This window comes from Heloderma suspectum, chromosome 4 (assembly GCF_057233095.1).
Source record: "Heloderma suspectum isolate Gila_16-S chromosome 4, 16-S_ref, whole genome shotgun sequence".
NCBI lineage: Eukaryota > Metazoa > Chordata > Lepidosauria > Squamata > Helodermatidae > Heloderma > Heloderma suspectum.
The window spans coordinates 165,599,547-165,743,725 of NC_139461.1; the positions used below are offsets into that span (position 1 = coordinate 165,599,547).

Consider the following 144,179-nt stretch of genomic DNA (forward strand, 5'->3'; position numbering starts at 1 on the left):
CAACTCTGCAGGAACAGTAAATTTGTGAACCAATTTAGAGTAGCAGGAGACTTCACGACAACAGAATGAGAAATGTGTTGGAGTATTACCCAGATTTTCATAGAACTGGCTTTTCTCCATCAGGGACACACAAAGCAAGAAAAGGTACAGGTATACTGTACCTTTAAAATCTAATTTTCACAGGTCACACAGCACTTGAAAGGAACATACTTCCAGGTTTGGGCTCCAAAGACTTCACCAGATAGGAGAAGTGACTTTACATAACATCAAAGAAGCGACGTTACACAATACCAGAGATGTGATTTAACACAACAATGGAGTAGTGATGCAAACATCAGAGAAGTGCATCAGCACAGAGGCAAATTATTGGTGAAATGGGCGTGCAGGGTGACTGTGAAGGCTGGAAAGCCTCAGTGAGGTAGGTCACAGCCAGGTGAAAGACACACCCCTGGGCAGGGCTATCATGCTGAAGTAAATGTGGAAGATAGGGGCGCACAGCACCAGAAGCACGGAGAACCCGAATTAAAGAAATCAAACGGAGTAAAAATAGTCTCAGAAAATCTGGCTTTTCCACCAGAAATCTCTGAGATGGCTGCAGATTGGTCATGACATCATCTGCCACCAACAACCTTGAAATGTTCCCAATTCACAAGAAATCCCTGTGAGGACAGACCCCAAGTGAATTTATCAGCTAAGGGAAATGTAGAATTTTATAGGGCTGCCCCATGTGTTCACATGCAAATATTGTTAGCATGAAAAGGGATTTCTGATTTCTCAAGGACCTGAATTGTTCCTCGTTGAACCTCTTTAATGCACCCCCCCCTTTTTTTTGTACTGCTGCTGTTCATAACTGTTGTCTTCCCTCTCTGCTGCTGCCCTTCAGTGGCCCTGGCTTTCTCTTTTTCTGAGTGATCCCAGGCAATGAGAAATCATGCAATAACCACGATGATCTGGCTGTGTGATGATGTCAGGAAGGCAATTTGGAGTGAGGGCATTGATTCCTAGCTGCACTCTGGATGGGTCAATACTTTTGCCCCTTCTTACAGCAAAAGATTGCTGAATGGGGGAGCACTTTTTGCAGCTGTCAAAAGCTTTGGCAAAAATCACCTGCCATTTCAACTCAGCCCTAGAATTAATTTATTCCTGCCTGCCTGCTTTCCTGCCTGCCTACCTTCAATTTATATACCACCGAAAAGACAAATGCCCTTGGGGCAGTTTATGATCATAAAACCCCAAAGCAACAATAAGGTAATCAAAACAATAATACGGCTGATGAAATTATCAAAGTATTAAGATATTAAACAAAATAAAATATTAAAGAGCCAGAAGTAAAACTAATTATAAAAAACAACAAAGCAAGACAGCACAAGCAGCTGAGCTTCAGAATACCCCAGGAGATCGCCCGGGGATCAGGAGGAGACAAGCAGGTGTCCCCAAGTACTGCATGATTATTCTAAATTGGGACACAGACGCATACATCTCAGGCTGGGTGTTTTGCTGTAGCTGCCTCTGGCTGTGTGACCTTCAATGTCTCTAACTGTCCTGTGCTTCAGAGTTCCCTTCCCAACTTCAGACATTATGCTCTGTGGGAAAAGCAGAGGATGGATCCACTTGGCCTTCTAGGGTACTTGAGAAGGCACCCACGTTTGATGCCCTCTCAGAGCACTCCAAACAGCAGCCCTGACCCACATGAGACAAGTGTCCCATATTCATTACCAGGTTTGTGCTTTCCCCAACAAGGACAAGGATCAGCAACAGATCAGGGATGCTACTTGGTGAGTGTCTGCCTTGAATAACTTGGTGAGGGATCTGTTGCACACCGGAAGTTGGCCAAGACCAAAGCCTGGATACTACAGGCCTTCTTTCAGCAAAGGTTATGTCCTGGCATGCAAAAGTCCCCCCGCCCCTCACACGTGCGAGCGCACACAGACACAAACACACTCACTCACTCCAAGTTTGGCAAGTCTCCAGGTCAGAGAAGAAAGTCAGGTATAGAGCTGGAGTTGAGAGAATCAGATCTAACCCTTAGCTCTGCAAGTGAGGCTATTGCAGAATTTTTCTGAAATCAGGCAATACGCAGAATAAACAAGTATTTTATTAACAAATATGCAGATGGAACCCCATGGGAGGAAAATCCACAAGCGGCTCAATTTGAAGTAGGAAAACATCAGGCAGGCTAAGGGTTAAGGACTGCTCTTCCAATCCTAATCCCCCCCCCCCCAGCTTTTCTGTCTGAAAAAGGGCTACTGGGGAAACATTACATCACATCACCTCTAGTTTGGTTCTTCTGACAAAGGCGTTAAGATGAAGAGGGAGCTGAGTTTGTGTAGACTTCTCTTTGGAGTGATCTATACTGCAGCCGCATTTGAAATATTATTACCCATCTCAAAAATAATATTGTAAAACTGGAGAAGATGTAGGAAAGGGTAACTTTTAGAAAAGAAGGCAACTAGGTGGAGGATATATGGCAAAGGTTTATCAGGATGCAATCCTATGCATGTTTTGACAGAAAAAAAGTCCTATAACTCCCAGCATTCCCCAGCCAGCATGGCTGGCTGGGGAATGCTGGGAACTGTATGATTGTTTTCTGTCTAAATATGCATAGGATTGTGCTCTAAAGTGTGGAGAAAGATGTTAGAGGCAACTTTTTTTCTTCTCTCCTAGCACTAGAACTCAGGGTCATCCACTGAAATTGATTACAATAGATTCAGCACAGACAAAAGAGAATATTTTCCCACTTTCGTATTGTGCATAATCACCTTACAAAACATACTGCCCCCAACTGTGGTGATGAGCACAAGCTTAGATGGCTTTAAAAGGGTTATAGACAAATGCAGGCCTATCAACAGCCCACCTCCAGGTTCAGAGGCGGTTTGCTTGGGCTGCGGGGTGGGGGTGGGGAGGTCAAAGGGTGAGGGAGAACTGCAGTCCTGTCCTGGTTGGCCTGTGTGGGAAACAGGATGCTAGATCAGATGGACCTTTGTTCGGATCCGGCAGGGCTGCTCCTATGTTCTTAAGGCTGCAATCCTATACCCACTTACCTGGGAGTAAGTCCCACTTGATTTGATGGGACTTATTTCTGAGTAGGCATGTATAGGATGGCACTGTAAGTTACATGCTAATGTTACCAGTGTGTGGCCCACTTGCTGCCTTCCCTGGCGCTCTGCCTGCTCCACTGAATTATTAGTTCCTAATAGCTGACCAGTGCTGGCTGCACTGGCATCTCAGCACCAATAATCTGTTAGGAAGAGTGGGTGGGTGCAGAGACTGAGGGGGAAGGGATCTGAAACCTTGGTGCTTTTATTGTTCTGCTGTGCTATTGGGAGAAGGAGCTGACTCCCTCTCTTTTTCTTTCGGTCAACCCTTCTCTCTCCCTCTCCCTCCCTCTCCCTCTCCCTCTCCCTCTCTCTCCCTCCCTCCCTCTCCCTCTCCCACCTTGCCTGGTTCCATTGGTGAGTGCATTTTGTGCCTTACCCATCATTCACACATCATAGCTGCCCGTTGCTGGATCATGTCACTGCAATACCGTATTTTCAATTGCTTGCAGATATTTGTAAATGTTTCCATAGTTCAAAGGTTTTTGACATTCTACCACAGAGTGGATGCTGAAGTGAAAGAGGGGGACCCTATCATGACTTTCTTTGGGTGAGAGCTTTGGCCTGGGAATTGTCCTTATATCAAATTTTAACTCAGGTTCTGATCTGATACCTTTAGTAGTGAACTGTTTTCAAGCTACTGTTTCTTACCCCTAATTGGTTATAACTGTAGAAAAACCGGAGTGAGCTGCAAAGGCTCTGAATGACCAACAGGACCATGAACCAGAAGAGGCTTGGGAGCCCTTCCCCTGTGACTCCTTTCCATGCTGTTCTTGTTACATTTGTATCCAAGGGCCAAGTGGATAGGATGCTTATATAGAGTCAAACCATTAGTCTGTCCAGCTTAGCACTGTCAAGCCTGTCTGGCAGCGGCTCTCCAAGATATCGGGCAGACGTCTTCTCAACACAGGGGCTTCTTTGTACTGGAGCCTGAACTTGGGATCATCTACAGGCAAAGCACATGTTCTTATGCTCTGCTGGGTCAGTAGTGACATGGTTCCTTGCCACCTGATCATTGCCTAGCTGGGAGGGAGGACAGAGTTGGGGTGATGAGAAACCCTCACCCATGAGACTCTTGAATGGGGGGGGGCAGTTTATAAATTAGTCAAACTATCTTTTCTTTGAGAATGCCACTTCGGACTGCAGCTGGAAGGATCACACAGTCAAATGCTTCTGCACATGAAAAACGCCCTGCTTTGAAACCTAGGATGTCAGGGAGAAGAGTTATATCTTAGCTTCCTACTGGTGTTCATGTGCAGGGAGTTCAGAGGTGTGTGGGTGACCTGCAGATTTTTATATATATCCAAGTATTACTGGAGTGGAGGGGGAAGAAGTCACAGTGAAATAGCTCTCACGCCGCCACCAATAATGTATGAGTCACCCCCAAGTGTGGCAGAAACTACAAGGTTTCTTTCCATCTAGCCATGGTTACACTTGTGAGCAAAGAAGTGCCTCTCCTTTTCTGTGTTTATGAGTCAGGGTGCCTCTCTGTATATTTACCTGCGTCTGTTTTCTTTGCCTGTTTCCTCTGTAAGGGCTCAGGATGCTGCCAAGCTCTCCTAGTGCTCTGCTAATATCGCCATATCCCTGCAGCTGCCATCTCATGAGGACACACACTTTTTTGTTTCTCTCACAATGTGGTTTTACTTTTTCATGGCTAAGACAAGCAATGTGGCCTGTATGGTTGACTGATGGGGTAGACATGGAATGCCAGGAGCCTGCAGAGTCTGTGGCACCTGGATTTTTTGCTCCGGTTGACTCACTTCAACATACATTCCAGCGCTGGTCCTTCCAGGCCTTCTGGATTTCCTGGCTTTCAGGGCAAACTTGGATCTATTTCAAACAATCGCTGGCCTGATACTTATTGGAGGGCAGCTGTAGCTTGTGTGTTTTGCATTGGCCCAGAAATATATAATCAGCTATTGGGGATGTCAAGACAACACTGCTGTTGTTGTTGAATCATTGCCTTCCGAAGGCACAGATCCTTGCACATCTGGGCCCCTGCCAGGATGCTGCCTTAGGTCTGCTCAGTGCTCCTGCTTAGACACTCTGGCTTAAGGACTTCAGAAGAGCCTTACTGGAGCGCATCAAGTCCCACCTTGTCCAGCGTTCTTCGCAAGAATCCCAGCAACCAGTAAGCACAAGGTGCTCTAGAGTGGCGGCTACGGATCAGGATGGAATTGCTGGAATCAGGAAGCTGGACTAGATAGACCCTCCATCTGATCCAGTGAGGATGGCCTTGTGTCCTGCCTTCTACAGAAGCTGGCAGTATGGGAAGCCTGGGCATTACTGGCATTCACCCTGGGCGCAAGGGCTTGGCTTTTACTTTTCAGTGGATGGGAGCAGGCTACAGATGCTCAGGGAAGGAAAGACACTCTAAATGTGCCCAGAAGTTGTTGCCGTTGTTTTTTACTACATCTTCTAAAAGAAAAGGCACAGCCAGAGAGAGGAGGGTGCAGTGCTACATGGGTGTGGGTAAAGGAGGAAGAGTGGGGCTGCAAGGCCAAAAGCGCCTCCAAGAAATTTCTCCTGTTTAACACTGTGGTGTTCAAATGAGTTCAGGCCTTATGCCTGCAGTGTGTGTGTGTGTGTGTGTGAAGGTAGCCTTGGGGGAGCTTTGTCTCCAACTTGACAAATACTCTGGCACCATCCTGCACAAGCTCGTGAGTGAGAGAGGGAGAAGGAGAAGCAGGCTAAAACAACCTCCTCCCAAGACCCAGCTCCTTAATTAAATGCATGGCAAGAACCGGGAGAAGCACATCTGGTTTCAATCTGCACAGCCCTTTGATGGCATCAGATGTTCTTTTCCCAAATCAGGGGTGGGGGTGGAAATCCCAGCCTGTCTGTGGCAGCTCAGGGCCCAGGCTGGCTCCCACCATTGAACCACAAGAACCCTTCTCCTTCCCTGCTGACCCCTGCACCACACTTATTCCCCCTCCTGCATGGTTATTTTACCCATTCAGCAAAAAGAGGCACATGAACCTTGTGAATGAGGATCCATGTTTTACCTGCTTTTTTTTTTTTTTACTCTTTTCTTTCTAAGGAGGCTATGAAATTTGGGGCAATTCACACAGCTACTTTGCACTCTACACTTAAGAAACCAATTCCACTGAAACATATTGAGTCTGACGTGATGGGAGAGAACTCTGTCTGTGGTAGTACCATTGTGATGGCCCACTCATGCAGCATGGGATGAAGGTGCATCTGTGAACCAGCCCTGTGAATGAGATAAATGTGTGTTTGGAAACACAGGCATCATACTGAGGCATCCATAAGAGACCCAGGATCAGCTGCACTCAGTTGCTGGCTCTATATCCAGTAGCAATGCTGGGTTTGTTGCCAGGTGATGTTGGAATGACCCAAGCTGTTGGCAAATTCCAAATCACCATACAACATAGCAGCTCTGAGCATAATCAGACAATTTCCACCTTCTCGTACCAGCTTTTCGTTCATTCTTTGGCCAAATGTGGCAGAGGGGCTGCTTTAATTATTGCATTCTGGAGAGTCTTAAGCCACATTTCAAAATAAAAATATGCTTTGTGAGACATCCCACACCCTCACTTTTCTAAAAAGGGGTCTTCCTGGTGGAAATGGTGCTGACCTTGAAGATGGGAGTCCCTGGTTCATCCAAACCAAAAAGGCAGCTCACAGATCCAACCCAAGGCAAAGGCAGAGCAGCAACTGGTAATCCCCCCCCCCGTCAAGTAAAGGTAAAAGGTAAAGGTGTCCCCAGCCAGTCGTGTCCGACTCTAGGGTGTGGTGCTCACCTCCATTTCTAAGCTGAAGAGCCAGCACTGTCTGAAGACGCTTCCGTGGTCATGTGGCCGGCATGACTGAACACCGAGGTGCACGGAACGCTGTTACCTTTCCCGCCGAAGTAGTACCTATCTACTTGCAATTTCTTGCTTCAAACTGCTAGGTTGGCAGGTCAAGTACCCATGGCCAGCCAAGTTATTTTGGCATCAGAGGCAGAAAATCCCACAAGCACCTCTTTCCTTCTGTGGCAGTAAAAATACAACAATAATGAATTAAATAACCAATCATTTGCTGCCTTTCATTACACCCCAAATCATCACCTGCCTCATTCTGCCTACTGGAAGAGCTTAAAGTCTGTGTATCAGATGTCTGTGTATCATATCAGACCAATTAACTGAGAGTTTATCATAAGGATGGATGAATATGTCAGTTTTGCTTTCTCCTGCATTCAGATTTTTAAGATCTCAAGTTCTTTCCACCCTGACCATGAAGAAATTTGGAAGTTTTGAAAAACTATTAAATTAAATTAATAATTAAGATCCATTAAACAGCTATTCCCTGCATGGCAAGAACCATGTTGTACTTGCCTGACATACAGCTGTTAAAGATGGGGAGCCTGTCAGAAAAAAGTAGCAACCCCAGTTAAGAATTAATATGGTTGAATACACAAGGATTCAAATCCAGAAATGTAAGAGCTAAGCACTCAAAGCCCTTGGCTTGGATGGACAAATCTGTCAGTTCTGATTTCTCCTGCATCTGAATGTTTTAAATCTCAAGTTCTTTCCATCCCAAATAATGAGCATGTGAATTTTGGTAAGTCTTTATCAAAAACAAACCGAGACCAAAACTCTCACCCCAGCCTAGTTTATTATGAGCAAACCTTTCCAAGGTTTCCCTCTGAAGGTCTCAAAACTGTGTGAAATGGAAGTGCAGAAAAGAGCAACCGAAATGATCAGGGGACTGGAGCAACTTCCCTTCAAGGAACAGACACAGTGTTTGGGGCTTTTAACTTAGAAAAAAAGGCAAGTAAAGGGGGATGTAATAGAAGTGTGTGAAATTATCGATACTGTGAAGAAAGTGGGTAGGGAGACGTGTTTCTCTTTGTTTCATAATACTAGAGCCCAGGGTCATCCAATGGAGCTGAATGACAGGAGATTCAAGGCAGAGAAAAAGACATACTGCTTCCCACAGTACATAGCTGAACTATGGCATTTGCTTCCACAAGATACAGTGATGGCCATGGGTTACTTTGAAAGGGAATTAAACAAATTCATGGAGAATAAGCCTATAGAATGGTGCCAGTCATGATAGCCATGTGCTACGGCCAGTTATGCTGCCTTTCAATATCAGTTGCTGAGGAAAAGCAGCAGGCGGGTGCTGTTGCATTCATGTCCTGCTTGTGGGCTTCCCACAGAGGATTGGTTGGTCACTGTGGGAACAGAATGCTGGACTAGGAAGGCCTTTGGTCTGATCCAGCAAAGTTATATTATGTAATATATGAATGTATTTTTACGTTTACACATGGTATAGGAGAGACACATGGTATAAAAAGGAGAGAAGGGAGACAGCATGAATAGCACACTCAGAAAGCTGTTATATAGTCATTATAGCCTATAAAGCAGACAAACATGATACAACCAAAGTTAAGCACTTTTTAGTCTAATTGATTTCAATGGGAGAATTAAGCATTTCCTTCACTTTCCCCTACTGAAATCACTGCAACTTAAAAGTGTTTATCTTTGACTGCATCATCCCCTGAGCTTTTTAGCTGGGCAGAACATTCATATTTCTGGCATGATCCAGCTAAAGCACTTTGAAGTCTGATTGGAAGTCTTAAAGCCCACACTGAACATTGGCTGGGTCATACCCACGTTAATTATTGTAAATTATGAACCTGGCTTAAATAAATGTACTCATTTAATTGTGTACAAATATTTACTTACACAAATATACATTCTGCAACCCCTGTAAGCAATATATTTACCCATGGCAAATAAACAAACAAATAATAATTTTTCAACCCTTGAGTATAACAGATATGGAATGGATTATATTAATGATCTGGCTCATCCATGTAGATTCATCACTTTAGGACTGCAACATCCAGCAGCGACTTGCATGTGTACATGGGGATGACCCGTGAATCGCGACAAAGCTGGCTGTCAAAAAGAGAAGGCCTTTCCACTGGGTCCATTCGTTCATAAAGCACCAAGGCTGCACCAAGGGACGGACAGAGAGGTGTTTCGTTGAACTTCCCGCCCAGCATAGGGATGATGCACGCAGGCACGCTGCGCTCTGGCTCCGTCTTCGTCTTCGCCTGCAAAGCAAATCTGTTACAACAAGCAGGGAACCCCTTTCCCGAAAAATAGGGAGCCCAGCAGGAGCTGAGCTGACCAGGGTGGACGCGGGCGGTTTCCTGCAGCGCCTTCCCCCGCGCAAATGAGAGTCTCCGGCAGGACCGTGGGCGAATCCGCAGCCCTTAATTGGAAAAGCCAACACGCAGGCGGTACTGGGAGTCGCGCCCGGCGTCCGCCTGGGCGCCCGGCGTCCGCCTGGGCTCCCGGCTGTCGGCCCGGGCTCTGGCGGGGGCGGCGCTCTCCGGGCGAGCGGGGCTCGGCGCGGCCGCCTGGGGCGGGGCGGGGCGCGGCGGGGCGCGGCGGGGGTCCGCGGAACGTCAGCGGCGGCACACAGCCCTCGCCACGTAATCAGAGGCCCTCTGGAGCCGGGCTGCCCTCCCGGGGCCCGGCCCGCTCCCGCCCGCCCGCGCGCAGGCCGGCCCGGCCGTTTGAAGTGCCAGAGCGCCGCTCGGGCGGGGGCGGTTCCGCGGGGCGCCGGGGAGCGAGAGGCCCGCTCGCGCTCGCCAAGCCGCCGCCGCCGCCGCCTCCGCCTCCGCTCCGCTCCGCCCCGCCTCCGCCTCCTCCTCCAGGCAGGCGAGCGGCTGGGGTGGCGGCGCCCAGTCCCTCCGTCGGCGAGCGCCTCTGCCAGGCGCGCCCTCGCTCCGAGCCCGGCCGCCGACGGAGCGCGCCCAGCCCGCCAGCGCCGGAGCGCGGCGCGGCGCCTTCCAGCCACGCGGGACCCGGCAGCAGCCCTCGCCGGCCCGCGGCGGTCCCGGGCAGCGGGTCCCCCGAGCGGGGCTGCTCCGCTTGCGCGCCGTGCCGCGGCGTCCCCGCGGGCGCTCCGGCGACGACGGCCGGCCGGCCGGCCGGGGAGCGCTGCCGCCGCCGCCGCTGTCCTGGTCGCTGCGGGCGCGGGTGCGCCGTCTTGGGCCGGGGCCGCGCTCGCCTGCCTCGGCCGCGCCCCCCTGCCCCTGCCCCGCTCCTCGGCCCGGGGGCCGAAGCCATGACTTCCAGCTACGGGCACGTCCTGGAGAGGCCGCCGGCCGCCGCCCTGCCCACGCGCCTGGAGAGCCCCGGCGGCCACCTCGACAGCCTCCAGGCCAAAAAGAACTTCTCGGTCAGCCACCTGTTGGATCTGGAGGAAGCCGGCGACCTGGCGGCCGCCCAGACCGACGAGGGCGTCGGGGAAAGCGGCAGGAGCCTGCTGGAATCGCCGGGGCTGACCAGCGGCAGCGACACCCAGCAGCAGGACGGTAAGTGGCGTCTCCGGAGCCCAGCGCCCCCCCCCCCCGCCGCCGCCGCCGCCGCCGGAGGGACCCGACGGCTCTCGCCGCTGGACAGCTCCTCCCCCCGGGGTCTCGCCCTCCCCGGCCCGACGGCTCGGGACGGGGAGCGGCGGCACGGAAACCAGCCCCTTCAGGGCCCGGCCCGGGGAAGCGGCTCCCGAAGGTGCCCGCCTCTTGAGAGAGGCGCCGGCCGTCAATCTCGTGGCGAGATTAAAAGGGATAAATAAAAGGGTAAAATAAATGCGCCGAGGACAAAGTAGACTAATTTTATTCCAGTAATGTTTGAAAGGGGAGAATCCGTGCCCGCGACACAGGTCGGACACGCTACCGCACGCAACAACCTACCACAAACACGCGAGTCCCAGTTTTAGGACTCGCGGCCCTGAACACACCTTCGTTCAGGAACCATGAATCTAGACCAATTTAATTCAGGTCGTCACGCTGTTGCTGTCCACCCGCGATCATCGGCGCGAATTAGAGCGGCCTCCTCTACATCATGCCTTTACGGCGCTTTGGTGTAAAGACCAGGTCAGCCCGTAGGGGGGGTGGGGCATCTTCTGCCTTGGGTAGGACAGGCGCCTCTCCTCCGCGGGGTAGGCGGAACTCCGCGCGAGCCGGCGGGATCGCCCTCGGGGAACCGGGCGACAGAGTTCCGCTTGGCGCAGGGGTCTGGCGGGAAGCGCCTCTGCTGCCATCCTAAAGTGGAAGAAGTGAGGTTCGCGGAGCGCGCGGCCCACCGAGGACTTCTCCTGCTCAAGCCCCATTGAAATGAACGCCGGGGCGGGGGGCAGATCTCGTTCGATGCCCCGGGGCTTATGCGGCAGAGCTCGCCGGTCACACCCCGACGCTCGAATCTTATGGCTGTCTGCTTCAGAATAAGTCCTGCTGGGTATCGGCGAGATTTACCTCCGAGTAAACACGCCTAACCTTGGGCTGCCCGTCGACCAACGCACGCAGCCGAGCTCTCGCTCTCCCGCAAAACACAGCCCAAACCTGAGCAATCCCCGAACGGGAAGCCCCGCGACCCCCGTCCGAGTTTTGCTTCCTGGGGACGTTCCCGCCTCCGCTGGATTCGAAGTCCCCAAAGCCTCGATCATTTGGATTTTACGAGTGTAGCCACTGGGGCGGGTGGGTGAGAGCAAGGCGCATACGGTGCTCAAGGCGGACGCGAGGCCTCCCTGCGCGCCCGTTCTCGCTACTCCCCGGCTCGAAGTGCCGCTGGAGAAAAGCCCGAGGGCCTCCTCCGTCCTCCCCACGGAGAGCCGGACCTGGCCAGGCGGCTCCCCCGGAACGCCGGGAGCGAGAACCGCCCCGGGCCTCGAGCGGGCCCTGGAGCAGCGGCGCCTTCGGGGCTGCGTTCTGGGGCGGGCGGGGTCCGGGCCCCCGCAGCGCGGGCGCGGCCGGGCGGGGGCAAACGCCGCAGGGCCGGCCGGCCACCTTGTGAAGCAGGCCCAGCGCTGCGCGTCGCCATCTGAAGAGAAGGCCGCGAACCCGCGAAGTCCGGACTGCTGCTGCGGCTGGGACCTAGCCAAGGGGATGCTCGGAAGTCGGGTGTGTGTTCGGCGGGGGAGCGCAGGCCGAGACAGAAAGGCGTGGTTCTCGAGAGCGCTGAAGTGCAGGGGTCCTCCCGGGCTCACCGGGCCTCCTGGTCTTTCTGTGGTCCTCACTGGGCAAACGGGTTTTTGAAACTCCCCCCCCCCCCCGCCCCGAATCCTTGAACAAAAGAACCGAGCTTCGTTCTCCCAGATAACGGATGAGGGGACGAGCCTGTATCCGGGCTGTACCACTCGGCACTGCAGGAGGGGCCGTCCAGGACTGAGCGCTCCTCTCCGCAAAAGCAGGTCCTATACGTAGAGAGCTAGAAGGGTTCCTTCGACTTTGGCACAATGATGCGATTCCCCACCACACACCCCTGCGCTTTGAGGGGCCACAGACCAGACACGGGTGTACCTAATACCTCCCCGTCGGTGGTGCGTGAGAATTAGGCCCTAGGGAGACCGAGGGGTGTGTGTGTGTAGAAACCTCTTCTCCAAAAAGAGGCCCGTGCCTGTTTTGCTTACGTTGTCCTAATAATAATAATAATAATAATAATTAATAATAATAGAGACAGACTCAGACAATTACTACTACTACTGCTACTAATATGTAACAACAACAGTCTGAGTCTGTCTCTACAAATCAGTAAATGGAGAAAGGGGCGTTCTACGTGATCTTGGGAAAACGGCGCCGCTCTCCTCGCAACAGCTCCGGGCGATATCTGAGGTTTCAGCGGAGCGCTTTGGGAATCAGCCCGCCGGGCTTAATGACATGCATAAGGTGGTTGCATACACGCAGAAATCCGCACAGGGGGGGCTGATTCAGCATAGGCTGGCGAAGCGCTCTGGGCGCGCGGTGCCTCGAGTGGATAATAATTCCACTCGAGGTCTTTCAGTCCCATTTATTTCAGTGTAAGCAAGAGGACTTTAAAGCGTTTAGCTTCGGCGAGAATGTGTCCGCTGTCTGGTTGGGTGGCTGCTGTTCACTCTTACAAATCTCATCGGATCGTCCCAGGGCTTTTATTGGGCTTTAGGACTTTGCTTTGAGTTGTGATCCAAAACGTAATGATTTGAACGTCCATTTAATTGGAACAAAAATGCATTTCGGCCTTTCGGGTCGAGGTTGACGAGAGGACTGTAGAGGCTGCGATGCGGGTTCGGTAGTTGCTGTAGAAAGGCCCGAAGGGTCTCTGTCCACCTGCCGGTCTCCCTAGAATTGGCTTCGAATTGTGCATAGGATGGCAGCCGTAAACACATTTAATCAGCAGTTAAGGCTGCAGTGCTGGGCACGGTGTACTTGAGAGCAAGTCCAGTTTAACTCTGTGGGACTTACGTCTGAGTAGACATCCACAGGATTGTACTGTCAGTCTCATTAATTTCAAGGGAGCTGGTTTCCAAAGGAGTCCAGTTAAGTGGCTTTTGAATTGGGATTGGACCGGAAGAGCTGATATACCTGTTCAGACAATTTACCTCGGACTCTGGGTAGGCCAGAGCCCCAACTCTGAAGGCAGGACAGGGGAGCACCACGTATGAGGAGATTTCTAGAGCATGTTACCCCAGTCCTAAACACGTTGCAAGGAAGCGGCGTGATTTTTGGGAACTTATGCGGCCTTACTTGTAAATCAACCCCACTGACGACAGTGGAACTAGTACTTCCGAGTCAACATGCATCGGATCGGTTTGCGCGTGTGAAAGCGGACGAAGTTCTGTAGCCGATCTCAAAGGATGCGATCCAGACCGGGTTTTAAGCAAAGGGGAGTCTCGAGGGAAGTTAAGGGGACTGACTGAAGCTGCCTTCTCGGCTCCTTCATCTCGGAGAGAAGACGAATTGCCTCTGCCAGGGCTGAGCAAGCAAGCCGAGCCCCCGGCCACTTCGTGCGAATCGCGCCAGACGGTGCTGGAAGAGCAAAAGAAGCACGACAGGGACGTGTAAAAACACACATCAAATAAAGCGAGTTGAGGACAGGAGCTCACACTGGGCTATACCATTAAGCACACCACAATGGAATTAGCTGAGTTAACTCAGGGAGACTGGGACCAAAGTTCCCGAATTCTGTTGAGGCTATTGAGTTCGTGCATGCCATTTTTTTATGGATACAGAGAAGACATTTTCCCTGTACGCTTAAAAGTGGATAGGATTTATTTTGGCTTTCCTCCTGCCCGCGTGTACAATGCATGCATTGCCACCAGAAAACGTGTGAAGGGGCTCTGATGTAGTACTAAGCCTGTTGGGGTTTGGATGTAGCGAAGCTCCGGTTCAGATCCCTGAGTAACCTTTTGCTGTTTCATATTAATCCCACGTACATTTACTAGGAAGTAAATATCATTGTTCTCTATGGGATTTTCTTCAAAGTGAGCGTGCTTCACTCGTCGTAGTCTAAAACGACAACAGAATGGCTTAAAGGTGCTAAGTAGCAACTCATCCAGGCTAAGTGACCTAATTAAGACTAATTATACCCCCATCCTGAACACACTCGGATGCCAATATTTCTTGGCACGAGTCTGCGTCGTTTAACAGGGTTTGCAATGAACTGGTTGACTCCATGCAGACTTAAACCACTGCTTGTTCGCTCAGTCCCACAAAGGTAGAATTCTTTATTCTTCTGTTGTACCGTGGAGTAGAAACCAGGCCTGAAACGGGCGGTGAATAGAATGCCAAAACAAGGAGCTGTTATTATTAATCCGGAGTTTAAAAAACAAGCCCGTGCTGAGGAGAGACCTGAGATCCGGGTCCTAGAAAGATTCCGACTCCCTCAAGGTAATCAGTTTGCCTTCTTTGCATCTGGCTGGGAAAACCTGGGCGGCGGGGAAGCTGGGCGTTTTTTCCAAGCCTATGACTTGGAGTTTGCGAAAGGATCTCTAATCTCTCTCCTCGAAGGCAGAGAAGCATTTAGTTCTGTGACGATTGTACCGTCCTGTTCCCGGAGGGAGGTGGTGGCGTGTCAGGGTAGCAACAGGGCGTTTTGTCCTTGCTTTTAATCGGCGTTTGAATCCTTCGCTGGATAAACAGAACCGTTACATTCCCCCCAGAACCTAGAAAGCGGAGGGGAGGGCACAGGTCTCTGTTAGGTGTTTGTGTCTTAAACGACTGCACAGAGCGTAAGTGGGTCAGGAGAGGCCGACCGGGGGACGTGAGGGCGAATCAATAAATTGCAGTGGATTGTATGTCTTATGTATCTGTGTTAGCAAACCACACAAATGCACTGGGTATGTTTTTTTCTTGTCATCTGAGATGTGATTTTAACAGCAACCTCCTTGCCTGCAGTTGTCTCAATAAAAATATGTCTCCCAGCCTCCCCAAGGTTACAGTGTGACAGGACAGTTTTCGTCGACGAAAGGCTTAAAGCAGGAGGTTGCTGAGGAGATGGGAGTTTTCTGGCAGAGTGAAATTGACGAACAGCGTGTCAGTTTCTGGCATCCCTTTTCATTGCAGTCTACCTACCTTGCAGGCAGAGTTAGGCGGTAGGAGTAGGCAAGTTTTCGATTTGGACAGAATTCTGCAAGAGAATGAATTGGGAAAACAGCTCATTCCCAGTTGCGAAGAAAGTGAAATTATTAACATACAAAGGTTTTTCTTCTTCTTTAGGTACATACAAAATGCAGGTATCTGTGTCAAGGATCTCCTCAGTGGTCAGTATTAATTCATAACCCTCGCTGAAAACAGACACGCTCTTCCAGTTTTCCTTGATGAAGAATTCATATAGGTCCAAAGCTTGCCTGCTGTGGCACTGTAGGTCCCACAAAACAAAACAATGTGCATATATATATTTATGCACTGCCAGATAATAATCTTACCCAGGCTTATTTGATCGTCACTGCGGTGGAGAGGAAGCATCCGGATGTAACCAAACTGGGGTGCAGTGTTGGGGGGAGTGACTAAGCCCCTCTCAGTCGTGAAGTTCATTGGGTGGCTATTGCCAAGCCATGCTCTTTCTCAGCCCAGCTTTCTCACAGAGTTGAGAAAATGGGTCTTCTTTTTCCAGTTTTGCCTGATGAAGAATTCTGTCATGCTTCAAAGTTTTCCATTACTGTCATCACTGCAAGACTACAATGAAATAAGGATTCCTTGTAACCCACCTCAAACCTTTAATACAAATTCAAAGGGATACAATCAATCTACCATCAACCCTCAGATAATAAAAGTCACCTCAAGATATATTGTTAAGGGAAAATAGCACAACAGTGGGACGTTTGGGGAGGGAAGTTTGTTGCAGTTTGCAAGAACTGCTGCCATCTTGGGACTGTCTGCAGATAAAGATAAGCAAGACTTATCATCACCTTGCTTTTGTCCAGAAACACTTCCTATTCTCTCATTTCTTGCATCCTGCTTGAGGAAGAGTTTGGTGTAACTCAAAAGCTTGCACAACACCTTGTGAACATGTGTTGGTCCTGATAAAGATACGATTTTACTCCTAAAGGACCAACATGGCTACCCTGCCTGCTGCATAGCATGTCATGTGTCAGTCCTGGGATATTTGCTGTACTGCATGATGGGGCATAAATAGGCATTATTTGGTTCTAAATGTCTCCACATAGGTTTGGTTAGCAACTGGCATGTCATCAGGAATCCTTAGAATGCACCTTTTATTCTCTGATTCTGAGAGTTTGTTTCCTTTTCTTCTTATATTTGAATGTATCTGCAATTGCAGCTTCTGTAAACCACCCAGAGAACTTTGGTTATGAGGCAGTGTAGAAATGTAATTAATAATAAAAAATCAGATGTTGTTGTTGTTGTTATTATTATTATTAAGCAATCACTAAAGCTGCTAAAATACCTGTAGGGTTTAAACTGACCTTGAACATAATCCAGTCTAAATGAAGCACCTCTAAATTCCTTTGATTTCAGTTGAACACAGCTGTAGCCTATGTATGCTTACTCGCAGGAAAGGGAGTTCAATAGGACTTCCTTCCAAGTACACACGGACAGGATTGCAGCCGTAAACATGTGTCTATAACCCTTCTGCTAAAAACAATGCGACTTAAAAGTGCTTAACTTTGGCTGGAGCCTAGTCTTCGGCTGCACAGGAAACTTAACCCGATCTGAAATAAATTAGCTTAACAATTCCATCGATTTCATTGGGACTCAGTTGACAATTTAAACTGCCTCGTTCCTTGGAAATAAATTCCAGGCATCAGTGGGGTTTCCTTCGACCCAAGCGAATCGATTTAAATCCAAATACTCCGATCTGAGTGGCTTTTTAAAATTATTTCGTTTCTCACGGGGTGGCGGGTTAAAACAGTTTATTCTTCAACAGGTTTGCAATGTTCCAAAATGCTCCTCCGTATTACAAATGCATTTCATTGTGCATGGACAGAGGTTCAGAGGGAGGAGCAGAGCGATTATCGAATAACGCGATAATGTGTGCATACGTATACTTGCATGGGAATGGAGCGCAGTGCACTCTAGTTCTACATTAAAAAAAAGACTGATTGCAATCAGCATGGCTTTGAAATATGGGATACTCCTCTCTCTCCCCCGCCCCCTTTGAATGAATCCTGATAGCAAACGAAATCTGTTTTAAGGCGTGAAAGGCTGGTGTCGCCATCACCTTCCATGACCGGGGTCGTCCCACTGCCCCCCGGTGCGTCCCTATTGCCCGAAACGGAGTTCCTGGGCTGCCTTTCTTTGTGTTCTGCGGTGCTCAGGAGCTCAATTCACGAGGCACTTAAACCGCAGCTAGATTTACACGCGGTAAGATTAAGTGAGATGCTGCACGCAAGGGCCGGGGCTGCTTGGGAGGCGCGTCCGCCGGCAAGCGTGGATTCTGCGCCGGGATCCCCGAAGGCCCGCGGCCCTTGCTTGCTTCGAGGGCAAAGCGCGGGGCGAGGGCGGCCCACTGCCCGGGCTTTTCTACCGGCCCGGTGGACGCCCCTGCCGCGTCGGGAAGGGCCGAGGGCCCCCACCGGCCTCGCAAGGCTCGGGCGCTTTCAAGGGCCTTCCCCGGAATGCAGTCCCCCCGCAGACTACATTCCCTTGGGGGAGGCTGCGCCCATCGGCCAGCCCGCAGGAGGCCCCAGTTCGCTGGAGCGGAAGCGCCGTTCAGCCCGCTCCTCTGAGCGCGCGCTGCGAAGAGCCCGTCCCAGGGGCCTCCTCTCGCGTAAGTGGGCGCCGAGGATGGCCGCGGACCGAGGCACGCGCCTCGCGCTCTTCCCGGCAACGCGGCGTGCTCCTCCCGCCGGCCGGCCGAAGCGGCTCTCCGGGCTGCCGCGGCCTGCTTGGGGCTGGGGGGGCTCCTCAGCGGCGGGGGCGGGTGACGCCGAGTTCGGCGGGGTGCGCAGCCATCCTGGGTCCCGGCCAGAACGCCAAAGGAGCTACCCTGCCGGGGGCAGCGGTCGGCGCCGTGGACAGCTCCCGTCCAGCTCTGGCCGGGACCCCGGACGGGCGCTGCCCCGCCGAACTCGGAGCCGCCAGCCCGCACTGCTCCTCGGGGACTGTAGTGGGGCTGGCTTCCGACGAGGGCGAGGGCGCCGGCCCCGGCTGGGTGGAAAGGGGGGCGCCGAAGGAGCCGGCCGCCGCGAGGGGCCCGGCCCGCGGGTGTCGGGGCTGGACCAGACGCCTGGGCGGCTCACCCTCCGCCGGGGCGGACGGAGGCCCCCCGGCCACGCACTCGAGCTGGGCCGCCGCCGCCAGCGCGCTCTTTGGGAACGGAACGCCGTGGGGGGCCCGGGAAGGGGCGCCCCGCAGTGTCGCCGGTCCGTCGATTTTGTGCACCGCCGCGAGCACTCGAGGGGACGAGGCGGGACGACGCAGGCCGGCGGCGCCAATGGCCGCGCGCGGCGCGGTCCGGCGGTGCCTTCGCTCGGCCGCGGGGCGGCGCCCTGGGAGCGGCGCTCCTGCCCCCAGCCAAGAGCGCCGCCTCAGGGCGCCGTCCTGCAGACAGAGAGGTCTGCGCCTCCCGGCATTCCCTGGTGCTGCAGGGAGTTGTAGGGCCCCGCCCGCGCCTCGGCAGGGGTAGGATCGCGCCCCAAAGCGACTGGCGCACCGCGCGTGTGGACGCTTGAGCGGCTCTTGGAGATATAAGGGGCCGTCTCGGAGTGCCTGCATAAATACTGCAGCCCCGGTCGTTCCTCACCCTAGATTTAAGAGAGCCTCTCTCGCTGGACCCCCCCCCCCAACACACAGGCGCGCGCGCGCGCACTTAAGGGGCACAAGCCCAGGTCAAATTCAGCGGGAGGATTCCGGCGTAACTGGTCTGTGAATCTTTTCCTGAGGGTCTTGGCCCCAGCTCCGCTCTCGTGGTCACGTTTGTATCGCGCAGGGCTTCGCGCCGGGCGCGCGAACTCCCCCCTGGATCGGGCGGCTGGCGAAATGGTCGGACACCCGGGCGCTGAAGGCGGAAGGCCCGCGGATTCCAGCGAGCCTGGCGCTCTTGCTCGTTTCGGGGGGGCTCGCGCGGGAGAACTTCCCGGTGGATTGTGGCCCTTCCGCTCTCCTACCTTGAGACTGAGCCTCTCCGCCGGCAGAATATGATTAATGTCGCTGGAGCACGCATCAAGTTCGATCTTGGGCCCACCTCCCCCGGACAGAAGTGGTGAACTTGGCGAGAGAAATCTGACCCAGAGTCACCTCTAAGCGGACTCGCGGCCCACTCCAGCCCCGTTTTGTTCTTGTTCAGTCGTTAAGTCGTGTCCGACTCTTCGTGACCCCATGGACCACAGCACGCCTACTTGGACTAATAGAGCGAATCGCCTACAACCTGAATTGTGCCACAAAGCTGGATGCAGGCCTGGCTGTAGCCAAGCTAAAAGTTCCCGCAGGGGGGGTGCCCCCAAAATGGGGGGCCCCAGTTCATCTGGTTTGCAAAGTTCTTAAAGGCAAAATTGGAAACAGTTTTTTAAAAATATTTCTTTGTTTTAAAAAAATAGGGGGGGATTTAGGCCCATCCCTAATACAGGCCCGGCTGGATGGCAAAATTAGGGGATCAAGGAAAGAGCGACGCCCTGCCAACCGTAGGCCTGCTGGGGCTGGATCCAGGCTCTGACTTCCGCGAGAGGAAGAGCTCCGCTTGTGGAAGGTCCCTCCGCCGGATCTTGGGGGACCGCCTCCGCTCCATACAACACCTCACCCCCTCCAGCCGGGCCTCCGGAGTGTTTGTGCCTCGTTTCCAGGGCCCGGAGGGGATGCCGTGGAAAGAGCGGGCGGGGACGGCCCCTTCCACCGGCACCGGGGATGCAGTGTCGATCTGCAGAAAAAGCCCCTAGGAAAAAAGTATGCTCCCTGGAAAACCAAGGGGGGAAACTTGGGGCAAGTAGCTCAGATCGGGGGCATCGGGGCCGGGGTCAGTTCCAGCCCCACGATTTCGGCGGGCCTAGATGGCCCACCTTACCCAGCGGGACGATACGCGGAGGCGGCTGCGCACTGGCGCCCCTTGGCCGCCTGGGGCGTCGGCCCTTGGAGGGGCTGCGGACATCCGCCCGGGGGGCGGGCGGGACGCCCTTGGGAGCGCCGCTGCTGCGGCTTCCGGAGCGGCTCCCTCTCAGGCGTGAGGTGACGGAGGCTCCACCTGCCAGGGGCGCCATCTGGCCAGAGGGACGCACTTGCCCTTGGGGCTGCAATCCGCTGCACGCACCATGGGGTGTAAGGGCCCATTGAACTCAGTGGGACTTCTTCCGAGTAAATCTGCATAGGGCCAGTCTGCTGGATTGCCGCTGAATTCAGTGGGGAACAGTAAAGCACGTGCTCGGTGCTCCCCTGGGAGCGATAACGGGGCCAACCAATTCTCACGAAGTCCGGGCAAGTGGTCGGACCAGAGTTTGTGTGGGGTCAGGAGGCGTTTGAGTGTGGGTCTGGGAACCTTTCAGCTGAAGTCCGTGAGGCTGACTTCCGAGTAAGCATGCCTCGGATCAGGCCATAGATCCGGTGTGCATTTGGGCGTATCGATCATCTAGACAGGAATATACACAACCGTGCTCTTTTCTTCATGCGAGGACTGGAGGAGCAGGATGGGCGTCTGATGTAGAAAACAAAGATCGCAGCTCTGGTCTGCGAGTAAAAAAATCCAAAATCGGGGCGGGGAGGCGGGCGGATCCAAAATCCACACTTAGGCAATAGCTTTCTTGGGACCGACCAAAATGCCACAAAAGATTGTGCAATCTTTTCTTTTGGTTGGTCATAATAAAGTTTTTTTTTTTTGCCAACTGTGGTTTTGGATCCCCCCCCAACCTGGATTTTGTCTGATTGAGACTTCTTCGTGGCTGCCCGCTTAAGTACTCTTGGTGGGAAAGAAACTGACATACTCCGAAATAGAGCTGGGCTAGTTGGGGAACACCCAGGGGAAGCGGGTGGCTCCGATTTCGGCGGGGCAACGAATGCGTGCTGGGTTTCAGTCACAACCAGCCAGAACTCTAAAGGAGCTATCCAAGGTGCTGAACCAATTTTTGGGTCTGGGCTTCAGCACCTCGGATAGCTCTTTTTGAGGTCTGGCCCGTTCTGACTGAAACCCAGAAGGCACTCACAGCCCCGCCGAAATCGGAGGGGCCCCCGCCTCCCCTGGGAACGACCATCTAACACGCCCCCCCGCGCCCCCCAAAGAAGCGGTGCGCGGCTGCTCCCCCGGCCCTTCCGCGAGCTCCGGTCCGAGGGCACCTTCAAGCAAGCGGTGGTGGCCACGCAGGCGGCCTGGCGGGGAAGGAGTCCGCCATCGGAGGACCGTTCTCGGCCGACGGCCGTGGGTCCCCCCGGGGCAGGCTGTGCTCGCCTCTGCCGACCCGCTCCTGGGGAGAGAATCCCCGCCGGCGGAGCCCCGGTTTTGCCTTGCTGCTGCTGGTGAGCTTTCCGGGGGGACGACGAGGGCCAAGGAACCGACTCCGACAGGGCTGCACGCGTTTGCGAGGAGCCGTCCCTGAAGCGCGCTTCTGGAGGCGGTGCTCGGAGAGCGTGGGGCAGGCGCTGCCCTGCCCTTTTCCCGGGGTCGCCAATTGTCTTCGGGTCTATTTGTTTTTAAAGCCAATTAATCCATCATGTAAACAGGTGCAAAAAAGTTAATCTGAAGCTGACAGAGATTTTTAATGCGTTTCTCGCTACTTAAAAAAGGACAAAAGGAGTGAGCAGTAAATTGGCCAAGTTTGCGGATGACACCAAATTATTTAGGGTGGTTAAAACAAAAAGGGATTGTGAAGAGCTCCAAAAGGATCTCTCGAGTCCAAACTGGGAAAATGGGCATCTAAATGGCAAATGCAATTTGTCAGCAAGTGTAAAGTGATGCACATTGCTGTAAACTAACTATCCCAACTTCAAGTATAGCCTGATGGGATCTGAGCTAGCCGTGAGGACCAGGAAAGAGATCTTGGGGTTATGGTGGACAGCTCAATGAAGATGTCAACCCAGTGAGGGACTGCGGTAAAAAAGGAAGTCTCCATGTCAGGCATAATTAGAAAAGGGATTGAGAATAAAACTGATAACATCATACTGCCCCGATACAAATCTATGGTGCGACTATACTGTGTCCAGTTCTGGTCACCACACCTAAAAAAAGATATTGTAGAGCTGGGAAAGGTGCAGAAAAAGGCAAATAAAATGATCAAGGGGCTGAGGCATTTCCCCCATGAGAAAAGGTTACAACAGCTGGAATTGTTTAGCTTGGAAGAAAGGAGGGTGAGGGGAGACATGATAGAGGAGCACAAAATTGTGCATGGTGTGGAGAATGTGGAGAGGGAGACATTTTCACCCTCTTGCAAAATCCTAGAACTCGGGATCATCATATGAAGCTGGTTGGTGGGAGATTCAGGACAGACTAAAGGAAGTACTTCCTCACACAGCACATAGTTAAACTATGGAATTCGCTACCACAGGATGTGGTGATGGCCACCAATTTGGATGGCTTTAAAAGGGGGATGGACAAATTCCTGGAGGAAAAGGCTATCAGTGGCTACTAGCCTTAATGGCTATGTGCTGCTACCTCCAGTACCAGAGGCAGTGAGCCTATGTACACCAGTTGCTGGGGAACATGGGTGGGAGGGTGCTGTTGCGCTCATGCCCTCCTTGTGGGTCCCTGGTCGACAGCTGGTTGGCCACAGTGTGAACAGGATGCTGGACTAGATGGACCCTTGGTCTGATCCAGCAGGGCTCTTCTTATGTTCTTATGACAGATACTGGTTCGTTTGGGGAGTGATCTGGACCTCCCCTTTTAGCCTGTTCAAGGGGAAGGAGGTGCGCCTCCCCCCCCCCCCCGCGCCAATCCAGCTGGAGGACTGGCCTTCAAACCGGTTTGGGTCCCGTCTGCTAAAACGCACCTTGACCCTTTCGGAATGGATTCAGTCGGCTCGCAGGCTCAGGAAGACCCGCTGCCTTCAAAGTATTTTCTTCCCGTTCATCCTGTGGCCACCCTAACGATACTTCCTAGGAAGGAAGTTCAATGGGACTTACTCCGTATCCCTGATGACGATCGGGTATTTAGCATGTTTGGGGTCCGGAGTTCAAGCGACTTACCTGGAGCCCCTGAATTTAACGGGGAAAGCCCCCACGTCTAAAGCGCTGTGGAGAAAGGCGTAACCCCCTTGAACCCCTGAAAAAACACTGGCTTGGAAATCCCATTCACGTCTTTGGGAGGACCCTCACATTCACATCCATTTAATCTCAGACCAGAGCCAGACGCATCCGCGTTCCATCTGAGATCCTTTCACGCGGATCACTGAGTAGTAGATCGGGCCAAGCACAGACCCAAGATCGGAAGCCACCTGGCTGGGTGAAGTTTCCCTCTTTGGAAAGGAGAAAGCGCAGCCCCCCCCCTCTCCACCTGAGATTTCATTGCAGCGGGGCGGGAGGCAGTTTCCTGGGTGCCTGTGGGTTTCCTCTCCGTGTTTCTTGTGAATTTGCGGGTGCTTCGCGCCTCCTTGTCCCTGTACAGTCAGGGAGGCCGTAATTGGCTGTCAGCGAAACCCTATTTTAGATCTGAGACTGTAAATTCCAGGTAAATCTCCTTCGAATTGGAGCCTAGTCAGATCTTAAATCTTGGCCTTTTTGGAATTGGTTCAATCGGCTCCCAGGCTCAGAAAGATCAAATCACTTAGAGGACGGGAATAGAGAAGATGATTTACCAAACTAACGTGAACCGTCTGAACGCACAGAGCCCGGTATATTCACAAAGTACACTAGGGTGCAATCCTATACCCAGTGAGTAAACCTAACTGAAATCAATGGAATTTACCGTAGAGTAGAAATCTACAGAATTGTGCTGTCTCACTTCAGTGGAAGAGTTAAGCACACACCTAAATCTACCTCATTAAAAGAATCAGAATTTAAAAGTGTTTCCGTTTGTCTGAATCATTGACTATTTTTATAGAAGGAAGAGAAAGATGGGGAAAAAACATTGGCATGGTTTGGAATGTTCACATTAAAAAAATTTTAAAAAGAAAACCCAGCAGCATTGAGCAGGGGCTGGACTCGATGGTCTTGTAGGTCCCTTCCAATCCCATGATTCTGCGATTCTAAGAACCTACCAAGAAATGCCCCATCATACTTGAAAGTAAATTTCGTTGAAATCAAACAGTGAGACGACTTCATACCGCTCATAACACGTTTACTTTCAAGTAGCCCGACTGATTTCACTGGAACCTTACTTCCATCTAAACGTGCTTTGGATCACAGCCTTAGGGCGCAATCCCTAGATGCGGCAGAGATAATCTAATTGATTTCAGTAGTACTTACACTGCAGGTCTGCCATTTTGCGCGCACTTACCTGAAAGTAAACCTCACTGAATTCAGTGGGGCGTACTTCCGAGTAAACACATGCAGGATCGGGCTGCCTTAAACTCACTTGAATCGTAGCACCCTACTTGGGAAACCCCCAAAAGGATGGATATGAGCCACCCCGGAGCGTGAGACCTACGGATTCGGGGTAGGGGAAGGGTTAGAGGGCGGGAGACAGTCCGGCCCCTTTCCGCCCGGCGCTCTGCGATCGCGGGGGACCGGAGCGGCAGCCCTGCGGACTTCCGCGGGATGAGCGGCGTCTGCTTGAACGCAGAGAGCACAGAAGGCCCCGGGACAGGAAGCAGAGCTGGACGCCCTGTGCAGTTCGCGGGCCCGGGGCAGAAGTCCCCGGCAGCCCCTCGACCGTCTACGGATCACCGGGCTGTAGATCTGGGGAGCGACCCCCCAGGCTTCGAGACGGGTCCCGAGCAGAACCGGGGGAGGCAGGCGGCTGCCGGTGGGTTTTGAGCCGACCCACCGCCCGCTGACATCGGAGCCACCAGCCTCCACCGGGCAAAATCGAATCTTCACCGGGTAGCACCAACGTTGCCTTACAGTACGCGGCAGACATCCAAGCAGATGCTATCCACAAGGATACTATACAATACATCGATGTCCCATACAAAGTAACAAATCCTCTCGGATCATCAGCGGCACTTCTGCAGCGCAGCCACCTACCTGGCCGATCTCGGCTTATTATCGCTCGGCTTTTGCCCGCGGAACCCGGCCGCCCTCGCTGCAAACAAGGCTACACACCACGAAGAGTCGCGTACAGTTAACAGACGTGATGCGATTTGATTGGACTATCTTTCCTGCTTCCCCGCAGGCTGAATTCAGGCAGCAGCTCATATCCATCCAGAGCTCTGGCACGCATCATTCCCAAATGTTCGGAGCGGAGATCATTTCCTGCCCTTCCGCGGGGACAATAGGGGGGCCTTCGCTTGAATAATGGCTCTGACTGTGTTTCGTCGAAGAGGCCGTAGGTGTGAAAGCAGCAGCACTCTCAAATCTGCGAATTTTCATGTTTGAAACGAACTCAGAGGAAAGATTAGTGGCCACCCGTGCCTCTCTGCCGCACGCCCTAAGCATAAAAAGATTTAATTCTCTGGAAAAGTTACTTGCAGTGAGCCAGAATATTTAGTACAATGTATTTCCGTGAGGAATTAAGGCAGCAGGTTTGAACTGTATCAAAATTCCTGTTTATATTGAAAGAGGCCTTTATGTTTCTGCCGCAGAATATCCACACTGATACCCTTTCTTCCTTTCCTGATGACTACTACTTAAAGATTGAAGGCAGGGGACGGCAGAGGATGAGATGGCTAGATAGCATCACCGATGCAATGAATATGAACTTGAGCGCGCTCCGGGAGAGAGCGCAGGACACGAAGGCCTGGCGTGCTATGGTCCATGGGGTCACGAAGAGTCGGACACGACTGAACGACTGAACAACAACTACTTAACAGTGAACGCTGATGCCATACATTTTAGAGGAAGTCTCTATATATCCCACCCCTCCCTCCCAAATATGCAATATTTTAAACTCTGAAGAAGTTAAGGTGAACCTTACATGCACATTTGTGGTGCTGTAAAAATAATAATCTATCTTGCTATTCCTCAAATGTCTTTTAGAGTTAGAATGAATTTCTATTTTAAAAAGTCTCCACTTTCTTGTGTGAACTTGGTTGATGAATATTCACTGGATATTCTCGGAATATTTTAATACTTTCCTTTAATTTGATGTTCTCTGCCACAGAATCCAGCCAAAATTAAACACTTTAAAGTTCCATTAATTTCCATGGGATATGTAGATGTTTAAGCATGTACTAGACACTTCTGCTGAATTCAGTGAGACTTACAAGTGTTTGGCTTTGGTTGGATGGTTTCTTTAATATTTGACCGTATTTGATAGGTGGCACACACTGTTAAATAGCTGATCGTTTTTGATACTGTATTTGATATTTTACTGTATAGCAGCTGCCACAGTTGAGCTGCAGTTGCATTTTGTATTTGGCAGTTGACAGTGGGGTTTACTTCCAAGTAAATGTGATTAGAACTGAGACGTGGGTCTAGTATTTCTTTATTCACCACGCTAAATGTTTTGACAGGAAACAAGTACCCATTCCCATGCCCGAACTGTCCCCCAGTACAAGTCACTGGAGGAGGACCCAGCTCACTTCTCTGCGCCTGAGAAAAGTGTAGCTTACCACTTCCATTCAGCTCCTGGCTCCAGGACCAGAGATACAAATGTACGCTGGACTGCATGGGAGTACTTGCACAGCATCCTTTAATTCAGGGAGGGGGCACTTTTCTCTGTTGATGGCCACATTCCCTCATGGGTAATCAATCTGTCAGGGGACAAAGCCAGCAGCAGGCAGGGCCAGAGCCCAAAGCAGCTTGTTCACCCCTTTTCTGTTTCTGCCACCTCCTATTCTCTCTTGCCCTCTTCCTTTCTGCCTAGCAGGCTGCCAGGGAAAGGACAGAGTGCGCTTGCCAGAGGTCTGAACTGATGGCACGCAGAGGGCCGCATGCGGCTCTAGGTTGACCACCCCTGCATTTCATTTCATTATGGCTTGAGCAGGGGAACTTCCAGGGGAATGTGTGTCAGGATACCCCTGACCTGTGATAACTGATCTGCAATCGTTCTTTCATTCAGTTTTGTTACCAAGCTGTAAATATAGCTGTATAAATCTGCTATGAGCTGGAACTCCATGGCTGAGGAGCAAACTGTATATTTTTACCGATTGTCATTGTGGGTCCCTCTCAGCAATGAAAGTGGATTACGGATTTTTCTGGTATTCCCACAGGGCAAGATCCAGCCTGTTGGAGTCCCATTGATTTTTGTGGGAGAGATTTAAGGATGTACTTAACTTTGCCATTGAAATCAACAGGACTCCAAAGGGCTTACATTTGTCTGAACAATTTCCATAATGTTTGGCCAGTACTCTGAATGCTGTGATCAGCGTGAAAGAACTCCATCTCTGCTTACTTTCTCCCCGTCTTCTCTGGGTTTTTAATCCTCTTTGAGTGCAATCCTATGCATATTTAGACAGAAAAAAGTCCTGCAACTCCCATCATTTCCCAGTTGTAGGACATTTTTCTGTCTAAACATCCATAAGATTGCACCCTGATTGAGCCAGGAATTCTGCAACTGATGGTTGATGATAATATATCACATTTTACCTCTGCAAGACTAGAAGCAGCCACTACAATCCCAATGATTTTGGCTCTTACCACAACAATCCCGTAGTCCTATATTTATTTTTCTGTTATACACACACATATACACCATTTATATAGAGTTTTCCAAGTACTCAAATGTCTTCATAAATTCTATCAGGGTAGTTCTTCCAATGCCCCAATAAGTCAGATCAAACTCTTACCCACCTACAGCAGTTAGGAGTGGGAGCTGAGGTGGAGAGAATGTGGCTTGTCTTTAGTTCTCTTCTCCTAGTGAGTGGTCAGCAGAAATTTGAACCAAGGACCTCCCAAGGACCAGCCTACTTTGCTCCAAAATAGGTCATACCAGGCTCAGTAGAACTTACTCCCAGGTTCGGATGCATACGATTGTAATCTATGGCACTATGCTCCACTAGCTCATAATCATAAGAAATATTATTCCTAAAATTTGAATTCCTCTTTTAGCTCATGAAAGCACTGAGGGATTAAGATCACCAGTAATAAACTCCTACATAGGGTTTTTCTTTCCAAAACCAAAAGGGTTGAGCATCATATATTTTTTTAAAAAATCAATGTTAGACAAGAAAGCAGAAGGGAGGAGGATAAAATGTTGACACTAAACCAGAAACTAAATCACTTTGACGAAGTACAGCTAGTAGAGCTAGATACAAGACTTAGCAACAGGAGAAATCCTTTATGAAAATATTGGTTTGGGTTGATGAACTTGATAAGAAGCCTAATATAAATAAATTGATCCTGGCTGAGGCAGGGGAGTGGTGGTAGGGTGTCCCAAGGCAGGCAAAAGAAAGCCGCTATTTAGGGAACTGAATCATAAAATGCTTTTTTGGATATTATAAACAACCTCATAATATTCTGATTCACTTATATGATAACAGCTTGGAAGAAACTCATACAGCAGCAAATATTTCATCAAAATCCAGGCTTGAGCATTTAACTTAAGACCAGCAAATATTTTGGCCAAATTCAGATGCCCATGCAGGTACTGCCTGATCTTTCCTAGAGATTCTTTGTAAGAGGTGATAATTAAAATCTGTAACTTCATTTTCCATTTTAAAAGTTGTCTGTTGATCGTGGAGTCCCTTTAAAACAGAGCTGGGCAATGTGTGACCTGTAGCCTGCACATGGAGCCGGCCATCCCCCATTGACCCCCATGTAAAAAAAAAGTATACTCTGAAAAAAAGAGAGGTGTCCATAGCTGCTGCAGTGCTCCAAAAGGGTTCCATTTGGCTTGCAAAGAAGCTAAATTTAACCACTATATTATGTTGCAGTGCTATGAAGCAGTTTTGCCACCGAATATGAGTGGCAAACTAGTGATTTTGTGGTTCCCCACTCCAGAAGTTGCCCACCCCTGCTTTAAATGAATTATATTTGAAAGGTAAAACTATACATCTAAATTAGAATGGTGGAGAAAGGACAAATGTTTATTGACCAGGTGTTAGCAGATTTCCTTTCTTTTAAAAATACAAGTTCAATTTACATTCTGCTCTTAGACGGGGCTTAGAGTTGTCCCCCTTCCAGGGGAGGATAAGGCCTTCTTGCCTTCTACAGTGCTTCAGCACTGGACACATTGAGCCTATTCACTGGAGCTCCTAGTTTTTCTTTTATTTTAGTAAGATCGTATAATTCTGGACAGTATGTCACCCCTACCCTGTCCTTTTGACTGTATTGTTATAATTGCTAAGGAGCACAATGTAAAGAATTGTCAAGGATTTGTACAGACATGCCTTTAAAAGAAGGCTCACTGCCATGGCTTTTCTTCCCCTGAGTGAACTCAGCTTTCCAATGCTCTTAGAAACACTGATTGTCTCGTAAATCTTGCCTGTCCCTCCATGCTCCATCCTCAAAAAAAGGAGCTTCATTTGTTATCCTACTTAAAATTTTATCCTATTTAATAGGTATTTACTTTAGTATGTTGTTAGTTTATTATGATTATTAACAGGTTACTACAACCCTAGGAGTGAGGGGGCTGAATATGGAGTCACTGCAGTGGTTTAGCATCCATGAGGACCCAGGTTCAAACCTGGAGATGGTCTCTCCACTAGAACAGGCTAGGAAGAGCCATCCTCTCCATACACCTAGACATACCTGAGACAATGTAGTGCAAGGCTGCAGAGCCTGTGGCCCTCTGGATATGGATGAACTACGACTCCCATCATCCCTCATCATTGGCCAGGCTGGCTGGGGTAGATAGGAACAGGAGTCTAACAACATCTGGGGCCACAGGTTACCCAGCCCTTGTGTAGTGGCACAGCCAAGCAGAAGGAGTGGTGCATGGGACAATAGCCCTGCGGATCTAACGGCATGTCTCTGCCATTCCTCAAGAGCCCTGGTGTTGGTTCTCCTCATTGTTCTTTATGTTACACAGCCAAAGCTTAAACAAACATGGCAAGCGATAGAAGAGCCAATGGACATCCTTGGCAAACTGAATTATCACAATGTGACCCCATTAATGTAAGTTCTAGTGAGTGGATAATTATAGTATAGCAAAATTCAATTAATGAATGGGCACAATCCAGCCAAAATTAAGCATCTTCAATTTCTGTTGGTTTCAAAGGAAGATTTAAGCACGTGTGCCTCTGCAGTTCCCATTCACTTCAATGGGGTGTGCAATGGAGAACTTCCCAGTAGGCTGTATTCTTAAGGTTTTTAAAAATATATCTTTATAAATTTTATCAATATTATGTAATTGTCCAAACACGACAGTGTAAAACAATAAAAACATTGTTCTCAAATACAACCACGGTAAGCAGATAAAAACTACAATAAGAAGAGTATACATAGTAAGTGATTGCACTGTAAGACTCTCTGTTCTTTATTAACAATGCCCCTAGTGTCATTTAACAATACACGTTTAGGCATCAGAACTAGTCTTTATCCCAAAATGTCTTGGATGCCATTTTCTGAGGCATTCAGAATTTCCTCTTTTATCCACACTGCCACAAAATATGCTGTTGAAGATTTATATCTCCAGCAGTGCAAATATTCTTGAACATTTTTTAAAAAGTCAGACAAGGACATAATACCATTGGGGGCATGTGCATATAATGTAAAATATTTTTTCCTTTATCACTATATTTAGTGAGATAGAAGATCCTGTTTTATAAATATATTGCCAATCTTCATCGTATTCTCAGTGTTGGAAAACTCTCATATTTCAAAAAGTCAATAAATCCCGTTTCCATAAAGGACTTTTTCCATTTACAAAGTTTTGCTTTCCCATTTGGAAAAAAAGAAATTGACAGTCTTTTTAAAGATTTCCAGTCTGCAGGATTCTTAAGTCTACCCTGTTTGTTTGCTTTTTTATTGCACGAAGTACAATATACCATTACCATTTAAAATAAAAGCTCATAATGAATAGAAATGTCTGTGAACGCATCAGGTTTTGGAAGATAAAACTTCTGGTTGACATGACTTGACAGATTGTCTTTCATGAACATCAACAGTTTTTCATTTGCGTTGAATTTTCATTCTAGATGGTGTAATTTAATGAAGTATGAAACCCTGCTTGAAGCCCATGGGAAAGTCCTTTTTAAAAGCTAAATTGTGTAATGATTACTCAGTCAACAAACCAGGCATTTTCCCTTCTCTGTATTGTTTAGCAGGCTTTGGAGACAGATGTTTAAGTTTAAACACCAAAGCAGCATTTATTTTTCTTTAGCTATAAGAGTCACAATGTGCAATGGGCTTAAGATAGGTAACAGTCTTTCAAGAACCTACTGTCCCAATGTCTCACTATCTAAAGGCTTATTCCTCATCAAAGCCAACTTTTCTATGGAGTCTTACGCTGGGGAGTCAGCTCCCCACTCCTCCCCACAGGCTGAAACTAAGCCTAACATTGGCTTTGTTCACATTCGTCTATGTTCAAATCCCTTTCTCCAACGGTCAACATTTGGATTTTGTAAGTTTCTCAGGGTATATTTGTCCTTCTTCCTTGCTTATAAAGCTTGTAAAGCACTGTGTTTTCTCTGTCTGTCTGTCTGTCTGTCTGTCTTTCTCAACAACACCACAAATGGTAAAGGGGTGTGTGGGGACAAAAGATAAATTAACAGATGAAGAAGCAGGGCTCACATTTTGCTGTCTGAGGTGAAGAATAAGATGGTGGTGCATGCCCCTCCCACTCCATGTACAAAAGCTAGCTGGCTGGCACAGTTGAATTTCTTTTCAACACTGATGATAGGACAGCATCCTCCACTACTCCTGAAGGCAGCAGGCTAGTTTGGGGGCACAGGACAGGCTGCTTGGCACACAGCTCTCTCCTCCAACACCTTGCTGCCACCTCCCAGCATTTGCTGCCTGAGGCATTCGCCTCACTCTGTCTGATGGTAGGACTGGCCCTGAGTAGAAGAGAAGAAATTACAACCCTGAGCTCAGGCTATGACTTCTGAGCCATTTAAACTGAAATATTTGCAATTAGGAGTGCAGTTCTGAGCACACTTGCTTTGAAGTAAGGTTCTTTGAAATCACTGGCATTTGTTTTCAGTTGCCACCTGGGAATCCAGTAATAAAGCCAGGTCAGTTCTGACTTATGTTCCATGATCTAAGCGCAAATCTCAAAGACAGAATTGTGGCTACTGACCACTGGGCTGGGGGGACTTTTGTCTGTGCTTGGGACTAACTGGTGTGAAGCCCACAGTCAACGACCAGATCCTCCTGCCCCATTCACAGCTTAATCCATTGCTGATGTTCTTGGGTCAGTCAGACTTGGCTCTCTCTGGTCTGGGAATGGCGGGTCATGCCCTATTGGCCTCCAGCCCTGGCACAAAGACTGTTTATTTAGTGCTGTGTAGAGAAGGTGGGCTTATTATGGGGATTTGCTAGAGTGAGAGACTGTATCTCAGGGAGTGGTGACAGAGCAGCTCCCTGATCTCTGTGGTTTTCCATGTTTGCACTGAGGCCTGTGATCCCATTCCCCTTTAGCAAGCAAATTGTACAAGCGTTTGCCTCCAAGTGCTCTCTCCAGCAAAACCTCAGAGCTGTTTTCCCAGCACGGAATATTTTTCTTTCCCTTTTGGACTCAGCAGAGGCTGCAATGTGGCATGAAGTAAGGCGCCTGGGAGGCTCCAGGGTTGCATGATGTCATGACGGAACACAGCAAAGCAGAATAGTGTGTGTGTGTGTGTGTGTGTGTGTGCACATGCACGCACACACACACGGGGGGGGGGGAGATAGCAGAAGACAAAATTTGGGAGGGGGCTTGACATAGGAAGAGAACAGCAGCAGCCAGGTCCAAAACTTTTGGTGTACAAAACATGTAGGTTGGATCCCAAGAAATAAGAGATACAAAACAGATTAAGGGGCTTCTTTGATTGGACTCACTACTGCTGTTGTATGAGTAATGCCCAGCATTTAAACAGAGTCTTCAATGGAATTCACATACATTAGTAATCTTTACAACATCCCTTAACATAGATCACTTATCTCCATATTGCAAATAGGGGACCAAGGCTGAGAAATAACGGCTTGCTTAAGTCCATTCAATGAGTCCAAGGCAGACATGAGATTAGAACAAGTGATTTTCCTGGGTTACAGCTCAGTTTCATTGCAAGTACACAAAACACTTTGTCAAGCAGATAATAATGACAATTTCTTCTGTCAATCCAGAGGAAGCATTCTGTATAACTCCAAAGCTTGCATACAGTTACCCCACAAAGAAGTGGGCCAATAGAAGATACCACTTTTTAGAGGCTAAGAGAGGCTTGTCACATTGCATCTGTTCTTACCTCTGCTACAGAGCAACTCTATGGTGCAATTTGTCAAATACAGAATACCAGAATCCTGTTACAGGGCCATTTTTCCAGTTGAGAAGACACAGCAAAAAACAAAAACAATTCCTTTGCTCCTGGCTAAAATCAGGATTGCACATACTGGATTGTAACAGTTGTCATTAATAGCTACAATGGGGGCCTTGTAAATGGGGGTGATCCACTGTGGATTCCAGCTATTGCTGATGCAACAGAGCAGGGAGGAGGAGGAATGTACAGTCTAGTACCATAACTATCTTCAGGGCCAGAGAGAGAGAGAGAGAGAGAGAAAGAGGACTGATTTAAGTTGATTTAAATCAAGTTTCCAACCTTTTAATTCATATATTTCCTGGAAAAACATTTATATGAATTGGTTTTGATAATAATTAAAACATATCTATTTACAACTACTATATAGAACTTTTCTATGACAGTGGAGCATAGACCAAAAATTCTGGTCACACCACCTAAATGAGTTCTGTACTGCAGAACTGATATATGATTATGGGAGCAATTGTGAAATTAAGCATTTGATTTTGAAATTAAGCATTTGACACATGTAAGGCATTAGATAATCTAACCTATTTGAAAAGTAAATGCCCTGAACTTTCCAGATGCACGGGCCTGTAGTTGCTGATCAGAACAATGTTTCTCTTTGACAAGAAAAGTCAACATCCACGCTGGTTTGTTCACAGAGGGCTGTAAGAGACTTTAAGTAGGAGTTCTGTGATGGGATCTCTAGACTTTTTTTTTTCTCTTTAAAGCAGATGCAGAGGTTCTAATTTTGATCAGAGAAATGATACTGTAGGATTGGCTCTTTAACCCTTTCCCCTATGCAGTTTCCCTGATTTAAATTCCACTCCCCAGTCCCCACCTCATATTAGTCTGCTGCAATGGAAAAAAAGACAAGGACTTGAGTCTTTGTGTGTATGGTAACAGCTTTGGGGAAAAGGGGTTAGACTGGGGAAATGGTGTGTGGGGGGGGGGTGGAGGAAGGGTGAAATACCTCCCGGTTCATTCTTTTACATAAAAAAGCAGGCTCTAACTCAATGGCCTGGTTCGCACGATCACAGGGTGTTTAACAAGCCATGGTCATGAGCTGACTGATTTCCATAATTACCCTTGCCAGGTGTGGCTTGTTGGGGTGGTTAACAAACCACTCAGAGCCCTAGGGTTGTGGGGTCACTTGTTAACCACCCCAACGAGCCACCTTCACTGTGTTTGCACTACATGAGAAGCCATAGTGGCAGGGCTTGGATTGACAATTTGGGCCCTGCAGACACAACAACCTATGGTGGCTTACTAAGCCACAGTGTGCTGTGGTGCTTGTGCAAACCAGGTCAATGTGTTTGATAGAAGGATGTGGACTCAATTTTAGTATGAGTAGAATCTGTAACATCCTTGTTTGTATTTCATCGCTGTAATATTAAACCAGTTACTTTTTAAAAGCGACTTAATTTAGGGTTTTTTAAACCCCCATTTAGTTATTTTAAATCTGAATTGGATTTTAAATATTCTAGTTTTATCCATTCCAGAGATAAGTGGAGAGACTGACTTGCTGGAATTCTGTTGACTCTTCCTTCTTCCTGCTGTAGGGGATGATTCTCACAACCACCTCTAGGGTGGCAATAAGTGGTAATGCTGAGTTCTAGTCACTGATGCTGTGCAGAGAAAAGCTGGTGGGCCAGCTGGCCAATAGCTTGTGCAAAATGCTGTGTGTGTGCACTGATGTTTAGTTTGCCACAGTGAGTTTTCAAGGCCCCTGCTTAGAGCAGTCTGCAAAATCTCAGATGCTACTAGCACAAGGCTGAGTGAAGAAAGGCTCTTCTCCTAGGTTTCCTGTAAGTCTCTTTCTGGGGACTCTCTAGATAGGACAGTGCCTGGCTGTGTCTGGGCCTTTAGCTGTGAGCAGCAGGGAGAGTCTGATGCCTTCCCTCCTCTACTGGGAATGCAGCACTCAGACTGCGATATGGTGCTGCAGTTTCAATACGATGCTCTCTTGCCCTCCCTTGCTGCATTTGCTAATACCAGTTGAGGCTGTATCTGTAACTGGATGCCTCTATTTCTCAGCCCACTCCGGGAGAGAGCAGAGAGGACAGGAAGGCCTGGAGTGCTATGGTCCATGGGGTCACGAAGAGTCGGACACGACTTAATGACTGAACAACAACAACAATTTCTCAGCCAGAAAAGACACTTCTGGAGAGGTGATCAGGATTATAGAAGCTGTGGGGGACGAGTGATTAACCCTTCCCCCCATTTCCATTTCTACACTCTCCCGCCAACCCCCAGTGACTTTTCTCCCACAGAGTTCCAGATTCATGTTTGCCTTTTGGAACTCCAGGAGGAGAAATCCACTGTGGAACAATCTGGAGTGAGGAAGTGGCCAGAAGGAAAAGGATCAAGCACGGAATTTCCCCGCTACTTATCTAATCCAGATCACCCCTCTGCAAGCAGTATTGTAGTGCAGCCAGGCTTTGCAGGGTCAAAGTGAGGTGGGGGCACCAAGAGAGGTCTAGGCAATGGAGGGGCTATAGTCATGTATGTACAGGACAGGAGCATTACTTACTGGAGTCCATGATTGCTCATTTTATGATGAATTTAAAACCCAGGAAATGTTAATGGTGGATGCTTCCAGACAAGGCATTTACTGTGCAAACAGCCTCCACAGGCTGTTTGCCTATGGGGATCCAAGCATTGTTGTCTTCATCTTGCAATCCTCCCATATTTTCCCACCACTTCTATCTTTTTTCTTTCCACAAAAATCCATTAAGGAGGAAGAGGCAGAATAGCTGCAGAGTGCCTTTTGAGTGGGAAGGCTAGTAGCCCTTTGTCTGGAAACACCCCAAATTGTAGGACAGGGAGAATGCATTGTATTCAGTGAAATACAGAAAAAGAACAAAGAAAATGATTTTTATGTAGCAGGGCATTATGATAGTAGAGGTGATGGAGAGAGAAGATAGTCTCACAGTGTTAAGGAGCCATATTCATATACAATGTGTTTTTATATGTGAGCTGCCACACACATCCTGGGTCTAAAATACAAAAATTCTTCACCATTCCAAAACAACAACAACAACAAACCAACAAACACCTTTTTAAAAATCTGCAAAACTGCTCTGGGGATGGCAGGGAAGAGGAGTTTTTCTTGCATCCAGTGATGTCATGGATACTAACCAATAGGCACCCATAAGAGCAATACATAGAACTGTTGAATCAGCCTTTGTCTTTCTTCTGGCAGGATGCATCCATTTTCCTCTGCTTTACCTTGATGTGTGGCAAAAACGTGTGAAAAGTTTTACCAGTGGCCGCAAGTGGGGTGTGTGTTTATATTGAGGGCAATGATGCCATTTTCTAACTGTCCTCACTGTACTGAAAATGTTCTTTCTGTCTGCAGCTTTAGTTCCAATCAAAGTGTAAGATGCTCAAAGACAGTAAAAGACACGAAGAGGAGAGAAATAGCCATTTACATTTTTAATTGTTCTGTATTACAGGACATTCCTGAGATACTTTTTTTTTTTTTTAAGTAGAGACACCCCCCACCCACCCCCCCGTCCAGTAGGAAGGTGGCGTAGTACAGTAAGAACCAGCATCGTAAGTAGAGTGACACACAACCTCCTATGAAGGTTTCCGTTTAACACCTTGTTTTCAGTTCCTTGCCTTTCTGAAACGTTTACTTACCAATTATGCTGAAATTTCCCAGATCTTGTTGACTGGTTAAAGATGGACATTGGGGAAAAGACTGAGTAAAAACAGTGTCAGAGGGTTTGAGTGAAAGGAGTGTAGGATGGGAAAAGTCTACAACGTGTCTATGGACTGACACATTCTGCAAAGAGAACTGGAGTGGGGCTCAGATATCATAAGCTGTCACTAGATGGGCATTACGGAACAGAGCTGGATTTTTGCAGGAAAATGGAAGTGGCAAAGCTTAGCAAAACAACCAGAGTGTTTGCATAAGCCAGAGTTTTTGACAGATCTTTCATACCAGAGAAAGGACATATTGTCTGTGTTCTTACGAACCTTTCAGTGCTGGTTTAACAAATACAGAAATGACTCTTTCCAACAACTCCCTAACCAATTATGTGGCTGTTCCCTATTACATTTCCTTACAGAAAAGGTGAGCTTTTGTTTCCTCCTGCCTGTATTCCTATTAACAGTGAAGGAGAGAAATACCCTTAGGGCCATATTAAAGGACACCATGGGGAGGGGTTGAAGCAGGCAGTCAAGGCTCGAGCCATAGCCATTCTGGAGGGGAGGGGAGCCAGCAAGGAGCCCATCATAAGCAACAACATTTCAGGTTCCTTCCCTAAGTTTCAGCTTGCTTGCTTGCTTGCTTGCTTGCTTGCTTGCTTGCTTGCTTGCTTCCTTCCTTCCTTTCTTTCTTCCTTTCTTTCTTTCTTTCTTTCTTCAAAGCAAGTCTCTCACATCCTTTACCAGCTTTGCACCTTGGTTAGCTCCTTTAGAGTTCTGACTGGGTCTGACTGAAACTCAAAGCGAAGTCATTGCCCCACTGACATTGCAGCCACCAGCCTCCACAGCCTCTTACACTGCTCTTTCCAGATTGTTAGCCTATGACAGAGGCTAGTGATCCCTAGATCAACCCCCCACTGATCAATAGATCTCAACAGGCAGGGAGGGGAGTTTTAAACCTCCCCATCCCTTTGCATGGAGGTGTGTGGGTGTGGTTGCACATGTTTGCACATATGTACAGTCCCCAGCTGACACCAGATGTGGCCCTATAACATTCCCAAATGCACTGATTTGTTTCTTCCTTTCTGAGAGAGAGAGAGAGAGAGAGAGAGAGAGAGAGATTCACACCCTTCAAGTAGGAGGCTTCCATGACACCAAACACCTAAACCTTATCTCAATGTTTGGTGTTTGGTGTCATGCCTTTTCCCATCTGGTGATTAAAGCACTATTTAAATATTTATCCAAACATGGACAGGAAGTTCAGAATGTGAGAAGCTCCTTTTTGAATATCAATAAGTGAAAATGTGTTTGCATTATCTGGGCTTCTTTCCCTGCCATAAAGAATATAGCATGCCAGTCTTCAGTGGTGGGAAGGGGAATGCTGGCAGCCTTTTTATGGGCTTCAATTTAAGTCTGACTGTTCAAAAGAGTTGCTTTTTCCACAGTCAAAAGCAGTGTTAGAGAACTGCTGTTGTTCAGGGACTGCACATGCATCAATTATTCATTTATATAGTGCCACCTATGTACATGGCATGACCGGTCCTTACCTCACTGGCCTTACGATCTATCATAGATAGGGAAACAACAGAGGAGGGGGGTATCGAGATATGGGTAAGCAAGGGAGGAATATGTGATTACTTGGATTATATATACTTTGGCTTAGTTACAACAAGGGTTAGGGACTAGGGCACATATGAGAAACCTGCAAGCCAGTGGCCACTCTCTGGGTGGCCTACCAGAGCTCTGGAGTTCCCTGCCCACTTTTCCTAACCAGCCAGTTGATCAGGCATCAGGTGGGGGCTGGAAAACAGAGTGCTGTATCCCTGAAGCTAACAGAGCAACCTGCAACAGCATCACTGGGAGGGGGTGAGGTGAAAGCCTCCCCCTGCCCTGCAATCCTGAGCCAGATAGCAGTTCGAATAGCAGCAAGCAAACAACCATCTGGCTGGGCATCCCTGGTGTGGTGGGGAGAGCTTTTAACCTTGCTCAGGATCACTGATGGAGAAGAAACTTTAAATGCCCCCACCCTAGGGATCCCATCCCCTTATCTCGGCAGGCTTAAACCTCCCCATCCCTGCCTGCAGAAACTGGGGTGGTGGTGGAAGAGAGAGTGTGCGTGCACGTGTATTTTATGTTTTTGGTGTGGTTTTTTAAAACTATTTTCAGGCTGCCTTTAAGGGTGGAATCACACGAAGTGGACACAATTAAAATAAGACATATTCAATAAAAATCCATAAAAACAGAGATTACTGATAAAGCCAGCAGCCCAGACATTGGGGGCGGGGGGAGAAACAGGTGGGCCAGTGCCAGCATCCTCAAGCAGCTTCCGGGGCGCCAGCCTCCTGCAGGACCCACAGTGACACCTGCCTTGCCCCCCTTAGTTCTTCTGCCAGTCTGGCACTCTGAACAGTTCTGGGTTGCTGGGGCTGGCCGCCATTTTAATTTCTCATGATGTCCCTGATGTATTATTACTTGAGGGCATTGTGGGAGACTACAATGGCAGCCCAACCCAGCCACCCGAAGCTCCTTGGCATGTTCACTGGAGCACCGCTGCCGCTCATTGCCGTCATGTAAACCTGCCAGCACCCACTGAGGAAGAAGGGGCCCCACCGCAGAGACCACTTTGCCTGGGGTCACCTCAAATTTGGAGGCATCCCTGTCTGGCTCTGACTTTTTGGCTACTCTCCCTTCTGGCTGAGCCCTTTCTTACACTAAGTAATCTACTGCAGCGGTTGTGTTTCACTGTTGGCTATACTGCCAAGTGTGGGTTGCCAATTTTTGATTGCAAAAATTCTGTAAGGCCCAATGTAAGGCGCTTTCCAGACCTAAATGGGTCAGGGAGTGGATGGAAGAACAATGGCCTGCATTTTGCAGCTGTGACCAGTGCGGGTGGAACGGGTGATGGGACTATGTTGATTTGTCCTAGGGGTGAAGTAGTTGAAGAGGGAAGTGGGCACGAGAGAAATGTCCTCAGCTAACATTGCTGATGTGACACCATGTTGTTTTGCTCTGCTGGCCCCTTCTCCCTTTTTCTTCTGGTCTTGTGTTACCTTGCCTCCCCTCCCTTTGCTCAACAGAACTGGTTGAGGGCACTGCTGCAGCTCCCACAACATGTCAAATGGCCTCAGGCACAGCTCCGTGCCCTGGTTGCCATCTTAGTGAAGGTGAACATTTTTGCTACTCTTGGTATGTCCCCCAGCCCACCAAAATAAGATCCCTTTTCATGGGTGTGTAATGTTTCATGAAAAAGCCCCCCCCCCCATTTCACCTTGCCCTTCCGTTTTCATGAAACATTACACACACACGAAAAGGGTTCTGATTCTGGTGATCATTGAGGGGAGGGAACAAAAGAATGGCAAAAATGTTCACCTCCTGTAAAATGGCAATTGCCAATTTAAAGGAGGCTACCACCAGCAGCACTATTTGCAATGTGATTTGCCAGCAATCCTGGGTGGACTGCTGCAGCCACTTCAAATGAAGCAACCCACAGTGAGTGTGATGCCCAGTGAACACTCTGGCAAGTGCTTTGCCAAGACAGGGTGATGGATTGCATTTTGCCACAAAAGCCCATTCTATCTGAGGGGAGTGCTCTCCTCCAGAGAACACTTCCTACCCGCCCCTATTTTATTTAAGTACATTTATATCCTCCCTTTCTTTTGTCATGGAACTCAAGGCAGCAAATTCAAAGCACCTGGGGTTTCTTTCCAGGTAGTCTCCCATCCAGGCACTAACCAGACTTAGACCTGCTTAGCTTCAGCAAGGTGGCTGCACAGCCTTCCCAAATGTCTAGCTGTTACATACAAAAATGGTAGCAACCAACTCGGAATATAAAAAACAAAACAAAAACAAAACACCAAACAAGTAAGCTTTGGCCAGGTTATTTTTTTTTTTTAAAAAAACACATTTCTATGCTGCCTCTCCAGAGAGTACTCAAGGTAGCCTTATATCATGAATACAGGTTTCCCTGGAGGTGTACAAATTGGCTCCAAAGAATGGAATCCCAAGGCTGGCTATGTTTCCCTCCAGAGGGAGATGGGGAAGCTGGCGTCTCACACCCTTCCCATAGAGGTTGTTTCACAGATCCCGAATGTCTCATCCGATGCTCCTATGATGAGAGCTTGTAGGCTCTCCTACCACTTGTTGACATGCAGAATGAACAGCAATAAGAAAACACAAAAACGCCAAGAGAGAAAATAAAGACAACAGCCATTTAACCAACAGCAATCAAATACCCGCATCTGCTCCCCTGTCCTTATCTCCAAGGCACTTCCTGAATCTGAACAAATGAGCATGCACCCTTCCCCAACTTGTTGCAGTCCCACACATCTGGAAGACCACTGCCATCATCCCCAGCCAGGCCATGCTGGCTGGGGATGATGGCAGTGGCTGTCCCACGCATCTGGAAGACAACAGGTTGGGGAAGGCTGTTATCTTGTTTGAAAACTAGGAGGGAGGAAGTCGGCCTTAGATCTGGCACGAGATAAGAGGTCATGGCAGTCCCCTTTCTCACTTGCCTAGCTAGGATTGAAGCAGACACCAGCATGCCTAGAACAGGATGCGGAATCCGCACTTGCGGCAGCAGTTGCATTTGCCCCCTGGGTCAAACAGTCCCACCAAGGTAGCAGAATCAATGCACTCATGACAGAGAGGCCTGCTTCAAAGAAATGTTCCCAATCTGATACAGTGCATGATTGAGTTGCATTATAGCCCTCTCCCGTGCATGTTTACTTGGAAGTAAATTCCACTGAATTCAGTAGGACTGTTCTGTCTTACTGCTTTTTTCAACAGTAACAGTGCAATCCAAAGAATGTTTTCTCTGAACTAAGACTCAGTGTGTTCAGTGGAACTTATTTCTGAGTAGGCGTGCATAGAATTGCAGCTTAAACAGCAACCAGTCAGCCAGAGATATGATTGTTGCTTGATGATATAAATAAATTTTAAAAAGTGCGTACGCAAATGGCGGCGCCCATGGGCGCCGCCATTTGCGTACGCACTTTTTTTTTTCAAAGTCAGCCGTGATAGGCTACGTAAAGATTTACGTAGCCTATCACAGCTGACTTTGAAAATCTAGCCGTGATAGGCTACGTAAATCATTACGTAGCCTATCACATGTTTTGTTTTGTTTTTTACTTTACTTTACGGGGAAATGGCGGCGGAGGCAGCCGGTCGGAAGACCGGCCGCCGCCCCTGCCGAAATGCCGCCGAAACGCCGCCGGGACCTGCTGCCGAGAGGGACATTCGACAGAGGTAAGTCCCATCCCGGGGGGGGGGGAGAATTTCACCACCAATTTTGGGGGGCCGAATGCGTTGGCATTCAGCCTCCCGGAGATTCTTGGAGAAATTCTCCGCCATCCCTAGCATGGGTAGTGTGAAATGGCAGGTCTCAAAATAATAAAAAGTTAACGTACATTTTCATGGGTACTCACTAAAAATACTAGGGATGTACGAAAGTGACTTACCTTTTCACGGATTCTGTTCATGGTGTGGGGGGGAGGCGTTCCATCCCTCCCCCCAGAATCCTTGACGGGGGGGAAGTGATCCGGTCCTCCCCCCTGGAATCCTCAACAGCCAGCTCTGCTCCGCGGAGCAACCAGCCAGACCCAGGCCAGGGCCGTCTGCAGCTGGATTTCTGGCCGCAGAGGGCTCTGGGTAACAAAAAAAAAAATGTGTAAGCAAATGGTGGTGGCTATGGCTGCTGCCATTTGTGTTCCTTATTTTTCGCCGTTTTAGTCTATGTCAATATTTACGTAGACTAAGACGAAGAAAAGAAAGGGGAACGCAAATAGAGTAGTGGGCGCTATTGGTGTTCCCCTTTCTTTTCTTCGTCTTAGTCTACGCAAATATTGATGTAGACTAAGATGGCGAAAAATAAGGAATGCAAATGGCGGCGGCTGTAGCCGCTGCCATTTGCGTACACGTTTTTTTTTTTAAACCCAGACGTGATAGTCTACGTAAGTCTTTATATAGCCTATCACGTCTATGGGAAAGAAAGAAAAAAAGACACAGACTGCAAATGGCGGCGGCGGCGGCTGTTCAGAGGTTCAGCCGCCGCCGCTGGAGCCGCTGCCGTCCGGAACATCCGCCCCAGGTAAGTCTTGTCCTGGGGGGGATCCGCGGGGGGTGGGGGGGTGGCAGGCCATTCCGCGATGGATTTTGTGGGGCCGAGTGCACTGGCATTCGGCCTCACTGAGATCCGTTGCGGAATTCTCTGACATGCCTAGAAAATACAGAATCCAGAAATACAGTATCTCCACTCTTTCTGGACTCTTCAACAACACATTTTCCAATGAGAAAACAGAAGGAATGGGGCTACCCCTTTCCTGCCAGTCACCACATGTTTTTGTGATTTGTGGCAGAACCCTGGGTCCTTCCTCCTCTTCTTCTCTCCTGCCCTTTCATATGTAATAATCCAAAATGCTCAATTTAGTGGGGCCATTCCAGGCTTGAAAATCTATTTGAAACTGGGTGACAGGGTGAAAACAGAAGTAACACAGCAGCTGAGGCAATGAAATAAGGAAGGGGGGAATTCTGCAAGTTTACAGCAGGAGCCTGCTGAATATTGTGCTGATCCACGAGCATCTCTCCCCACACTGCAATCAGTTTTGTACTTTCTTTCAAAACAAATTTAGCAAGGTGAAAAATGAGTGGATAAATGTATATGTGGCACTTAAAAACTAATAAGTAAACCCACCACTGTTGGGCTGTTTAATTAAGCAGGGGGAAATGTGCAAATAAAAACATGGCGAGTAATTGAAATCTTGCCTTTGAATATATAGTTTTGAGTTGATGTGGTTCAGGTGGCTTAGTGAATGAAGTTGAGTTTTATTTTATTTTTTAAAACTAGTCCATTGCATGTAAAGTGTAAGATGTTGGCCTTTAAGAGATCATGTTCTTACCTAATTTGAAGGATCTGAACTTCAAGGAACTGAAGGATCGCCTCCTCCCATATGTGCCTGCCCGGACCTTAAGATCATCGTCAGCGGCCCTTCTCCGTGAGCCCCTGCCAAAGGAAGTGAGGCGGGTGGCTACTAGGAGGAGGGCTTTTTCTGTTGTGGCACCCCGGCTCTGGAATGAGCTCCCTAGTGAGGTTCGCCTGGCGCCTACATTGTACTCCTTTCGGCGCCAGGTGAAGACCTTTTTATTTTCCCAGGCATTTTAGCTTTCTAAATTTTTATCTTTGCTGTTTTAAATCTGTATTTTAAACTCCTGTACTGCTGCTAGGTTTTATTGTGGTTGTATTGTTATATTGTGGTTTTAATGTTCTATATATTTTAAATTGTTTTATTGTGTGTTGTTTGGTTTTAGTTTTTGTGAACCGCCCAGAGAGCTTCGGCTATTGGGCGGTATAGAAATGAAATGAAATAAATAAATAAATAAATAAAATTTGGGTTGCACCAGTGAGACCATGATAATCTCCTGGAGACTGAAGGAGCAAATAGAAAGGAAGGGAGAAGGTCTGACAGAGAAAGAAAGAAAGAAAGAAAGAAAGAGAATGAGTAAGAAAAGAAAAGAAAAAAGGATTAATCTGCATAGATCAGGGCTGGGGGCTGTGTCTCTCTCCTGCTGTTGTTGGACTGTAACTCCCATTATCTCTCACCACTGGCTATGCTGATGGGATTTGTAGTCATCTGGAGGGCCACATGTTCCCCACCCCTGACAAAGATACAGTAAAAGTAAACATGATTCCAAAACATAAAATCAGATCCCATGTTTCAAGTTGGGGTAAACTTTAACTGGGAAAGGAAGGTTTTGGAAATTGAAAGGCTGGTGGAAGGGAAGACAAGCTTTTGAGTTACACAAGGATTACTATTGCCAAAAGACTGCATGGAATCCTGCTCAGTATGAGTTCTGTGTAAATCAAAAGTTTGCACATACACCTGCTGATCCAGTAAAAGATATCATAGTACTTATTTGTATCATCGCTGGGATTTATTCAGCAATGATTTGTTCCTTTCCAATTCCTGGTCCATTAATTATCAGCATCCAAGGGCAACTTCAGAGGAGTTGTACAACCAAAATAAAAAAAGGAACAGCTGCACCAATTGAATTCCCAACATGTTTCGACACTAGTCTTTATCAAGGAAAAAACTCTTATTGTTCTGGAGGATTACCCTCCCTTGGTTCCCCAAAGAAGACTCATCGTACAACCTATTTTTACAATTGCAAGAGGGTTAAGCTCAAAGACACTTGATTGCTATCAGACAGGCATGCTTGTGTGGATCCAGCAGCATGAACTTACAGAGATAAATAACTCTGCTGACAGCATCTGGCCTGCACACTGCAGCTTCATTGATGCCAGAATCTAGTGATGGACTTCACAAACTGAATTCTTGGTCCTTTGGTCTCTGTGGGAATATTGCCAATGAATCCTTTGGAACTTTGATGGCAGTTTCCCAAATTTTCTGCTGAATGGCTCTCAGCAATTATTCTACTGAGTTACAACTACTTTTGAGATTGCTAACCTCACTCAACCTCCCTGAAATCAATACCTGTGTTGCTACCTAGGCTAGTAAAGTGGCAAAGAAGAGACTGAGCTATGAATCAAGTTCGAAACTCATCTGAGTCAGGTGAGCCATCTGGTGGCCTTAGGCAAGCCATTATTTCTCAGCCACTGCAATGTGGGGATAATAACACTGGTATACCTTTCCCCTTCATGGATCGCTGCCTTGTTGTGGCGAAGGGGCTTGCGTAACTCAGTGAAGCCATAAGCTATGCCGTGCAGGGCCACCCAAGACGGACAGGTCATGGCAGAGAGTTCTGACAAAATGTGGTCCACTGGAGAAGGAAATGGCAACCCACTCCAGTATTCTTGCCAAGAAAACCCCATGGAACGTATCACAAGGCTAAAAGATATGACGCCGGAAGATGAGCCCCTCAGGTCGGAAGGTGGCCAATATGCTACTGGGGAAGAGCAGAGGGTATTTCCAAGTTGCGCCAGAAAGAGTGAAGCGGCTGGGCCAAAGCCAAAAGGACACTCAGCTGTGGATGTGTCTGGTGGTGAAAAGAAAATCCGATGCTGTAAAGAACAATATTGTTTAGGAACCTGGCATGTCAGATCAATGAATCAAGGTAAGCTGGAGGTGGTCAAACATGAGATGGCAAGATTGAACATCGACATCTTGGGAATCAGCAAACTAAAATGGACAGGCATGGGCGAATTTAATTCAGGTGACCATCATATCTACTATTGTGGGCAAGAATCCCTTGGAAGAAATGGAGTAGCACTCATAGTCAACAAAAGGGTGGGAAAAGCAGTACTGGGGTACAATCTTAAAAACGATAGAATGATCTGAGTACGAATCCAAGGCAAACCATTCAACATCACAGTAATTCAAGTCTATGCCCCAACCACTGATGCCGAAGAAGCTGAGGTTGATCGGTTCTATGAAGACCTACAACACCTTCTAGAACTAACACCAAAAAAAGATGTCCTCTTCATCATAGGGGATTGGAATGCTAAAGTAGGAAGTCAAGAAATCACCGGGATAACAGGCAGGCATGGCCTTGGTGTACAAAACGAAGCAGGACAAAAGCTAATAGAGTTTTGCCAAGAGAACATGCTGATCATAGCAAACACTCTTTTCCAACAGCACAAGAGGCGACTCTACACATGGACATCACCAGATGGTAGGGGTGGACGAAAGTCACTTACCTGTCGTTGAAGCTTGTTCGCGGTGGGGGGGAGGCGCTTCGCTGCTCCCCCCGTGAAGTTCAGGCCGGGGGGGAGGCTTCCCGCCTCGCCCAGCCGAAATTCAGGCTGGGGGGGAGGCTTCCCACCTCGCCCGGCCGCGAACTCCGAAGTTTTTTTTTTTTTTTTTAAACGCCCCCGTGATAGGCTACGTGACGATTAACGTAGCCTATCACGGCTAGATCTGCAAAGTCAGCCGTGATAGGCTACGTTAATCGTCACGTAGCCTATCACGGGTGACTTAAAAAAAAAAAAAAGCGCGTACGCTAATGGCGGCCCCCATAGGGAGCCGCCATTCATGTTCCTTATTTGGTCGCAGTAGTCTACGTAAAGATTTACGTAGACTACAGCGACCAAATAAGGAACGGGAATGGCGGCTCCCTATGGGGGCCGCCATTACCCGTACGTGCTTTTTTTTTTTTTAAGTCACCCGTGATAGGCTACGTGTCGATTTACGTAGCCTATCACGGCTGACTTTGCAAATCTAGCTGTGATAGGCTACGTTAATCGTCATGTAGCCTATCACGGGGGCGTTTTTTTCTTTCTTTTATTGGAATGGCGGCGGCGGCAGCCGGTCGAAAGACCGGCTGCCGCTCCCGCCCCGCACGAACACCCGCCGAACCGCCGGCCGGACCCACCGCCGGGAGGGAGATTCGGCGAAGGTAAGTCCCGTCCCGGGGGGGTGCGGGGGGCGGGGGGGCGCAGAGAATTTCTCCCTGAAACTTGTTCGGGGGGCCAAACACGTCGGCGCTCGGCCCCCCGAAGTTTCGGGGAGAAATTCTCCGCCATCCCTACCAGATGGTCAATATCGAAATCAGATTGATTATGTCCTTTGCAGCCAAAGATGGAGAAGCTCCATACAGTCAGTAAAAACAAGACCTGGAGCTGACTGTGGCTCAGATCATGAGCTGCTTCTTGCAAAATTTCGGCTTAAATTGAAGAACGTCGGGAAAACCACTAAACCGTTCAGGTATGACCTAAATCATATCCCTGATGAATATACAGTGGAGGTGAGGAATAGATTTCAGGGATTAGACCTGATAGACAGAGTGCCTGAGGAACTATGGACGGAGGTCCGCAACATTGTTCAGGAGGCAGCAACGAAATCCATCCCAAAGAAAAAGAAATGCAAGAAAGCAAAGTGGCTGTCTGATGAGGCTTTACAAGTAGCTGAGGAAAGAAGGGAAGCGAAAAGCAAGGGAGAAAGCGGAAGATATACCCAACTGAATGCAGAGTTCCAGAGAATAGCAAGGAGAGACAAGAAGGCCTTCTTAAATGAACAATGCAAAGAAATCGAGGAAAACAACAGAATGGGAAAGACTAGAGATCTCTTCAAGAAAATTGGAGATCTCAAGGGAACGTTTTGTGCAAAGACGGGCATGATAAAGGACAAAGAAGGCAGGGACCTAACAGAAGCAGATGAGATTAAGAAGAGGTGGAAAGAATACACAGAAGAACTATACAGGAAAGATCTGAATGTCCCTGATAGCCATGATAGTGCGGTCACTGAACTTGAGCCGGACATCCTAGAGAGTGAAGTCAAGTGGGCCTTAGGAAGCATTAGTAACAACAAAGCTAGCGGAGATGACAGTATTCCAGCTGAGCTATTTAAAATTCTAAAAGATGATGCTGTTAAAGTGCTGCATTCAATATGCCAACAAATCTGGAACACTCAACAGTGGCCACACGACTGGAAAAGGTCAGTTTACATTCCAATTCCAAAGAAGGGCAACACCAAAGAGTGTTCAAACTACCGCACAATTCACTAATTTCACATGCCAGCAAGGTGATGCTCAAAATCCTACAAGCTAGGCTTCAGCAGTATGCGAACCGAGAACTACCGGAAGTACAAGCTGGGTTTAGAAGAGGCAGAGGAACTAGAGATCAAATCGCCAACATTCGCTGCATCATGGAGAAAGCAAGAGAATTCCAGAAAAATGTCTATTTCTGCTTCATTGACTACGCTAAAGCCTTTGATTATGTGGATCACAACAAACTGTGGCAAATTCTGAAAGTGATGGGAGTACCAGACCACCTTACCTGTCTCCTGAGAAACCTGTACGAGGGTCAAGAAGCAACAGTAAGAACCAGAGATGGAACAACCAATTGGTTCAAAATTGGGAAAGAAGTACGACAAGGCTGCATATTGTCACCCTGCTTATTTAACTTATATGCAGAGTACATCATGAGAAATGCCGGGTTGGATGAATCAGAGGTCGGAATTAAGATTGCTGGGAGAATTATCAACAACCTCCGATATGCAGACGATACCACCCTAATGGCAGAAAGCGAAGAGGATCACAAGAGCCTCTTGTTGAGGGTGAAAGAGGAGAGTGCAAAAGCTGGTTTGAAACTCAACATTAAAAAAACTAAGATCATGGCATCTGGCCCCATCACTTCCTGGCATATAGAAGGGGAAGAAATGGAAGCAGTGACAGATTTTACTTTCTTGGGCTCCAAGATCACCGCAGACGGTGACTGTAGCCATGAAATTCAAAGACGCTTGCTCCTTGGGAGGAAAGCTATGGCAAACCTAGACAGCATAGTCAGAAGCAGAGACATCACCTTGCCGACAAAGGTCCGTCTAATCAAAGCTATGGTTTTCCCAGTAGTAATGTATGGCTGTGAGAGCTGGACTATAAGGAAGGCTGAGCGCCGAAGAATTGATGCTTTCGAACTGTGGTGCTGGAGAAGACTCTTACGAGTCCCCTGGACTGCAAGGAGGTCAAATCAGTCCATCCTAAAGGAAATCAACCCTGAGTGCTCATTGGAAGGACAGATACTGAAGCTGAAGCTCAAATATTTTGGCCACCTAATGCGAAGAGAAAACTCCCTGGAAAAGACCCTGATGCTGGGAAAGACTGAAGGCAAAAGGAGAAGGGGACGGCAGAGGATGAGATGGCTAGATAGCATCACTGATGCAATGAATATGAACTTGAGCACACTCCGGGATAGAGCGCAGGACAGGAAGGCCTGGCGTGCTATGGTCCATGGGGTCACGAAGAGTCGGACACGACTGAATGACTGAACAACAAATACCTTAACAGGTTGTTGTGGATCCCTGAGATAATGTGTTATTTCCACAGGGCAGCTGTGTTAGTCTATTGCAGCAAAAACAACAAAGAGTTCTGTGGCACTTTAAAGACTAACGAGTTTATTTTGGCATAAAGTTTTGTGGGGACTGTCCCCTTCACCAGATGCAACAGATAATGCATGTGGATCACTTTGCACATTTTGAAGTGCTATATAAATGCTAAGTTTTATTTGTATAATAAGATCATTCATTTCACATGCTGTATATTTGTCATACCCACATTGGTTTATGTGGGAATGACAAATGCACAGTATGTGAAACTAACGAACTTATTCCAATAATTCATAGCATTTAGAGTGCTTTAGGGCTTCTTTGGTTTGAGAGATGAAAGGGGAACTGGTTGTATAACACGTAGCAAATTAAAATCTCTCCAGAGGAGAGATGAACCATGAGACATTCAATTTTCCATCCTAAATCTACTGGCTGCTGCCAAACACATTATAGCAATGAGTGTGTTGAGGTACATAATATAATTTCTGAAGTCCAAGGCAAATTTGTTGCCAATAATACGCAGAGCTTTTGAAAGGCAGTAATTTCTCATTTAACCAATGCCAATTGCAAGTACTTGGTGCTAAGGAATAATCCCTTCATGCCAAATAAAATACAGAGTGAGTCTGTGGTGTGGTTGTCAGCATATTGTTAGTTACAGGCTGAGTGACAGAATACATTCGGCATGGAAGATAAATGTCTCCAAACTGCTTGCCAAGTTCAGTGAAAAGGGGCTTTTCTTGGACATTCTCTTCTGTGTGGAAAAATCTTTCCTGTTTTCATTCCCCCAGCAAACATTTAATGAGCTGTGTTTTACAAACCTATTAAAGGGCCTGTCTTAAACTGGACTTAAGGCATTTGAAACATTTATCTTTCTGTCCTGATATATGCCAGAGACTATTGGAAGTGATACTTATTTTGCTGGGAGGAGGCAAGACATGGCCTTCACAGACCTGAAGAACATAGGAAGTTGCCTGCTAGCTTAAACCTGGGGTCTCCAATGTGGTGTCCATGGGCACCAGTGTGTCCACAGATGCCTCTCTTGATGCCCACCAGGCTCCCAGCCATTCATGATTTTAATTTTATTTCTTAAGATTTTTTTAATTGAAAAGATAATTGGGAGGTTCGCATGCTGCATAGCACCATCTTTATTTGGGTTCAAAAGACTGGTTTTGTGTTTTGGAGTTCAGACTGCATTGTACTTTGGCAAATTAGTTTTCTTTTCCCCAGTTTATCTTCTGGGAAATAAAGAGTTTTTTGTGATCAGCCATGCCCAGCATGGCAGCCATTTTATGAATGGGCAAGCTCCTCCCAGACAGTCATTTTGTGAGAGCACATACAACATTCTCTTAATGCCAAATGTGCCTGCCAGCCAAAAAGGCCATCTAGGCCAGCATCCGGTCTCAACAGTTGCCAGCCAGAGGCTTCCAAGAAGCCCACTACCCATACACAAACATAACAGTCTTATTCTGTTTGCTCCCAGCATCTGGGACTCAGAAGTATGCTACTTCATGACTAGTAGCCACCGATAGCCCTCTCCTCCATGTCTACCCTCCTTTTAAAGCCATTAATGCCAGTGACCATCACCACACTTTGTGGCAAGGATAGTTACGTGTGGTGTGTAGAAGTAGTTTCTTTGCCTATCCTGAATCCATGGCCAGAACTTCACTGGGTGACTCGATTCTCATTTTATGACAGAGGGAGGGGATTTTTTTTTTCCCTCTCTCTCTCTCTCTCTCTGGTTTTGCATACCAGGCATAATTTGATAAATATCTATCCTAATTTGATAAATATCTGTCCTCTTTTTTCTAAACTAAAAACTCCAATGTCTTAGATGGTTTGCATAGAACAGGGGCTCCAACCCCACTTGTTTTCCCCTTCATTTTTCACAATGTTTTTCTTGTTTGAATTTTTCTTTCTGCCTTATGATGCGTGTGCTGTAACTAAAAATCTAGTGCATTCCAGTTTAGTACGTTTCTAGCCCTCTTGTTCAAAAGTACAATGGCAATAAATATTAATATTTAACATTTGCACAATGCTTTACAGTGTTCAAAGTACTTCACTTGCACTATCCAGCTGTAATCCTTATAACAATCCTGAAGCTGAAAGACAGTGAGTTGCAGAGGGAGCCTCGCCATTCGAACCAGGGACTTCCTGATTCACAGTCTCTTAGCTACTTTGGCCACATCTGCTCTCTGTTATAGGCACAGCAAAGAGAATGCATCATTTCTTAATATGGATCTTGGTTTTTCAGGGTCTGTTTTGGTATTTTTATTTAGATTAATTTAGATTAAGTACCCCCAAAAGGACAATGCCAGAGAAAAAAATCAGCATGTTCATGAGTTACCATTTGGTATCTTACTTATCATAGTACAATAAGTAAAGAATATGCAAATGAAATATGCAAATGAGAAGTACACATTGAACTGATTTGATCTTTTAAATATTTGGCCTAGGGCATGAAACATTAATATATTGTTGGAGGCCAACGACAAATTGGTCATAATGCAAGCAATTGCTTGTGTCAATTACACTAACATTTGTAGGGCCTTTTATTTCTAGAACAGGGAAATGCTATTGGTTGTAGTAGCTACTGTATATAATATGAAGAAACTTTAAAAATGTTTTCACTATTGTGGCCTTCTTTTAAATGTTTTTGTTTGCTGTAATATTTAAATTCTCACATGAATTGGAATTGAACTGGTTGGTTAGTATGCGCCAAGCCAATTGGCTTGAACCTGAACCAAAGGGGAACAACTTCATTTGCAGCAGCTGAATTTGAACTGGGAGCCAACCAGCAAATTTCATGGTTTGACTCTCTGGTTATAACTCTGGATTGAAACAATCACATCTTTTACTCACAATATGGCTCCTCACATGGCATAATAAGAGGAGCGAGAAGGTGGCAGGCAGCGAGATGGGCCAGCCGCTGCTGCTGCTGCCCCAAATTTGCTGCATGGGGTGCTGCATCATCCTGCCACCCAGTATCATGGTCAAGCAAAGTGGCTCTGCCCAATAAGCGGAGGATATTCAACCTGAAAAACTGTATAAAATGGAGCTCAACATTTGCAAGGTTGAGGAGGGTGAAATTAACAAAGGAAGCAACAGCAACTGTCTCCCTGAGTGGGCACAAGACACGAAGCTGATCTTTAGATATGCCAATGATTGAACAAATTAATCAAGTCTGAGATAGCAGAGAAGCATAGTTCCCTTTTTCCAGAATCCACCTCTCTGAAATGTATTGACATTGCATTGACTATTGATTGAATACAATTTGCTACAATATTACCCTCTTCTCCCTCCAACTGAGAAATGTGCTCAAGCATTTTCATGGCAGACACCTGGGAACTGAGAAAAGTCCTTCCTCAGCAAGACTTGAGCAGAGGCAGGAGTTGCAATTGGAGTACAATTCTTGCCCTCGCACCTGTCAAATCTGCTCCTGCATGCCCCACTCCCATCCTCAATGCCTTCATCATCCTGACGTTCGTCATCCTGACCCCAGCAAAAATGTCCACAGCAGGCAGACACAACGGTTTCTTCCGCCATTGGAGAATTTCATGGGGAGGTCATGGCGCTCCTGTTCCGTGGGCAGGAAAAAACACCACATTTATTGTGTTTGGGGAAAACATGGGATGGGCTGGGGGAAATGGCGGGCGACACCCGGGGAAGGGCGTCATCTAAAGAGCCCACAAACTTCCATGACAGAGCCATCTCAATAGCAGGATAAAAGCCAATAAAGGCTATAAAGATGTCATATAAAACCAAAACAGTTGGTACTTGATATTCACCATTAGGCATGACTGGTCAGGAGACAGGCAAATTGTTTAGTTTATTATTTTTAATACCATTTGGATTTTCTGCCTCAGGTGCCAGAATGTCTTCTATCACAATCACTGTTTGATGATAAATACTTCCTAGCTGATGTTCTGTGATTTTAGTATTTTAACCACTGACAATGTGCATCTCTTGTTCCGAACTTGTTAATTCCCCAATTGGTAATTCTGAACTTGTTAATTCTGTGAAAGTGGCTAGAGTAGTAGCCCCCAGTTATAGAATACCATCCTCAGAGATTTTTGCCGGGCACCTATTTTGCTATCTTTGTGGCATCCAGCAAAACCCTTTTTATTCTGCCAGAGCTTTCAATCCTCTATATTTCTGGTGCTATGCTGTTTTTAAGTAATTTTATCTTCTATGTTTTCTTCCTTTCTTCTTCTGATACTGCTTTTAATGGATGGTTTCTTTTATTTGATTGTTTTGTTAGGCTGTGGCTGTTTTTATGTTTTAGATTTTATTTGTATCTTTATTGTATGTATAGCTATTAGCTATAGGGCAACTAATAAATATTATAAATAAATAAAACAAAACAAAATAAAACAGAGGCTGGATTGTTTTCATGCTGCATGGAAATGCCACTCACAGGCACACACATACGACAGCTGCAACTGTAAATGACACACGAGTATGTTTCCCCATGTTTTTAAAAAAATGAAAAGCAGCGGGTGGGAGTCTGGAATCTCGAGTGGTGGGCTCTGGTGGGCAGGACTGCTAACCCTTTACTCTCCACTTGTTTTCTGCTCAAAATCAGCCTTAGCAGCTTTTCTCTCCATAGGGAAAAGGTACAGATATGCAGAAAACAGCTGGGTGTGTATAGTTTTTAGTGGAAAAAGAACTGGAGGAAACAGGGCCCCCCCCTTCCACTGGTCAAGGTTGCAGCCTCCCACAGATGATTTTGATTTGTTTGTTTCTAAATTGCAGTTATGTGTCACCTTTCATTTCAGCCAGAGTCAGGACCTAAATGCTCTCTAGCTAGGTGAATATTAAAGTGCAAGGAGCCACTTTATGGGCCCTCCCAGCTAGTTGAAAAAACAAGGACACCCCAGCCTCTTCTGCTTACTCAGAATGTCCATGAATCGGAATGGAAATTAGAGGTTTGTTTCCCTCCCCTCTCCCTGCCCCCCATTACAGACTGATGGTTCTTTTGTTTGGACAGCAGGAAGAGCCCCACTAGATTCTGCACTTACCATACCAGGTCCCGCCCCCTCCCCCCTATCTGCAGGCACCATCCTTTAGCTCCTAAGTTCCACCCCTTTTAGGTTCAGGATGTGAGATGCTGGAGACCTGGAAACTTTGGGAAGGGGTGTGTCTTACAAAACTCAGCAAGCTCCAAAGACTTGCACCTGAATGCATTCAAGTTTTGAACTATGAAAAATGTTGTTTTTAAAGCATTCATTGTGGGGGCTGTCTACTTGATGTGACGTGATCAGGACAAACTAACATATTCTTAATTTTTAAGCAAAGCAATTGGTGTCTTTTACACAACCCGATTTAATGGTTTATTACCATTCAGTGTAATAGTAATAACAGTAATTCAGTGTATAGTGTAAGTGGGCTGGCCAGAGATAATGGTCCTGAGGACAGCACTAATAGAATGGGGGTGGGGTGGAGAGTGAGAGAGCTCTGAGCCAAGGGAACATAGAACTGACTTGCTGAATAATGATTTTTAAAAGATCCAGTAATCTACCTGTTTTCAGCTGTGACTTGTCAGATGCCTTCAGAAGTTCATAGCCATGGAGGTAACCACCTACTGTTCTTGGTCCCCTACTAGTTGGTACTCAACAGTACGCAACATCTGAACATGGAGATTCCATTTTGCTGTTAAGAGCGACTGAAAGGTCTACCCTGTATGGATGATGTCTCTCCCAAGTGGAGAGCTCCAAGCAGTATGGCCAGCACTTGTACAATAGATGTATCTATGGCTGCCATGAACAGCTACTCAATAGGTGCTCTTGCAGGCAAATCTCTCTCTCTCTCTCTCTCTCTCTCTCTCTCTCTCTCTCTCTCTCTCACACACACACACACACACTTTTTAAAGTGCTTTGTTGGTTTTATTAGTACATTGAAGGATCCACATGAGCATTCCTACAGACCTTTAATGCTCCCCCACTGCAACACCTCCCCCCCAATGCAAGAACATTTTCTTCTTTAAAAACACTTCCTTCTTTGAAGAGTGGGCGCTCCCCCTCTCCAGCCTATTTCATAGAATCATAAAATAGTAGGGTTGGAAGGGGCCTACAAGACCACTGAGTCCAACCCCCTGCTCAGTGCAGGAATCCAAGTCAAAGCACCCCTGACAGATGGCTGTCCAGCCTCATCTTGAATGCCTCCAGTGTGGGATTGCCCAGTACCTCCCTAGCTAATTGGTTCCATTGTCATACTGCTCTAACAGTCAGGAAGTTTTTCCTTATCTTCAGCTGGAATCTGGCTTCCTTTAACTTGAGCCCATTATTCTCTGGGATGATCAAGAAGAAATACTGGCCTTCCTCTCTGTGACAAACTAGTGATGTCAGAGAATTCCGCCACAGACCCCAATGAGGCCGGATTCAATAAAATCTGGCCTCCGGAGTCTGTGGCGGAAAGGATCTCTTACCTCTGCCTCCCTGCGGAATCCTCCCCAGCTGGATCCTCCCCGCCAACAGCTCCAGAGCACCAGTGATACGGCCGCCATTGGCATACCGTATCGCTGGGTGAGGCTGACTCCAGATGCAAATAGGCTAGGCTATCTTGTGAAAAACTGCAGACGCCATTTGCAGCCATAAAGCCCTTAGTTTAAGCTAAATGCAGCCATTTATGGCTGCATTTAGCTTAATCTAAGAGCTTTACGGACACCATTTGTAGTGTAGTGTATTTGTAGTGTAGTGGACACCATTTGCATTCGGAGTCGGCCTCAGCCAGCGATATGGCACGCCAATGGTGGCTGTATCGCTGGCACTCCGGAGCCGGCTGGCAGCTCTGCAGAATAGCTGAGGAGCGCAGCCGGCTGGCGAGGATTCCAGGGGGAGGGACGGATCGCCTCCTCCCAAGGGCAGATTTCCCAGCAGAGAAGCAGGTAGGGAATCTGCCCATCCCTAGTCACAACCTTTCAAGTACTTGAAGAGCACTATCATATCTCCCCTCAGTCTTCTCTTCTCAAGGCTAAACATGCCCACTTCTTTCAGTCTCTCATCATAGGGCTTTGTTTCCAGTCCCCTGATCATCTCTGTTGCTCTCCTCTGAACTCTCTCCAGTTTGTCTGCATTCTTCTTAGTGTTGCACCCAGAACTGGACACAGTACTCAAGATGAGGTCTAACCAGTGCTGAGTAGAGGGGAACTAGTACTTCATGTCATTTGGAAGCTATACTTCTATTAATGCCCCCCCCCAAATAGCATTTGCCTTTTTTGCAGCCACTTCACATGGTTGGCTCATATTCAGCTTGTGATCGACAACAATTCCAAAATCCTTCTTGCTTGTAGTGTTGTTGAGCCACGTATCCCCCATCTGGTAACTGTGCATTTGGTTTCTTTTTCCTAGGTGCGGAACTTGGCATTTATCCCTATTAAATGTCATTCTGTTGTTTTCTGCCCAGCGCTCCAGCCTATCAAGATCACTTTGAAATTTGTTTCTGTCTTCCAGGGTATTAGCTATCCCACCCAATTTTGTGTCATCTGCAGATGTGATCAGCATTCCCTGCACCTCCTCCTCCAAGTCCTTAATAAAAATGTTGAAGAGCACTGGGCCCAGGACTGAGCCCTGCGGTACCCCATTCGTTACCTCTCCCCAGTTTGAGAAGATCCCACTGAGAAGCACTCTTTGAGTCCGATTCCTAGCCAACCATGGATCCACCTGATCATTGTTTCATCTAGCCCACTTTGAGCAAGTTTGCTCATCAGGATATCATGGGGCACTTTGTCGAAAGCTTTGCTGCAGTCGAGGTATATTATGTTCACAGCATTCCCACAGTCCACAAGGGAGGTGACCTGATGAAAAAATGAGATCATTCATCTGGCAGGACTTGTTTTTGACAAATCCATGTTGGCTTTGAGTAACCACTGCATTGTTTTCAAGGTGCTTCCAGATGGATTGCTTTATCATCTGCTCCAGAATTTTCCCAGGGGTTGATGTCAGACTGATTGGTCTGTAGTTCCCAGGTTCCTCCTTTTTGCCCTTTTTGAAGATGGGGACAACATTAGCCCTCCTCCAGTCATCAGGCACTTCACCCATCCTGCATGATTGCTCAAAGATAATAGTGGTTCTGAGAGTTCTTCTGCCAGTTCCTTTATTACTCTAGGGTGCAGTTCACCTGGCCCTGGAGATTTGAACTCAAAGTAATTAGGTGTTCCTTGACCATATCCCTATCGATCTCAAGTTGCAAACCTGCCCCTTCAGCGTCTTCACCTTTGCCAGGGGGGTCATAGACCCTCTTTCAGGAGAAGACTGAGCCGAAGCAGGAATTGAGCACTTCTGCCTTTTCTTTGTCATCTGTTATCATTTTGCCATCCTTATTTAATAGCTGAACCACCATTTCTTTCCTCTGTCTTTTACTATGCACACATCTGAAGAAAGCCTTTTTATTGCTTTTGGCATCCCTCGCTAACCTCAGCTCATTCTCAGCTTTAGCCTTCCTGACACCATCCCTGCAATTCTGTGCTACCTCCTGTGCTTTACTCTTCCTTTGTAGCTTGGCCTTCCTTCCACTTCCTATATGTGTGCTTTTTTGTTTTCAGGTCATCTCTAAGCATTTTGTGAAGCCACATTCGCTTCTTCCGTTGTCTTCCACCTTTTTTTCTTGTTGGAATGGTTTGTAATTGTACCTCTAAAATTTCCTTTTGTAAAAACTCCCACCCATCTTGGACTCCTTTTCTCATTAGAGTCACTTGCCATGCGACCTTACTGATCATTGTTCTGAGTTTATTAAAATTGGCTTTCCTAAAAACCAGGGTATGTGCTTGGCTACACTCGGCTTTTGCCTCCTTTAGAACCAAGAATAACATGGTAACTTTCCCCCAGATTAACTGTAATTGCTGCTTTACCCACTAAGTCATCTCTGTTGGTTAGGATCAAGTCAAGGATAGCCAATTCTCTAGTTCCTTCCTCTACTTGCTGTAGGAGGAATTTATCCGCAACATGTCAGGAATTTCTTGGAGGGGCCATGTTTTGCAGAAACATTTACAGCAACTTATCTTGCTTGCTTTTATCTTCCCCATTGACTTGTAAGAAACTAAGGGAAATAGCTGCAATAAAGAGTTATCACTCCCTTCTCCTCCCCCATTTGTTTCTACAGTTCTCAAGCTACCAATAATAGTACCAGGGCTAATGCCACACTAGCTACAAGGGGGACATTGTTCCTTTTGTTCTGCAGAAAAGGTAATCTGCACATGGCCATAATTAATATTAAAATGGATGATATTAAAATGGCATTCTATGGGACTTATGTGGTGCAGTGGAAAGTTATCTAGAGAAGAGATTTAGAAGATCGGTACTTTTATTAATTATTTTGTCACCAACTATTTGTTACCATAGATATCATTAACTAATATGTGTGCCAGAGTTTGAAGCCCTAATGGAAATGGTTGTTGTTGTTCAGTCGTTGAGTCGTGTCCGACTCTTCGTGACCTGAAGGCCAATTTCATACATAACTAAAGGCCAGTTTCTTAAATCCCCTGGTCTTTTATGGTGATGTATTCAATGTCTGGCTGTCTGCAGGATACAATTATAGTGATGGGTGAACTTACCCCAAATGAATTCATTATCTCCTCGGAAAGTAACAAATTAATCCATGTAACTTTGGATAAGAGTTCTCCTTTAATTCAAGATCTCATTCTGTGTATACAGGTTTTTGTGCATGTGCAATATCAAGCTGCATCTTGGGAGCTGTAGTTTGGAATCACATAAGGCAATATGATGTCATGTGTCACTACTTTATGTTGTTGTTGTTCAGTCGTTAAGTTGTGTCCGACTCTTCGTGACCCCATGGACCATAGCACGCCAGGCCTTCCTGTCCTCCACTCTCTCCTGGAGTGTGCTCAAGTTCATATTCATTGCATCGGTGATGCTATCTAGCCATCTCATCCTCTGCCGTCCCCTTCTCCTTTTGCCTTCAATCTTTCCCAGCATCAGGGTCTTTTCCAGGGAGTTTTCTCTTCGCATTAGGTGGCCAAAATATTTGAGCTTTAGCTTCAGTATCTGTCCTTCCAATGAGCACTCAGGGTTGATTTCCTTTAGGATTGACTGATTTGACCTCCTTGCAGTCCAGGGGACTCGTAAGAGTCTTCTCCAGCACCACAGTTCAAAAGCATCAATTCTTCGGCGCTCAGCCTTCCTTATAGTCCAGCTCTCACAGCCATACATTGCTACTGGGAAAACCATAGCTTTGATTATACGAACCTTTGTTGGCAAGGTGATGTCTCTGCTTCTTACTATGCTGTCTAAGTGTGCCATAGCTTTCCTCCCAAGGAGCAAGCGTCTTTAATTTCATGGCTACAGTCACCATCTGTGGTGATCTTGGAGCCCAAGAAAGTAAAATCTGTCACTGCTTCCATTTCTTCCCCTTCTATATGCCAGGAAGTGATCGGGCCAGATGCTATGATCTTAGTTTTTTTAATGTTGAGTTTCAAACCAGCTTTTGCACTCTCCTCTTTCACCCTCAACAAGAGGCTCTTGAGATCCTCTTCGCTTTCTGCCATTAGGGTGGTATCGTCTGCGTATCTGAGGTTGTTGATAATTCTCCTGGCAATCTTAATTCCGACCTGTGATTCATCCAACCCGGCGTTTCTCATGATGTACTCTGCATATAAATTAAATAAGCAGGGCGACAATATGCAGCCTTGTCGTACTCCTTTCCCAATTTTGAACCACTCGGTTGTTCCATGTCCGGTTCTCACTGTTGCTTCTTGACCCTCATACAGGTTTCTCAGGAGACAGGTAAGGTGGTCTGGTACTCCCATCTCTTTCAGAATTTGCCACATTTTGTTGTGATCCACACAATCAAAGGCTTTAGTGTAGTCAATGAAGCAGAAATAGACGTTTTTCTGGAATTCTCTTGCTTTCTCCATGATCCAGTGAATGTTGGCGATTTGATCTCTAGTTCCTCTGCCTCTTTGAAACCCCGCTTGTACTTCCAGTAGTTCTCAGTTCACATGCTGCTGAAGCCTAGCTTGTAGGATTTTGAGCATAACCTTGCTGGGATGTGAAATGAGTGCAACTGTGCGGTAGTTTGAACACTCTTTGGTGTTGCCCTTCTTTGGAACTGGAATGTGAACTGACCTTTTCCAGTCTTGTGGCCATTGTTGAGTGTTCCAAATTTGTTGGCATATTGAGTGCAGCACTTTAACAGCATCATCTTTTAGGATTTTAAATAGCTCAGCTGGAATACTGTCATCTCCGCTAGCTTTGTTGTTAGTAATGCTTCCTAAGGCCCACATGACTTCACTCTCGAGGATGTCCGGCTCAAGTTCAGTGACCGCACTATCATGGCTATCAGGGACATTCAGATCTTTCCTGTATAGTTCTTCTGTGTATTCTTTCCACCTCTTCTTAATCTCATCTGCTTGTTAGGTCCCTGCCTTCTTTGTCCTTTATCATGCCCATCTTTGCACAAAACATTCCCTTGATATCTCCAGTTTTCTTGAAAAGATCTCTAGTCTTTCCCATTCTATTGTTTTCCTCGATTTCTTTGCATTCCCTTTCTCCCTTGCTTTTTGCTTCCCTTCTTTCCTCAGCTACTTGTAAAGCCTCATCAGACAGCCACTTTGCTTTCTTGCATTTCTTTTTCTTTGGGATGGATTTCGTTGCTGCCTCCTGAACAATGTTACGGACCTTTGTCCATAGTTCCTCAGGCACTCTGTCTATCAGGTCTAATCCCTTAAATCTATTCCTCACCTCCACTGTATATTCATAAGGGATATGATTTAGGTCATACCTGAATGGTTTAGCGGTTTTCCCTACGTTCTTCAACTGAAGCCAAAATTTTGCAATAAGAAGCTCATGATCTGAGCCACAGTCAGCTCCAGGTCTTGTTTTTACTGACCGTATAGAGCTTCTCCATCTTTGGCTGCAAAGGACATAACCAATCTGATTTCGATATTGACCATCTGGTAATGTCCATGTGTAGAGTCGCCTCTTGTGCTCTTGGAAAAGAGTGTTTGCTATGATCAGCGTGTTCTCTTGGCAAAACTCTATTAGCCTTTGTCCTGCTTCATTTTGTACACCAAGGCCATGCCTGCCTGTTATCCCAGTGATTTCTTGACTTCCTACTTTAGCATTCCTATCCCCTATGATGAAGAGGACATCTTTTTTTGGTGTTAGTTCTAGAAGGTGTTGTAGGTCTTCATAGAACCAATCAACCTCAGCTTCTTCGGCCTCAGTGGTTGGGGCATAGACTTGAATTACTATAATGTTGAATGGTTTGCCTTGGATTCGTGCTGAAATCAGTCCATCGTTTTTGAGATTGTACCCCATTATTGCTTTTCCCACCTTTTTATTGGCTATGAGTGCTACTCCATTTCTTCTAAGGGATTCTTGCCCACAGTAGTAGATATAATGGTCACCTGAATTAAATTCGCCCATGCCTGTCCATTTTAGTTTGCTGATTCCCAAGATGTCGATGTTCAATCTTGCCATCTCATGTTTGACCACCTCCAGCTTACCTTGATTCATTGATCTGACATTCCAGGTTCCTAAACAATATTGTTCTTTACAGCATCGGACTATCTTTTCACCACCAGACACATCCACAGCTGAGTGTCCTTTCGGCTTTGGCCCAGCCGCTTCACTCTTTCTGGCGCTACTGGGAAATGCCCTCTGCTCTTCCCCAGTAGTATATTGGACACCTTCGGACCCGAGGGTCTCATCTTCTGGCGTCATATCTTTTAGCCTTGTGATACGTTCCATGGGGTTTTCTTGGCAAGAATACTGGTGTGGGTTGCCATTTCCTTCTCCAGTGGACCACATTTTGTCAGAACTCTCCACCATGACCTGTCCATCTTGGGTGGCCCTGCACGGCATAGCTTATGGCTTCACTGAGTTACGCAAGCCCCTTCGCCACAACAAGGCAGTGGTGGTTTCCATGTGGCCTATTTACATAACGGTTATTCACCATCACTGATCGGTATATGGAGGCAAGAGAAATAGATCAGTAAATGGAGGTATCTATATGGCTGTTTCTTCTACCATGATGGGTTTATGGAATGCGTTCAGATGCTAGCCTTTCCCTAAAGGGTAAAAGTGACATCATCACATTTCCTCCTGAAAGAAAAAGATTAAACCAACTAATTCAGCACATGCACAGAAATGCCACAGTTAGGGATGTCAGAGAATTCCGCCACGGATCTCGGTGAGGCTGAATGCCAGTGCATTCGGCCCCCCAAACTCCGTGGCGGAACAGCCTGCCACCCCTCCCACCCCCCGCGGATCCCCCCTGGGACGAGACTTAACTGGGGCAGATGTTCCGGATGGCGGCGGCTCCAGCGGCAGCTTCGGTGGAGGCGGCGGCTGGTCTGACCGGCCGCCGCCACCATTTGCAGTCTCCCCCCCCCATTCGTGATAGGCTACGTAAAGACTTATGTAGCCTATCACGTCTGGGTTAAAACAAAAACAAAAATGTGTACGCATAGCCGCCGCCATTTGCGTTCCCTAATTTGGTTTTCTTAGTCTACGTAAATATTTACGTAGACTAAGACGGCGAAACTAAGGGGGAACGCAAATAGCGTCCGCTACGCCATTTGCGTTCCCCCTTAGTTTCGCTGTCTTAGTCTACGTAAATATTTTTCATAGACTAAGATGGCCCAAAATAAGGAACGCAAATGGCAGCGGCCGTAGCCGCCGCCAGTTTGGATGCAGACTACACATCCATATGCTCTGAAGCTTGCAATCTATTCTGAAATTAATAACAAATTCATAAGAAAAGCAATCCAAGCACAAAGGTAAGCATTATGAATGCATGCGTTTCGACCAATGAGCTAACTATTTATACAATTCGGCAGCATCACTACACAATTATATCCAATAATATAGGGAATTGTCTAACGATAGGTAAGCACATTCAAGTGCCACTAATTTCAAATGACTTAGTGGGACTTAAAAGTGCTTGTCATTGGCTAAATCATGCCCATACCTTTTACATGGAATTCTTCAATCACATGTAGGATTGCATAAACGAATAACGAACTATTCCTAGTACTGCTAGTATTTTGACCTGCTCTGGGAATAGTCATATTTAAAGGTAGCGTATTAATCTACAAATTAAATTAAATTAAATTAAATTAAACAGTTACCCCATATATCTATTGGGACTTTTGTTTTAAACAGCAGTCAACCTTTTGGAAATACATACAAGCTTATATTACTCATCCTTGAGACTTAGAATCTCAAGACATTCATTAGATTTTGGCAGGCAACCAGGAACAATACGTTCCAAATATTCATCATACCAAAAGGTTAAGAGATGTGAGATGCAATAGTATATTAGCTAAATGTGAAATCCATTTGCTGCTCATGATGGGTTAAAGTTTCCATCCTAGAGGAATATTCCAGAGTAAGTGCTTTCCAAAGCTTTTGCTTGTTTATTCCCAAGGAATTCCACTGACTGAAAAAGGATCTCAGGTTTCACCCCAGTCCTATTCATTTGTACTGGCCCTGGCCCCAAATCTGTTTCTCAGGGGCCAGGATGTATTCCACAGAACCCTGAGTGTCCATCGGTGCAAACAGAAGGGTTTTTTTTCCAGTTTAATTGCCGTGCAGGGGGCAATTTTCAAGGGGGATTGCAGCTGGCGAGGAGTGGTTAACTTTCACCCCCTCACATGCTGCAACAACCCCCCAAAACCTTCCCTTCCATAAGCAATTAAGGTTTTGGACAATCTAGGGCAGGTTGCAAATTAACTGAATAATTTATTTTGAGGTTATTTGGATGAGAAATTAATTGGCTGGCTTTCCCCCTGTAAAATTTAAATAAATCCTCATAATTATTTCTAAATTTGCATATATATAAATCAGTATATGCTGATTTTATGCAGATTTGTGTCTTATGGGCCTGGGCCCCGAATCTTTTAAGTGCCTAGCAACACCCTGTAGATTGCAACACCAAAGCAATGAATTTTTATGATACCACTTTTATATGATTTCATGTTACTTTGGCACAAACTTTGCTCACTCCTAAGAACTTACTGGTTGGACCATAAGCCTATAGGGAGATATTGACTGTGATACATCCTGGTACCATCACTTGTCAATTGCTCTGTTACCCCCATAGAAAAAACAGACTGTACAGTATTTGAGGTGTATCCAGGGTCAGGTCTGGGACTAAATCTCAACATCTGAACTCAGGTAATCCAAGATTAGCTGCTGGGCTTGGGCATGGTGCGTCCTTTACTGGTGACTACCATAATGCCTGCATTTCAGAGAAATTTTTTTTCACACTGAGCAGGCCTTCATGTTCAGCTTCAGCTAGACTTTAGCCTTTAGTTGTTGTTTATTCGGTCAGTCGCTTCCGACTCTTTGTGACTTCATGGACCAGCCCACACCAGAGCTTCCTGTTGGCCGTCGCCACCCCCAGCTCCCCCAAGGTCGAGTCCGTCACCTCCAGAATATCATCCATCCATCTTGCCCTTGGTCAGCCCCTCTTCCTTTTGCCTTCCACTTTCCCTAGCATCAGCATCTTCTCCAGGGTATCCTGTCTTCTCATTATTTGGCCAAAGGACTTCAGTTTTGCCTTTAATATAATTCCCTCAAGTGAGCAGTCTGGCTTGATTTCCTGGAGTATGGACTGGTTTGATCTTCTTGCAGTCCAAGGCACTCTCAGAATTTTCCTCCAGCCTTTAGACCAAGTGGTTAATATCCATCTCTCTATTCTTTCTATCTCCTCTATGTGTTTTCTCTTCCTGGAATTTATATGTCCCAAACTCACTCACTGTTCTGTCAAGATGCCATGTGGCTTTCACTTCTCTCCCTCTTCGAAATAATGTTCATTAAAGCAAAATGAGTGATATCATATGTCATCATCATGTGGCAAGTCACCCTGCTTCTGCAAAGAGAACTTAAGCAGCTCAGTATGTTCAGACGTAAGCCCATTGTCATCCCATTTTTCTGAGTAACAGTGCAATCCTACATTATGTCTACACAGGAGCAAGCTGCACTTGAAGTCAGTGTCATTTACTCTCAAGTAAATATTATAAGATTGCAGCCTATGTGAAATATATTTTAAGATTGCTTAACACTGCAGCCTTAACACAGTTATACCCATTGACACGTGACTGATAATCTCCTGCTATCCATTCACCTTGCAAAGCTCAGGAAGTTAGTTTGGGATGAGCCAAACAATTAGCAAACCTGCTTGACCCCAGGTTTGCTATCTGCAAGCAAACAAAAAAACCCTGGGCAGCTCATGTGAGTTGCAGAGGGACTACCACAAGCAGAACAGTCTCCACTTAGTTTCAAATTCTTGTGCCTGATAATGGCAAGACCATTAAACTGAAGGAAAAAGACCAATCAGAATTTGTCCTAAACACTCTAGTTTCAAAGAATCCAAAGAGATCCACCATACCAGCTGAAGATGAAAAGGTCTTTATTCTTTGTCCATGGAATGTGTTGAGTTGCTTGTCTGCATTGAAAGACTAATGGAACTTGGAATGGAGCAGTCTCAGGTTGTGTTGTTATTGGATCTCATGCCTTCATTTTTTGAGTTGTAGTCAAGACAGATTTTGCCAGAGGGACCCATAAAGCGTATTAGTGGTTCAGAGCTTGCTTTCTAAATGAAAATCCGCTTATGGTTCCAACAAGAACTTGGTATTATCCTGGGAACCCGTCTCATTTAAGCAAATCCGATTCATTTCTGTTCTTTGATATAATAAGAGTTTTGCATTTGGTGGCCTGACCCCTATGCTCTGGCTTGTATTAACATCTTTCATTACCCTGCAACACCCAATCAGGGCTGGTGAATTACAGCATTGCTGCTCTTTTCCTGGCTGTTCAACTAGTGAGAACTGGCAAGGAAGGTAATCTGTAGCCAGACATTCTTGTGTTTGTGAACTGAACACTTGAATGATATACAGATGGAATCTTTATTAAAAGAGAACGTTTGTTTACTTGTGAATCCAGCTGGCAATGGTATCACACAAGCTGTTTTCTGTATGATACACGCACATCCCTGGTGCTTCCTCTGTAACACATCAAAATGAATTTCCAGATACAGTCAGCTCAGGTCTAGTTATAAGGGCACATCTCAACAGCAGATCGAGGACCAGATCAGCAAAGGCTTCCATGAATCAATTGGCATGGTCTAATTTAGTCATGGGTAAAGAAGGGCAGGACTTAACCTAGTGGGAGGGCTTGCCAGAGCTAAGCCCCAGAATCTGTTATTGCTTGCTGTAAGGAGCGGACTACCTTGGGGGAGCTGGGGGTGGCGACAGCCGACAGGAAGCTCTGGCGTGGGCTGGTCCATGAAGTCACAAAGAGTCGGAAGCGACTGACCGAATAAACAACAACAAGAAGGAGTGGACTAGATACAAAATCTATATGCATATATAAACTAGGGCTGTCAACTAAATATTTTTTTAGTTGATTAGTCATCGACCTTTTAACCAATTAACTGATTAAATGAAAATGTGCATATTATAAAAAAACAAACATGCCTTTTCAAGGTACTGAAGGGAATGTTAGGCAACTTACATTTTTTTCAACCAAATATCACTCACTGGAAGCAAAGGCCATCCTGATTATTTGTGTTCCCTTTCCTATTACAGTAACACACCAGTACCGAAATAGCCTAAAAAATTAATGGGCATGCCATTAATTCTCAGCCCTGCTAATTTCTTCTGTTGTTAAAGTTGCACCCCCCACCAATTAACTATGGCATGATCCAGCTGAAAGTAAGCACTCTCACAACACAATCCTATGTATGTCTATTCAGAAGTAAGCTCCACTGAGTTTGATAGGAATTATCCCCAGGTAAGTGTATATAGGCTTGCAGTCTTACTTTCCATTGATTTCAATGGAGCAAAGTTAAGCATGTCTCTCTCATATCAAAATCAGTGGGAATGCAAAATGCTTAAACTATGCTGGATCATGTCCTAAACATGCAGTTGATTAATCTACCATTTAAAATGATTAAACCTTATCTCTTTTTATGTATTAATTTAATTTATTTAACATTTATATCCTGCCTTTCCTCCAAGGCAGCAGACACGGTCCTCCCCCTCTCCATTTCATCCTCACAACAGCTCTGTGAGGTAGGTGAGGAAAGGACTGGGACCACTTTAAAATTCTGCCTCCCAAGCCCAATCCAGATAAACGATCTAGAAAGATACCAGTTCTATGTAAGCAAGTGTAAAGTGATGCACACTGGAGCAAAACATCCCAACTTCACATATATGCGTATATGTGGGTATATATAATCACAACTACCAGTGACTAACCAAGAAAGAATTCTTGGGGTTGTGGTTGACAGCTCAATGAAAGTGTCAACTCAGTGTACAGCTGCTGTGAAAAAGGCAAATTCCATGTATTCCAAGGCATAATTAGGAGTCAAAACTAAAACTCTGTGAGGCAAACTTGTTGTTGTTCAGTCATGTCCCACGCTTCGAGACCCCATGGACCATAGCATGTCAGGCCCTCCTGTCCTGAGGCAAACTTACCTCTAAGTAAACATGGACAGGAAGGGGCTAAAAGCCAGTCCTGGCAACTGCGCCCCCCACCCCAGTGGAACTGAAGAGCGTGAGAGAGCAAATATATGGTATAAAACTAGAAGGTGAGAAAAATGCTTTGAATTGGAGAGTGATAAACTGGGGTTATGCAGAGGAAGGGGAGTAGGTGTAACTAGTAGAATTTCTCTCAATTCTCCAGCTAAGTAGAGGAGCTTTTATCCTGCCGTTAAGATGGCTCTCTCTCGGAAGTTTGCAGGCTCTTTACATGACACCGTTACCGTCCAAGGTGCCTCCTGCAATTTCCCCCAGCCTAGCTCGTGTTTTTCCCAAACGCAAAAAAATGTGGTATTTTTCCCAGCCCACAGAACAGGAGCACCCTAACCTCCCCATGAAGTTCTCCAATAGCTGGAGAAACCGCTGTGCATGCCTGCTGTGGGCATTTGTTTCAGTTGTTGGGGGTGCGGCCAGGATGATGAAGGCATTGAGGATGGGACATGGGAGTGGGGTTGCGCGGAAGGAGACCCGAGCAGATTTGACAGGCGCAAGGGCAAGAATCGCCTGCTGATTGTGATTCCTGCCTCCATATTTCTCTGTTGGAGGAGAAGAGAGTAGAATGCCTCCCTACAACGAAGGGAGGAGACACATCTGATCCCCCACCAAGCTCAGAAGCAAAGTTCTCTGTTGTTTCAGAGCACCCTATTAAATTCAGTGGGTCTTGCTCCCACATAAGTGTGCCAAGGGCTGCAGATTTATGGCACAATCTTACATTTTATGTCTACTCATAAGTAAGTTAGGTTTCCTGGGGGCTGCGAGCTTCGAAAATGAGTCTTCCCCCCCCCCGCACTCACTCCAGGGAGGGAGGAAGGCACTCCCACAGTTCAAACCACGTGGAAAAGAAAGGTTCCTCCTCCTGTGCAAGCACCGGGTCATTACTGACCCCTAGAGGGACGCCGCTTGAGCTGGCGTTTTCCTGGCAGACTGTAGGGGGGTGTTTGCCATTGCCTTCCCCAGTCATGACTACCACTTGGCTGCTGTGTAAAGAAGCTCTTCCTAATCCCGCAAAGAAGCAGGACGCTTCGGAAAGGATGTGGATTGGGGGGGGTGCTTAATGTAGGGCTCCTTCACACCGGGCTTTTATCCTGTGATTGAGATTGCTACTGCATGGACGTTTGTGGGCTCCTTACATGACACCATGACCTTGCCATGACCCTGCAAGGCATCTCCTGCACTAAATGCCCTTCCTTCCGTTTTTAAATAGATCTCAGATAATGAGCTATCCAGTTTCCTCCCTCCTTGAAAATGGAAAAGCTGCAAGAAGAGGAGCGAGATCAATGAAAGATACAGTAGTTACGTAGACTATGGCGAAAATAAGGGCAAAGCTATTTGCGTACACGCTTTTTTTTTTTTTCCAAAGTCACCCGTGATAGGCTACGTAACGATTTACGTAGCGTATCACGGCTGACCCCTTCATGGATCACTGCCTTGTTGTGGCGAAGGGGCTTGCGTAACTCAGTGAAGCCATAAGCTATGCCGTGCAGGGCCACCCAAGACGGACAGGTCATGGCGGAGAGTTCTGACAAAATGTGGTCCACTGGAGAAGGAAATGGCAACCCACTCCAGTATTCTTGCCAAGAAAACCCCATGGAACGTATCACAAGGCTAAAAGATATGATGCCGGAAGATGAGACCCTCAGGTCCGAAGGTGTCCAATATACTACTGGGGAAGAGCAGAGGGTATTTCCAAGTAGCGCCAGAAAGAGTGAAGCGGCTGGGCCAAAGCCGAAAGGACACTCAGCTGTGGATGTGTCTGGTGGTGAAAAGAAAATCCGATGCTGTAAAGAACAATATTGTTTAGGAACCTGGAATGTCAGATCAATGAATCAAGGTAAGCTGGAGGTGGTCAAACATGAGATGGCGAGACTGAACATCGACATCTTGGAAATCAGCGAACTAAAATGGACAGGCATGGGCGAATTTAATTCAGGTGACCATCGTATCTACTACTGTGGGCAAGAATCCCTTAGAAGAAATGGAGTAGCACTCATAGTCAACAAAAGGGTGGGAAAAGCAGTACTGGGGTACAATCTTAAAAACGATAGAATGATCTCAGTACGAATCCAAGGCAAACCATTCAACATCACAGTAATTCAAGTCTATGCCCCAACCACTGAGGCCGAAGAAGCTGAGGTTGATCAGTTCTATGAAGAACTACAACACCTTCTAGAAGTAACACCAAGAAAAGATGTCCTCTTCATCATAGGGGATTGGAATGCTAAAGTAGGAAGTCAAGAAATCACTGGGATAACAGGCAGGCATGGCCTTGGTGAACAAAACGAAGCAGGACAAAAGCTAATAGAGTTTTGCCAAGAGAACACGCTGATCATAGCAAACACTCTTTTCCAACAGCACAAGAGGCGACTCTACACATGGACATCACCAGATGGTCAATATCGAAATCAGATTGGTTATGTCCTTTGCAGTCAAAGATGGAGAAGCTCTATACAGTAAGTAAAAACAAGACCTGGAGCTGTCTGTGGCTCAGATCATGAGCTGCTTCTTGCAAAATTTCGGCTTAAATTGAAGAACGTCGGGAAAACCACTAAACCGTTCAGGTATGACCTAAATCATATCCCTGATGAATATACAGTGGAGGTGAGGAATAGATTTCAGGGATTAGACCTGATAGAGTGCCTGAGGAACTATGGATGGAGGTCCGTAACATTGTTCAGGAGGCAGCAACGAAATCCATCCCAAAGAAAAAGAAATGCAAGAAAGCCAAGTGGCTGTCTGATGAGGCTTTACAAGTAGCTGAGGAAAGAAGGGAAGTGAAAAGCAAGGGAGAAAGGGGAAGATATATCCAACTGAATGCAGAGTTCCAGAGAATAGTAAGGAGAGTCAAGAGGGCCTTCTTAAATGAACAATGCAAAGAAATTGAGGAAAACAACAGAATGGGAACGACTAGAGATCTCTTCAAGAAAATTGGAGATCTCAAGGGAACGTTTTGTGCAAAGACGGGCATGATAAAGGACAAAGAAGGCAGGGACCTAACAGAAGCAGATGAGATTAAGAAGAGGTGGAAAGAATACATAGAACTCTACAGGAAAGATCTTAATGTCCCTGATAGCCATGACAGTGCGGTCACTGAACTTGAGCCAGACATCCTCAAGAGTGAAGTCAAGTGGGCCCTAGGAAGCATTAGTAACAACAAAGCTAGCGGAGAGGACAGTATTCCAGCTGAGCTATTTAAAATCCTAAAAGATGATGCTGTTAAAGTGCTGCATTCAATATGCCAACAAATTTGGAACACTCAACAATGGCCGCAAGACTGGAAAAGGTCAGTTTACATTCCAATTCCAAAGAAGGGCAACGCCAAAGAGTGTTCAAACTACCACACAATTGCGCTCATTTCACATGCCAGCAAGGTGATGCTCAAAATCCTACAAGCTAGGCTTCAGCAGTATGCGAACTGAGAACTACCGGAAGTACAAGCTGGGTTTCGAAGAGGCAGAGGAACTAGAGATCAAATCGCCAACATTCGCTGCATCATGGAGAAAGCAAGAGAATTCCAGAAAAACGTCTATTTCTGCTTCATTGACTACGCTAAAGCCGTTGATTGTGTGGATCACAACAAACTGTGGCAAATTCTTAAAGTGATGGGAGTACCAGACCACCTTACCTGTCTCCTGAGAAACCTGTACGAGGGTCAAGAAGCAACAGTAAGAACCAGACATGGAACAACCGAGTGGTTCCAAATTGGGAAAGGAGTACGACAAGGCTGCATATTGTCACCCTGCTTATTTAACTTATATGCAGAGTACATCATGAGAAACGCTGGGTTGGATGAATCACAGGTCGGAATTAAGATTGCCGGGAGAATTATCAACAACCTCAGATATGCAGATGATACCACCCTAATGGCAGAAAGCAAAGAGGATCTCAAGAGCCTCTTGTTGAGGGTGAAAGAGGAGAGTGCAAAAGCTGGTTTGAAACTCAACATTAAAAAAACTAAGATCATGGCATCTGGCCCCATCACTTCCTGGCATATAGAAGGGGAAGAAATGGAAGCAGTGACAGATTTTACTTTCTTGGGCTCCAAGATCACCGCAGACGGTGACTGTAGCCATGAAATTCAAAGACGCTTGCTCCTTGGGAGGAAAGCTATGGCAAACCTAGACAGCATAATAAGAAGCAGAGACATCACCTTGCCGACAAAGGTCCGTGTAATCAAAGCTATGGTTTTCCCAGTAGTAACGTATGGCTGTGAGAGCTGGACTATAAGGAAGACTGAGCGCCGAAGAATTGATGCTTTCGAACTGTGGTGCTGGAGAAGACTCTCCCTGGACTGCAAGGAGGTCAAATCAGTCAATCCTAAAGGAAATCAACCCTGAGTGCTCATTGGAAGGACAGATACTGAAGCTGAAGCTCCAATATTTTGGCCACCTAATGCGAAGAGAAAACTCTCTGGAAAAGACCCTGATGCTGGGAAAGACTGAAGGCAAAAGGAGAAGGGGACGACAGAGGATGAGATGGCTAGATAGCATCACCGATGCAATGAATATGAACTTGAGCACACTCCGGGAGAGAGCGCAGGACAGGAAGGCCTGGCGTGCTATGGTCCATGGGGAGTCAGAAGTAACATCAAGAGTACAATAAGACCACAATCCTCTCTCCCTGGGAGCAAGACCCACTGAACTTAATGGAACTTATTTCTAAGTAGACATATGTAGGAAATCCTTTGCCATGTCTCTGTGTCTCTCTCTCTCACACACACACGCTCGAGAAGGAGGACTGGATTTGCCGACCCACCAGCCAATTTTCAGCAGGGGGGCTTTTCTGTTGGAATACACGCCTATGGAGTGATTGTCTGTAGGCATGAATTGAAATGGAAAAGCACCCCCTCTGCTGAAAATCAGCAGGCAAATCCCACGCCCCCAAGAAGGATGCTTTTTGTTCCCAAGGTTCAAAACCTCCTCCCTCCCAGGAATTCCTGCTAAACCAGAGCCACCTGACAAGGAATCCAGCTGGGGGAAGCAGCTGGCAGCCACATTGTTTCTCTTCAAGCAGATGGTGGCCATTTTGTTTTTCTCTTCCCTCCTTGTTCCTCTTCTAGTCAGCTGTGCTTATAAAAGCCTCATACACCCTCATGGTACCAAAACATATTTTTTTACAAAGTAAATGGAATTTTTAAAAAGAAATCACATTCCACCAACTACAAAAAAGGAGGGACAAGATACCAGTGTTGGATTAAAAAAGCAAAGGTAAAATGAATTCAGAAATCATGGGCAAAGAAATCACCAACCCTCATTTTCAGTGCCATTTTAACTAAGCGAGATGTCATTTTATTTTCTACTTTAAACTGCCCTTACTCCCTCAGTCTTTTACCAATCTTCCTGAAATTCTCAGGTTATGTAAAACAGACATTTCTTTTTAGCACATATACTTTCAGGAAGATTGGTGAAACCTTTTCAGTTTTATTAAGGTTAGAATAACCAACCCCCTATCTCCAATTACTCCTTTCAATGGCAGAATGCATTTTAAGCAGCTCAGCCTTATCATACCAGCCACTACTGTGGCTGGTGTAATTATTAATAATAATGACCTACCTTACATGATTGTTGTGGGAGTTACTAAAAAAATGAGTATGTGAAGTGCTCTGAATACTCTAAAATAGGGATGTACGGACTGTGTAAAATCTGCTCCATCTGTGTTTCAGATTGTCAGGCGCCTTTTGTTCCGTTGTCCGCTCACAGACGGCTACGAATATTTTTTTTTGTCATGCGGAAAAATATGCAAATAATTACATAAGTATTTACGTATTTACAGAATTTGCCTTAGTACATAACATTTAGTGTATTGCCCCCCATTCCATTTAACGTTTCCTCAGCAGAAACTTACGTATTTTTCTACGAATGTATATGCATAAATTTATTTTTTTTTAAAGTAAAGTAAAAAAAATCACCTGAAAATCCAGAGACTCAGCGCGGCCTGAGGGGGTCGTTCTGCAGTGGATTCAGCAGGTCGGATTCTTAGAAATCCGAGCTCATTTTAGTCTATCTTGAATTTTTCTAGCATCCCTACTGTAAAGCACTATATAACTGTTAAGTAGTATGGTTGTTGCATGAGAATTGTTATCTGCCTTCAGGGGTGGTGCAAGATATTCCACTGCTTAAGGTGGGAGGGCATGTGCCACCCCACCGCCCACTCTTGCCAGTGCCTCATCTTCCTCCTCCTCAATGCCTCACTCTGAGGGACGAGCATTGTGGGTGAGTCCCTGTGGGTCAGGGGGCAGAATGCATGGTTCCCCTGCCCTGCCACCGTGCAGGCCCAAGGCATTGTTCCTCCTCAGGATGAAGCCTCAGACTGGCTGCTCCAGAGAGCCACAGCAGCTGCCTACTATGGCATTTGCTGCAGGGGGAGAGTGGCCAGTGGGGCTCTCCAGAGCTCTGGGGAGGAGTGAGGCATGCTGGTGGGGGCGGGCCCTCCCAGCGGAGGGGGGACCATGCAATCCACCATTTGAGGTGGTGGTTTCGCCCTGCTTCATGGGAGGTCTGGCCCTGGCTGCTTTGAGGATCCTGTTGTTGGTCCAATAGGTAGGGTGACTGTTAGGGTGGGGAACTATAATTGGGTGGGGGCCTAGGTAACTGCCCATCAGGCCCTCCCTTGCTAAAGCACCCTCTGGAGCTTCTCTAGTCACTCTTTCAGTTGGGGACCTGGCTTTGCTGCATAAAAGCTTTCTCCAGCCGGGGAAAGCCCATGTGTCTCAAAACCGTCCTGATTGAGGCACTGGCTGGAGTGGTGCCTGACTGAGGCACTGGCTTGCTCCCAATGGAGCAAGGCACAGGGCTGCCAAAGTCACCCCACCCACAGTGCTGGCTGGAGAGCATTACTCCAGCCAGCACTGTGGGTGGGGTGGCTTTGGCAGCCCTGTGCCTTGCTCCATTGAGGAGGATGTGGGGCGGGGATAGCACTTAGCACACCACTCCCAATCCCAATTAGGAGGGGAGAAATACACCGGGATTCCCTATTATCTCTGATCACTATTGGAGATAACAGTGGGGATTCTTCTCCCCACTAGCTTAAAGGGGCCGATCTCAGGGGAGGGCATCCACCCAAGGCCCTATAGGTCAGATGGGCTGGCATGGCAGGTGAAATTTGGTCTGTGGGCTAAACGTTCCCCTGCCGTAAACAAAATTAACCAGCCATTTTCAGCCAATGATGGAAAGGTCTTTTGGGCTGTGGTCTTGAAACCACTTAATACTGATGCCGCCTACTTGAGTAGGACCATCTAGAGTTTCAGCATTGCTGCATTGTGGGAAAATGATGATGGACACTTTTGGGGCCTAGTACAAATATATAACACAGGCCCCTCCCATACACATACCACAATCCCATTCCATACATACAGTCTCATAAGTCATGAGAGAAAAGTTTCTCTTTTAATTCTGAAATTACGCTTTGCAGTTTTCTGAGAATACAGCATGGCTCACACTGGGGCTTTTCTACTGTGCCCCCCCCTTGCTATTTTTGTTTACCATAACATTCAGCCTGAAGAAGAGTCCTACAAAGCTTGCTGACTATTTTATAACTTCTTGGTTGGCCCTAATCAAGTTGTTATTATCCCACTGGTGTTTTGATTCATTTATTCTAATGGGCCAGTCCAACTGCAAACATTCTATAAGTAGACCAATTCACCTTCAAGGTTTATTTTTCTGGCCCTTTTCACTAGAAACTTGCAGATTATCTCCCCAGCATCAATTTCTCTTGCAAGGCCCAGAAAGAATTCAGTGGATAACGACACTTGGGCTGAAATGCTAAATGCACCTACAGTACTTACTGGGGAGCTGGTATGTTGCTGTTCTCCTGCTTCCATGGGTGGGAAGGGGAGAGGGTAGGTGACTAGCACAATGGGCAGGGGATCACCGCTGCCATCATCAGTAGCTGAGCCTGCAATAAGCTCACAACGAGTGAGTCACCACCATTTCAAATTCTCTGTCTACACACACACACACACACACACAGACTCCTGGCCAGGGATGGAAAGGTGAGTGGCCAACTTGAGACTCAGGCTTCTTGTCAGTCATGGGAGGAGGCAGTGGGCTAGCCAGAGAAGATGGAGCAGGTGGGCTGAGCTCAGAGAGAGAAAAAGATAGTAAAAAGAGCCCAATCTCTACTCAGGGAAGTAAGTCACTGGCCCTTGATGGGGTCACACTGCCTGTGAAGAAGCAGGCGCACAGCCTGGATCCATCACTGTCATTGGAGGTTCAGGTGGCCTCTGTGATGTGGAGTGCCTTCTACTAGCTTTAGGCTGTAGCATCAGTGGTAGATGCTTAGCTAACCTCTAGGTCACATTGCTGCAATGTGTTGCACATTCAGCTACCTTTGAAGACAGTTTTGAAGCTGCAGCTAGTACAGAATTCGGCAGCCAGATTGTTGACCAGGACCAGGCAATGTGAACATGTAAGTCAAGTCCTGCTTGCCTGCACTGGTTGCCAGTTTGTTTCCAGGCCAAATTCAATGTGCTGGTTGTAACCTATAAAGCCCTACATGGCTCATGGCTCCAGTACCTCAAGGACTGCCTCTCCCCATATGAACCTACCCAGCCTCTGAGGTCGGCTTCAGGGGCCTTTTTTCTCTGTGCTCTGTATGAGAGAAGCTCAGGTAGCAGTTCGAGAACTGCCCCTTTCTGTGATAGTCTCATGTTTGTGGACCACTCTCCCCAAGAAAGCCTGCCTGGTGCTGATAATGTCATCTTTTTGGCACAAGGCAGACATATTTACTTCCCCAGGCGTTTGGACATTAGTTACAGGCCAAATGTTGTGCGTTGCTTTTGTGGCATTCATTCTAGGCTGTGAAGGGGGGGGGGGTTGTGTATTGTGGAAGAACAATTTTTATATTACACTGTTTTTAGATTATGCTTTTATGGTGTTTATTTGCATTTGTAGTATTGTGTTGATTGTGTTTTATATTGATTTTGGTTTCTCCCCCTCTTTTATATTAATTATGCATTTCTATATTTGTGTAAGTCACTTCAAGACTGCTTTTTGCAGTAGGAAGCAATGCATACACTTAATTTATTATTATTATTATTATTATTATTATTATTATTAATGAGATTTGCTCCCAGGTAAGAGGATATATCCTCTACCCTCTTACCTAAGGCTAAGGCCCATTTAGCTCAATGGGACTTACTTCTCAGAGTTGTTATGTAGAGGATTGCACTGTTACTAAATTTTATGCAAACATTCTCTTAGTCCACAGCGCCCCACTGCATTTTCATAAAACAACACCCAACCAGATTAAATAACAACACTGGACTACACTGCAGTGGTGTGATATACTAATCTCCCTCCCAGCAATGTGGGTATAACAACAATGGACTACTTTGGAGGGCTGACATAACCCAGTCACACGCTCCCCCATCCCCATTCTACACACACAATGTGGGTATAATGGCAGACTTTATTTGCATTGGCAGGGTGATTTTTAAAATGTTTACAAACACAGTGAAAAAAGCACACATGATGATGATGATATAAGAAATGAGCTAGAAAGAACACACATTTTCTGCCACCTATTGTTTTGAGCTGAATATGCAACTACCCAGTTACAGCTACACTAGAATTCTGGATTTCTCAGTTGTTTTCTATGGGTAGAAATCACTATTCCACAGGGGTAGACAAGCAAATTGGGTGCAAAATGAGCCAAGACATCCCTTCTGCAGTCAAGTTGTCATTCTCAGCTTACCGCTATGGCCAAATGTCAATCAGCTATGATTTCAGTCATTGGTGAAACACGTTGAAAGGTGGTAGCAATCTCGCTTCTCACAAAACGATTGGATAGAATAGTGCATGAACATTTTGTCTCATGTTTTGGCCTCTACGAGGACTAGAGACATGCTCTTTTTTTATTTGAAAGCTGGGAATCTGGGCTAGCTAGTGGGCCCCCTGAAATAGTGGATTAGGGGCTGCAGTCTCCTTAGCCCTGTGGCTAATCTGGCCATGAGCAGAGGAGACAGAATGTTTGGGCATTTCTGAAGCCCAAATCATGGCATTAAAGCCTCGTGCAGGTTCCGTTTGCTTCGAAGGGAAGCCCTCTTCAATTCAGGAAGCTCTAGAAATGGTCTGAAGGGGCCCTATTTGACTTGGGCTTCAGCCAAATCCAAAGCGTGTGTGTGTGTGTGTGTAATCATAAACACCAATTGCAGATGAACTGAACAGGTCCTGGGAAGGCCCTGCAGTAGGCCAGATTTGGGAACTACTATAAACCGCAGAATTTCTTTAAAGCCTGCCTATGGCTCCTCCTTTAAAAGATCACATCTCTGTAGTGACTGAAAATGGCGACTTTTTGAAGTAGAAATGCTGGCCTATATACAAGGCTGCTGTTCTTTTCCCAAAGGGCTCCTGCCTTTAACAAGTGGAGAGAGCTGGGTTGGAAATTCTGCAGGTGCCCGCTTTCTGCTGCCTCTGCACCTGGCCGAATCAAAGGAATAGGTGAGACAGGGAAGACCCCTCCGCTAGGCAGGTGGGAGCCTAGTGTTGGGCAGAGTGAGGTGGCTGCCTCCAGCATCTGAATTGTTCGCTATTTAATTGATGATTATTGTGGATTTTTCTGATTGAGCAGGGGATTTTCTGCCTCAAGGGCCAAAATAGTGAGTCTGGCCTTGGGGAATTATTATGCACCGTGACAGGGAAGGGTGGGTGGGGTGCTTGCCATTTGCTACTCTGTCTCAGGCAGCGGAATGTCTCGGACCAGCTCTTCTCCCAGTCCTGCCTCCTGCAGTGTCCATGGAAGGTTCACCCAAGGACTCGAAAGAACAGTTTCTGGAAAAAACTGAAGCCATATCCGTGGTTCAGTGAGGCCTGGACCTTGGGGCCAAAGCCTGGGGTGGGAGAGGATGAGCACCCGGAGAGAGGCAAGTGACGAGGGCAGTAGAAACAAGCTCCATTTTATTCCTGCAGTCATCATGGTGCTATGATTCAACTGCGTTTAACATGCAAAACTGCACGCGCTTAGAGCCATTTTTTAAATCCGGATTGGCAAACAGTGTTGTTGTTCTAACCTATCAGGAATGTTAATTGTAAAGCATAGAATTTCACAACTGAAGTAATACACATGACCGTCTAAAACCCGCCCATAATATCATTAAGCCCAGTGTCTAACACGACCAAGCTGAACCACTGAAGAACACAAGAGAACTATAAGTGAGTTGTGGTTCAGAGTCCTGTCCTCTGGTCAGATGTGGGGTCAGAGACTAAGGAGGATGGAGAAGACTGGATTGGTGAATCACCACAGGAGACAGTGAGAGAAGCTGCCTGTTAGAGCAGCCTTCCCCAACCTGGTGCCCTCCAGATGATTTGGACTGCAGCCCCCAGCATTCCTGACCGTTGGCCATGCTGGCTGGGGCTGAGGAGAGTTGAAGTCCAAAATATCTGAAGGGTGCCAGGTTGGGGAAGTCTGCTCTAGAGCAGGATGGGGAACCTCAGGCCCTGAGGACAAATTTGGTCCTCCTGGGGGTCCCCTGATGGCCACACTCCTTTCCCCCAACCACTGAAAGTTGGGTGGTTTCCCCCTTCTAAAAGGTAGAAATGCCTCTGCTAAGGCTTCCTTACTGGCAGTAAGAGCTTTAAGCTACAATATGCTGGCAATGTTTGTATTTCTGGTCCTCCCCCTTTGCCTTTGCCTCTCCCCTTTGCCTCTGGCCCTGCCCATCACTGGAATTCAGCCCCCAAGAGTTTTTCCAAAATTGAATTCAGCCCTCTGGCTGAAAGAGGTTCCCCATGCCTGCTTTAGAGTATGACACAGCTATTCTCCTTGGCTTTTTTTTTTTAAAAATGATCCTCTTTCTGCATTATTTTCCTTGCCTTCCCTGATGTGTAGTCATCACATTCTTTAGACTGTAAGCTTGCAGGCAGGGCCTGTGTTATTTCTATTTTTTGTAGTGTCTAGCAGTTTTGGGGTGATGATGATTTCCACTGCTGAATTTCTGTCAGACATGCATCTATTAAAAGCACAGGAGCCCTGCCAGAAAAACAGTTGGCAGCTGAGCTGGAATATGTCATTCTCCCATTATCATTTCACATTGTGGCACACAGAGCTGAGTTCTGACCTGAAATGGGTTATTTTGCCTCTGAAAGAGTTTTTTCAGCTGAAGGTTGATTAGCATTGTGTGTGCCTGTGCTTTGCTTCCATCCTAGAATGATGCTTATGGGACCATCTTAAGTCTTGCTTTTCTGTGGAGATTTCCCTCAGGGTTATGAGGTCACTATGTTCCCAGAATATACTAATTTCTTTAAGTGGATCTTGCAAATTGTAAAATAATATATACAGCACTTAATTGCTGGAATTCTTTATACATTTTATAATAGCTTTAATAGGAATTGTGATGTTGATCCTTGGAAAAGAATGACAATAATAGGAAACCTGGGGGAGGGGAGATTTACATTTTATTATGTAGTTTGTGAGTGAATCTTGTCAAGTCCACAATCACACATCTGGACTTTTACTGTGACCAAACAGTTTTTCTTTTTACTCCAGCTGCCAGATTACCCCAATTTCTCTGCTACTCTCATATTGCTGCTTTTATCATATCTGTCATTGCTGTTTCCCCTGCTGTAAAACAGTCAGTAAATCAAGATCATCCCTCTGGTTGCAGGGCATGTAGCTTGGGCCTGTGATATGCAATGAGCCATGTGGATTGTCTGCTTCAGTAACATGCAGGGTTTGTGTGGCACAGCATCTAATTGTGTCCATGCAGCGGATGAAAGGAACAAGCTAGAGACACCAACTTAAATGGGTTATTAAATTGGCGACAACTTTATTAATTTTGAATAGGATTAGCAGAGGCATAGGGCGTGGATCCCGCCATCAGGCAGCCCAGCTGCTGTCCGATATTCCTTCCTGGCCTACCTGCCAGGAGCATTGGTGGTGGGTGGAAGGGTCAGGGTCCACCACGGTGCAGACCACTAACGTGAACCCTTTCCCTCCATCCTGGATGTAGCACGCTTGCAGCCACCATGCTGGCCTGGTCTTGGTGCTACACCCACCCAGATCCCTTAAGGGGATCCCACTGCAAGAAAGCGGGGAGCCCAATCCCACTCTTCCTCCCAAATTGATCCAGCCCAATGCCTATCATGCCCCACAAAGTTGTGACATAAACAATACAATTCTACACAAATAAATACTTCAACTTATTTACACATGGACTACTCTTGCAGCGAGGAAGTTGGAAACCCTGCTCCCCCCTTTCTTGCCAATTAGAAGGCAGGTAAAATTCCTTCCCAGCACTGTTAACTGGCGACTGACTTCTGTCCACTGCAAGATCTACTGTTACAAGGTGTGGGTGGGTGGGGAAGCCAGCAATGGCTCCAGCCAACACAGAAGGCCCCACTTTTTTATGAGCCAGGCGGACCAGAGGGGGAACTACCCGCTGCTGTTTCCATTTAGCTCATCTCATAGCCACACCCCAGCTGAGCCAATCAGCCTTTCGATTGGCTCGGTGCTATCAGGCTGCAGGGAGGTGCTGCTGCACAGGCTCCTGCTGGCTCCCTGCCTTTCCCGCCACAGGACCTGCGGGCGCCCACAATGGTGGCTCCCCGGTAAGCGGGGAACTCGATTTATCTAAAGAGGCAACCTCTATAGTGAACAAGGAGGAACCAGTGGTTTGCCCCAATACATCTGTCATCCTTGGGCTTTGTACACTGCACAGCCCTGATAAAACTATGGTGGGATGTTCCTTACATGGCTTCTTATTGGTCCTATCTATGAGCATCTCTACACCAGCCTAAAATCCCATATTTAAAATGGGGGCTTTCTGTTTCTGTTTTAAATGCAGGATCACGACGGACTCCCTTTTCATGTGCTCCCCCCTTTCCCTCTCATTATCTCCCTTATCTGAGTCTTCCATATGTTTCATGGGTCCAGCTCCTCTTATTGCAGCTTGTCCTTTTTCATGGAGGGAACTGAAGTGGAACTCAAGCGCTGCAATTCGATAGCTCATTATCTCTGATCTTTTAAAAAATGGAATAAAGGTAATTTAGTGCAGGAGACGTCCTGGAAGTTGACAACATCACCTAAAGGACCTGCAAACTTCCATGAGTAACCAATCTCAATAGCAAGATAAAAGCTCCATGTGAAGGAGCCCTATATTTACTTATAGAAACATGGTTCTGCTGTTTATACGACTACTGCCTATCATCCAAACTTTTCTTCCTGCAGCATACCAGTTTGCCAAATCAGCCTAAATTTTGCAACGTCAACACAACAGAATCTAAATAAAGCATTCCAGATTTTGCAAAACAGGTAATTTCTGCATAATTGTTATCAGGGGGTTCACAAACCTTGGCCAGCCATTCACTTTCTCATATCCTGCTCCACAGGGCAAATTAAGTGCATCCCTTTTGTATCTGCTGTTCAGGGTGGGAGTTCATTTTAGAGAGGAGGAACAATATCTACTCATGTTTGTAGCAACCCATCCCTTCTGCCATCATCACTGATGATGCACCTCAGCACGGATGTGTAGCACCATAATGAAAGAAGAACTCATCTCTGCCTCCCTTTGTTTTTGGTGGCTTTAAAAAAGTTACTCTGGGGGGAGAGTATACTGGAGGCTTCCTCTGCTAGTAGCCAGAATGTCTGGTCACCTCTGGTGACTGTATTTATGGACCCCTCGTTATTGATTTGTATATTTTGTCTGAAGCACAGAACCTCTGTTTTCTTGGCCCGAAATTAAGATATTTTCCATAGAGTTTGAACAGTGATCATATGCATATAATTTGTCCTATAAATTCACTCAACTCTGAACTTTGGCAGTGACTTTAATGGGTTACATCTAATGCTGAATAAAGAGGCATTTTCTTTTATTTATTTTAAGGTTACCAGCCAAAAAACATAATGTTCCCATAATTTTGTGTGTTAAGACACAATAAAAGTCAGTACTTTTCAGTACTGTTCACAACATTAAATATTTCAGTTACTGGTCATCTGTTTCCATGACTTTTCGAACTAAATGATAATATAGGCACAGTTTTCCTGGAATGTTTCCTGTGCAGGCTCCATTGAACTGAATGGCAGTTTCACAAGAGCAGTTCTCCTCCAACTCCCATTCATTCATAAAGCTTGTTCAGCAGACAATTCTGGTGGATTGTTTTCTGTTATGCCAGCAAACCCACATTTGCAACTAAATGTATATTTGAGAGGGAGCTGCAGTTAACCCCACAGGAAGGTCTGTTCCTTATGGCCAGCTGCCCCTCAGGACTAGTTTCAGTACATTGTAAGGTGGAAGCAACATTGCCAGAGGAGAGGGGCGGGCACTTTTAGGGCAACACAAAGTCACCTCGTTGGCCAGCCATGGGGTTATGTTGGGAAACATTTCAGATTCCCAGGAACCGAGACCCATGCCAGTGCTAAGTTGCAGAAGTGACTTTGCACAGGAGCGATGAAAAGTGGGGGTGCACCCACTCGCGGTAGCGCTTAAACGCCTCTATTCTCTCAGCCATTTGTATCATCGCGGATGCGCATTCTCAGCTTTGCAAACCCCTGTAGTTTAGCCCTTCCGATGCTAGCACCAGCAATTGATCCCCTCGGGATTTGCCTATCCACATCTTCAGTCACAGGCTTTGGGCATTCTCTCCTTTCTCCCCCCACCCATTTTCCCTTGGAGGAGTAGCCGTTATGCCTTCTCCCCTTTGCCCATTTCCTTATTCCTGCGTCTTCACTTCTGTGCTAACACGCTGTAGCGCATTAGTGCTTTTGCCCCTGTATCATGCTTGGCACGCTTCAAGCTACCCACAGTTATTTCGCTCATGCATCCCATTTACCCTAAAAGGTGGGCCACCAGCAATTCTCCAGTGTGCAGGCCCTGCTGGGAGTACTTACTGGCTGCGAGAGTGTGTATACCAAACTATGCTGTATAGGTTATCTCGCTCCAAAATGGCGGTGGAAATTCAGGAAAACATGGAAGTAAGGGGTTGGGTCAATGAGGTCACAGGCAGGTGACACACCCACAAGGGCCGGGCTACATGCCCCATGGGCAGGGCTATGATAGCGAACCCAGTGTGATTGTGGAAACAGGTCAGTAATGGAGCTGTGGTAAACTGGAAACGTCGGACTATAAGCAGTCTCAGAAGAAGCGGTTTTTCTGCAACAAAATACGGTGCTGGTGCTGAATGGCCATGACATCATGGAAACACAGAGACCTCACTGCACAGCCAGGTTGGAGTAAACCACTGGTGGAAACACACCCCTGGTGTTTCTTGCCCTAAATCCATGTTTTATTTCTTTTTCAAACTCATTTTGTGTTGGATTTTCCCATCGCAGCGGCTTCAGTGCCATTCAGAAATCCGTGTGACCTCAACTGGCTTTGACACAGGCTGGTGGAAGTGGCAGTGATTGGCAGAAGGGCAAGTTGCATGGGGCCAGGGGTGTGGGGAGAGCAGAGGGGCAAACATATCTGCACGGAAGTAACTCATTGCCTTCAGTTCCACTTTGCTGAGTAAAGCAGCAGCCTTGCTGCTTTGAAACTGTGCTGTTGCAAACGTGGGCTCAGTCACTGCCTCTCACTTTAAATATTGATTGAGCATGGGAGTGGGGAGGGGAGCCAGCCCTGTTGCTTTGAAACTGCGCGGCTACGAAGAAGCACAACTAAGAAACAGTGGATACCTGTTGATTCGAAGCTGCGTAGCTGAGAAAGTGTGGATGCCAGGGCAGATGATTTTCATGAACATGCATTCAGAAGCACTTAATTGAGCCCATGTGGTGGGGGGGAAGCCTCTTGATTGGGCAGTTAATATCAAAGGCAACGAACTAGTCACTCTCCCTCCTCGCCAGCTCCACACTCTCTGCTCTCAGTGCCTCTTGCACTCTTGCTCATTCTGTTCCATCTCTGGGCGGCAGCAGCTGCCTGCCTGCCTCATAAATGTGTGTGTATGTAGGGTTTGTCAAGAATGTCTACTCGTAAGCAAGTCCTTCACCGCACTTCATTGAACGTGCGAGGGAAGATGGGAGGGGGAAGCAAACCCACGCTCCTTGGCTGCCCCACACCTACGCAATTGATGACATTAATTTCTACTCGCCCACCCCACCCCAACTAATGCAGCTTCAGTCCCCATTTGCTCCACAAAAGTGAGGGAATACAGCACTGTGTATACTGTGGAAAGAGCTAATTTGTTTCTGTGAAAATGCAGATTTTGGCCAAATCACTTCACAAAGCATTTCCGCTTAGACTGGCCCATAAATATAATGTGTCTAGTTGCTTACCTTCTCAATAAACCTTTTCCTTGTTAGAGCTATTTCCCTCCCAGAGAGACTCTCTACGTGAAGAGTTTTAACAGGAAAGCAAAGTAATGACACCCAAATGGTTTTCAAACACTTTTGTTCCCTCCAGCAATGTTGATGGTGAAATTTTTTTAAAAAAATGTCTGGAAAGATCAGATATGGTTATTCTATTAGATCAAAGGACCAAACAATTGGTCCTATAATTTGCATAATGTGTTTGGTTTGTTACAGAATAATTGCAGAATGTCTCTCTCTGCAATGTGAAACTTGGATTTGACTTGCAGGATATATAAATCTCCCTGCTTTTGCAGACACTAATTTCTTAGCATCTCTTACAGGCATGATGACATGGATAAAGTCCCATTTGCTCCAGAGACTAGACTTCCCTGGTGACAAAGACAGGGCCAATGGGCTCTTTCTTTTACTCCTTAGTAGTCTTTTCCTGATGCATATGGCTTTGATCAGTTTAAGAATTTGTGCTTTATAATATATTTTCCCCCAGAACCCTCTGCTGATTTATATATATAATATCCTGCAGCAGCTGAAGAATGTTGGTGATTTTTCTCTGTTTTTTATTTTATTTTCATCCCTCGGATATCTTCTCTTTGGGAAGAATCTGAGAACTGAACTTAGCAAAAGGCAACCTAAGATGCACTGAATATGATCCAGGGCCAAACTAGACACCATGTTAAAGTAACTGCATTCAACATACAGGTTTTAAAAAATGCAAATTGCCTTAATGGAGGAGCTGGTGATTAATGGGATCAGAGCAGGCACAGAGAGGGAATCCAGCCCTTTCCTCCAGAGGAAAATCCCTCCTCTGAAGCTGGTATTCACATTGGGAAGAAATCTCCCATTGCTGCCAATAGGGGATTTCTGCCAAAGCAAATACCAACTTCAAAAACGGGGCTTTCCTCAGAACTGCAGGAAGGGAATTCAAAGATCTCCACAGGTAGTAGGTGTGGGAATGACTCTGAATAGGCCTGCATCCTTGGAAAGCCACTGCCAGTCAAATTACACAGTGCTGGGTAAGAATGGACCAATCTGACACCATATAAGGTTGCTTCACCTATTGTGTGTATTAAAACTTCCTAGTGCTAGACTGGGATGTATAGAGTTGCGATATGTTCTTTGTTACTGCTTGCTGACATGGCTTCATGCTGCGTCTCTGTTTTTTGATTGACTGGCAAACAGAAGAAAGGTTGAACAAAGAGGACTCTATCCCCACTGATATAAAGTTCATATTCTGGGGAAATAATCTCAAAAGAAGAAGAAGAAAGTATCCTTGTGGGGAGACACAGGTGCTTGCTAGATTAGCATTTTGTATATCTTGATTGCCACCTTACTCTGTCTTACGCTTTGTCCTCTATATGTTTTTGTCATTCAATTCATGTCATTCAATTTATTTATCTTCCGCCTTTCTACCCAAAAATGGCACTCAAGGCAGCTTATGTTCTTCTTCTGTTCTTATCTAACAGTCTCAGATGCACACAAGGGTCCGTTGATGAAGGGAAGTAAAAATAAATCAGTCATCCCTCTCCTTCCCGCATCTGAGACTACACTGCACAATCTCAGATGCAGGCTGGCAGGGAGGTATTGTAGAATGAATTACGGAAGCCATTTTGGATTCTATACATCTGCAAAGAAATACAGGGGAGAAACATAGAGGAATGTTTGCTGGTAAATAATAGAACTAAAATAGAAACAAAGTCTAATTGCTAAATGTCGAACAGAACAATCCTGTACTCCAGTTACACTGGGGATGGAGTTATTCCACTGCTACATTGGCAGTGTGGCTACCATACACAACGCTTGCTCAGCCCAAGAGGGAAGGGGGGAAACACATGGGTAGAAAATACAAAAAATTCATAAGAACTGCAGACATGAGCCCAGAATCCCTGGAAGCACCACTGAACTGGAGACAATGCCCGATACCGCCCACACAGTGACAGGGATGCACACTTCTGCATCATGACGTACACAACATGGACAATGACAGCGTTGCACCCCCAATCCACCTGGCCCAGGAGCTCAGCCAGCAACCGCCCTGCCCTGTCAGTCCCCAAGCATCCCTACAGGCAAAGGTTCAAATCTGCTTATGCTTATTTAATTCTTGTTAAATTAAAGCAAATAACACTGGTATTCAAGATGGTGGCAGTCATGTTGCAAAGTATAAAATCTGGCTTTCAGTGCAGATTCTGGTGCATTCATTAGACTTCTAGAAGCGAAACTGCAATGCAGAGATGTGTAATTGTAGTGTGACAGCTTTAGCTGATTCATTGGTGGGGCCAATTTTAATTAGAGGGACTAAAACTTAAGGTCACAATGGCTTATTCAAAATATTTTGGTTTTACTTCATTTCCATAATAGGAAATGAAGACAATATTAAAGATGGCATGCCTTCTAAACTTGAGTGGTAATATAGGGCAGTATCCGTTGCTGCCCTTGTCCTAGCTAGATTCATTTCTAGAGCAACAGGAAGCTAGCAGATCCTTAAGCAAATGGAAACTAGCCCAAACACCTGTTTCTGGAATGGGGCAGGTCCATGGAGCTTGCAGAAGGGAGCTCCACAGACCTGTCACATTCCAGAAATGAGTATTTCTGTTTCCACAGGTCCTTTAGGAAGCGCTACCTTCCTACCTTCCTCTAGCACCAGTGGTGGGTCCCGCTGGCACAACAGAAACAGGGAGCTCCGTGGCAATATAGTATACTGACCATACAATATAGTAAGCAATACCTATTTCCCTTTCATCTCTCTATATTGAGGTTTGCATGCCATGAATTTATTTAATTTTAATTGAATAACCTTCCGTTGACAGAAAAATTAACTGTTCCAATATTGGGGTCAAATATACCCCAAGAAATCCATACAAATAAAATACCTGGTGAGAGTTATTCAGCACGGCACCATTAAAGTAAAAAAGAAGAAGAAACCTTTATTGAGATCTTCCCTTTTCCAATACAACAATATATTTGCATATGTCTTCAGGGTCATTTACACCCCACAGTGTAAAATACCAAAACCTACATGAATGGTATATGTAGTCTAACTGACCCCACATAAATATTTTTTTTTAAATGTCCCATTTCCGTACATATAATTATACCATCTGGATAAATATAACAGTGCAATAATATGTTGTCAATTACTGGGTTCCTTGCAAGAGGAAAAAAGGTGGGATATAAATGCAATAAATAAATAAAATAAAAATAATTGGTAACAACAACAACAACAACAAATCTCACAGACTTGGTAACTGTAGTACATATTACCTCAGCAGTCTATGCACGATCACCACATTTTACAACTGCAGCAGTAGTAGTGTAGGACAGACAAAACAGTTATATGAAGCGCATGGGATTTTCTGTCATTGCATTGATGCAGAGATGACATCTGCCCCTTCTCTGACTTCAAACAGCATTTGGTAGAGTAACTTTTATCCCTATCACCTTATGTAGATGGTTTTTCGGTTGTCCCAATCTTTCAAATATGGGTAGAATTGACCCCCAAAGCCGTAAAAGTAAAAACATTGCTTTTTCACTAACATAAGGATCGGGGGGGGGGGTGAAATACCACATGGCAATTTACACCTCATCATGGTTAAGGACTACCTTAAACATGGAGTTTTGAAAGACTGACACAGACATTTTATTAATTGTTTTCAGTGCTGTCAGGGTGTGTCCACAGTTAAAAGAGAGATGATTCATCTCCTAAAAACATCCAAAATTAGTTTGTAACTCTAATGAATCCAGATACTGTATATCTAAAATCGCCCCCTCTCTCCTCTGCCAGGTGACCAGCTGAATTCTGAAGAGAAAAAGAAGAGAAAGCAGAGACGAAACCGAACCACCTTCAACAGCAGTCAACTGCAGGCACTGGAGAGAGTCTTCGAGCGGACACACTACCCGGATGCCTTTGTACGGGAAGACCTCGCACGCAGGGTCAACCTTACTGAAGCCAGGGTCCAGGTAATCACTGTAGCTTTCATAGGAGCACCACTTGCCCAGGAGATGGCCTAGAACTCTCCCTGCCCTGCATCACTCCATGTTATCTTTCTTTTCTTTTTTTGAAAATACTTTTTATTTTATTTTTTATCTTTATAAATGAAATAAACAATACCAACAACCTAATTGGTAGCTACAGTTTCTCAACAATACAGTAGTCTTAAGAGGACACAACAATACCAGAAAGGGGGGGGGGGAGAGAGAAAAAAGAGGAAAAAATATGTAAAAGGATTACATTTAAACTCCAGTACACACAGGCTTCAAATTCCATTCACTTAAAAATTATACCTATAACATTGATAAAATTGCAATTCAGTACAGCACGATTAATCTTATCATGTCATCAGTCTTATAACAAGGAAGCAGGCCTGCAATTCATTTCCAGTGACCATATAGCCAGTCTCATAATAATGATGATGATGATGATGATAGAAATTAAAAAGGATAAATAATGATAACAAATCACTAATAGGTTTTATGATGTTATATGATAATAAAGGTTAAAAAACAACCTTACAACAATCAGTAATATATTTTATACTAGATATATAAATGAGTGTGCACATTTCTATGCACCCTCAAACAGTATATTTAGGTACAGTATGTCATATCCATTTTAAAGAAGAAGGATTTTTTTTTTAAAAAGGAGAAAGAAAAATAAGAGAAAGCAGACGGATATATATATATATATATATATAAGCAATTAACTCTGGCCTAATCTGAGTCACTCAGATTAGACATAACCAGTTAACAAAAGCTGTTTATGGATTCCAGTTCATGGGGCTGTAACAGAGATCTCACTCATTTTTGTGTTTAGCCACGCCTCCGCCATTTCATGATTCGGGAACTTCTTTATCTGACCTTCAGAAACAATGTACAATGTAGCAGGATATTTTAAGTAATATTGTAAGTTCATTTGTTTTGCCACATTTTTCACCTTGATGAATTGTCTTGTTTTCTCAGCAATTTCTTTAATGTAATCCGGAAATAACATAACTTTATCTTGTTTCCAAAAAAGATTTCCACTCCCTCTTGCCAAACGCAGGATATAATTTTTTGTGGAGATTCTTGCAAATTGGACTATAATCATATAAGCCAGTCCCTTTGGCATTTGGCACATGAAATGCCTGCTCAGTATCAAGTAAATAATCAAATGGCACAGGGAGTATCTCATGCAAAAGCTTATCTACGAAAGTAGACAAATTTACATCACTAGGCACATCCTTAACGCCAATTATACGTATACTAGCTCTGCGAGTAAAAGCCTCCAGTTGAGAAATTCTGACGAGCGGGTTGTTAAACGCTTGTGACGCAGTTTCGTTGGCTGCCACCCTATCTTCCCCTTCACCTCCATTTTTTTTTTTTTTTTACTAAGAATTGTTAATTAAATCCACAGCCCCTTGCAGGGTGGTGATGGAATTTTGAATTACATCCAACCTTTTAGCCTGTCCAGCTAATTGCGAAGACAAAGTTTTTATCAGAGTAAGTAACTCCCCTATATTTTCAGTTCTCGGTGCCTTTGCCAAAGGAGGTACGGGGGGAGTGTGTGGAGATGCATTTCCTTTTTTTCTCTTTGCTGTAGCCATGTTTCTCTTCAAACAGATCTTGCAGGTCCTCAGATATCCTCAGATATTGTTAATATTTCTTAAACCATTCCTCAGATGTTGCTGGTATTTCTTAATCGATAAATTAAATGTAGCACGTCAGCCCTAATTTCTCCTATTTAAATAGGTGTTTCAAAACAACTTTTGGCAATGATTAAGCTCTGGGAGGGTAGTCTTGGAATCCAGCCCCCCTGCCGCTTCACCGAGGTGACTAATTTACCAAGACTTAATCCAGATGCTGCCTTGACTCCCATTTTCATTCCAGGGGAGAAATGAAAAGGTTTTTCAACCTTTTAAAAAGCTGTTTGAGATAGCTTCCCATGGAGAGTCTGCGGGGTGCTGCAAGGGCGACATTGGCTCCGAGCGGAAGTCGTTATCTTTATTTTCTTGTTGTTTTTATTTTCTTTAAAAACAACACATGAACAGAAAAAAGGTAGGGAAGCACTCCTTTCCTTTTCCTTCAGCCCTGAAAAACAGCATGTAGGTTTTTGTTTTGTTTTAACAGAGTGTGGTGTTTCATTTTTGTTTTATTGGGAAAACACAGAAATACAGAAATATCAACAAAACAGGCATTTTAGAAAATAAATGGTAAAATAAATCTTAACTTTTCTACTTTGGGTTGTTATTTCCCTCACTATATCTCCGACTCTCTCTCTCTCTCTCTCTCTCTCTCTCACACACACACACACACACACACACACACAGTGCCACTCCTTAAAAAGGATGTTTTTTGATGGTGGAATTTTGCTTTGGCAGTCTTAGCCGATCAGGTATGGGGTTAGGGACTGATGACATTTGATTTTTGCCCTGCACCTTCAACAATACAGTATTTGAAGGGCAGCTTATAATCAAAATAAAATATAGAATTTAACAAACAGAACAACAACAATATAAAACTTCCAAAACTGGACATTGGATCCAGTCAATAGGAAAGTTAGCTTTGAAGCAAGCTCTGCAGGCCCGGTGTTAATTATTACAGGTAGCTGGGACAGGATAGAAGAAACTTTCCACCTATCAGGACATGAAGTTTCTTAACTATGACACTTCCCCAGTCTGGCTTTGGAAGAAGCGTATTGTGTGTTAAAGGGGACAATGGGTGTGAGACCATCCCCTTGGGCATATTTGCTAGTTCCTGGAATATATGATTCATCCAGCTTGCTCTCAAGGCATCTTGGGGCAGAGATCACTAGAATATTAAAATTGTAGCCAAAAGGGTTTTTCCATCATGATATTTATTAAAGTGAGTTCAAGAGCACTTTATAGATATTTGCATAATCAATGATAATAACTGTGACCAACATAGGAGAGAGATCTCGTGCTTAAATGCTCTGTGCAAGGCAGAGAACACAATCCAACACAAACTGCCATTTTAAATCTCCTGTGAGTTCAACAATCAATCCATGCTTAAATCATTTCTGTGAAAACCAAAAGGGCTCAAAAGTGCTTAGTTTGGACTGGGTTGTACTGAGAGTCTTCATCCCAAGGAACTGAAAATATCCGTATTTTGCAAAGAGTTTTATTCTTTCTGCTGTGGGCTTAAATCTAACTTATGGAATTCCACAGCGGGAGAAGTAACTATTAACTCTAGAAGCAGCTGTAGCTTTCTCTGCTTTAACAATCAGAAGGAACTCATTGAAAATGAGAAAAATGTGTAGAAAATTTATGTCTATTTTTTCAAATTGAATTTATGGCATAGGCAAAGTTCTAAGCCAAACAGGGCGCCAAAAAAATCTTGCAGGGCTATGGACTTTGCTGAGGTTCTCGTGGAGGTGCCCTATCTGTTTTTTAATCAAAGGAACATATGCTTTCTGCACTCACTAAGGTGAGAGCCAGGGGCCTTGCAAGACTGTCAACTATATTTTGAAGAGAAGGGACAAGGGGGTGTAGATGGAGCTGCCTGCTGCTGGGTGCAGACAGCCATTACAGCAGTAGTAGTTTGATATCTGTACAAATGCAGCGGAGAAGAGGTGGGGTGGGGGAAGCCTCACTTGAGGGGGAGGGTTTTTCTCCTAATTCCCAGCTGTGGTGGCTTCCAGGTGCAGTACCAGTCAGTGGAGTGTTAACAGTGATTTGACCAGATCACAACTAGCTTCTCATCTAGTATGTTTCACACCCCTAAAGGGTTTTTTTTTAGTTAAGTAGAAAGCATAGGCCATTGAATGTGCTGGAGAAAGAGGGCACAAAAACAGTACAGTGCAAAATGGATTTTTACAGAGGATAAAAACACCCCTGAAATGCTTGGAAATGGGTAAGGGGGCGTGGGTGTGGAACCTTGTTCCATACAGCAGTCAAAAGAGCAGTGGATGCCCTTATCTGGAGGAAGAACTGCACTTTTTGAGGCACACAATATTGTGCTTTGAGTGTTTGGAAAATGGACTATTCATGCAACTGAAGGGCTACTTTGAGGAGAGAAGATGTGCAGAAAACATGGACAGTGTCCACAAAAGCTTATGGCAGAATAAATAATCTTGAAGGTGCCACAAGACTCTTGGTTGTTTTTGCTGAAATAGACTAGCACAGCTACTCTCTGGGGGAAAAACATATGAGAGGGGTGTACCCTTAAAATGAAATGTGTGAGAAGACTCTGAGTCACTCCACACTTAATCAGTTATCAGGTTCAGCTGTGGCACTGAAAACAAGTTTGGGGGCTAAACCCTATGAAATTGTCACTTTAATTTAATTTGTGGGAGGGGGGTGTTCCTACTGAAGCAGATAAAACTTTATTATGATCTGGAAAACTATTTGCTTGATCTGTCCAAGTTTTCTTTAAGGAGAGCAAATGTCCCCTGCAATTTTAGATGGGCAGATATTGAAAAGCATCTTCTAGTTAAAATCATAGAAACCTTTGGAGAGGAGATACTTGAAGACATCCCTCATTACATAGTTCATTGTGTTCTTTCTGAGAGTCAAACTAGATATTTGTGTCTTTAATAAATACGTACGTGCTGATTTGTTTGGCTATAAAGTGGTGGGGTGTGTGTCTATTTTTAATATCAAACTGAGTGTGCAGCAGAGCGGAGGGGAACCTTTGGAAGGTGAAATCAGAGAAGTGTTGCCACCGATAGCTCCCTGAGGTTCACCGACTCAATTACAGCTGTCTCCTCCCCTGGTATTGAGGGAGCGCTTACATAGGGATACATTACCAAATTCCTTTCATTCGGAATGATCAGGTATACCCTATTGTGACAACTATGAGAGGGATGTTGGATACAGATCACGCTCACCAGTACGCGACTGGGATAGATATGATGACTGGTTGTTTCCACCCAGAATGCACTATCAGTACGATGACTGGTATTACCACCGTGATGCTTTCGATGACCAGACAAGATACGTAGGAGCAACATCCCCTCGGTACTGTTCAGCACCTTCAGCAAACCTTTTGAGACCACCACAAGAGGATCCCTTTTTGCCTCCTCTGCCAGTCCCAGCGCATTCTACTTGGTTGAGCGGACACACAGTCTACAGTAAGGCCAGCAGCTCCACTTGTTTCTGAAACCGTGGGATCAGCTGGGTCGCGGCCTCTTCCGCCCCTATCCAGCTCAGCACCTAAGGAGAAGGGAGCAGCTTCGTCTCCGCAGTCCATTGAGAACTGTCTTTCAGAATTTACATCTGTGTCCTTGGTACCGCCATCGGTTTCTTCCCCAGACAGTGCTGTGGGGATTCGTGAAGGAGCTTCACCTTCTGAGGACCATTACCATTTTACCAAACAGATACTAAGGATGGCACAGTTGTTAGGAATTGAGACCCAACAACCAGCAGAGAAGTTACAGGACCTGGGTTTTGATGTTGTATGCACGGAGGCGTCAGCTCCAATTTCCATTCCTTTTCTTTCAACGTTGCTTCAGACTGTGAAGGAGTCCTGGGAAACCCCCTCTTCAATGGCTCCCACGTCGAAGCATTTAGAATCCCTCTACAAGGTGGAGGAGAAGGACACGGATCGACACCCAAATTGTATTATACTACTATAATAGAATCATCACAGGGCAAATCCCAAAAAATTCATGCCTCACCGGTTGATAAGGAGAGTCGCAGGTTGGATTTACTGGGCAGGAGAATTTATTCCTTGTCTGCACTTGGGCTCCGTGTAGCTAATTACCAGGCCACAATGTTGAGATATCAACTCTTCTTGTGGGAAAAGATTGGATCCTTGTGTGACTATCTCCTGGAGGACCAGAGAGAACTTGCCCAGCTTTTCCAAACAAACGCAGGCAGTAAAGTTATCTCGACAACAGATCAATACTACTCGTCACCAGGCTAACTGCAATGCAAAGGTGATGGTGGGAGCAGTAGGCATGCCTGGCTCAGGTCTGCTGGCTTGACAGCCTATCTTAAGGAGCGCCTCCAGCAGCACCAGACAGGCCGCTTAACAAGATCAGCCTCAGATGGCCTTCTCTCTGTCCCATCAGCCAGGACAGCTAGACTGGTGGGGACGAGGGAGAGGGCCTTTTCTGTGGTGGCCCCCACTCTGTGGAACTCCCTCCCTAGGGAACTCCGTCATGCCCCCTCTTTAATGAGCTTCCGTCGTGCATTAAAAACGTGGTTGTTCAGGCAGGCATTTGGGGTGGGTTAGGGTATTTTAGGAAATGTTTTTATTGTAGAATTTTATTGTTTTAAACTGTTTTATTGTATGTTGTACATCGCCCAGAGTGGCTGGGTGACCAGCCAGATGGGTGATTAATAAATTTAATAATAAATAAATAAATAAAGACAGTGGAGGCATGGTCATGTATAGAGGATCTTCCATTTGATGGGGAGGGCCTTTTTAATTCTAAGACTGATGAGGTGATGGATGCCATTCAGAAGGTGAAGAACACCTCTAAGAAAATGGGAATTTCTCAGCAGTACCATCAACAAAGTGGTTTAGACAACAATAATTCTAGCAGCTATGCCAATACCAGGATAGGACCCCCAAATTCTATCAACAACAGCCTCAGAGAAAACAATACCCCGCTAATCACTTTTTTCAACCATGCTCTAAGGGGGACAATTCCTCTAAATGATGGCTTTGACTTAGCCCGCTGCCAGATTCACCATGATACTATACCTCCCATTTTCCTCAGTTTCCTCTTATGCCGTTTCCTACCAAAGTGGATGGCCATAGCATCAGACAAATGGGTCCTCGATATCATCTAATTTGGATACCGTTTAGAGTTCTAAGTCCTCCCTCCGCTCAGTACTGTCAATATTACACCACCTTTGGAGGTTCTAACGTTGGAGACAACTACGCTTCTAGTGAAGGGAGCTATCAAAAGAATTATACCTTACCAAACGAGGAATGGATTTTTTTCCCCATTACTTTACGGTACTGAAAAGAGATGGAGGACTTCATCCCATTCTGGATCTCAGGGGCCTCAACATCTTCATCAGGACAAGAAAATTTCGAATGACTACTTTTGCCACTGTTATCCCTCTACTTTGTCAGGGTGTATGGTTTCCTTCAGTGGACCTCAAAGACGCCTACTTCCACATTGCCATCAGGGAAGATTATCAGAAGTACCTTCACTTTCTGATCGGAGATCAGATGTTCCAGTTCACAGTTCTTAGAATCTTAGAATCATAGAATAGTAGGGTTGGAAGGGGCCTACAAGGCCATCGAGTCCAACCCTCTGCTCAATGCAGGAATCCAAGTCAGAGCATCCCTGACAGTTGGCTGTCCAGCCTCATCTTCTTTTTGGCTTGGCAACTGCACTGCATGTCTTCACAAAATGCATGGCAGTGGGGTGTGCATACATTCGCACTCGAGGCATCAAGATATACCCATAACTAGACAACTGGTTAATACTGGCGCTGTCCAAACATCATCTTACTCAATCAGTTCTACTCATCAGGAACCTATTGAATTTGTTGGGGCTAATAATAAACAAAGAAAAAGGAATCCATGCAAGTGATCCCCTTCATAGGTTCAGTATTAGATGCAACAACCGCGAGGGCTTACTTACCTCAGGACAGACGTTGAGCTTTAATAGAGTTAGCTCACAAGATTTCTTGTTGCTGCAGGACAACAGCCTTTCAAATCCAGAGGCTACTGGGTCTGATGGCATCTACAGTTTAAGTCATAGCATGGGCAAGACTCCACATGAGGTGCCTGCAAAGCTAGTTTCTGAAATCTGTTGACCCCAAGGCCAATGCTTGCAGAGTGTGGTTAATAGTATCAGACAATGTAGTGAGCAACTTGACTTGATGGACGCAACCAAGCTATCTTACAGCATTCATACCGATGCCCCCATCTCTAGTCTTGGTGACCGATGCATCTCGACTAGGATGGGGAGCCCATTGTGGGCCCCTTCAGATTCAGGGTCTTTGGCAGAGACACAACAGGCCACTACATATCAACACACTGGAACTCTTGACAGTGAGGAAAGCGCACCAAGCTTTCAAAACTCACCTTTCTTACAGGCATGTCCAGGTACTAACAGACAACACCATGGTGTTGTGGTATCTGAACAAGCAGGAAGAAATTCATTCCCCAAGCCGCGTGGACATGACTGTCGAACTTCTCAAGTAGGCAATCAAAAGGGGAATTACAGTCACAGCCCTTCACATACCAGAGAAGGACAACAATCTGGCAGACTCTCTAAGCAGGACCTATCAGATGTCACATGAGTGACAGCTGTCTCATCCCCTCCTCAGCTCACTCTTCCAGAATGGGGCAAGCCACTCAGAACATGGTATGCAACAACATTTGCTCCAGAGGAGGTCTGGGAGATGGGTCGCTAGCTGATGCTTTTCAGATTTGTTGGGCAGAAGATCTTTTCTACACCCCCCCCCCTTTCCTCTAATCTCCAAGGTGCTGCAAAAAATTTGGACGGACAACATGGACTGTATCCTAATAATGCCGTGGTGGCCGAGACAACCATGGTTTGTCCCTCTGCTCAATCTGGCAAACATGAGATACTTAAGGCTACTGTTGATTCCAACGCTACTGACCAAGGATCATGGTTGCATCCGTCATCCAGATCTCAACACCCTGCATCTTATGGCATGGAGACTTTGGTCAAGTTAGGCTGTCTGTCCGTGGAGTTTCAAACAGTGCTGGATGCAGCCCTCAAACCATCTGCAAGATGGGCATATGATAGTAAGCGGAACAGTTTTACCACATTTGCATCTTCTCAAGGCAAGGCCTCAATTCCTAGTCGGTGCCATTACTGGCTGTATTTACCTTTCTCCACAGTCTCTTCCAAAGAGGATTGAAGCCCACTTTGATTAAGGTCTACTTAGCTGCTCCTTCAGCATTCCATACTCCTATGGATGGGTTTACATGTTTACTCATCCAACAACACGCCAGTTTCTGCAAGGTCTGAAAAATTTAGCTCCTCCAACTCAAGTTTTCGTTCCGGAATAGAGTTTATCTGTTGTTTTGAAGATCTTGACTTTAAAACCGTTTGAACCGCTGGCTAAGATCGATCTTCGGCTTCTGTCTTGGAAGGTGGTGTTTCTAATAGCCATAACTACTGCACAAAGGGTGAGTGAGCTATGTGCCCTTTGTGTAGACACGCCATTCCTCATTTTTCATAAAGACAAAGTAGTGTTAAGACCCGACCCATCCTTTTTACCTAAGGTTATGTCTGATTTTCATGTAAATCAGGATATTGTTCTTCCCACTTTTTTCCCAGTACTGTACTCTCAATTGGAAACAACGCTCAATACTTTAGATGTACGTTGAGCACTGGCATTCTACAAGTCTAGGACACAACCTTTTCATAAATCCCAAAGACTCTTTGTCTGTTACGGAGGCCCTAAGAAGGGATTGCAGGTTTCCTCTCGGAGGTTTGCCTCCTGGATCGTGCATGCTATAAAGTTAGCCTATGAACTTGCAGGATTGAAGCTTGACAGTCCCATCAAGGTTCATTCTAGTAGAAGCATGTCCACCTCCACCGCATTCAGCAGGGGAGTGTCGATACCGGACTTATATAGAGATGCGATGTGGTGAAGCCATCAACTTTCATCTCACACTATAGGCTGGATGTCCAGGGCTCCAGGCGAGGGAGGATTGCAGTTTTGGCTGTGCAGTCCTGTCATCAATCCTCCAATAGCATGACAACGTTTCTACCCACCTCTGGTAAGTCAGCTTGTTAATCGTCCATATGTGATGCACAGAGACCACGAAGAAGAAATGCATGTTGCTTACTTGTAACTTTGTAACTTTGAGTGGTCATCTGTGCATTCACACAACCCACCCATTGTCCCCGCTTCAGTGTCGATGTCACTATTGTTGTCGATGTTGGAGTGAGATATTTCCCTTGGTAACGAGGCCATTAGTAGGTCTCAAGGAACTGAGGGAACAGGTGGGAACCCACTGGGATATGCGCAGTGGGCTGTGGGGGAGGGTTCCCACCAAAAAATGATTTCCTCAGCTACAGAATGTTGCCAAACGAGGCTTCACGCAGGTGCAGACCCCATATGTGTGAATACACAGATGACCACTTGAAGAACCACAGTTACAGGTAAGCAACCTGCATTTTCTAAGTATAATTGCCACACTGGGGGGCGGTGTGTCTTCCAGGAAGCAAAAGAGAAAAAAGTGAAGCATGGGGCTTGGGGGAAGAAGTGGGAGAAGGGACAGAGAGATGTGTAACTGGAAGAGAAAGAGGGGGAAATCTTTTATTTTCCCTCCTAAAACATTAATTAACCTGGGCAGGAGATCCTTCCCTGGACACTCCAAGTGTGTGTTGGATCCTGGTCTTGTGTAGGGATGTGCATACAAGCCAGACTTCAGCTCCTTGAAGTTCTCCAGATTCTACCTTGAAGCTCATTCCATCTCAAGTCCATACCAGTTTGCAAACTTTGTTTTTTCTTTCGCATGAAAATTTGTGTGTATTTTCATGCATATTTTCCAAATGTACGCATCAGTTGTGTGCATCTTCTCCTCCCATTGATTAAAGCATGTTTGTATGCATTTTTCAAAATTACACATTTTTCATGTGCATTTTTCAAATGTACACATGATATCAGACACATGGGTTTTTTTGGTGCACAACTCACAAACTCAGAAATGTACAGATTTCAACTGTAGATTGTGTTTGAGTCCATGTTCAGTCTGGAAGGTGCGAACTGGATAAATTCTGATCAAACATGAACTGAAATGAGTTTCTCATGCACCACTAGTTTTCTGTGTGTGTTTGGTTGGCTCCTCTTGATCTTTGTGTGTCTTCCTGACCTGCATTGTGGAGCATGGAGAAGTGGTGTTAAGTGTGGGATGTCCTAGCCTTCTCTGCTTGTGTCTTTCTCTGTGTGTGTATGTGTGTCTCTCTGGGGGTGGTGAAAGTCACAAGTTCCCACCAGATAGAGAGACAACCCCAGAAACTGCAGAGCAGAAAAAGGGAGAGATCCATTCTTCCACCCCTTCAGCCTCCACCTCCTCTTCTCTTTTATTTTTCCAGGCTCCCTCTGTCCCCTCCACAGTGCTCAGTCCTTACTCTATCCTTCCCCGCCCCCTGATTCACACCCCAAACCTGCCCCTTCCTGCCTGCCTGCCTGCCTGCTTCCAGCTCTACTCTCCTTCCTAGAATAATTCTTTGTGCTCTTTCTGCTACCTCAGGAGTAGGAAACCTGGGGGGTGTCTCCATGAGTGACTTACTCCGAGTTGGCTGCATTTGGACGTCATTAGGGATACATGACGTCGTGGCTATTTCACAGCCACTGTGGAGTTTCACGCCTAAAAAACGGTTCTTCTGAGACTACTTTTAGTCTAATTGTTTTCCTTAATTCAGCTTGTCTATGCTTCTGTTGTGGTGTGCATTCACTCTGGCATGATAGCCCTGCCCAGGGGTGTGTATTTCACCTCACTGACCCCAGTCAAGGGGTGTTTCCCCAGTGTTTTCCCCACCTGTGTTTCCCCACTGTTTCTGCCATCTCAGGGCTGTCTATCAGAGTTCTGTGCTACCTCATGGCATTTACTTCACCTTGCCTACCACTAAACTCTGGTAGCCATCCCTGCAAACTGTAGGTGTGCTCTGGGCAGCCTCTAACTTCTTTTTAAAAATTAAAGTGTTAAACCGAAATAGCGCTTTTGTTGGCAGTACCTACACCTTCCCCCTATCTCACTATCTTAGTATGTCACTATCTCGCATTTGTCCAGCAATACCTATATCCCCTATCTCACTCCCTCACTATGCCACTATTCATAGAGCACTTGCGTGATAGAGCAGATAGAGCACTTGCGTGATAGAGCAAATGTGTGATAGAGGCATAGAGACATGAAAGAAATCACCCATCCAGAAAAGAAAGTTAAAAAAATCACACCTACAAAGGCTTTGTTTTTAATGTCACTAGGTCACTATCACACATTTGTCCAGCAACAGCTACGCCCCCTGTCTCTCACTATGTCACTATTGCGCATTAGCGCTATCGTGTGATAGTAACAAAGTGAGATAGTGGTTTTAGAGGGGGGGAAATAAAGAACAGTTGGAATTGGGCATGGCTTAGGAAAGGGGTTTCCTCAGAAGTAACTCCCATTGTGGTCAATGAGGCGAAGCCTCCATCCATCGCTTTATGGGAGTATCAGGGGAAGGAAAAAGAAGAGCCTGGCTGGGGCGGGGGGGGGGACTTTCTTATTGGTTGAGCAACCCCTGCAAATCTGATGACATTTACTCCAATCCTCCCACCCCACCCAGAAGTATGTTATGTGAAGCGACTTATACTGGAGCGGTGCACGGGCTCATGGAGTCCTGCACGGACCAAAGGGCACCAAAGCCAATTCCTTGACAAAAATCCAGGTAAGCCTCCCTTCACTTGTACGAAACCCCACTTACCTGGCTCTGCCGGGTTCCGCAGGTGGGGGGAGGCGCTCCGTCCCTCCCCCTGGAATCCTCGCTGGAGGGGGAGGCACAGAGTGCCTCCCCCCGGAATCCTGGCTGGCCAGCTCCGCTCCGCGGCCAAGCCACGAGCTGCCGGCCGGCTCCAGCCGCCTGCAGCCGGACATCCGGACGCTGGATAGCCCTGCAGGGACACAAATGGCAGCTGTCGTAGCCGCCGTCATTTGCGTCCCTGTAGTGAGCCGTGATAGGCTACGTAAATATTTACGTAGCCTATCACGGCAAGGGGGAAAGAAAACCAGCCTAAGCAAATGGCAGCGGCTACCGCCATTTGCGTACGCTGGGGTTCCCCCCCCCCCCCGTGATAGGCTACATAAATACTTACGTAGCCTATCACGGCCTCCGCAGGGACGCAAATGGCCCTTACGTAAATACGTAAATAGTATTTACGTAGCCTATCATGGCTGAAGAAGGAGGAAGCGAATGGCGGCCGCAGGACGGCTGCCATTCGCATAGCAGCACGGACAGGAGCAGGTAAGTGCTCTGTTTCGCGCGCCTTTCGTGGGGTGGGTGCGGCGGGCACTTTGTCCTGCGCACCTTTTGTGGGTTGGGGGGGGCTTCATTCTGCGATGGTTTTCGGGGGCCGAATGCACTGGCATTCGGCCTCACCGAGATCCGTCGCGGAATTCTCTGACATTCCTAGTTGTCATGGAGACAGGGCCCTGGTGCCATCCAGATGTTTGGACCCACAACTCCCATAATCCTTAACCATTGCCCATGCTGGTGGGGCTTATGGGAATTGTAGTCCAAAACATCTGGAGGGCATTAGGTTGCCATTCTCTGCTCTACATCCTCTGCCGCAGTCTCCAGCCCTCATGCCTAGAGCCTAGGAGATTACTGGAGGCTCACACCCAGCACCCACCCAACATTTTGATCCCCCCTGAAGAGAATTGTGCACCAGTCTATCTTATAAGGAAATAATGATGATTGATTGAATGGGGTTAATTAACTGAAGGGGAATTGATTAAATTTTGGAATGGGATCTGGGTGGGAATTGGAAAATTAATTGGGGGTGACCCCTAAGTTGCCCTTGGTTTTGAATTAGTGCTTTGTCAAATTTTTGAAACTCTATTTTGGTGCAAAAGTGTGAAAGCGCTCATGAAAAACCTACCAGCAACTCTTTTTTGTGCAATTTTTCACACTTGTTCAGAATCATTGCAAATTAACTAAAATTGAAAAGAATTACTGACCTGGGGTTGGGCTGCAAACTAACTACGTAATTTGTTTTATTTGGTGTGATATGGATGGGAAATTAATTGTCTGGGTTTGCCATCTGTGAAATCTAAATAAATTCTAGGAATTATTTCTAAATTTGCATATATAGATATAAACAAGAATATACAAATGTTATGCCTATGGACCTGTATTCCAAATCTTTTACGTGCCTAGCAACACCCCTACCAGGTTGTGTTTAATAACACGTGCATGTTTAATTTGGCCTTATGAATAGGGTCTGGTTACTCATTATTGAAAGACTGTGAGTTTTGGTCAAAACAACAGAAAACATTTCTAATGACAATTAAAGGAAAAGAGATCATTTTAACTGTGGCTCCCTTTGCCTCAGTGGCTGTGAAGCAGTAACAGATCTTCCTTGATTTTCATGTGGTGGACGTTTGTGGTTACGTGCTACCTGCATTTGAGCTGAATGATGGCTGCACAAGATGTTACTCTAGGAAGGGTTTCTGCTATGTTTACTTCCTGTTCTATAATTATTTGGTCTTATTTTTGTCTTTTAATTCTTACCTTCTCTCCTTGTTGTGTCTAATGGTGAAACAAATAAGGGTGCTTCTGGATGGAGGGCTTCGAGCACTAGTAGTCAGAAGGCCTTGGGCTGCTGTTCTGTCTTTTTCTCCTTAACGGATTTTCTGCATTAAGGGAAAAATGGAAGAAGCTGTAAGAAAACACAGGAGGGTCACGAATAGAAGACACCATTGTCTGGACCCCCTGTAAATGAGGCAAGGCGATGGCACCTGTGAATGAGGCAAGGCAATGGCACCGTAAAAGCCTTGGCTAGAAGCTCCCTAAGATTCCAGCAGCACATGGGAAGGAAGGACATCCACGCAAGAGCATCTCACCGCTGATATGGATGTGTTTCTCCTCCCTTCCTAGGTGTGGTTTCAGAACAGGCGGGCAAAGTTTCGCAGGAATGAGAGAGCCATGCTGGCCAACAAGAACGCATCCCTCCTCAAGTCCTACTCAGGGGATGTGACTGCAGTGGAGCAGCCAATTGTACCTCGCCCAGCTCCAAGACCCACTGACTATCTCTCCTGGGGGACGGCCTCTCCTTACAGGTGACTGTATAACACGTCTCTCCACTCCACCCTTGTTATGTCTAGCCAGTTCCTGCATCAATACTCTGGGGAAATCTAGAAAACTATTCAGCATTGTTCAAATGTGACCTGCTTAGTACCAATTTTCTATGGGGAATTGGGCATATCTGTGCAGGACCATGCTTAAAGTGCAATCCTATGCACACCTTTCCAGGAGTAAGCCCCATTTACGACAGCTGGATCTACTACTGAGTAAGCATGCACAGGATTGCACTGTCAGACTGGTTTAGAAGGCATTCCCTCTGTCCAGAGAACCTTGGGACCTATAGTTCTGTGAAGGGGGAATATGGATCTCTGACAGAATTCTCAGCATCCTCACCAAACTACATTTCCCAGGATTCTTTGGAGGAAGCCACTACTGGAAAACTAGCTTAAAAGTCATGCAAGTTTGAAGAGTAGATATACTCTAAAGGCTAACTTGGGAAAAGTACGACATGGACTCTTTCTAACCAAAGCACCCCATACAGATGGTGGTAGCTATACAAAAATGAAAGGGGATAGCTCAGTTATTGAATTTGTTTTGTGCTGGAAAGCAAAGTGATTCTGTGGAGCCATGGTGGCCTTTTCATTCACTTCTGGAAATCTAAGAAAGCGAGGAGAGGTGTGTGGCAAGAGCTGGCACTCCAGGTAGAACACTGAACGTTATGTGGATTTGCTTCAATAAAGAACTCATTTTTACTCATTGTTACCTTGCTTACTTGGTTTAAATACCTACTTCTCAATGGAATAAACACATTCCTAGTGATGAGACATTTTCTTCAGAAAGCATCACACTTTAGCATGATCAAAAACTGGAACCCGGCCTATAAAGAACTGCTTACCTGGTTCTTAGTGACTCCCATTGGGCCAAAGTAAAGCATCTGCAGCCAGGGAGACAGTTGTGAGGCAGCTAAACCTGCTCTTCCCCTCAGGCATTGGAGGAGCTAGGTTTAGATTCTACCCAGTAGTGCATCCCTTTACTTTCTCTCTTATAAGTGAATGGCTGCCATTCACACCTAGGCAGGGAAAGTAAAGCCCTGTGTGAAGACACTGCTGTCGTGGGAGCAGTGTCTGCTTTCTACTCTGCCATCACCATGGATCCCACAGGGGCTGGAGTATGCCTCTGCACAGGGACTCACTACACCACACTCCCCAGAGGTCTTGCCACTTACAGACCTCTTCAGTGAGAGGTGTTTTGTATATTTTATATACATAAGGGACTGAACTGTGATTTAGAGGTTGGTCTGTGGAGCTGGTAAAGATGAAGAATAATAGAGTCTGAAAAGCATTCCAAGCATGTCTACTTCAGCACTTCACACATAATGCCTCCCCACCCGCCCCACCCCCCAGCATCCCAGTTAACCCACATTATGTATGCTATAGGGCTGGTCTAGCTTGAATCCAAGACGTGGGGTGTCAGCTTATCACCATATTGATCCAAATGTTCTCTAGATTTGATTTTTGCCTTAGAAGTAATGTTTTCGGAGGTGAGGGGCAACCCACTGAAAAACACTTGGTCCTGACTTTTGTGGCAGTTTGTAACTATTCACAACACGTTTTTCTTCAACGTTTCCCCTGCTGCTGCTGCTGCTGCTGCTGCTGCTGCTGCTGCTGCTGCTGCTGCTGCTGCTGCTGCTGCTGCTGCTTTGGCAACCTGTTCCCCAGCTGCTTCATCCCTCCTCAAATAATCCCAACCAATTAGGACTTTCTTGCTGGATGTGATGACATCACAGTGCTGTGCAGCCAGTTAGAGTTAGGCAACTGCTGACATCACTATGGGCTAATAAAACCCATTAGATTGAAGGCTGTGCTTTCTGTTTTGCACATGCACAATCCTAGCCAACTGGGGATCATTCTAGCAATCAAACAGTTACTCTGCACTTCTGCAACAATCCCTGAAAAATGGCTGAAATGGGGCACCATCATGCATTTCAGGTGAACATCTTTTATTTTCATTTTGGGGAAACTGCCCCCTCTCCATTTTAGCTCAGCACTAGTTTGCAGCATCAATACTGCCTTTGTATCTGATCAGGTACTCCTCTAATTACTGCCAAATTATAAGCAAACCCCATGTTTCCATAGCAATGGACCACTCATGCCAAAAGGAAGAAGTATTCCCAGGCTTCATCACTGTTGTTTTCTTCTCCCACAACACTGGAAGCCATCCTCATCTGCCACCCTCATAGATCATCCTTTGAAATTCTAAAATACAAAAATGGCAAATGGACAGTTGTGCAAAACTCCTGGGAAACTCTCTTGGCAAAACCCTGTACAACTGAGTAAAACAAACAAAACAAATGTGAATCATGTGGAAAATATAGGCCTTTGCCTGGTATGCATTCATCTTTTTATTGCCAGCCAGACTGTGGAAAGCAAGGCAGAACACAATGACAGACTGGGCCCACAATACACGGAGTATTATCCACCAGAAAATTATCTTGCACAAGCCTCCTTGAAATTAACAGGTTTTTCTGGGGACCTTGCTATGTTTAATGGAGATTAGTTTATTCCTCTTCAAAATTGTTCGCCTTGAACCATTCAGACACTCATTCAGTGCACCAGTTCCCAGAGGTATTTAGCACAGACATCACAGGTCAGTACCTATTATGTATAAACTTCCACTCAATGAGCCTCAATAGAGCACTCAATAGAGCTCTCAAATGATCACTCAATAGAGCCTCGTGTGGCGCAGAGTGGTAGGCGGCAGTATTGCAACCAAAACTCTCCCCACAACCTGAGTTTGATCCCAGCGGAAGCCGGGTCTTAGGTAGCTGGCTCGGGTCGACTCAGCCTTCCATCCTTCCGAGGTCAGTAAAATGAGTACCCAGCTTGCTGGGGGAAAGGTAGTCACGACTGGGGAAGGCAATGGCAAACTACCCCGCTACAGTCTGCCATGAAAATGCCAGCATAAGTGGCGTCCCTCTAGGGGTCAGTAATGGCCCGGTGCTTGCACAGGAGGAACCTTTCCTTTCCACTCAGTGCTGGCTCACAGTGAACTCACAACATCGACAAGCTTATGGTGTATCAGCACCACGTGTGGGGTGCGGGGGAGGACACAAGATTTCTCCAAGCAAGCAATGAAAGGTTTTCCGAAACCCTCTAGATAGCTCAAGCACAGGAGCCAAGCTACACAAAACAAAGGAAACCCAGGTTTTCTATCTAATTTGGTTTAGGGGAACCCTATAGGAAAAATAGGCAATTAGTCTTATCCATCTGATGCAAAATTGTCTATTTTCACTTCTGTTGCACTTTTAGTATGGAAAGGGCTTTACAAGTCATTCATCCTTACAACAGTCCTTTGATGTAGGCCAACAGTGTTTGGCTTCTATAATTTGAGGGGTTGTGGTCAAAAGGGATATGAAGTTCTGTAGTATATGTATAGTGGCCTCTGCCATAAGACATAAGAAATGCTCTAATGAGCTAAAACCATCGTCCACACAAATCAGAGTCCTGTCTCCAGTGATGGCCATGTATGGATAGGTTAGGAAGCGTATACCATCCTGGTGAGCAGCTAATATTTACAAGGGGCCATATTTAGAGCTGAGCAAGGACCAAAGAGCCGCCAATGTTGGTTCCAGCTGATAACTTCTGGATGAGTTGAGACCCAGGCAAAGGGCTCCTGAACCTCCTTCTCCCAAGTGTGAACAGCAACAGACCTTGGCAGAGCTCTCCTATGATGCTTCTGATCTTCTCACTCCCATTTGCCTGTGACTTAGCTTATACATGGATGAGCAGTTAAAGTGTGTAATGGGAGAACTTAGCAGAGTCTCTGTTGCTGTTCAAGGGCGATGTGCAGGAAGGGTCAAAGAGTGCCCTTTGCCAGTGTCTCAGGCAGGAGAAAGTGGCCGAGATGAATAATAAAGGGAGTGTCTTGTGGCAGGGGGTTATGATGGGGCACTACAGTGAGGCTCACACTATCAGTTCCTTATGTGCTGTTCATAACAGCATAATGTGCTAAAGAAATCTTATTTGTTCCTAATGAACAAGACTTAGGGACACTCTTCACAGTAAGAGTATCTTTACCTACTAACTTCCAAAGTCAGCCCCCCTTGAATTAATTTATGTTGTTGTCAACCATCATCGCTGCTTCAACTAGCAAAGTGTTCATGACTTGGGTGCCGTGTTGATTCACCACCCCACCCCCACCCCGTTTTTGCTTGTTTTAAACTTTCTACATAGTAATTTTAGAACAGCTGCTGGAATGAAAAGGACCCTGCCCTTCATCTGGGCCAGTAGAAAAAATTCCCTAAAAGTCTACCAACTGCAGAGGCTAAACTCTGCCCCCAAGAAGATGGTGCTAATACACCATCTAGATGCTATCACACTCTGTAGCTAGACACATAAATGACCTTTGTCTGTGTCACCATCACACAAGAGCAGCCCAATGTTATGGTGGATGATCCCTTAAGTTCAAGGTTTCTGATGAACTCACTTGGCTTATTATTTTCCCTCCTCTCACACTTTCTAAAATAGCTCCTCATCCCTCCTAAGATGTTGTTTGCACGAGGGAGTCCCTAATGGATTCTAAGAGAAGACTCTACAAAGGTAACTTTCTGGGAAGGTCTCTTTTGGGCAGAAGCAACATGGTTGTGTGGCCACACCCAGTCAGCTGGAAGGCTATAGGGTTAAGGGTGTCCAGCTCCACCCCCAGGTCAATTTTGCATGGAATCTTGACTTTGCCAGGGCCCAGAATGGATGAGGGTTGTAAGAGAGAGATGTCTAGCAGAGGGCTGCACCTGCCTATCTTTGATCCATTAGTCTCACTACATTTTAACTTGCTTCAGCCTCCAAACTTTTGACCACAACACAATATTCAATGATAAAAGCAGGAAAAGGCCCAAATCAGATAATCCCTGAGGATGGATTCAGAAAGACTTTTTTTTCCCTAGACACTGCCCCTACCCTGCCAGTAACTCACTAGTGAGTCCTCAATGCAGTTATGTGAAGAGATTAAGGTTCTCCAGCTCTTTGGCAATTGATGGTGTAGACAATTTCTTAAATTGCCATTAAGTTGCCTAGATAGGTAGAACTTACATGATGAAGTTGCAGGGGACTCATCTCACTCTCCTAAGAGTCTTGGTGAAGCACACTTTTCTCTGAGCAGGTATTCATGATCTCCTCTTCTTGCTGTGTGCCCTCTGCTTTGTGGGGTGTGACAAGATGGTGGCAGTACTGGTAGCAGAAACTTGCAAAGTATCCCCCCATCCTGCTCCCATCTCACATCATGCCTCAAAACCTTTCCCTCCAGCAACCGCTATCTGAATCCAACCTTGCAAAATGTTGTAGAGTTATTGAAGCCTTCCCAGAATCCTCTGCACAGAGATCTGTGGAATTCAGACGCCCGTGTGAATGAGCCATCACAGAACAAACACTGGAGAGTACTATCTCTTCAAGCCTCTGTGCTTTTTTAAAAATATCAGTTAATACATTCAGCTTGCCAGTTTGTGTGTATGGTAACTGAATGATGTATGTGATGATATATGTTGTGTGAACCAGCTCCCTGTATCTTGGTGTTGGAATAAGCATCCCAGAGGCTCCAGTGCCTCTTAGACAAAAGAGCATGTGTACTCCAAAAGTAGTTTTGCTTTAGGGGGGATGGGAAGGGATCCATGACTGCGTTCCAGGTTTGTATCCATTATTTGAATTTTCCACCATCTAAAGTATGGAAGGGTTTGAGAAAATGCTACAAACATCCAATTGTAAGACCATACTCTTATCTTCCTGCATCTGCACAGTGCTGATGGATATTTTCAGTTCATATCCAGCTGTGCAGCTAATGCTGATTCGCATTGCACTTCAAAAGCCCACACAGCTGATGCCAGCAATTGCAGGTCTAAGGCACCCTTCCCCAACCAGGTGCCCTCTAGGTGTGTTTGACTACAATGGTAATCATCCCTAGCCAAAGGCCATGCTGACTGGGGATGATGGGAGTTGTAGTCCAACACTTCTGGAGGGCGGCAGGTTGGAGAAGGCTGGGCTAAGAAGTGGCTATGCACGTCTTCTAGAGTTGACGAAGGCTGTTCCAGGACAAACAGAACCAGTCTGCTCCTTCAAGGACTTCCAGTTTAGCTCTAAAAGTTTTATGAAAACACTGCACCAAACCCCACGGATTGCTGCCATGTGGCTGTGCCTGAGAGATGGCCATGCTCTTGCGCAGCTCTTCTTCATTTCCATGAGGGCTTCATGAGTGGCTGTGCCTTCTGGGACTCAGATCTGCCTCTCTCTTCAGCTACCCCCAATACCGTCTCTCACCTTGCCTTATGGGCAGCCCTGGCTATCATTTCAGACCTTGGGCTGAGAGTTCCAAAATACCTCACTTGTCTGATAACAGCAGTGGTCCCTTAACAGTTGGGGCTGGTGCACCGCAGAACTCATGCAGGACAACTCCTGCAGTGATCAATTTAGCCCAAGGTAAACAATGTAAAAAAAGAAAAGAAAAAATGATGGAAGGAACTCCACATAACATCTAGAAGCCTATGTGCTGCATTCCTATACATGTCTACTCAGAAGTAGGTTCCATAGAGTTCAATGGGACTTACTCCCAGTAAGTGAGTATAAGCCTGCAGCCTGAGTAAAACTGTGGAAGCTAAGCAAGTCATAGTTAGTTGGATGGAGACTTATGTTCAAATTCCATCTCAGCCAGGTCAAATTACTGTCTCTCTGCTTACCTTATCTATAAAGTGGGAACAGGGCTGGCTATACAATACAGGGGAAGAACAAAAGGACTATTAAAGACACTTGGCCAAGCAAGAGCTTCCTTTGGAAATAATGTATGAACTGGAAGCACTGATGTTCTCCCTGGATTGTGTGTCCTTTAAGTTGATATTTAGTAGCTGGGTAAAACTGGTGTTTTTATTATTGGCTTGTTTCTTTTCATTTTTAAAGTTTGGTTTTGGCAGAATCTGTCAGATGTTTTGAAATTAAAATACATACATACATACATACATTGGGAGATTAAACACTGAAGCCAATGGGCACCAGAACTGAGGCTCACCAGAGCTTTACCTTAGACCTGTTTTTAATGCCAACACTCAACAATGGAACATGTGATGTGGTAATAATTATAGTGGGTGTTCCTCTGAGCATGTGCAGACTGCCTTTCCCTTGCCACCAAATGATCACAATTGTTCCCCTACATCTGGGGTGCAAAGGAAGATCTTCCAGATCAGACCTGTGTTCAGCTGGTAGACAGGGGAGCCTTGGCGTCCATGGCCCTCTTTAGAAATTAAAAACTGCTAACATAAACCATGCTACTGACAATTCCAATAAGCAAGGTATACTTTGCAAGAGTTCAGTCCCTCTGGAGGTGACCTAGTATGTTAAAAAAGCATATTTTTTTGTTTTTAATGTAAACAAAATTCACATGCCGAATGTATTCGAATGGAACCGTTATTGTACCTGTTTGCCTCAGAAGTGTCAATGACATCTTTGCATTAAATGTTCTTGATGGATGCAATATGGATAATGACTTTTTCAGGTGTTGTAACACTATGCTGGGTGACCAGCATGCTGATTCAAAGTATTGATCACTTTCAGGGTGATTTCTGTTCCATTTGCTGCTAGTCTAAATGGGCTAGTAGGAACAACATGGAGGTTTAGTGTGGGGGGCGATCTATCATCATGCCTAAACAGTGGCAGTTGCTCAACACTTCCCCAAACAGGAAGTATCTCTTTAAATTAGGTGCTTCCTGCTTCAGGGGCTGTCTGCTTCCTATTGTTGACCCTAGCTTTGACATTAAGAAGCCCTTAAAACAGCTGAGTTAATTTCACTGGTATTATTTTCAGCAAGAGAAGACTTAAACCAACAGTGCTCATTTCTGGAGTCAAGAAGCTGTGTGCTCTTCAGTGATCCCAATTCCAGCTTCACACCTGCAGGATGTTTGGTCCCGTGTTGGCCCCCATTAGTCCAAATGTCAGTCAGAGAAAGACGTAAGCCCAACACACGATGCTGACTTCCGGAATTTCATTCCACACCCTCTCAAGTGTCCCATGAGAAAACTGTACCTGCCCTTTTCAGGGATGCCTCCTATACTGCAGAAGATTGTGTGCGACAGGAGGCATAGGCTAGTTCTCACCTTCCAGATGTGCTGGACTACAGCTTGGCTGGGGATGCTGGGCATTGTAGTCCAACACATCTGGAGGGTGCCAGGTGTGCAAAGGCTAACATGGTCAAATTTCAGCATTGCAAGCTAGAACCTTGAATTCCACCAACCTGACCCAGGTGTGAAATGGTGGTGGTGGGTCATGGACATACACTTAGAATTAAGAGATGGGATGCCTCTAAAGCAATTACTTAACTGTTCCAGTACTGAGCACATAGTCCTTTCACACACAAATTGACCCCTGGCTTCTCCTTAAGTTTCTTTGTTTCAGGCTCAGCCGCCTAATTTGGAAATGGGGGAAGGGGAGGGGGAGAGAGGAAAAAGCCTTTTTGTCAGTGTTGTGGAAATCTTGGGAGCTTGAAGCCCTTACAGATCTACTGCAAATCACCCAGAGATCTACCAGTAAATCCCGTTCAAATTCCTCCTGCCCACCCCTATGCCTCAATAGCAGACCAGGAACATGGAGGAGTCCTCTTTGAGCTTTGTAAATATTGGCAAAAGGTTGTTCTGATTTCACTTTTCTTTTCCTTCCCTCTTCTTTGTCCCTCCCTCCATCCCTCCCTCTTAGCAGTGCCATGGCTTCTTATTCTGCCTCCTGCACCAATGCCAGCCCTGCTCAGGGCATGAATATGGCCAACAGCATTGCTAATCTGAGACTGAAGGCGAAGGAATACAGTTTACAGAGGAACCAAGTGCCAACGGTGAATTAGAGACAGCAGAGGACAAGAGTGGCTTCCTTCAAGAAAGAAAAGCAACATGTCAAGGGGCAGCCCTCCTGCTTTGCAATTTGTTCTGACCCAGAAAACAAATCAACCCAAACTAGAACTCAGTGTTGGTCATAAGAGCAGGATCCAAATTAACAGGAAATTTCTTCAAAAGCGACTCCCCCACAAAATATCGCCACTTAAAGTGCTAGCATATCTATTTTAGTTTAGTATACCATGAGCTTCTTCAATGAAGGATACAAGGCTCTTCTTCATCCTAGGAATGACTGCAAACAAAGTATACCAATTCTGCACTTGAATTCCTCTGTTTGCCCCTGCCCCGTACCTTCACTGTCTGTGTTGGCCACTAGCCCCTTTTAGCCATAGGCCTTCTAAAGAAGGATTTCTGAAACCAAAGAGCTCCCCTGTTCATCATTGCTTCCATCACTCCAAAGCATGAATGGATCACATCTGAAGTTGTGACCACTCATATATACCTGGGTGCCTTAGCATCCAAGCTTGTCCATTGCTTGGAAGTTGCCCCCTACCCTGACCCCTTGTTAGTTATTTGAAGCCAATCTTGATTTAGAAATGTGTATGTCACTGTTTTTTTCTGCCACAGTCTCCTTGGTACTGTTCTGTTGGTTGCAGGAGATAAGAAACACCAGAGATGAAAATATGTTATTTTGAACCAGTTTCTGCTGATGTAGGAACATACAGGTTTTCAAGTCACACAGAACTCTTAATCTTGGTGAGAATGTATGAGAGTGTGCTTCAGGCATTGTTCTGAGGCACTCAAAAGCCTGTGTATGCTTACAGCCTCTTGGAAAACCCAAAGAAGAGCAGAATCCAGATTTGCAGGTACTATCAGTATAAATTAGTTTTCAGTGCAAACATTGGAGGCCTGATCCAACACAGAATTAAGCATGCTTAAGCCCAATTATTTCAGTGGGCTTAAATGCATCTAACTCTGTTGGATTGTAGCTTCACATACCTTTCTTGCTATTCCTTTTGTTTCATGCCACATTACAGTGTTGTCCAGAATCATTTGATTTATATATACTGTATATATTTATATATATAAGATATACATGCAAGCTTTGTGAGTTTTCTTTTTTTTAATTAAACAAAATAAAATGAACTGAAAACATTCTGGTTGTATGTGGTCATACACAGTTTCTAACTAATAGACAGGGGCTCTACATCTTTCTGACACGGCAGCCCTATCATGAGCCAAGTTGAACCACATGTCTCAGGCAACAGCTCAAGAGGGATGGCAAATTACAATCTGCCACAGACAGGGCTCCCCATTGCTGCCGCCACCACTGCATTCCCCAGCTGCAGCTTAGCTGCCCATCCACCATCCAGTCCGGAAGCACCACTGCTTTGCTTCTGTGGCAAATACTGTTTTACTTCAAACATTATTTGCTGCTGGAGGAAAACAGCGAGTGGCTGTTTAGTCAACAAGCTGCAGTATTCTAATCTGGTAGGATCCGAGACAGCCATGACCCACCCAGGTCTACGCTGGCTCCATCCCAGGCCCACTAGGTTCTGCTCTGTTACTGGCTCCTGTCCCGTCCAGGAGGTAGCATTTGCCATAAAAAAAAATTGGCAATTCCAGCAAAGAGGGCTGGCAAAAGGTCCAGTGTGTGAAGAGCTGGGTTGAGTAAGCAGTTGCTGTCAGTGGCACATGGGGGCCAACCAGTCTTTACCATGGGGTACAGAATGAATGAAGAAAGCTCACCCATCAGGGCAGCTATTTGGTACTGAAGTACAGCTGGAGGAATGGGGCATGCATGGAAAGGGACTCCAGTGGATAAGGCCAATTGGTTGCGATTGCACAGAGCACTTGAACCAAGTTCCCTGGGGGAGAAGAGGGGTGTGTTTTGCAGGGCAGGAAATTTGTGTGAACCTGTCCCAAAGGGATAAGTAGGATGCCAGGACTAAGGATTTGACCTCAAGTGTCAAGGGGGTGTCTCTGGATTTTTCAAGGAACCAGCTTTGGTCTGCGCAGGGCTCCATGAACAAATGCACCACACCATTCTAAGTCGTTTCACAGGAACATACTTCCAGGTGGGGTGGGGTGGGGTTGGAGTGAACATAATCAGACTGGCAGGGGCCGCTCAACCAATAAGAGAGGCTCCCCCCCCAGGCTCTGCCTCCCTGTCTCCTTCCCCTGAAGCTCCCCTAATGCGAAGGTTCAAAGCTTTGTTACTTACAGCAACAAAGCAAACAGTAAAGAAACGCAGCTTAAATATTTAGGGAACCAGCCCCATTGACCATAATGGGACTTACTTCTGAGGAGACACCTGCTTCCCCGACCTATACCCGATTCCACCGATTTTGTTTTTGTTTCTTTCCCTCCCCTATCTCACTATCTTGCATTTGCCAGAAAGTCCTATAGCCCCTATCTCACTATTTCACTATCTCACTACTGTGCAATAGTGAGATAGGAGCTATAGGGCTTGCTAGCAAATGCAAGATAGTGAGCTAAGGGTGTAGGTATTGCTGGACAAAAGCGCTATTTCGCTTTAATGAGTTACCATATAAAAAAAGAGGCTGCCCGGAGCACACTTATACTTTGCGGGGATGGCCACCAGAGTTTAGCAGTAGGCAAGGTGAAGTGGTAGTGTAGTGGTGAGAGTGACAGACTGGGAGCCGGGAGATCCGGGTTCTAGTCCCTACTTGGCCATGGAAGCTCACTGGGTGACTTTGGGCCAGTCACGGACTCTCAGCCCAACCTACCTCACAGGGTTGTTGTGAGGATACAACGGAGAGGAGGAGGATAACGTAAGCCTCCTTGGGTTCCTTGCAAGAGGAAGAAAGGCGGGATATAAATGCAATAATAAATAAATAAATAAATAAATGCCATGAGGTAGCTCAGAACTGACAGCCAGACCTGAAATGGCGGAAACATCGGGGAAACACAGGCAGGGAAAACATTGAGGAAACACCCCTTGTCCAGGGTCAGTGAGGTCAGAACCAGGTGAAAGACACAACCCTGGGCAGGGAAATCATGCCAGAGTAAATGTGGAGGGTGGTGCACACCACAACAGAAGTGCAGACAAGCCGAATTAAGGAAAACAATCAGACTAAAAGTAGTCTCAGAACCGACTTTTCGGCACAAAACTCCAGGGTGGCTGCATGGGCATGACATGTGCCCCAAATGACCTCCCAATGCAGCAACCTCACAGTAAATAGCTTGTGGAGACACCCCCCAGGTCTCAGCCTCCCTCTTCTTGCTTCTTCAGTGGCAGGCATAACATTTTAGGGTTAGGGCAGAATCTAGGGAGGGAGGCTATTTTCTGCTCGGCTTGATGGTATTATCATACACACCAGTCTATCAGACTTCACCCCTGAGGCACCAGGTACAGCAAGTTTCTTCCCCTGATTGTCTAGGTACCACCCTCTGCTCCCTCCAAGAATCACTAGGCCTCACCCAATCCTCTGAGTCTCAGAGTTTGAGTCTCAAGAGACCTGTCAATCCTTAGTCAATACTGCTTGGCAGGTAAGGTTGCCAACTGGCCAGAAAAACACTTCCTGGCCTGTTCATGTGCTTTTAACAGCTGTGTATGATGCAGAAATCAGTAGGTGAAGCTTTCCACTCTATGGAGATAAATACTATCAACTGTTAATTGCTGCAGTTCAGTTTGGCACAGCAAATTGGCCATCAGGTTGCCAGGTAAACAGAGGCCTAATCCAAGTTGTCAACCTTATTGTCAGGAGAAGCTATGGAAAGCCTCCTCAAGGCACACGGGCTCCTCTAGGGAGCTGGGCTCCTAAATTCTCTTTTATTATTATTATTCTTAATGAAAACATTATTTTATGTCAGCAGCAGCATTGTGGTAGCACTTTTGAACATTCAAAATGTCTCACATTGTTTTTATGTAATCCTTCCAGCAGGTAATTTATTATTTAAATAAATATTATTTATTTAAATAATAAATAAATATTATTTATTGATGTACATATTCATTCATTTTTAGAATCTGTTGGATTGCCCCTCTATTCAATGAGCACTCAAGGCAATGTACAATAAAAACACTCAAAGAATAAAATGCATAAAATGCAAAAACTTTTTTAAAACCGGGGATGAATAATAAAAACAGGGAATGGCATTAAAAGCTCAGGGGAACAATATCGCCTTCACCAGCTGTCTAAAGAACACTATGAAGGAGGCTAACCTAACCTCCCTGGAGATGGCGTTCCACAACTGGGGTGCTGCTACATCAAAGGCCCTGTTATGAGTGCCCACTATCCTCACCTCTCTAGAAGGTGGGACAACAAGGCCTCAGATGAGGAGCGCAAGTTTCTGGAATGCTCATATGAGGAGGCAGTCTTTTCAGATACCCTGGCCCAAAGCCATTTAGGACTTTATAGGTAAGAACCAGCCCTTGAATTGAGCTGAGAATCAAATTAGAAGCCATTGTTTCAAGACCAGTCTTATGTGGTCTATGAAACATACACCAGACAAAGGTCTGGCTGCCATGTTTCCACTAACGGAAGTTTCCAGACTCTCTTCAAGCGCAGCCCCATATAGAGCACACTGGACTAATCCAAACATGAGGTGATGAAGGCATGGTCAGATCCACCTTCCCGAGGAACACCAATTGAACCTCCTGGCCACTGCCACCACCTGACCATCCAGGAGCAGTGCTGGATTCAAGAGCACTCCCCCAAGCTGCAAAACTTCAAAGGAAGTGCTAACCCATCCAGAACAGGTTGTACTCCCAATCCTAGGATGGCATGTCTACTGACCAACAAGACCTCCATTTTGTCTGGATTGAGCAACATTTTGTGGGCCCACATCCTGTCCCACAATGCATCCAGAATTGGTATCTCCTTAATGCAGATATATTGGCTTGTCTGATTTTGGTTTCATCTGTGAATGTTTTAACCCTCTGCATACCTGGAACTGTGGGGATCAGCTGCTTTGCATGAGCAGAGCCAGGCTCCAAAACAATTAACAGCCAAGCGTCCCTTTAGTTGCCAAATTCTTCTTGCCTTCCTGTTGCCATTGGAAAATGGTCTCCCATAAACTGTTCTAAAAATCCAAGCCTGGCATGGGAATAATAAGCTTGGAAATGGAAGAAAAATACGTCATGAACATATAGCAAATGTCTCAAGAACAACAAAGAGTCTTAAAGACTACCAAATGTATTGTGGCATACGCTTTCATGGACTAGAATCTACTTCATCAGATAATTCTTCCACTTGATTTTAAATCCAGACTGGATCCTTCACATGGAGCTTTTATCCTGCTATTGAGATTGGTCATTCATGGAAGTTGGCAGGTCCTTTTCATGACATCGTTAACCTCCAGGGCCATCCAGAGGTATTTTCTGGTTATTTCTCCTCATAGAATCATAGAATAGTAGGACTGGAAGGGGCCTATAAGGCCATCAAGTCCAACCCCCTGCTCGGTGCAGGAATCCAAGTCAAAGCATCCCTGACAGATAGCTGTCTAGCCTCGTCTTGAATGCCTCCAGTGTGGGACAGCCCACCACCGTCTCAAAAAGATCCAGAACTAATGAACCATCTTTTTAACTCAGAGTGTTATGTGATTAAAACAGCCACTAGATGGCACTGTTTCATTGAGTTCTATGGAAACTTGAACATTAAAAGCTTCCCCCCTCAGTAATCACGTGGTCGCTATTTGGGAGCCCTTGATAAATGCAGAAACGCTCTAGAATGGGAGGACTGTGGGGGTTTTCTTAAGTGTAAAGGCAGCCTGGATTTGTTTTCAATTGGAGTAATGCATAGATTGAGTGGGAAGCACATGCTAATTATTTTAGTTAGGACTGGAATCTTCCTTTACCCTAAATACTCCATAGAGCAGGGCCCAGATACATTGGGTCTGATTAAGCATGAGATTTCCTTGTCTTTAATTAAAGTCCTGGTACTGAAAAGCTGCCCCTCTGGGGAACAGATTCCACCATAAAATATTGCTCTTGGCACAGCTTGTAACACTGCCCAATAGTTTGTTATTTTTCTTTTTTATTTTAGTGCAGAATTGGATCTTGGAATAAAATGTGAGGTCTGTGAAGGTAAGCCTTTCTAGGCCTTGTAAGTAGTTTGGTTCAGACGAGGTGCCTGAAGAGATTAAGAAAATGTGTATGCGTCTGACCATGAAAAGGTAATTGTAGGGATGTACGAAACACTTACCTTGCTCCGTTCTGGGGCATCTGCGGTGGGGGGAAGGCGCTCCGTCCCTCCCCTCGGAAACCTCCCCGGCCGGCTCCACTACGCTGGCCGCCATTTGCGTGTCTGCCAAGCCGTGATAGGCTACCTAAGTATTTACATAGCCTATCATGGCAAAAGGAAGCCATGCAAATGGTGGCCGCTACGATGGCCGCCATTTGCAGCCACAGCAACCCAACAACGGCCGGGATACCAGCCGGAGCCGCTGCTGCCGCCGCCGCCGCCACCAGGTAAGCTCCGTTCCTGGGGGATTCCACGGGGTGGCAGGGGGGGAGGCCATTCCACTACGGATTACGGGGGGCCGGATTCTTCAGAATCCGGCCTCACTGGAGTCCGTGGCGGAATTTTCTGACATCCCTAGGTAATTGTAACTCATTATAACCGAGAAATTTCTATCCACCACAGTAGCTCATCCCTGAAGATAAGCAGGCAGCTGTGCTGATAAGACCGTTGCTGAGCTGAATTAGCTCTTGAGCATGCGTAGTGTATTTTCTTTGTTCTCCAACTTTCAGCCTGTATAAATGCATCCTGTTTCTTTTCTTTTGGGCGGGTGAGACACAGGGTCGACTGTCTCTCCTACCTCAGCTGTGATGTGCTCTAATAAATTTCTGACTGTTCAACCTAACCTGCTTTGGATATTTCCTTAACAATTTGGTGCTGTGACTCAGATCCCAAATGCTGAGGAGAATCAAACCTATTTGGACTGCCATTCACTGAACATCCCAGAAGCACGCACCAAGCTAAGAAACCTTTTGAAATCTTGAAGTCTGGGACCCAGTGTAAGGCTGCCTGTGGGACAATTCTGCCTTGGCTGGCGGGATACCACCTTTAAAGAGACAGTCAGTAATTTAAGCACTTGGTAAGGTTTTTTTTGGGCGGGGGTTACAGAGGTCTGTGGGATATGGCTTCAGGTGAATGAGAGTTGCTTTGTGTGAACTGAGGAAAAGTATTGAATGAGAGTTGCCTGGTATGAATTGAGGTAAAAAGGACCAGGGCAAATTATAGTCGCTGGAACCTTGCGTGACTGAGTTTTCGCTCCATGGTATGAGCTGGCCAGCAAGGCATGGGCCTCCTGAATAAATCATTCCTGAATGAACGGAGATTGCGGTGAGTGATGCGACCTTTCCTTCACACCCTGCCATGGTGTGCGCTCCCTTGTCCACGAGTGACTGATTGTGCCTCCAATTCAGTGAGAGTTGGTCTCTGACTTTACCTCGGAATTTGGCAGTGCCTTTCGTTTCTCACAACCTGTGGAGACCGCCTGATTATTTTCCTGTGTTCTGTGTGAATTGAGGATGGGGTCGGATTCTTCCAAAGAAATTCCACAGCCCCAAAATGGACGCCTTCAATGTACATGTACAGGAATTATGGACCTAAAACTTGCAAGTTTTGGACAAATGGAACTTGACCTATCCAAACAATTTCCCTTGGTTGGGACCTTTTGGACAGAATTGTGTGTTTAAAGAGAGCCTTGGAATCTTGGGGGTCCAAGGTGGCACAGGGTCAACAGGAATGTATTCTTTGATTGGTACGCTGAGACTTCAAAAAGGTCACCTAAGTCCCAGGAAGCAGGATCTTAAGGACTCCCAAGAAAAACTGAAAGACCAGGTCAAATTTTGAAACATCTGAGAAAAGCCACAGAACTTTAGAGAACAACTGCAAACAGTGTTCACTTGTTAAAATCCTAACTGAGCTAGCATGAACCACTTCGTGCAAGTTATTTTGCTTCAAGAAGTGCGCACTAGATTAGAGGAACAAGAAAACTGGCCAAATTATCAACTGTAAACAAAACAAAAGTGAGACAACAGCAGACTATATGGACATTTTTTGAAAAACATTCTAGCATTGCCGCCACTTTTTTTTTTAGCCAAGTTGAACTTTAGAAAAATAAGTGTCCCCACTGGCCTGGCCAGCAGATGGAAACACTCCATACATCTGAGCCGCTTTCCCCCTCCTCCCCCTCCTCCTCAAAACTTCTAAGACAGCTGAGAGGTTTGTAACTTTTTCTTTCTATTGACCAGAGACCTTTTGTGTAAACTTGGTTGCACAATCTTTGCTCCCTCACAGAGTATATTTAGATATTCCTGAGCCACTTCCCTGGTCTTCTGAAGCTGAATCTGCTTCCACTGCTCCAAAACAAGCACTGTTCTAAAACAACTTGGGCTTCCTGATCATTTCATTCACAGTCTTCTGTTATAAAAAAAAATTATTGTGCGCTTAGTGTGCTTACCTATAAGCATGGAAATAAGAACTGACCAGTAATGTATTACAGGACTTTCCTTGATTCTACAGCCGCTGCTGTCCTTATTCAAGCCTCTGAAAATACTGTGTTAAGTTCTCCTTTAACTCTTTGTGTACCTCACTCAGTGGCAGCTCTTCTTAAATACTTAAAGCAGACTCAGCACCTATCTCAATCACGCCTCTTCAGGTATGAAATTTTGCTTCCTTCTAGCAGTCATATTACAGTGCAGCGTCGTTACGCTCTAAATCCTGCTTCTTTGCTGCCTGATCCTCCTGAAAGTATTCCTTATGATTGTTTAGAAGAAATGCTGAAGAGATATGCTGTCTGTACTCCCCATACTGTAATAGAACAAAAACTTTTGCCTAACTGCACTTCTGCTCAAGTGGCAGAATTTTTGCCCTCGCTAGGGCTACTGCCTTATCCTTTCAGCAATAAACCAGTCTCCCAAGGCAGCTTTTGAAGATGTTGCACAACTCCAAAATCAGGCCCAAATGTTGAAAAAGAAAAGTGGAGACTGGCTGGTTGTTCTCAGTACACTGACCATTTGTGGAGCTGCTCGGACGGCTGCCTGGTAGCGCCCATAGTCCTTCTTCCCCACCTAGCAGATAAGAAGGGTAGAATCGATTGAGTCATTCCCCTAAAGGGTGAAGGTGAATAATGTATTTAATGTACTCAGTAACTTTGGTTTTTGGAAGGACAGATAATGAAGCTGAAGCTCCAATATTTTGGCCACCTAATGCGAAGAGAAAACTCCCTGGAAAAGACCCTGATGCTGGGAAAGACTGAAGGCAAAAGGAGAAGGGGACGGCAGAGGATGAGATGGCTAGATAGCATCACGGATGCAATGAATATGAACTTGAGCACGCTCCGGGAGAGAGCGCAGGACAGGAAGGCCTGGCGTGCTATGGTCCATGGGGTCACGAAGAGTCGGACACGACTGAACAACTGAACAACAACAACAACAACAAAACTTTGGTTTTGCTTTTAGAGAAAATGTCTTTATATCTGTATTTGTGCCTATTGTTCCTGCCATGTGAGAGTGTGAGCTTTTTACTCCTCTTAGTCAACAAATACCTGTCCTTTGGGTCTGCTAGACAGATTGTCCTATATGCCACCCAAAAGCTACAATAACAGCAACTTCTCCCATGTAACAATCAAGATGCAATGACCGTGTGTGACTGGCAATAGAGAGTGAGTGTTGGTTGAAGACTGTCTGTGGGCTCCTTCATGCTGAGCTTTTATCCTGGGATTGAGGTGGCTCCTCCATGGAAGTTTGCGGGCTCTTTACATGATGCCGTGATCATTCAAGGCGTCTCCTGCACTAAATGCCCTTTGTTCCGTTGTTAAATAGATCGCAGATAATGAGCTATCAAACTACCCCGTTGTGTTCCGCTTCAGTTTCCTCCCTGAAAAGAGGAAAAGCGGCAAGAAGAGGAGCGGGATCAATGAAAGACTCAGATACGGGGAGAAGGAGGAGGGAAGGGGTGGGGAGAAGGAAGCACGTGAAAAAGGGAGTCATTGTGATCCTGCATTTAAAACGGAAGCAGAAAGCCCTGTTTTAAATGCAGGATTTTAGGCTGGTGTAGAGGTGCCTTGTATAGTTATGTATTTGCTAATGTGTTCGAACATGTATTGTAGCTCAAGCTCAACCTTCTGTGTGTACCAGTAAGTGTTACTTCACAAAGAAGAAATTGCAAGCTAAACTGAATGTTTGTTGAAGGATGCTGAATGTGCTAGAATGTTGTGAACCGCCCAGAGAGCTTCAGCTATTGGGCGGTATAGAAATGAAATAAATAAATAAATAGAATGATGCTGTGCTGGAATGATAAGAATGAGATTTTTAAAGTGGTCTAAGCAAGTGTAAACTTTTGTTGAAAGTCACTGGTGAGATCTATTTGTATACTAAGGTAACAGTAGATTATAAATCCTATGTGTTGTGCCTTATCCCATTGTTATATTAGTTATTGTTATTTTCTTGCTTTGTTTTTTTGATTTGTAGCGTAGCAAGCTTAATGATACATGATTTGTTTTAACTGTTTGATGAAAAACTACATATGCAATCTGTGAAAATTCAAGAAGTGGAGTGTATTAGATTTAGGGATGTCAGAGAATTCCACCACGGATTCCAGTGAGGCCCCCCGGAATCTGTGGCGGAATGGCCTCCCGCCCCCTGCCACCCCACGGAATCCCCTCGGACGGAACTTACCTGGGGCGGATGCGGCGGCAGGAAGATCAGCAACCTTCTCTTTGTTTGAATAAAAAGCACACTCTGCACATGCTCAGAGAATGGACAAAATGAGGAATAAACATACCAGGGAATACGAAGAACTATATTCTTCAATTGTGTGTGTGTGTGTGTAATCTCCCTCAATCCAGCTATTCCCTGGGGGAAAAAAAAACATTCACCCAAGGGTCTTCTGAGATAACTAACAGGGGGGTTGATAATAAACTAGATGTGGAAATACAAAGCTGAGTGGAGAGGAGAACCAACTCTGTGCATGTCTACTCAGAAGTAAGTCTTATTGAGTTCAATGCGACTTACTCCTACACATGTCAGCACCCCACTTGCCCCCAGCTCAGCTTTGTATTTCCACATCCAGCTCATTAGCAAACGTCCTGTTAGTTATCTCACTGGGTGACTTTGGGCTAGACTTTAACCACTACACCATACTTCTGTTATGAAACTCATGAAGAAAAAGAGTCACACTTCACTTGTACAAATGCAGCATGAAGGGAAAGATCAGCAACCTTCTCTTTGTTTGAATAAAAAGAACACTCTGCACATGCTCAGGGAATGGACAAAATGAGGAATAAACATACCAGGGAATATGAAGAACTATATTCTTCCATTATGTGTGTGTGTGGGGGGGGGGAATCTCCCTCAATCCAGCTGTTCCCTGGAACCCCCCTCCCCCCCCATTCACCCAAGGGTCTTTGGAGGTAACTAACAGGTTTGCTAATGAGCTGGATGTGGAAATACAAAGCTGAGCTGGGGGCAAGTGGGGTGCTGACATGTGTAGGAGTATGTCGCATTGAACTCAGTAAGACTTACTTCTGAGTAGACATGCACAAAGTTGGTTCTCCTCTCCGCTCAGCTTTGTATTTCCATGGTGTGAATTGTAGGACTTTTTCTGTCTGAAGTTGCATAGGATTGCACCCTAACTGACTTTCCCAGCTGACACTAAGGGTCACCCATCATTCAATTCTAGCTTCTGCTGTTAATCAACAATACTTGCGTAAAACAACACTTTCACCCAAACCCTTATCAATGGGCATCTCTACACCGGCCTAAAATCCTGCATTTAAAACGGGACTTTCTGCTTCCGTTTTAAATGCAGGATCACGACGACTCCCTTTTTCACCCATTGAGTGCTTTCGCCCATTGCGTGCTTCCTTTCCCCCTACCCCCTTCCCCCTCCTTCTCCCCATATCTGAGTCTTCCATTATCTTTCATTGATCTCGCTCCTCTTCTTGCCACTTTTCCTCTTTTCAGGGAGGAAACTGAAGCGGAACACAACGGGGTAGTTTGATAGCTCATTATCTGCGATCTATTTAACAACGGAACAAAGGGCATTTAGTGCAGGAGATGCCTTGAATGATCACGGCATCATGTAAAGAGCCTGCAAACTTCCGTGAAGGAGCAATCTCAATCACAGGACAAAAGCTCCGTGTGAAGAAAGCCAGTGTCTCCCATCCCCTACCCTGCCCTCTTATTTTGAATGTAGCTAAGGGGTAAGAAATCTATATGAAACGGGTTTGAATATGAACCCTAAATGTAATCTGGGGCTGCAGGAGAGTGATATGACAAAGCTGACTATTATAATTTGAAGAGGCATAATGTAAAAGTAATGGAAATCACATCCACTACTTCTACAAACCTGGATCAGTTAGCTGTAACTAGAAAGTGACACCAGACTGTAACTCTAGAATTTTTAGTGGAGGACAAGGTTGCTCAGAGATCAGATGGGGAAACACTTTTTAGTTGGGGAGTCATGATGTTCAGAGTCAAAGTCCCATCAAGTAACAGGCACTGCTAAGTGTGGCAGACACACTGGTTTTTTTCTTCAATTTTTTTATTTGTTCTGTTGGCTTTGCTGCCTCTGGGCTCAGCTGAAACAAGGAAGTGCAGACGCTTGGGGAAAAAGAGAAAAATGGGGTCTGAAACCATTCCAGACACCAAGGTTTGGCAGCTACTTGAGACTGGGGTGAATGTAATTTTATCAAGCCCAACTCTCAGGCCTGTATATCTATCCCCACCTCTGAGTTGACTTGGGGCCAATGGGAAAGTATAGAATGCTTTTGGAGACTAAGGAACACCATGTGGCTATAGCATTGCTTCAACATGTTCTGGAGATGCTGAAACAGTGCCAGTTATATACCCTGGCTTCAGTCTTGAGCACATTTTCTACTCAGCTGCCTGAAGTAGTGCTGCTCTCTGGAGCAGAGCAAGAGAACTTGAAGCCATAACATTAAAGGAACCTCCAACTGCCACATCAGCTCTGGTCCTCTTTCCGCATAAAAGTATTTAATGAGCCTTTATTTTAATTTGCACTTTGAGGAAGGTCATTTTCAGGGTAGATGGTGTTAACATGAACCAGGTTCTTTATAGTATGTGATGTGAAGCTACTAAAACATGTAATGAATCTTAGTTTTCTTTTTAAATGACATTTCCAGTAGGGATGGGTGATGTATTTTCATGGATTATGTAGACCGCATGAAAGAAAGACCAATCACCATGTTAAAGTTGAAACTGAAGTGCCTCTCCCAGAGGAAATAGCCCCTCCTTTATAGAACTTCACCTCACCTTCTAATTCTCCCTTTAACCCAGAAAGAACCATGCCACATCTCCCTTTCTTTAATATCAGATTAGCTTCAAACTATCATAACCCTCATAAGCAACTATTACTGAAATATACTGAAACAGTGAATCTTTCTTGCCAAGTAATTAATAAAGTGATTTTTAAAGGTCCAATTGTTGAGGTGGTCTGATCATTCTTCCCAATCATGTCTGTACAACAGAGGTATTTTCCAAGCCCATCCCTTCTGTACAGGAGACTTCCCTGAGCTGTGGGCCATCTCGTGCTTGACTTTCTACTGCATTAGGTGGGAGGTACTGAAGATGGACCCTATTTCTTCAAAGCAATCCTTGTGCGGGGGGGGCGGGGTGTCCATATAAGACCTAGGGAGGGTTGCCTCTTCTTGCACAGTTCAATATTCTTGGGACCTTTGCATCCAAATGGCCTTAGTCTGAAGGGGCGAGCCTGTGTCCGAAAGCACCCCATCCCTTGAGCCTTTGGCTCAGCCCCTTAATCCTCAGCCTCAACCAAATTTAAGTAGGTGCAACTATATTTTCTCACAGTCATCCCTTGCTACACCTAACCCTTCCCTTCCTCTGTTGTCTTCCCAACTTTTGAATTTAGCTTGGGAGTAAATTTGGGATAGGGGCCTGCTCGCTTTTAGCATGGAACTCTGTAAAGCACCACTGATGGCAATCTATACATAATTAATTAATATTGTTTCTGGCTTCCTGAAGTCTGCATCTCAAAAGCAAATAGGAAATATGATCACTGATTGTTATTATGAGTTGTTGTTGGATATTACATCCAAAATTGACTTACAGTGCAATCCTATGCATGTCTACTCAGAAGTAAGCCCACTGAGTTCAATGGGACTTAATCCCAGGTAAGTGTGTTTAGGATTGCAGCCTTAATTTCACATTGTTACCTGTTCAAGACAGGTACCGCACAACATCTCGCTCACTGAGTTGCTCCCTTGTCCCATGAATCTGCAAAAACTATCTGGAGATTTGTTTAGGACAACTGATCCCATAAAATACATTTTCAGACTGTGAATGGAAAATCACAGATATTTGTATCATATCTAGTTTCTAGTCCTCAAGGTTGAATACATTTTAAACTATAGAGGCAATGTCTGCAAACAACAGTTTATCACAGTATATCTCTGAACTAGTTGTCTTCTACAGTTTATTCCTGGAAGAAATATTTTTGGCTCATCTGTTCTGTCATCAGACATTTACATCAAAGCATGAGATCCCCCCCACCTCCCCAGTTGCTGCAACTGCAGAAGTTTTCACCTCACACTCTCATGCTGGAATTTGCAACAGGCTTAATTTCTTTCACCAGAGAGAAAAGTCTGAGTGTGAAAGGCAATTGTTTGACAAGGTAGAGGGAATAGGTGAGGGTGCAGTCTCTACATCCTTCAGCAAATCTATTGCTGGAATGAACTGGAATTGTGCTTTGTTTGGAATACCAGGGGGAAAACATTCCACAAGAAGGGAAAGTAGTGCATTTTATAGTTATTACATCCCATACCTGGAATGCAGAGGCCTTGGCTCATGGGAGGGAGCAATTTGCATTGATTGTCTGGAGAAGGAGAAGCTAAGAACATCCAGAACTGTGAGCTTGGTTTGTGGGGGAAATGAGCTGGCAAGGGAAGGGTTCAGCATCTCTCCTACCTGCTTCTCCAGTGCATGTCACTAGTCTCAGGCGTGTTCTTTAACAGAGGGGCCCACTGGGGATCTGTCACACAGGCTGTGATGTAATGTGCAGTTTCCCCACTTCTGTCCAGTGCCCAGGCTTGGATGGGTTTGATCTGTGAGAACTTTACAGGATCCTGAGGCACAGCCATTTAGGTTAGATATACAGTACTGTGCAAAAGTCTTAGGCCACCACCAGTTTTGTTGTTTTAGCAAAGTTTTAATGACTATCCATAATTATTTTTTGGTCTCTGTATTAAGATACAAACAGAAAATACAGGAAATATGTACAGGCAAAAGTCAGTATTTAGTGTGACCTCCCTTGGCTCTAAGCACATCTTGAACTCTTTTGGGGAGACTGTCCTGAAGTTTTCTGAAGTAATCATCTGGTATATATTATACCAGGCTCCTTTCAGCACTTCCCAGAGTTCTTCTTTAGATGTAGGTTGTCTTTTATTTCTTTCTCTGTCCAGGTGATCCCATACTGCCTCTATAATATTCAGGTCTGGACTCTGTGGAGGCCAGTCCATGACTGTCAGTGTTTTATCAGCTGTTTTCCTCGCAAAATATGATTTCACTGCATTAGCAGTGTGCTTTGGATCATTATGCTTATAAATGAATCCATTCCCAATCAGGCACTTTCCAGAAGGAATGGCATGATGAATTAAAACCTGTCTGTACTTTTCAGCATTCATGATCCCATCAATACGGACAAGATCACCAACACCACTGGCAGAAATGCAGCCCCAAACCAGGACAGACCCTCCACCATGTTTTACTGAAGGCCGCAAGCACTCATTCGTCCATTTCTCTCCAACTCTTCTTCTCACATAATGTCGACGATTGCACCCCAAAATTTCAAACTTGGATTCATCACTCCATAATACTCTTTTCCACTGATCCTCTTCCAATCTTTGTAAGATATGCTTTAGCATATCTTAGTCTTTTCACCCTGTTCCCCTTCCGCAAAAGTGGTTTCTTGGCTGCTACCCTTCCACGAAGACCATTCCTGGCCAGGCGCCTGCTGTTACTCTAGTGTAAGGGGAGATCACACGAAATACTTGCCACTTTAGCCTATGGAAGCTGTTTTTTTTTCCCTATTGTTGAATACTACATACAAATTCCCTGTATTTTCTGGTTTTGTTCTAATGAAGAGACTGAGAAATAATTATATATGGTCATTATACCATTGCTAAAACAACAAATCTAATGTTGGCCTAAGACTTTTGTACAGTACTGTATAGAAATGTCTATATTATGCATAGGAATGTCCCTATGCTAAAAATATTAGGAGGTGGTGTGTTTTTTTAGAACCTAGAAGTCTGCAGCAAATTTGGAAGGTAAGTTAAATGAATATGAAATTCACCCCTCCTCCCCTGGCCCTCATTTTTTGGCCCTCATTGCTGGCTTGGGTCACATGCTGCAGGAACATTAGAAGCCATAACTGTCAGAATTCCCTGTCAGGGTTCAGGGGGTTCTGCTGAAATGACCCCCATATATCATAGCCCTATTTGTGGGCCATGCATTTGGGGGGAATTTTTCTGATTTTCAGAGGTGGAGAGTGAGCTTTTGCAGTGATGGCTGGAGTGACTTTTTCCAGGTTTTGTGCTTAAAAAAGAGATCTCACTGTGTTGTGTGGTGGTGGTGGTGGTGGTGGTGGTGGCAGCCGCAGCCGCAGCGGCAACACAACTCTGCTCTGCCCTTAGCAGGCTGGACACCATTTTCTCAGCCCCCCCAAATGCCCAGTTGAAGAAGCTGCCCTCGCCACAACCAACTGCAAAAGGTGGGCAAAGTTTGCAGACCCTCCTTCCCAACACTGAATTCACCCATGTCCCATTTGGGGGCCTGAATCCACTCCCTCCACCATGAAGATTACTCATCCAGCTGTGGCCAAGGTTTAGGCTCTAGACCAGGGATGCAGAACCTCTTTCAGTTTGAGGGCTAAATTCTATTTCAGAGAAGCTCTTGGGGGCCACATTCCAGAGGTGGGCAAGGCAAAGGCAAAGGGGCCAGCCCAAAAGCATAAGGGGTGGGGGCAAAAATACACACACATTCCCCCCCCCCCATTTTAGCTTGAAGAACTTACTGCCCTTAACTCAGTCTCGGGAGAGGCATTTCAAACTTTTAGAATGGGGAAAAAAACTGCACAAAAGCCAGGAAACCACCCAACGATTGGTGGTTGGAGGAAAGGGTGTGTGGCCAGGAGCGGGAGCAGACTGAGGCCCCAGGCCGGCCGGATTCAGCCCCTGGGACTGAGGCTCTGCTCCCTAGCTGTTGCCAAAGCAGCACTGGCTCGCTTGGCTCCCTGGCCCTCAATCCCCATCCGTAGTATCTCTTCTCTTCCATGCCGTTTGTCCAGCACACACTAGGGGCTTTCCTAGTGAAGCCCTTTGCACATTTTCACTGAATGTGTGAAGGGGGAGTGGGATTGCACCTGCTGGCCACACGCCCCAGCGACCGTGCATTTGGCCTTGGTAAGCAAGAGGCCCTGTACAAATAGAGCTGCATGCACAGGGGGCTCCTTTCTCACTAATGTTGAATGCATGGCCAGTGGACATGTCACATCAGGGGATGTGGTCCCACTCCGCCCTCATGCATTCAGTTAATGTGTGAGGAGATTTATATGAACAACCCTAGGGTGAGTTCCTGCTTCTAACAGGTCTCTGTTTCTGCTTTGTTCCACATCCTTGACCCACTGCCTCAGCTTTCCTAGGGGATTTCTACACCAGCCTGCATTTAAAACAGGGCTTTCCACTTCCTGCATTTAAAAAAAGTCCTGCATTTAAAACAGGGCTTTCCGCTCCCGTTTTAAATGCAGGATCAAGACGACTCCCTTTACATGCGCTTCCTTCTCTGTAGATGGCCATTCCCATAGCGTTATGTTTCCGTGAAGAGGCATTACACAAGCTCCAGGTTCAGCGATACTTGCTCCTGAGTTCCTTCCCCTTCCCCTCCCCTTGCACATTACCGGTGGATGGGGACTGACACGCAGACAGCCCCCCCATCTCCCCAGGCCCCGCCTCGCTCTTCCATGATTTTGGCCAGTCCCTGCCTCTCAGCCCCTCTGTTGCTCCTCTGCTCTGCTGCTCCACCCCCTGCCACAATGCGCTGCTGCTCTGCCGCTCTGTTTTGAACATGCAGGCTGAAAATGGCGAGGAGCCAAAATGGCTCGTGAAGGCTGAACACCCATCAGGCCTTTGTCACCACTTTCGACATCATGACCACGCCCCCAACCACCACACTCAGCGCTTCATTCACACTAGGGGAGATACATGGGAAGAACATGGCGTTTGCGCATATCTAGAAAAATAGCAATTTTTTCCATTTGAGGAAAACACAGGTGAGGTGGGAGGAAATAGAGGAATAATGATGGACAACAACGAAGGACCTGCACAATTCAGTGAGTGAGCAACCATGAATACACAATAAACTTGAGGTGTAGAGATCCTCCTAGGACTTTTCTTCCTCCTGCCCCCCATAGCAAACAGCCTCTCCTGAAATTAAATGCTGTAAAGTTTCTTCAGAGACCCCTCCAATTAGCCCCTTCTTACCTTAGTTCCTTGACTCCTCTGCCCATTTCCTCAAGGCTCATTTCCACCCACCCTTCCTTCAGGGTTATCTTTCTCACTGAGGGAACATATTTATTTAAAATATTCACAAGGTGCCTTTTAGGATAAAGCCTCCCAAGGCATCATAGAACAAAACTTAAAACCACTGTAAGATAAAACAGTAAGAACAATAATAAAAGCAATTTTAAAAATCAGAATTAACCATTAAAACTGGACAGTGCTATATACACAACAGCCCTGGAAGGACCCTAACTCGATTATAAGCCAAGGTGAACAAGGGAGGCTTTAGGACCTGCTTGAATGCCCATAATGATGGGGCCCGCCTGGAAGACATAAATTGGAACAGAGTTCCACAAGTTGGGGAGGGGGGCACTACAGAGAAGGGCCTGTCTCTCAATCCCACCAACCTAATTGTTCTTACAGGCAGGCCACAAGTAGGGCCTCTGATGCTGATCTCAAAGTGTGGGCAGGTTGATATAGGTGTAGGTGATCCTTCACACAACCTGTTTAGGGCTTTAAAGGCCAACCAGCACTTTATTCTGCACCTGGAAATGCACTGGCAACAAGTGCAAGTTGTACAATATAGGTTTCACATGATCTGACCAGCACCTACCCATACTTGAGCGGCTGCATTTCTGAACTGAATTTAAAGGCAGCCCCACATAGAGAACATTAATGATCCAGTTTTGATGTCATTAGAGCATGGAAAACTGAAGCAAAGTCCATCCTCTTGGTGGCAGTTGGCATATCAGCTGAAGCTGGTATAATGCACTCCTGGCCATTGCTGCCACTTGAGTTTCCCCAGTGAGCCATGAGACCAGAGCCTGTGAGGGCTTAAAGTGGGTTGAGTGATGTGGCTGTGCATGCTGGCCATGCCCCCTACGTCTCCAGGCACTCTGGCCACGCTCCCCTCAGTGCAGACCTTGCCACGTTGAATGGGCAAGGTCTGAAAGGGTTTCGCTATGTGTGTTCGCTTGAACGTGAGTAGAACTCTCCGTGCAATTAGTGCTTCTGATGCTGAGTTGCTGATCCCAATCCTGCCTGACAGCTACTTGTCCACCTGCCGTATCAGTCCTGCCTGCCTTTCCTGTATCTTTCTTTCCTTGGAAACTCCAGCAGCTATCCAAAATTACTAGAGACTGACTTGGCTACCTGCTGGTTTCTGTGTTTCCAAAAGGAGATTTTCCATTTGCTCCTGTGTCCAATATACCTCTGTGTAACCTGAGGCCCTTAGCCCAAGGCAAAATTCTAATTTAAATTTCCAGAAGTTTACTCTCTTACTGTCTTAAGATGTAAATGGACTGCAGACTTGTGACAGGAGTGTCTCTATTTTAATCTTTATTCACCTGATGCAGTGGTAGGAAAGACAAAACCTCAGTCAGCTGAATTAGCATAAAGCCCTAAAGCTTCTGAAAGCCAGAAGTTCCCAGGCAGAATATCAGAAAGTAGCCTTCACATTTAAGTAACTGTACTTCTATTGTGTAAACCTAGCCATATAAATATGGAATGGTGAAATGGGAAAACATCCAGAAACAGAGGCCTATGTGTATTTCTTCATAAAATTGATGCCAACTAACAATTTGAGAATTGTGGCAATTTGCCTCTTGCCTGTCGACTGAGTTTTCCAACTAACCAGAAGGTTTGGGAAGCATATCATAGAATACTGTAGAATTCAGGACATTCTGAAATATAATGTGTTTACAGAGCAATCCTATACATGTCTACTCAGAAATAAGTCCCATTGAGTTCAATGAGGCCTACTCCGAGTTAGTAAGAAAACAGAAGGAGATGAGCATCCAAAGTAAATTATGAAGAAGAGAAACGGGTTCTCAGGATGCAAGATTGAATTTCTTATAATAAATTCAATCTTGCATCCTGAGAACCCGTTTCTCTGCTTTGTGATATACTCAGAGTTAGTGACTATAAGATTGCAGCCTTGTTTTGTTTGTTCTCTACTAATTCTTTTTTCCCTTCACATTTTTAGCAAACAGAGGTATCACATGGTCTTTTTCTACAAACCTGAATGCTGGAAACTTGCTTTTTATTTGGTACAAGAAGGGATTCCCACAATTCCATCAAGACCAAAAAAAGAAAGGAACTGAATATACTTAATTAGGTATGCTTGAATTCCAGTGCAAACCGACTTGACTTTTAGATTAATGTCAACGTAATCAGAATATAATTACCCACTGGCATTTGTACTTACAGTGCTGTTCTCATCAAACCAGGGATGTTCCTTCCATGAAGTGAGGTGAAGCGGGGTGAATCCTGAGGCAGTGGATCCTGAAGGATGGTGGATTCCATCCCTAGGAGATCCGCTCCAGAAAGCTGCGCTGGCTGCTCTCCCGCTGAGGCAAGAGCGGCTGGCAAAGCTCTCTGGAGAGCCACCCGCCTGACGCTTTGCTTTGAGGACCTTTTCAAGTGCAGTATTGGGTGGGCAGACTTTCTGGGAAGCTCCGCCGACCGCTCAGAAAAGAGAGAGCAGCCAGCCTGGCCAAATGCCTCGCTGTGAGGGGTCCTTCCTTAGAGCGAGGCATTGGCAGCACAGGCGGTCTCCATGGCCACCTCTCCACTAATGCCTTTCTCTAAGGAAGGAGAACTCAAGCGCGATGTCAAGGAGAAAGGCCTGCTGCTGCCGCCATCAAATGGAGGAACAGGAGGGGGTGGGCCATCGCAGGGAGGGGGAGAGACGAAAGGGCATCAGCACAGGAAACAGTGGGTGGCAGCTGCCACCGTAGCTGTGGCTGGGGGTGGGAAGAGAAGAGAGTGTAGCAGTGGGGGGAGAGGAGGAGGAGGAGGGTGGCCCCTCAGCCACCACTGCCATTGTAACTATTGGTGGGGGGGAGAGGGGGAGGAGGGCAGGCAGCGGCCACCCCTCCCCCATCACCGTTGTTGCCAGGGGCGGGGTGAGCAAGAGGCCACCACCACCACCATTGTCATGGTTGGGCAGGGGGAAAGAAGGCAGCGGCAGGGGGCTGGGGGAGGGCAGCCGGCAGCCGCTGCCATCATCATCGCTGTGGCAGGGAGGAGGCGCACAGGCGTGCGTAGCAGTGGAGAGGAGGCAGCGGTGCAACCTCCTGCCGCCCCAGGTGGTGGGAGGTGTTGTACCGGACCTGCATAAAATATATCATAATGAATTTTAAAATGCGAATTTTGAGAGAAAATAGGTTTAGAAATTCGTATTTTAAGAGAAATAGATTTAAGCTTGTATCTCTACTTATTTAAATGTAACTTTTCATGTGGATTTAAAAAAACCCACATTTATTGTGGAAACAGGATGGAACTGATATTTGAGCAAACACCTGCAAAAGTGTCATGGACCGGAAATTTTCTGATTCATTTATATCTATAGCTAATATTGCATTCCATATCCTTCTCTATTCCAAAAAATGAAATGTATCACAGGGCTCTATCTCTGCCTCAAGTGGCATGCCATTTTCTTAAGGATCTTCTCCAAACACCGCAAATGTGAAAAGGTCATTAAAATAGGAACTTACAGTTAAGTGAAAATAAGTTAGTTTATGTTGGCTCAGTAGTGCAACGAAATCTTTCCCATCACAATTTAAATACAGTGAAATCAGGATTAGGACATAAAGCACAAAACACTTTCTCCTCCTCTTCATACATGATGTTTATAGCTGTACATTTTTAAAATGTACATTTAAATGTGTAACATATGAATTTGATAAATAGGTGTTTGAAGCCATCTATGTTAAACAAGCACACTCATCTGGGATTGGTTGTTTGAATGTACTCTCCATGGCAAAGCTAGGTTTGTTGCTGTGTAACATGTGCAATTGTTTTCTGACACACGCCAATTCAGGTGTGAACAATATTGTCTGGGTATTTCCCCTGTTATCCACATAGTTCTCTCTATAGCAGTTTGCTTCCACAGATTAAAAAAGCAACATTTAGGGTCTGGTCCCTACAAGGACGAGAGATCTTTCTCAGTCTTCAGTCTCTAGTTTCTTTTCATAATCAAGTGGTAATCAGAGGCTAATATCAACTGAAAGCAAGGAAAAGAGCCCTGGATATTTAGGGAGCTCTTTTGTAGCTGAAGTTTGTTTTATGACAGGAATAATACAGTGTAAATGAGAGAGCTGATTGAAATGAGGGAAATCATCAAAGATTTCGAACACATCAGAAGTGTTCTCCCCTGGTTGTTGTTTTTTTGAGGGTGTGTGTGAACAGGGGCAACAATGTTTGTACACTCAGATCGAAAACAATTATTCTTTCCCTCACTCTGAATTAGTGATGTCATTTAGCCAAATCTGATTGGTTTCATGACACCACATAAACGATTCAGAGTGAGGGAAGGAATCACCACCCTTTCTCTGAAATGACTTTGTGATATATCTAGTAGCCAGATCTGATTGGTTGAGTGGTATTGTGATGTCAGCATGGTGACTCCATGATCTCCAGTTAAGTGGGATTACGCAGAAGCACAAGAATTCTTCTTTTTAAAAATGTGCAGAATCAGTTGATGAGCCATTAGAATTCATTGCATTACTGGAGTTACCCAAGATTATGTAGGTAGTTAAAAAAACAGGGACTCTCTGGCATTTGAACATGAGTAAAAGACAAACTTGAAATCAGTCTTGAATAGTAGTTCTGATTGTGTAAACAGACAACAAACCACAGAGGCCTTTCCCCATAATCAGAACCTGCACTAAAAATAAAATAAAATCCAAATTATGTGGCCTGTTTTCATTATGCAAGTGGACATAACTCAATAGGTTCACAGCAAGATCATGTGAGATGCCATTGTCCTAGCCTATGATGGTTTGAGTCTCCAGCAGGCACCTGGAGCAGTGGGGGGTGGGGAATGGAGGCATGAAGGCGGGAGCAGAGCAGCAAGATGGCCTGGGTCAAAAAGGGTCGGGGAAGCATTTGTGGCATCTCTACACCAGCCTAAAATCCTGCATTTAAAACGAGGCTTTCTGCTTGTTTTAAATGCAGGATCACAACGACTCCCTTTTTCATGTGCTTCCTTTCCCCCCACCCCTTCCCCCTCCTTCTCCCTGTATCTGAGTCTTCCATTCTCTTTCATTGATCTCCCTCCTCTTCTTGCCGCTTTTCCTCTTTTCACGGAGGGAACTGAAGCGGAACACAACTGAAGCGGAACACAATGGGGTAATTTGATAACTCATTATCTGCGATCTATTTAAAAATGGAACAAAGGGCATTTGGTGCAGGAGATGCCCTGGAGGGTCAAGAGCCCGCAAAATTCCATGAAGGAGCAATCTCAATTGCAGGATAAAAGCTCCATATAAACACCCTTGGTGTTCTGGAGCCTTGAACAGTTCTGTGAATTCACATGGAAAGACTAATTAGACAAGTGAGTGTTGGTTCCCAGCTGGAGGTTTAAATACTACAAAGTTGCACCTTTCCCCAGCTTGGTCTCTGATCATGACCAAGTACAGGCCTTGAGCCAACAAAGCTCAGAACCTGTAGTCAAAATCCATGTTCGGAGCCATGTGCACATTGCCTGGGAGATGAGGCTTTCATTGCCCCCATCCCATCCCTCCCCTCCCCTCAAGTCTAGGGGCAATGATTTATCCATGTGCATGGAATCACTGTCCTTTGCCCTCCAAAGTGGGCTCATGAGCTCTTTGGTCAAATTCTGACTTGGGTCTAGTACAGATACACAGCCTTTTCCAGGTATTGTGGCATTAACACATAGCAAAAAGGAGCAGCACAGGGGTGGGGGTAGGGTGGGGATAGAGTGACATGTTCCTTTCTCACAGTAGTATCATTGCCAATACAGGAAAGTTTACGAGGGACAGTCGCTATTCGCTGGTATTTATTCCGCCCTCCTCTCTAGTTGTCATATTAGAGACATCATGCACAACAAGAAACATGGCAATTGGAAGACAGATAGGTGCAAAGCAGCCAAATATGAAATGAGAATTGCTTGAGGCACAAGCTACTACAGTAAGAGTATAAATCTTATAATTAGGAGGAGGAGCACTTCCAGCTGTAGACTAAACTGTCTACAAGTGTGAATATACTAACAGGGGCTCAGCCTGAGAAATCAAATTGGATCAAGGGCCTTAATCCCAAGAATGATTTGATGCACAAAGGGGAAGATTATAGAAATAATGACACACACGCACCAACTTCTCCTCCATAACATGGAGTCAGTGATCCCAGAATATCGAACCAAATCAACAAACCCCACAGATGTTTGATGCAACTGGATAAGACGCTCTGGCAAAGTTCTAGGCTCTTCTGGTGTTCCTCTATACCTTGGTTATAAGTAAGTGACTGGTTTAGTGTAGGACTAAAATGGACTCCGAAGCATTATCTCAATTTTCAGGTGTAACAGCTTCCAGAGGGGTCAGAAATTAAATACAGTTTAGACTGACTTGGCTTATTTGGTTGAGTCATCAGGAGCTCTTTGCTTTGTTGTGCCTGTCATACAGGATAACTGGTCCTTGATTGTGTGGTTGGTGTGTGGATGTACCTGTGGGGAAGGGTGTTTAGTCTCTTCCAAACTCAGGGGTCTTCTAGATGGAGAGCTCCTAGCACTACCCATCAAAAGACATGGTGCAGCTATTCCATCTTTTCCTCCTTAGCTGATTTTTTGTGGAAAGAAATAAGATGGATGAAGCAATAGGAAAATATGAGAGGATTACAAGTGTAAGATGATGACATCTGGACCCCTATAAAATTCCATGAGTGGGGCAGGTTTTCAAACAGTCCACCCTCAAGAAACCCTTTCCCATATCAACTTCTCTGCTGAGGAGCCCTCTAAAATTGCCACAGAACCTCAGCATGTTCCAGAGAATTCTAGGACATGTTTGAGGGCACACACTCAGTTCATGTGTGGCACTGGCCAGGCCTGTTGGAACTGCCTCACTGAGTGAATACCCTTGAACAGGCCTAACAGACCTGAAGCTGCATATGATGAGGGAAGAGCAATAGGAGGGAGCTGAATTTCAGGAAACTAGTCTACCATTATTGAATCCCTTAATAATATTCCCCAGAACACAGCTTAAAAACTACTGATCTAGGAAATCATGCCATAGGGGGAGGGGGTGAAGTTAAACTAGACAACCCTCGAGGCTACTGCCAGCTGTCTGATTTACAGTTTAGTAGATCAGTTTATGATGTGAGGAAACATGATAAATAGCTCTTCCAAACCTTTCCTCTTTTGGCTTATCGTGTGCAACTGGCCTCCAATCATGTTTGGGAATAGTTAAGCGTCCCTCTTGATTCATTTAACTCAACAGCCACAGACTTTTTGCTGCGATGACATGGGATTTATGCCTTAATAATACAATAATGTTCATGCAGTGTCAGGAGGGGTTCCTCAGAAAGATTTATGTCCCACAGCAATCTGAGAAAAGTTTCTATGGCCCATCTGAGGTAGGGTTACAGGAGGGGGCTGTCTGGGAGATACGCTGTGAGAACTGGATCTGATTGCAGCATATGTAGCCTCCAGGGGCACTGAGTGTAGGAGCAGTTTAGCTTGAAGATGCATTTCCACACTGAACCTTTGCATTCATTAACTAAGGTTTCCCCTACAGTTTGCTCGCTGTTTGGAGAGTTTTACTAACTAAAGGCGCAGTCCTATGCATGCTTAGACAGAGAAAAAGTCCTATAACTCCCAGCATTCCCCAGCCAGCATGACTGGGAGTTGTAGGACTTTTTCCTGTCTAACTATGCATAGGATTGCGCCCTAAGCTAGTTATGGAGCTCTTAGAATGTAGAGGTCAAGAGACGGAGCTGCAGACCCCAGCTTGCCTCCACCATGAAAGTGCAAGATAGTCTTAGGCAGGCAACAGCTTCTTAGTCTCACTCCCACCCAGGCACCCTCTGCCCATCCACGATACGGCATTAATACTGACCTACTTCGCTGGGCTGTTCCAAGGACCAGTCCTATCCATGTTTACTCAGAAGCAAGATTCACTGTCTTCAGTGGGCCTTACTCCCACATACTGTAAGTGTGCCAAGGATTGCAGTCTAGGATATGCTGGTAGGAAGAAAAGAAGACCATAATAATCAGGAGGAGTCCACATTGATGGTTTGATTGATTTACAGGCCCAAAATATATGCAACTGTTTAGTTCTTCTGCCACACACACTTTATTGCCATATTTGGCTATATATAGCAGCTAGAAATGTAAGGGCACAATCCTATCAAGATAGGTAGCCGCCTCCTAACTCAGAGGTGACTGCCTACCCAAAGCAAGGCAGGCGAGGCACGGCGGGGGGGATCGTTTCCTCCGTGCTTCTCCTGCCCTGCTATTTTCCGCTAGACAGCCGTTTTCGGCTGTCTAGTCGCAGGAGGGCCAACTGGGAGAGGAGGCTGCTCTACGGCTAGGGATGGCGGAGAATTCCGTCACGGATTTCAGTGAGGCCGAATGCCAGTGCATTCGGATGCCCCCAAAATTCGTGGTGGAACGGCCTGCCCCCCCGCGGATTCCCCCCGGGACGAGACTTACCTGGGGCGGATGTTCCAGACAGTGGCGGCTCCGGCAGTGGCTTCAGCAGCTGGTCTTTCAACCGGCTGCCATGGCTGCCATTTGCATTCTGGTCTTTGCTGTGACAGGCTATGTATGTCTTTACGTAGCCTATCACGGCAAGCCAATCAAAAATACCCAACAGTGTACGCAAATAGCGGCAGCTACAGCAGCCGCCATTTGCATTCCTTATTTTTCGCCATTTTAGTCTACGTAAATATTTATGTAGGCTATTACGGCGAAAAAAAGGGGAACACAAATAGCGTAGTGGGTGCTATTTCTGTTCCTTCCTTCCCTACTGTTTTAGCCTACGTAAATATTTACGTAGGCTAAGATGGCGAAAAATAGGGAACGCAAATGGCGGCCGCTGTAGCTGCCGCCATTTGTGTACGCCGTTTGGTTTTTTTTGCCCAGCCATGATAGGCTACGTAAAGACTTACATAGCCTATCACGGCTGCCTGACTGGACGCAAATGGCAGCCTCCATTTGCGTCCGCACCAGCCAGTCCGTGGCCAGAAATCCGGCTGCGGACAGCCCTGGCCGGCTGCTCTGTAGAGCTGCCGCGGAGCAGAGCCAGCTGGGCAGGATTCCGGGGGGGAGGACCAGATCGCCTCCCCCCCGGTCGAGGATCCCGGGGGGGGAGGGATAGAGCACCCCACACACACCATGAACAGAATCCGCGAACAGGTAAGTCACTTTCGTACATCCCTATGTACGGCACATTGGATGTGTCCAACGCATTGGATGTGTCGTACACGCAGCTCCGCTCTCCCCACCCCAGAACGCCCCCAGCCCCACCCCTGTTCCGTTGCTCTGCATTCCTCTTCCGAGTGCAGAGGATGGGGCTTCTCCGCGCTGCCTTGGAGGCAGCATGGGCTTGGGGTAGGGGTCGGTTCCTGGAAAACAGCATATCCTATGGCCCTCTAGACAGTGTCTAGTGGCCATAGGATTGCTCCCTAAGAAAGTTAAACAAGGGGAACTAAAAGAAGCTAAAGGACACCAGTCAGTCCTCCAGTTTTTCAGAACTAAGTCTTTTTTGAGGCCTAGCCCAGCTTGGTCCATTAGAACAACAACAAAAAACACAAAAAAATTGGCAGGACAATACCTTTATTAGGACCAACCCCAAAGGAACAAAATATATGTGGGGTGGGGGCCCATGTTACAGGTGTGTACTGGGCCCTCAAAATGGTGCTTCTGTCTAGCTTCAACTGCTTAAATATAATAATTCCCTCTAGTAACAAATTTGGGCACTTGAGGGCCTATTCGTTGAGAAGTAAAATGGGGCCACCAAAAAACAATGCATTGGTTTTTTTACATAGGGACTTCCTAGATATACAGAAGTATATCAATTTGTAAATTAAAAGAAAAGAGTGACTTACAAAAGCTGTGCTCCATGATCACACAGAGACCTCTCATGAAAGTGGCTTGTATGAGTCTAGACATTAAGTCTGTTGGTGGGGGCAACTGAGTCATGGAATGTTGGAAACATCGGGTTAAAAGGGAATATGGAGGGCAGGATGGGGAGAATTGACCTGCTTGAGTCCGTAACTGGTTATGGTAGCCTGGAGGTAAGCATTAGTGTCCAAAGTTTAGGGTTGGGAGTGGGGATGCCCATCATGAGGTTAAAAAGCTCATTCTACACCTCCACCTGCTAGCAATAAAACACTATAGGAGAGAAATAAAAGGGTCCCCAAAGGCTCCTGAGGTCAAGGGCAGCTGGACATGAGCGCTTCTGTTTGGGGCTAGGTGTGAGTCCCCACTTGTTCTTGAAACTATTATTGTTTGCTTTGTTTATGCACCTCTAGCACTCTGTTCATTTGTACTTACGATACTTTATGATGTGGCTGCTATTGGCTCATTTGTAAGTAGACTGAGAACCTAAGAAGAGTCATGTTGGATCAGACCAAAGGTGTATCTAGCCCAGCATTCTGTTCACACAGTGGCCAATCAGGCTTCAGGATTCCTGAAGCAGAAAATCAGGCACGTATCTCTCTCCTTTTGTGACATCAAAAATGCAATAAAAGTCAAATTTAACAGACAACAATTTGCTGCCCTTTCATGGCACCAAAATCAGCTGCCTGGGGCATCTGCCCCACTCTGCCTAATGGTAGGGCCATTTTTCTCTTCCACCAAAGGATTCTATGGCTTTCTTCACGCAGAGCTTTTATCCTGCAATTGAGATTGCTCCTTCACAGAAGTTTGCAGGCTCTTTACATGACGCCGTGACCCTCCAAGGCTTCTCCTGCACTAAATGCCCTTTGTTCTGTTTTTAAATAGATTGCAGATCAAATTACCCCATTGTGTTCCACTTCAGTTCCGTGAAAAGAGGAAAAGTGGCAAGAGGCATTCAAGATGAAGCCGGACAGCCACTTGTCAGGGATGCTCTGACTTGGATTCCTGCACTGGGCAGGGGGTTGGACTTGATGGTCTTGTAGACCCCTTCCAACCCTACTATTCTATGATTCTATGAGATCAATTAGAAGGATGGGGGAAAGGAATTGGGTGAAAAAGGGAGTCGTCGTGATCCTGCATTTAAAACGGAAGCAGAAAGCCCTGTTTTAAATGCAGGATTTTAGGCTGGTGTAGAGATGCCCTATGAATTGGCTGAAGTCACCCTATTCGTGAATGTTAGCCACAAAAGTGAAGTTGCCTTATCTCTTGTTCTTCAACAAAACCTAGCCCCACACAGAGAGAATTGGGCCATATCTAGATAATCAAGAATTTCTTTCTGAAATAAATCTATCGTTGTTATTCTTTTATGATGGAAGATTCAGATGTCTTCCTTCCATTTGGTGGGGATATCACATAGTGCCCAAGCAGTAATATGTTGCGTCAAGATAAACCCTTAGATTCATTTTGCACTCTCTGGGTTGTAATGATGGGAGCCTGCAGCACCACCCTGTGGAGAAGAATCAGAAAGAGAATAGCAACCATGTTTGACACACCAAAAGAGAGAAGGAAGGATAGGCCAGAGCACTGAACTGTCAGAGTTATATTGAAGAAATGCTGTCATAGTTCCACTGAAGTAAGGGATATTATATCAGACTTGCACTAACCTTGAATCTTCTAACCCATCAGCAAAGGGGATGGAGACATAAAGGAACGCCTGGTTGGGGACAAGTGTCAGATCTTTTCCCACTAGGTCCACCACATCTATGACATCTCCTTCTCCATATCTGTTCCCTTGCACTGAACAGGGAGTTGTGCAAGAGTTCTGTCATAAGAACATAAGAAGACCCATACTGGATCAGACCAAGTGTCCATCTAGTCCAGCATTCTGTTCCCACAGTGGCCAACAAGTAGGATGAATGCAGCAGTCATGTCCTAAACAGAGTGCAAATCATTCTCTTGCATAGCTCCACATCATTTAAATGGATGTCCTAGTGGCACATGTCCCACCTTTAATGGCAACCAACATTTATTGCTTCAGGGGTCCATTTCACTTTGCCTTTTGGTGGGGCTGCCCTTGGGGAAAGGGAGCAAAAACCCATCCAGACTTTATTATATTACTAACCAGCCAAACTGCTTAGTTAGGATTAATATTACAGGACCTTAACTGAATTCCCATTGGACACAGAAAGGTTGGGAATGTGAAGTCTCAAAAATAAATCCTTATATAGGAAGATCTGCTCAGAACTATGGTACCAGAACAAATCACATTCTCTCAATCCTAAAAGGCCAAAAGTTGGCTTATGGAAATTGCAGCCCTTTCGCTCAAACGTTGTTCCATAGCTAATGACAAACAAAATCTATTTTTGCAGTGGCCTTGTTTAAAATATTTCTCCTTAATGTTCTCTGGCAATGACAGTAATTGAAAGCAGCATTTGACGATACCAGTGCCAACACATA

The 144,179-nt window shown here is 46.0% G+C and overlaps 1 protein-coding gene across 2 annotated transcripts; it reads left to right on the forward strand.

The window, feature by feature from the left end:
• Positions 1-9,789: 9,789 nt before the first annotated feature.
• Positions 9,790-114,499, forward strand: PRRX1 (paired related homeobox 1). 2 transcript variants are annotated; one of them, XM_084851081.1, is made up of 5 exons: positions 10,191-10,440; positions 89,608-89,783; positions 104,350-104,531; positions 109,023-109,094; positions 113,220-114,499. In XM_084851081.1, exons 1-4 carry the CDS (start codon positions 10,191-10,193, stop codon positions 109,075-109,077), a joined length of 663 nt encoding a protein of 220 aa, XP_084707207.1. In that variant the 3' UTR covers positions 109,078-109,094; positions 113,220-114,499. The 2 variants fall into 2 exon arrangements, with proteins under 2 accessions (XP_084707206.1, XP_084707207.1); XM_084851080.1 differs by lacking the exon at positions 109,023-109,094 and having other exon boundaries at positions 9,790-10,440.
• The last annotated feature ends 29,680 nt before the right edge of the window (positions 114,500-144,179 follow it).

Excerpts from the sequence above, each read along its gene's own strand:
- PRRX1 (XM_084851080.1), top strand. The coding sequence starts at position 10,191 with ATGACTTCCAGCTACGGGCACGTCCTGGAGAGGCCGCCGGCCGCCGCC. Across the intron at positions 89,784-104,349 it reads TTACTGAAGCCAGGGTCCAG|GTGTGGTTTCAGAACAGGCG; the intron begins GTAATCACTGTA and ends CTCCCTTCCTAG. Across the intron at positions 104,532-113,219 it reads GGGACGGCCTCTCCTTACAG|CAGTGCCATGGCTTCTTATT; the intron begins GTGACTGTATAA and ends CCTCCCTCTTAG.